Consider the following 144,179-nt stretch of genomic DNA (forward strand, 5'->3'; position numbering starts at 1 on the left):
GGATTACGAAATCCAACCGATGGAAATATTTTTTTTGGTGAAACCACAGAATGGTCAACAGAGTTCTAAATTAATTAACACGATTATTTTGGTCAGTCGCATATTAATTTTAAGATCTTGGAAGGCTAAGTCCGCACCTAGCCTGAAAGAATTAAAAAGAGCATTAGTCTCTCAATATACTTTTGAACAATATAATTTACAAAACCCAACGGATGAACGACTCGCAATATTTTTTAGACACTGGAGGTTGTTTATCCTATCGTGTCATCATGCAGCGCAAGTTAACTTAGTAAAACCATTTAGGAAATCAGCATATGTACAGGCACAAGTATTGGCGGGACATTTTCCAAGGGCCTGGTTGGGGGGGGATGGAGAGGAGGAGGATATGAGGGAGTGAGATCAGAGGTCATGCCGAAATTTTCTGGGGTGGCTGAGGTTGCCTCACATCTCCCCCTTTTTTTTTTTCCCTTCCCCCCAAAAAGACGAGATGTGCTTCTAAGTAACCCCAACTGTGGTAAAAAAATCTTTTTTGGTGTAGATACAGTGTGTATGTAATGAGAATCTTGCTATTAGTATATGTAATCTTTGGGTATTTGAATTGGATGTCTAATGTGCATATTAAACTGTATCTTTTTTGTGTGTGCATGAAAATAATAATAAAAATATAAAAAAACAAAAAAAACAAAGTTGTTCTGTATAATTTAGACTACATATCCTCTTCATAAACATTTTATGATTTTAACATCTATGAATCACACAATAAAAGCATAGATAGATGTATTTAACTCCAACTTAGTTTTTGTAAGATACTTGACTTTAACATTATCTGAATAAGCTGTGTTGATATTTTTCATTCAATACATTAAACAAAATTAGTATATTTGATATCAGACATGTGCTTGTAAAATAGATGACTTTAACAGTCATGAGACTAATATTTGGTTTACATGTCAGAATATTAGATGGATATATTTATTCTTATCTTACTGTGATAGAAATATGTCTCAAAGAATATGTATTTTAAAAAATTATATAGGAAAATATATAGTATGAAAATAAATTTATTGACGAAATTAAAAAATAAAGGAAATTCATCACAGATGAAACTCTGAAAAAGAAAGAAAATAAATATTAAAAAACATTAGTCATTTAGCTTATTTAATGAACACATGTCTTAACATATTCATGAAATCTAATAATTGTTAAATCATCTTGTGTCTATGCTCTAACATGTATTTTTGCCTTGATATTAAAAACAGGTTCATACTTGAAATCTATATCTATCCATAATTTTAAATTAATCCCATTATATTGTCTAATCAATACTTGAATTACACATTAGCATTTAAAATTAGACAAAATAATGCATATCAACTTTTTAAAATATTTTTATATTGGATTGTATAAGGAACATAATTGAATGTAATATTTCATGTCCCTTCAAATAATATACCTCTTTATCAACTATAAAATGTATCCCTTTGTCTGATTGGTCAGAATCTGAGTCCTCTCTAGCACAAAGTGGGGTAATGTATCTAAAATAAACATATTCTAATATAGGACATGTATATATTCCTAATTCTTTGAACATTCTTCCTCCTATGATTCTTAAATAGCATGCATTGTGCAAACTAACCTGGATGTATGGTCTTCGAAAGGCAATTATCTTCAAAATAACAGTTTATCTTTATTAGGTGTCTTATTCATCATTTTCAAAATAGAGGATTGTGAAATACCATCTAAAAAAAATAAAATAAATCTAAGTGTCTCCAATAGGATGCATCCACAGTCTTGTTCCATAGAATTGTTGCCACTTACCATGTGACCACTTTCAGTCTGGAATTCTTCACTTTCAGTCTGGGATTCTTCACTTTCAGTCTTGAATTCTTCACTTTCAGTCTTTAGATGAAGTCATCTCCCTAATGGCAGAAAAAGTGTAAATCAAATCATTAATAAAAGTGTGTGACTTAGTTCTGCATCCCCCCCATTTCTGAAACTATTTATATCACTAGCTTACTAAGCGTGTGTAGCATCTTGTGTTATGTTCTATCAATCAAGTTTGAAGATGAGTCATACATTGTGCAGACCTAACCTCTGATGTATGACTTTGAATATGACTTGGAAGCATACAGTATTGCTAGAGGATCCCTTTCAGAGTATCCAAAAATCTAGTAATGTGTAAACTAAATACTACATTTTAAAATGTATGTCATATGATGGCTGATTGTGCAAAATTCCCGCCAGCCACAGTCCATAAATTGTTTATACTTACCATCTGATGTTGTCTTTGAAAACCAGGTGACAAAGTCATTACAGGACCCAATGCCAGAATCATCTGATATATAAATTACCTATAATATTAATAATAATGATAATAATAATAATATTAAATTATCTTTTTTTTAAATCATTTGATGAACAATCCTAACATGTTTGCACAATTCTCTACTTCTCATTTCCCTAAAATTCACACATATTTGCAATGCTCCTATATAACTTCTAGCATTTACCATCTGAAGTGGCGGTTGATGATATTTGCTCTGACATTGAGCCCCTCATCCCGGAATGGCCCCTCTAGAACAGGCTTCTCCTCCTCATCTTGGAGGAGGTCTCGGGGCACCTGGACGGTCTGCAACATCCCAGCAAACTAAGCAATGTTATGCAGGATGCTGCAGGCTATAACGATCTTCACCACATTACTAGGGCTTTATTGGAGGGCTCCTCCAGACATGTCCAGGCATCTTAGTCTCATTTTGAGGAGCCCAAACATCCTCTCCACTACAGCCCTAGTACGCTTGTGCGCCTGATTGTATCGCTCCTGGGCTTCGTCCGTGGGGTTATGTAATGGTGTAATGAGCCAAGGTCGGCTCATGTAACCCGAATCACCTATAAATAATGAACATAACAAAATGACAAATATTAAAAATATCGTTAAAATTATTATATTAAAATACAATTCATTTGAGTACACGAAAATCCCCTAAAAATAAACATTTTCAGAAAAAAAAATAATATGGTTAAATCACATTCTCTATCTGTCCATTTAAGCTAAGACATGCTACATATGCAAATTTCCCATAAACCAGACATTTGCAAAAAGAAAAATAAATGGTTAAATTGCATCCTAGAGCTGCCCATTTCAACTAAGACATGCTACATATCTGTTTGGAGCTAAAACTAGACATTTGCGGAAAGAGACAATTACATGGTTAAAGCGCATTCTTTATCTGCCCATTTAAGCTAAGACATGCTAAATATGTGTATTTCGCATAAACCAGACATTTGCTAAAAGAAAAAGAAATGGTTAAATTGCATCCTAGAGCTGCCCATTTAAACTAAGACATACTATATATCTGTTTGAAGCTAAAACTAGACATTTGCGGAAAGAGACAATTACATGGTTAAAGTGCATTCTCTATCTGCCCATTTAAGCTAAGACATGCTACATATGCGTATTTCGCATAAACCAGACATTTGCTAAAAGAAAAAGAAATGGTTAAATTGCACCCTAGAGCTGCCCATTTCAACTAAGACATGCTACATATCTGTTTGGAGCTAAAACTAGACATTTGCGGAAAGAGACATTTACATGGTTAAAGTGCATTCTCTATCTGCCCATTTAAGCTGACATGCTACATATGCGGATTTTGCATTAACCAGACATTTGCTAAAATAAATGGTTAAATTGCATCCTAGAGCTGCCCATTTCAACTAAGACATGCTACTACATATCTGTTTGGAGCTAAAACTAGACATTTGCGGAAAGAGACAATTACATGGTTAAAAAGAAATGGTTAAATTGTATCCTAGAGCTGCACATTACACAAAAACAACTGTTTTTGAAGACTACAGTGGCAATTGTCTAACTAAATTAACCATGTTGTGCACAAGTAGTCACCAACGAGCCACCCAGGGGGAAACTGTCTGCCCTCAAACTGCCGCCACAGAGACGACTGTCTGAGGATGTGGGCATCATGACAAGCCCCGCCGAAATTCGCACACACCTGCATAATCCACATCCGTGCATCGCAAACAAACTGCACGTTGAGGCTATGGAAGTGTTTGCGACTTTGGAAGGCCAAGTCATCTTCTGGAGCATGCAGTGCAATGTGGGTGCAATCTATTGCTCCCAAGACATTGGGCATTCAAGCTATTGCAAAGAATTCCCTCTTCAGGCACCGCCAATCGCCATCATTTTAAGGGAATCCTATGTAACGCTTACTGACTCTTACCATGGCGTCCAGAAAGTTGTCAAAAACCAGGACGTGTATGCAACTTAGCATCTTGGTCATGCCAGGGATTGCAGTTTGCATACGTCTACGTGGCTCCATATGAGGTTTAAGAACATCGTAAAGGCTAATGAGCTGTTCGCGATTGAGCCTATACTTGTCATAAACCTCAAAGTCGCTCATGTTATTCAAGGTGGGCCTCACCCTGTGAACAGGAGGACCTCTAACCAGACGAGCCCTACATCTCTCTTGGAGACGCCAAGCCTGCCTGATTCTATTGAACACCACTCATGCAACAGCACCAGCAGCTCATCCATATTTGCCAAGCTAAGCAGCACAAAGCCAAACAGCAGAGCAAACGCACAAGGAGTAACAAGGTATGCAAAAACACAAAAGCGATTTGATACAATGTTGATCACAAGGGACGCTTTGGCCATGTTGTTTGGGGGATTTATAGTGCAATTAGTCCAATGGTAGCGTGTTCGTAATGATTGCTGATTGTATACACTTGATTGTATGTGAGCGACGCGAATGCTTTCTAAGTGGGCATTTTTTCGGTGTTTGCTGAAATTTTGTTTCCCCCCAATGAATCGCAATGTGAAAGTGTAAAATCTAACATATACAGTGCATCTTCGTGATGTTTGTTCATATGTGTAATAAATACTTATTAAACGCAATGTTATAGTAAAACGCACACGTCCACGCTAACACGAAAGTGCATACTTGTGTATAATGTGCATAGACATGGCATAGAATCTGATCGATTAATGTTGCTGCAATATTGTTTCTAAACGATAAATGGGTGACATCTATAATATTGTATATATAAGTGATTTGCGAGATGTCAATATTTTACGCGTCCCATTGTAATTGCAATAACAATGAAGATCTTCCGGGTGACATCTATAATATTGTATATATAAGTGATTTGCGAGATGCCAATATTGTACACATCCCATTAAAATCGCAATAATAAGGAAGATCTTCCAAACTCTCGTTTACGTATATATGTAATATTGTAGTATTGAGTGAGAAACTTCTGAAAGGGGCGGTACAGTCCAAAAGCCGTAATCTGTATGGTTGAAGCTTATAATGACGTCATCATATTAGCAACCTGCCTGTCCAGTTTGCAAATCCTCATTCTGTTGTTGTATTTTACAACATTGTTATTGTGTGCTGATTCAAATATAAATGTGTGCTTTGTTGTTGTGTGATGCGTGTTATGTACATCTATGTATATATTGTGATTCTCTCCCACATATGCTGTCTTATATAAAGCAGTATAGCATTGTTGTTCCTTCCAAAAATGTGACAGCTGTAATATTTTCTAATGATCTGTTCTTATTGTACGTAATTCCTAATGGCATATTATGTGTGAATTGTGATGTTAAAGGGACACTAAATCCATATTTTATGTTTCATGATTCATAGAGAGAATCTAATGTTAAGCAACCTTCCAATGTAGTTGTATGATGTAAATGTATTCATTGTTTATATGTGTTTTTCCCCCAGAATATCAATGCACATGTATGAGTCAATGACAAAAGTTATGTATGTGCATCCGTTAATGATCATGTGTTGAGCCTATGTAGATATGCTGTTCATCCAAGCATATGAGTTGAATAAATGAAATGTTATAATAGAGGTAAATGAGACGTGTTTCCAATTGTCTACTGTGAATAATGAAATGTAAAAATTATTTTTCTGTCCGTTTAAATATGATGTAATTTTTCAAACCGATTTCGTATTGGTGATGGTGATTTGTAGTTGATGTAATGTAAATTTATATAACAATTTGATGTTGTAGTGAATTTCACACAAGTAAAAGCCATCAGTCCATAGGGACCTACTCAAGAAAGAATGAGTTAGTTCCACAATTGTAACGCTGGTATTACGAGTTTTCTTGTCTATGCATTTTACGTGCATTAGGTAAATCTGCCTGTCGCGTGCACAAGCACGTCTTCCCCATAGAAGTCAATGGAGGAGAAAAATTTGTTGAGAAATAAAATCCAACACTTGTTTTGAGCATAGTGAGTGACGTCATGTTCTTGTGTGAAAAAGTAGCTAAATCGTGTTTATTTAGTAATAAAAATCTGATTTGTGTAGGTAATGTGCTGTATATTGTTTGTATGTATTGATTAGTGTATGTATGTGATAATATTTGCAGTTAGATGTAGCTATATGAGTGCATGTTGCCGTCTTTCTATGTAAGTCAATGGAAAATGCATTTGTATGGCTTTTTTTCAAAAACCTGAGATCTTGTAACTTTGATCCGCTCTATTTTGACATAAAAATGTAAAATATGAAAAATAAATATTGCGTAGTGCTTGTATGAGTGCAAGTGTACTTTGTGTAATGTTTTTGAAGTGATTTGTGGATGTTTTTGTTAGCGGTATATGATTAACTACTGGATCTGGGTTTACGTTAATGATTTGAGCGGAGATGGATATTTTTGTGGCATCATGTAAACTCGTAATACCAGCGGTAGGGAAAAAGCAGCGTTATGAGGCTTTTTCATGCATAAAGCACAACTTGTAATCTAGCCGTATGTTTTTAAACTATGCAGGGTGACAAGGCAACACTCATTGATGACACATCTATCAATTATTCTATTTAGATTTTGCCAGAAATATATGCTGCAGATAAGGGCAATGAAAAGGAAATTTTAGTCTGAAAAATTCATTCAAGTGTATACGAGAACAAGAATTTAAATCTGTTCCATCTATGATATGTATCATTTAATAGAATATTTGTCGTCATACAAAAAATGTTTTCCAATTAATACAATTCCAATCATATCCTGAGACAGATCAGCTGTGACCAATGTTGGTCCATGAGTCTTTCTAACCAACCAGGATTTTAGACGATCCCTTATTTTTAGCATAAATAATCTTATTGAGCTTGATTGATACTGAATACTGACCTTTGCGTAAGACTTGAGTTGAATACCCCTAAGATAGCTCATTTTAGTGGTTATGAAGCAACAAACATTGTCTCAACATCATATCTACTCTTTTGACAGTCTCATCAAATATTTACAAATGATCTTGGCAGATGCAGTCAATAATAACGTGAAGTGTGCAGTTGATTAATTTATTTCTGTGCAGAGGTTACTACTCAAGGCATATTTGTATGGAAATATCCTTCCACTGCAATATGTATTATCATCTTGCTAATACTTCATAACAAATGTATCCCTGTTCCCTTTAAGGGATAGGAAAGTAAAAACTAAACTTGCATTATTCAGATACAGCTTGTATTTTAAAGATACTTTTATGTTCACTTCTAATTACTAGTTCTCTTTGTATCCTTTCTTTTTTAAAGAATATGCAAATATCCTTCACTTTTGGGAGCTAGCTGGTGAATGGTGGCTGTAAACATGTGTCTCTTGTCATTGGCTTACATAGGGTTAGATTACAAGTGGTGCTGTATTTTTTTTTGGCATAAGTGAAAACTCAGCTAGGATTTTCATTTTTGCGCTTTCAGGTATTTCCAAAAAAACGTAGATCACACAGACGGCATCATCTTTTCGCATTACCCATAGAAGTTAATGGGGAAAAAAAAATACCCATGGCGCAAAACATAGCATATTCGCATTAGCAAATGGGAAATATTTACAGTAAATACATAGTTAAAATCTTTATTAACTATGAATATTGCATAAATATGTTTTATCATGTTTTTATCTACTTAATGGCAAAGGGCTATAATACACTTATATATATATATACACGTCTATATGTGTGTACATATACATTAATGTTTTTATATGTGTATATACAGTAAACAAATATATATACAGTAAATAAATATATACACATATAAATGCACTAATATATATGTACACATGTATAAACATACAGTATGTATATATATATATATATATATATACACACACACAGTGGGGGAAAAAAGTATTTAGTCAGCCACCAATTATGCAAGTGCTCCCACTTAAGAAGATGAGAGGCCTGTAATTTTCATCATAGGTATACGTCAACTATGAGAGACAAAATGTGGAAACAAATCCAGACAATCACATTGTCTTATTTGGAAAGAATTTATTTGCAAATTATGGTGGAAAATAAGTATTTGGTCACCTTCAAACAAGCAATATTTCTGGCTCTCACAGACCTGTATCTTCTTCTTTAAGAGGCTCCTCTGTCCTCCACTCATTACCTGTATTGATGGCACCTGTTTGAACTTGTTATCAGTATAAAAGACACCTGTCCACAACCTCAAACAATGACACTCCAAGCTCCACTATGGTGAAGACCAAAGAGCTGTCGAAGGACACCAGAAACAAAATTGTAAACCTGCACCAGGCTGGGAAGACTGAATCTGCAATAGGCAAGCAGCTTGGTGTGAAGAAATCAACTGTGGGAGCAATAATTAGAAAATGGAAGACATACAAGACCACTGATAATCTCCCTCGATCTGGGGCTCCACGCAAGATCTTACCCGTGGGGTCAAAATGATCACAAGAACGGTGAGCAAACATCCCAAAACCACACGGGGGGACCTAGTGAATGACCTGCAGAGAGCTGGGACCAGCGTAACAAATGCTACCATCAGTAACACACTACGCCGCCAGGGACTCAGAACCTGCAGTGCCAGACTTGTCCCCCTGCTTAAGCCAGTACATGTCCGGGCCCGTCTGAAGTATGCTAGAGAGCATTTGGATGATCAAGAAGCGAATTGGGAGAATGTCATATGGTCAGATGAAACCAAAGTAGAACTGTTTGGTAGAAACACAACTTGTCGTGTTTGGAGGAGAGAGAACACCATACCTACTGTGAAGCATGGGGGTGGCAACATCATGCTTTGGGGCTGTTTCTCTGCAAAGGGAACAGGACGACTGATCCGTGTACATAAAAGAATGAATGGGGCCATGTATCGTGAGATTTTGAGTGCAAACCTCCTTCCATCAGCAAGGGCATTGAAGATGAAATGTGGCTGGGTCTTTCAGCATGACAATGATCCCAAACACACCACCCGGGCAACAAAGGAGTGGCTTCGTAAGAAGCATTTCAAGGTCCTGGAGTGGCCTAGCCAGTCTCCAGATCTCAACCCCATAGAAAACCTTTGGAGGGAGTTGAAAGTCCGTATTGCCCAGCGACAGCCCCAAAACATCAGAGGAGATCTGCATGCAGGAATGGGTCAACATACCAGCAACAGTGTGTGACAACCTTGTGAAGATTTACAGAAAATGTTTGACCTCTGTCGTTGCCAACAAAGGATATATAACAAGGTATTAAGATTAACTTTTGATATTGACCAAATACTTATTTTCCACAATAATTTGCAAATAAATTCTTTCCAAATCAGACAATGTGATTGTCTGGATTTGTTTCCACATTTTGTCTCTCATAGTTGAGGTATACGTATGATGAAAATTACAGGCCTCTCTCATCTTCTTAAGTGGGAGAACTTGCACAATTGGTGGCTGACTAAATACTTTTTTCCCCCACTGTACATACAGATTCATCTTTAGAAATATATATGTACTGTATGTGTATTAATGTTAAAGATCTTTGCCTGCCTTTTATTTTTCTAACAGCCAAGATCTATCTTTGAGCACTTATAACGTTTTTGTGCAATATTGTTTTGAAATCATTTTTAGACGGTGTTAATATGAGTGTAAGAGGCCCATTTATCAAGCTTCGTATGGAGCTTGAGGGCCCGTGTTTCTGGCAAGTCTTCAGATAGAACCCTGTCCGCCTGCTCTGATGAGGCGGACAGGAATCGCCACAATTCAACACCATCGAGTACAATCGGGTTGATTGACACATCCCTGCTGGCGGCCCATTGGCTGCGAGTCTGCAGGGGGCGGCGTTGCACCAGCAGCTCTTGTGAGCTGCTGGTGCAATGCTGAATATGGATATAATGTATTTTTTAAGTGTTTTGTGCAACATTTAGTTTCGGAAACCAGTTAACCACAGCTCTGAGATCGAGGTAAGGATTGAAGCATAAAGGGTTTCACTCCACTTATCAGCGAAATAAAAATGGCTTACAAAAACATGATTTTGCGCCTCGCTTGTAATCTAGCCCATAATGTTTTCAGCTAGCTTCCAGTAGTGCATTTGAAGGGGCGAACCACTTTTATATCCCTTTAATTTGGTGATATCAGGTGAAAAGAAATGTTTTATATTAATATACAGGAACAATTATGCTTTACAATGCTTACAATATTTATACAAAAATATGTTTTAAAACAATTTTCTAGTAAATTGTTGCATGTTTTTGCTGTTTCAGAGCACTCCGGAGATAATACCTTTTGGAATGTTTGTATGATTTTTTTTTTTTGCTTTAGCTATTTAGGGCCAGACGTTTTCAAGCTCATGCACTAGCCTAAGCAATCACAGTATGTTATAGCCGGTAATAAAGTGCAGTGTAGTATAACAATCTATTTTAAATGCAATTAGGATTTTTGCAATATGCTTGCATTTGTAAAAATACTTCCTAAACATGCATTACAGGTTTTGTAATTACATTCCTTGTGCATGCAATCTATGGAACATAAGCTGGTAGGCTATGGTCAGAAACATTCTATTTGTGTTCATCATGTAGACCTCTAAGTACTTTGTAGGTTGCATACACAAGAAGTTAAGGGTCTTATTTATGAAGCTGCAGAAACAGCTTCGCGACCAGAGTGTTTCAGACCTGAAATTCTGGTTAAATAGATGTGGTCTTAAGATCACTGCTACTTAACCTCGCCATCACCTCAAGGCTCGCGGAGTTAAATCATCCTGATCAAATCTGATAATGATTGACAAGCCCTGCTCTCATGCGATTGACTGTGCAATAGCAGAGGGCAGGGCTGCAAAAGCAATTGACTGCCCTGGCTTTTATAAAGGGGCCCATATCTTTACTAAATTTTTTAGGAATCATTTTTGTAAATATAAGCATACTGCCAAAATATTTTTAATTGTATATGAAATATCCTGCATTTGAAATTCTCTTACATCACAATAGATATGCGGCATACAATTTTATAAGGGTTCTAATTTTGAGTTTATAGTCTCTTAAATATTTCTGCTATAGCTTTGACATAGTTTATTTTGATACCACATTCTGGTGAAGTAACAATTAGTGATGTTGCGAATAGTTCACCGGCGAATAGTTCCCGGCGAACATAGCATGTTCGCGTTCGCCTCGGCGGGCGAACATATGCAATATTCGATCCGCCCCCTATTCGTCATCATTGAGTAAACTTTGACCCTGTACCTCACAGTCAGAAAACACATTACAGCCAATCAGCAGCAGACCCTCCCTCCCAGACCCTCCCACCTCCTGGACAGCATCCATTTTAGATTCATTTGGAAGCTGCATTCTTAGTGAGAGGATGGACAGTGTAGCTGCTACTGATTTAATAGGGAAATCGATAGCTAGGCTAGTGTATTCAGTGTCCACTACAATCCTGAAGGACTCATCTGATCTCTGCTGAAAGGACAGCACCCCAAAAAGCCCTTTTTAGGGCTAGAACATCAGTCTGCTTTTTTTTTTTTTCCTATGTAATCTAATTGCAGTTGCCTGCCTGCCAGCGTGTGTGTCAGACTCACAGCGTATACTGTGCCCACTTGCCCAGTGCCACCACTCATATCTGGTGTAACAGTAGTGTACATTTAAAAAACAACAACACTTTTTTGACTGTGAAATAGCAGACAGCTGCCAGTACCCAAGATGGCCGCCAATAAGGCAGATGGGGAGGGTTAGAGAGCTGTTTTGGGGGGGATCAGGGAGGTTGGGGGCTAAGGGGGGATGCTACACCACAGCATATGTAAATATGCTAAAAAAAAAATATATATTTTTTTAAAAAACCTTTTATTTTAGTACTGGCAGACTTTCTGCGGGGACAATTGTGGGGTGGGGGAGGGATCAGGGGTAGTGATGTCATGAATTGTTTACCGGTGAATAGTTTCCGGTGAACATAGCTTGTTCGCGTTCGCCCCCTATTCGTCATCATTGAGTAAACTTTGACCCTGTACCTCACAGTCAGAAGACACATTACAGCCAATCAGCAGCAGACCCTCCCTCCCAGACCCTCCCACCTCCTGGACAGCATCCATTTTAGATTCATTTGGAAGCTGCATTCTTAGTGAGAGGAGGGACAGTGTAGCTGCTGATTTAATAGGGAAATTGATAGCTAGGCTAGTGTATTCAGTGTCCACTACAGTCCTGAAGGACTCATCTGACATCTGCTGTAAGGACAGCACCCCAAAAAGCCCTTTTTAGGGCTGCTTTTTTTTTTCCTGTGTAATCTAATTGCAGTTGCCTGCCTGCCAGCGTGTGTGTCAGGCTCACAGCGTATACTGTGCCCACTTGCCCAGTGCCACCACTCATATCTGGTGTAAAAGTAGTGTAAATAATTAAAAAAAAAAAATTTGACTGTGAAACATCAGTCTGCTAGTGTAATCTAATTGCAGTTGCCTGCCTGCCTGCCAGCGTGTGTGCCAGGCCCACTTGCCCAGTGCCACCACTCATATCTGGTGTAACAGTAGTGTAAATAATTAAAAAAAAACAAACTTTTTTGACTGTGAAACATCAGTCTGCTAGTGTAATCTAATTGCAGTTGCCTGCCTGCTAGCGTGTGTGCCAGGCCCACTTGCCCAGTGCCACCACTCATATCTGGTGTAACAGTAGTGTAAATAATTAAAAAAAAAAAACTTTTTGGACTGTGAAACATCAGTCTGCTAGTGTAATCTAATTGCAGTTGCCTGCCTGCTAGCGTGTGTGCCAGGCCCACTTGCCCAGTGCCACCACTCATATCTGGTGTAACAGTAGTGTAAATAATTAAAAAAAAACAAAAAACTTTTTGGACTGTGAAACATCAGTCTGCTTGTGTAATCTAATTGCAGTTGCCTGCCTTCCAGCTTGTGTGCCAGGCTCACAGCGTATACTGTGCCCACTTGCCCAGTGGCACCACTCATATCTTGTTTAATAGTAGTGTAAATGTACATTTAAAAAAATAAAAACTTTTTGGACTGTCAAACATCAGTCTGCTTTTTTGTGTCAGGCTCACAGCGTATACTGTGCCCACTTGCCCAGTGCCACCACTCATATCTTGTTTAATAGTAGATTCTGTGTACATTTAAAAAAAAAAAAGACAGGCAGAGGCAGGCCACCCCGCAGGTGCCGTCGTGGTCGTGGTGCTGTGATTCCCTTTGGCCATAGAATAATGCCCAGTGTTCAGAGGCCACGTACCATGAACTTGAACATTTCTGAGGCGGACATAGTTGACTTTTTAAACACAGGACACCCAATCTTCTATAGCTTCCGCTCTGAACCTTGACGCACCATCCTCCTCCAGCTTATCTTCTGCACCTCTCAAGTTACCACCACTCGCCCGCCTGCCGCCACCACCAACACTAGCACCACAGCCGCTTCACTTGATCTGTCAGAGGAGTTTTTTACACATCAGTTGGAAGAAATGAGTGATGCGCAACCATCATTGACAGAGGATGTAGATAACAGTGATATGTCTCAGTCAGGCAGCATTACAGACATGGACGTACGGTGTGATGATGATGATGTTGTACCCGCTGCTGCTTCCTTTGTTGATTTGTCAGATACAAGTGAAGCGGTTGATGATGACGATGCGTCCGTGGATGTCACGTGGGTGCCCGCTAGTAGAGAAGAAGAAGAACAGGGGGAAAGTTCAGATGGGGAGACAGAACACCCAATCTTCTATAGCTTCCACTCTGAACCTTGACGCACCATCCTCCTCCAGCTTATCTTCTGCACCTCTCAAGTTACCACCACTCGCCCGCCTGCCGCCACCACCAAAACTAGCACCACAGCCGCTTCACTTGATCTGTCAGAGGAGTTTTTTACACATCAGTTGGAAGAAATGAGTGATGCGAAACCATCATTGACAGAGGATGTAGATAACAGTGATATGTCTCAGTCAGGCAGCATTACAGACATGGACGTACGGTGTGATGATGATGATGTTGTACCCACTGCTGCTTCCTTTGTTGATTTGTCAGATACAAGTGAAGCGGTTGATGATGACGATGCGTCCGTGGATGTCACGTGGGTGCCCGCTAGAAGAGAAGAAGGACAGGGGGAAAGTTCAGATGGGGAGACAGAGAGGAGGAGGAGGAGACGAGTTGGAAGCAGGGGGAGGTCATCGCAAGGAGCTAGTGGCACAGTCAGACAGCATGCATCGGCACCCGGAGTCAGCCAGACAGCACGCCAATCAACGCATGCTGTTGCCACCACCAGAATGCCGTCATCGCAGAGCTCAGCAGTGTGGCATTTTTTGTGTGTCTGCCTTTGACAACAGTGATGCCATTTGCAACCTGTGCCAAAAGAATCTGAGTCATGGGAAGTGCAACACCCACCTAAGTACAACTGCTTTGCGAAGGCACATGATCGCACATCACAAATGCCTATGGGATCAACGCATGAGTCGAAGCAGCACACAAACTCAAAGCCGCCATCCTCCTCCTGGTCCAGCATCTTCAGCCACGTCAACCACTGCTGTCCTCCTTGCCCCCTCTCAACCATCCGCCACTTCGTCTCTCTTCCGGAGTAGTTCCTGCTCATCTGCCCACAGTCAGGTGTCTGTCAAGGACATGTTTGAGCGTAAGAAGCCAATGTCACAAAGTCACCCCCTTGCCTGGCGTCTGACAGCTGGCTTGTCTGAACTCTTAGCCCACCAGCTTTTACCATACAAGCTGGTGGAGTCTGTGGAAGGTACACGGCCGAAATTTCTTTTCACAAAAGGCAATCCCCAACCTGTACTCGATTGTGCAAAAGGAAGTAACCTTACCATGGGTCCCAGACCGCACGTCTTGTAATTCTCTGTCTGGGAAATTATCTATCAAATCTATCTATTTATCTATCAAATCTATCTATCTGTCTATCGTATCTATCAAATGTATATTGCATCTATTGATCTATCTATCTAATCTATGTATCTATCTATCAAATCTATCTATCTCGTGGCCGGACTGTTTTGTGACAGCCACTTGTGTTTCGGCCAAATGTCCGTCGGCTAAAAGTCCGGCCACGATTGCACGCGCAGTGCCCCAAATTTGAAGTAGGAGGACCAACCAAGCATCTTTTTCCATCTCCCGGTTCCTAAAATCCATGCCATATACACCTCCCCCGATAGGGGGAGTAACAGGTATTAAACTGATCAGAATAGTACTGCTTAACACACCACTCATATCTGGTCGCACAGTAGATTGCACGCTCAGTGTGCCAAATTTGAAGTAGGAGGACCGACCAAGCATCTTTTTCCATCTCCCGTTTCCTAAAATCCATGCCATATACACGTTCCCTGGCGCCGCAACTGCCTCTGGGAACCTTACCATGGGTCCCAGACTGCACGTCTTGTAATTCTGTGTCTGGGAAATTATATATCTATCAAATCTATCTATTTATCTATCAAATCTATCTAACTATCTATCGTATCTATCAAATGTAGATTGCATCTATTGATCTATCTAATCTATGTATCTATGTATCTATCAAATCTATCTATCTCGTGGTTGTGGTCATACCTGATGTTTTAAAGCACGTTATTCCAAACAATTTAGAAATGTTAGGTGATTTATGCCCTTTATAGATTAAAACCAGACTCTGCATCAACTATGTAATTTTCCGTGGGGGTTTTGCCATGGATCCCCCTCCGGCATGCCAAAGTCCAGGTGTTAGTCCCCTTGAAACAACTTTTCCATCACTATTGTGGCCAGAAAGAGTCCCTGTGGGTTTTGAAATTCGCCTGCCTATTGAAGTCAATGGCGGTTCGCCCGTTCTCGAACAGTTGCGGAAGTTCGAGTTCGCCATTCGTGAACGGAAAATTTTCAGTTCGCGACATCACTAATCAGGGGACCTGATGTGTCAGGTGGGAGGCTGATCTCTACACTAAAGCTCAAATTAACCCTGCAAGCTCCCTACAAACTACCTAATTAACCCCTTCACTGCTAGCCATAATACACGTGTGATGCGCAGCAGCATTTAGCGGCCTTCTAATTACCAAAAAGCAACGCCAAAGTCATATATGTCTGCTATTTCTGAACAAAGGGGATCCCAGAGAAGCATTTACAACCATTTGTGCCATAATTGCACAAGCTGTTTGTAAAGAATTTCAGTGAGAAACCTAAAGTTTGTGAAAAAGTGAACAATTTTTTTTTATTTGATTGCATTTAGCGGTGAAATGGTGGCATGAAATATACCAAAATGGGCCTAGCTCAATACTTTGGGTTGTCTACTACACTACACTTAAGCTAAAATTAACTCTACAAGCTGCCTACATGCTCCCTAATTAACCCCTTCACTGCTGGGCATAAAACACGTGTGGTGCGCAGTGGCATTTAGCAGCCTTCTAATTACCAAAAAGCAATGCCAAAGCCATATAAGTCTGCTATAATGGCATGTCTGGCACACAGTGTTGGGGCAAGGGTCCATCTGACCACTGATACCAGGTCTGCAAAGCATGGTCAGGGCAGGTATATCACCTACACTGCGCACTGTGAAGTGGGCGTAACCCTTACACTACCTGATCGATACAACATCATACCTGATGTTTTAAAGCACATTATTCCAAACAATTTCGGAATGTTAGGTGATTTATGCCCTTTATGGATTAAAACTAGACTCTGCATCAACTATGTAATTTTCCATGGGAGTTTTGCCATGGATCCCCCTACGGCATGCCACAGTCCAGGTGTTAGTGCCCTTTAAACAACTTTTCCATCACTATTGTGGCCAGAAAGAGTCCCTGTGGGTTTTAAAATTCGCCTGCCTATTGAAGTCTATGGCGGTTCGCCCGGTTCGCCCGTTCGCGAACTTTTGTGGAAGTTTGCGTTCGCCGTTCGTGAACCCAATTTCTTAGGTTTGCGACATCACTAGTAACAATATTACGGCTAGATTTAGAGTTTTGTCGGTAACGACCCGCGTAGCTAATGCTGGCTTTTTTCTGGCCGCACCTTTAAAATAACTCTGGTATTGAGAGTCCACAGAATGGCTGCGTTAGGCTCAAAAAAAGGAGCGTACAGCATATTTAACGCCACTGCAACTCTCGATACCAGAGTTGCTTACGGAAGCGGCCAGCTTCAAAAACGTCCTCGTGCACGATTCCCCCATAGGAAACAATGGGGCTGTTTGAGCTGAAAAAAAACCTAACACCTGCAAAAAAGCCGCGTTCAGCTCCTAACGCAGCCCCATTGTTTGCTATGGGGAAACACTTCCTACGTCTGCACCTAACACTCTAACATAAACCCCAGTCTAAACACCCCTAACCTTACACTTATTAACCCCTAATCTGCCGCCCCCGCTATCGCTGACACTTGCATATTTTTTTTAACCCCTAATCTGCCGCTCCGTAAACCGCCGCTATTTACATTATCCCTATATACCCCTAATCTGCTGCCCCTAACACCGCCGACCCCTATATTATATTTATTAACCCCTAATCTGCCCCCCTCAACGTCGCCGACACCTGCCTACACTTATTAACCCCTAATCTGCCGAGCGGACCTGAGCGCTACTATAATAAAGTTATTAACCCCTAACCCGCCTCACTAACCCTATCATAAATAGTATTAACCCCTAATCTGCCCTCCCTAACGTCGCCTCCACCTGCCTACACTTATTAACACCTAATCTGCCGAGCGGACCGCACCGCTACTATAATAAAGTTATTAACCCCTAATCCGCCTCACTAACCCTATAATAAATAGTATTAACCCCTAATCTGTATGCAAGGTAGAGGTGAGCGCCAATAGAAGGCTGAGGGTAGGGTGGGGAACGCTAAAATAGGCTAAAATTAGCTGATAGAATGTAAAATTAAAAATTACAAATTTTTTTATTCCATACAATAATTATAATAATAAAAAAGAACAATATACACTGATAGTTGTTCATGGATCCATGTTACAAATGGTAGCAAATTACAGTGTTAGGTAAAATACAATACAATATAATAATAAAAACAATTGTAAATACTGATAAATTCAGTGGCTGATGATATAGCCTTTTATGCTGAGTATCTGTTAAATGATTAACACCTTGGTTGAGTCCAGTAAGTGTAAGATGCTCCTGGTAGATAGTGTAGGGTTAATTGTAATCCAATATTGTGCAGGAGAAAAAAGTAGCAAGATTTGGGTGTGATCAGTGTCCAATACAACAATTTAGAAAAAAGTGGTAGAAAAAATGTGTGTTCACTCTATGTGATGAAAAAATGATGATAAAAAATGATGAAATCCCTCCAAAAAAATGTTATAAAAAAATGAAAAAAGGTGAAAAAGGATAAAATAGGATAAAAAAATAGTGTCAATTTCGAAATCCGAAGTGATGTTGGTGATATCAGTGCAAATCAATCAATCAGTGGTTCAGTATTGATGCAATGTTTTGAAAAAATAAGATTATGCAAAAAGAAAAAATCCTGAAAAAAAGAAAACAAACAATACTCTAATATATGCAATCTGTACAATAGATATATCAGTATTATGCTTACTCAGATCTGTCGACGCGTTTCGGCCATATACCTCTGGCCTTTATCAAGACTCTTGATAAAGGCCAGAGGTATATGGCCGAAACGCGTCGACAGATCTGAGTAAGCATAATACTGATATATCTATTGTACAGATTGCATATATTAGAGTATTGTTTGTTTTCTTTTTTTCAGGATTTTTTCTTTTTGCATAATCTTATTTTTTCAAAACATTGCATCAATACTGAACCACTGATTGATTGATTAGCACTGATATCACCAACATCACTTCGGATTTCGAAATTGACACTATTTTTTTATCCTATTTTATCCTTTTTCACCTTTTTTCATTTTTTTATAACATTTTTTTGGAGGGATTTCATCATTTTTTATCATCATTTTTTCATCACATAGAGTGAACACACATTTTTTCTACCACTTTTTTCTAAATTGTTGTATTGGACACTGATCACACCCAAATCTTGCTACTTTTTTCTCCTGCACAATATTGGATTACAATTAACCCTACACTATCTACCAGGAGCATCTTACACTTACTGGACTCAACCAAGGTGTTAATCATTTAACAGATACTCAGCATAAAAGGCTATATCATCAGCCACTGAATTTATCAGTATTTACAATTGTTTTTATTATTATATTGTATTGTAGTTTACCTAACACTGTAATTTGCTACCATTTGTAACATGGATCCATGAACAACTATCAGTGTATATTGTTCTTTTTTATTATTATAATTATTGTATGGAATAAAAAAATTTGTAATTTTTAATTTTACATTCTATCAGCTAATTTTAGCCTATTTTAGCGTTCCCCACCCTACCCTCAGCCTTCTATTGGCGCTCACCTCTACCTTGCATATATCTTTTACACATTGGGCACGCTAGGGTACCCATCGAGGAGAGCTAGAGGCATCCCCCACCCCCCTTCCCCACCTGTTCTTTGCGCAGGATATACACCACCTTTATTCAAACTGTCATATTAACCCCTAATCTGCCCTCCCTAACATCGCCGACACCTAACTTCAATTATTAACACCTAATCTGCCAACTGGAGCTCACCGCTATTCTAATAAATGTATTAACCCCTAAAGCTAAGTCTAACCCTAACACTAATACCCCCCTAAGTTAAATATAATTTAAATCTAACGAAATTAATTAACTCTTCTTAAATAAATTATTCCTATTTAAAGCTAAATACTTACCTGTAAAATAAATCCTAATATAGCTACAATATAAATTATAATTATATTATAGCTATTTTAGGATTAATATTTATTTTACAGGTAACTTTGTATTTATTTTAACCAGGTACAATAGCTATTAAATAGTTAAGAACTATTTAATAGCTAAAATAGTTAAAATAATTACAAATTTACCTGTAAAATAAATCCTAACCTAAGTTACAATTAAACCTAACACTACACTATCAATAAATAAATTAAATAAAATACCTATAAATATCTACAATTAAACCTAACACTTCACTATCAATAAATAAATTAAATACAATTCCTACAAATAAATACAATGAAATAAACTAACTAAAGTACAAAAAATAAAAAAGAACTAAGTTACAAAAAATAAAAAAATATTTACAAACATTAGAAAAATATTACAACAATTTTAAACTAATTACACCTACTCTAAGCCCCCTAATAAAATAACAAAGCCCCCCCAAATAAAAAAATGCCCTACCCTATTCTAAATTACTAAAGTTCAAAGCTCTTTTACATTACCAGCCCTGAACAGGGCCCTTTGCGGGGCATGCCCCAAGAAGTTCAGCTCTTTTGCCTGTAAAAAAAAACATACAATACCCCCCCCAACATTACAACCCACCACCCACATACCCCTAATCTAACCCAAACCCCCCTTAAATAAACCTAACACTAAGCCCCTGAAGATCTTCCTACCTTATCTTCACCATACCAGGTTCACCGATCGATCCAGAAGAGCTCCTCTGATGTCCTGATCCAAGCCCAAGCGGGGGGCTGAAGAGGTCCATGATCCGGCTGATCGGATCAGCCAATCGGATTGAACTTGATTCTGATTGGCTGATTCCATCAGCCAATCAGAATATTCGTACCTTAATTCCGATTGGCTGATAGAATCCTATCAGCCAATCGGAATTCGAGGGACACCATCTTGGATGACGTCATTTAAAGGAACCGTCATTCAGCGAGTAGGCGTCGGGAGAAGAGGATGTTCCGCGTCGGATGGAAGATGATGGCTACCGAAGAAAGAAGATTGAAGATGCCGTTGATAGAAGACTTCATCCGGATCATGGACCTCTTCAGCTCCCGCTTGGATGATGACTTCAGCCAGATCATGGACCTCTTCAGCCCCCCGCTTGGGCTTGGATCAGGACATCGGAGGAGCTCTTCTGGATCGATCGGTGAACCTGGTATGGTGAAGATAAGGTAGGAAGATCTTCAGGGGCTTAGTGTTAGGTTTATTTAAGGGGGGTTTGGGTTAGATTAGGGGTATGTGGGTGGTGGGTTGTAATGTTGGGGGGGGTATTGTATGTTTTTTTTTTACAGGCAAAAGAGCTGAACTTCTTGGGGCATGCCCCGCAAAGGGCCCTGTTCAGGGCTGGTAAGGTAAAAGAGCTTTGAACTTTAGTAATTTAGAATAGGGCATTTTTTTATTTTGGGGGGCTTTGTTATTTTATCAGGGGTTTAGAGTAGGTGTAATTAGTTTAAAATTGTTGTAATATTTTTCTAATGTTTGTAAATATTTTTTTATTTTTTGTAACTTAGTTCTTTTTTATTTTTTGTACTTTAGTTTATTTCATTGTATTTATTTGTAGGAATTGTATTTAATTTATTTATTGATAGTGTAGTGTTAGGTTTAATTGTAGATAATTATAGGTATTTTATTTAATTTATTTATTGATAGTGTAGTGTTAGGTTTAATTGTAACTTAGGTTAGGATTTATTTTACAGGTAAATTTGTAATTATTTTAACTATTTTAGCTATTAAATAGTTCTTAACTATTTAATAGCTATTGTACCTGGTTAAAATAACTACAAAGTTACCTGCAAAATAAATATTAATCCTAAAATAGCTATAATATAATTATAATTTATATTGTAGCTATATTAGGATTTATTTTACAGGTAAGTATTTAGCTTTAAATAGGAATAATTTATTTAAGAAGAGTTAATTAATTTCGTTAGATTAAAATTATATTTAATTTAGGGGGGTGTTAGTGTTAGGGTTAGACTTTGCTTTAGGGGTTAATACATTTATTAGAATAGCGGTGAGCTCCAGTCGGCAGATTAGGGGTTAATAATTGAAGTTATGTGTCGGCGATGTTAGGGAGGGCAGATTAGGGGTTAATACTATTTATTCTAGGATTATTGAGGCGGGAGTGAGGCGGATTAGGGGTTAATAAGTGTAGGCAGGTGGAGGCGACGTTGAGGGGGGCAGATTAGGGGTTAATAAATATAATATAGGGGTCGGCGGTGTTAGGGGCAGCAGATTAGGGGTACATAAGTATAACGTAGGTGGCGGTCAGCAGATTACGGGTTAATTATTGTAGTTAGCTGGCGGCGACGTTGTGGGGGGCAGGTTAGGGGTTAATAAATATAATATAGGGGTCGGCGGTGTTAGGGGCAGCAGATTAGGGGTACATAAGTATAACATAGGTGGCGGTCGGCAGATTAGGGGTTAAAAAAATTGAATCGAGTGGCGGCGATGTGGGGGGGGCTCGGTTTAGGGGTACATAGGTAGTTTATGGGTGTTAGTGTACTTTAGAGTACAGTAGTTAAGAGCTTTATGAACCAGCGTTAGCCCAGAAAGCTCTTAACTACTGACTTTTTTCTGCGGCTGGAGTTTTGTCGTTAGAATTCTAACGCTCACTTCAGCCACGACTCTAAATACCGGAGTTAGAAAGATCCCATTGAAAAGATAGGATATGCAATTGACGTAAGGGGATCTGCGGTATGAAAAAGTCGCGGCTGAAAAGTGAGCGTTAGACCCTTTTTTGAATGACTCCAAATACCGGCGGTAGCCTAAAACCAGCGTTAGGAGCCTCTAACGCTGGTTTTCACGGCTACCGCCAAACTCCAAATCTAGGCCTTAGAAAACAAAAGAGTACTACTCACTTTAAAAGGACATTTAACACTATTTCAGTGGAAGTATCAGAAGGAGTTGCCTCATATGTACAAACACGTTAGCACAAGAATCGAGTGAAAGCTAAATTTCATCATGGCCCACCTATGACTAGAGTAAGGTGGAGGATAACCTCAATACTATGCTTATAAATGTATTTAGGGATAGATTACAAGTGGAGTGGAATTTTGGATTTTGCTATAGCAAAATCTCCGCTAGGCGGGTTGCATTGGTATCACAAGTTAAAAGTAAACAGTTTTTTCTCCAGCGGTAACCCAAATTGCGCTTAAAGGCACATGATACCCAAATGTTGAAACACTTGAAAGTGATGCAGCATAGCTGTAAAAAGCGGACTAGAAAATATCACCTGAGCATCTCTATGTAAAAAAGAAAGATATTTTACCTCAAAATGTCCTAAGTATTCACACTCCATTGTAAAGGACTTTAAGCAGCCAATCAGTATGCCTGTCCTGTGAAATGCAAGGGAGTGTGCCTCATGCACACTCATGTTATTTCCCTATTCAGTTTAAGGAAGTTTACTATGAAATCTCATAAGATCACAATAAAACAGTTCATAACCTCAGCACTGCTGATGCTGATTGGCTGCTGTTCATTTCTTCCTTAAAACAAAACAAAACAAAAAAAAAACTGTGGCTGGGCAGTAACTGAAAGATAATTTTTTACAGAACACTTACTCTGGTGAGCTGAGGAAATTTTAAGGTAAAATATCTTCCATTTTAACATAGAGATGTTCAGGTGATATTTTCCTGTCAGCATTTTACAGTTATGCTGCGTCACTTTCAAGTGATTTAGCATATGAGTATTATGTTTTTGCATTCCCCAATAGAAGTCAATGGAGAAAAAAAAAAAGGGGGGGAAAAATGTAACACCCACTCTCTTGCGTAAACACTATAGCATTTTCGCAATTGAGCTAACCCGACATGAAAATATATAGATATTTCATATTCCAATTCTCTTAACATAACAGAATATATTCTATTTATTCATAATTAAATATTTCTACATATATATGATGTTTTTTTAAACAAATATATATTTATACCTACATATAGATGATTATAAATAGGTATAGATATAAGATATATATATAGGAATATCTCTTTATAGATACTTAGAGCATATTCTGCTATGCACAGAACATTGGAATGTGAAATATTTACAGTAAATACATAGTTAAACATATCTATATACATACAAATACATATCTAGCAATGTAAAAAGAGAGAAGCGCTCAACCTGAGAACAATAGCATAATAGCTTGTTCTATGGCTAGTTACCACCTAAGAAGCAGCCTCTGTACTGTACTGTAAGTCAGGATCAGACTGATGTTTCAGGAAAGTTCTTCTCTGTTAAAGGCACATGTTGAGCAAAAAGGGGCTGCTTCTTGGGTGGTAACTAGCTATAGAACAAGCTATTATGCTATGTTTGTTCCCAGGTTGAGCGCTTCTCTCTTTTAATTTATGCAAATTATGACAGTTATTGAAGTCTCCCTAAGTGTAATGCGGGAATCCAGACATGGACCCGTTGCTTAGTGTACCTAGAGGGATATGGCTGCACCTCACTGATGAGGCCAACAATAGGCGAAACATACGTCTGGGGTTTGCTGTTTCTCTCGTTCCGAGAGGGATTGCCTGGTATTTTGGGGCTGGACTGTACTGTTAAGTCAGGATCAGACTGATATGTTTCAGGAAAGTTCTTCTCTGTGAAAGGCACTTGTTGAGCAAAAAGAGGCTGCTTCTTGGGTGGTAACTAGCCACAGAACAAGCTATTATGCTATTGTTCGTTCCCAGGTTGAGTGCTTCTCTCTTTTAATTTTTATCTAGCAATGTATCTGTATGTATCTCTATGTTAAAGTACTTTAACAGCTTTTTTTTTTTCTTACACCCAAGATCTCATATATTTTTGAACCCTCTTTACTTTTTTGTGCAATGTTTTTTTTTTTTTTTTTAAATAATTGCTATTAGATGTGTTATTATGAGTGTAAATGTCCTTTGTAATGTAATTTTTAAAGAGTTTTGTGCAACTTTTTAGTTTAGGAAAACAGTTAACCCCCAGCTCTGAGGTAAGGATTGAAGCATAAACCATAATTGCACTAACACTATCTCGATATCGCTCAACTTGTAATATCAGCGCAATTAAAACTGATCGCGAAAACACAATATCGCTTGCTCAAAAATGTTTGCGTCTCACTTGTAATTTAGCCTTTAGTGTACAATGTCCCTTTAAGGCAATCTATTCAGTGTGTTATATTCACTTTATGTCATGTTAGGGTTTATATACATTGGACCCCTGCATTAAAGGGACACTGTACCCAAAAAATTTCTTTCGTGATTCAGATTGAGCATGAAATTTTAAGCAACTCCTCTAATTTACTCCTATTATCAGATTTTCTTCATTCTCTTGGTATCTTTATTTGAAATGCAAGAATGTAAGTTTAGATGCCGGCCCATTTTTGGTGAACAACCTGGGTTGTCCTTGCTGATTGGTGGATAAATTCATCCACCAATAAAAAAGTGCTGTCCAGAGTACTGAAACCAAAAAAAAGCTTAGATGCCTTCTTTTTCAAATAATGATAGCAAGAGAACAAAGAAAAAATTATAATAGGAGTAAATTAGAAAGTTGCTTAAAATTGCATGCTCTTTCTGAATTACAAAAGAAAAAAATTGGGTTCAGTGTCCCTTTAAGTGTTCCTACTCTTTCTCTAATGATGATAGAAAGCTAAAACTGGGAGGAATTATTTTAAGATAATTGAATTTTCAGCACTTTGGATTTAGTGACGTTGCTATAAAGCTCTACTTAGATTCTTCTAAATGTGTCACAAAATTGAAATATAGGACACAAATGCTACTTTGCAGTTGACATTATTTGGAACATGAACAAATTTAGTCAGTGTGAAATGTCAGCTTTTGAGAATGTGTGGGGACAGAACATCAGTGCCAGGTTTTTATTTCATTACTTTCCAAGGTTTTCTATGTGTTTGTCTGTGCATGGAACTGCCAATGAAAGAACTGTCTTAAAAAAATCTCTAATCTGACTTATTACTGAAACATGAGAAACTGAGCAGAAATACAAACATGTTGTCAAACAAAATTAGTGTTGGCTCAATAACTGCCGTGGATATTATATCGTTAAAGTCTTATTTCCAACTGACAACATTGTATTGTGCATTTAATTTAGTTATTGTTATGTGTATCTCAACTTAAAGGGATAGCAAACACCAAAAATGTTATTGTTTAGAAAGTTAGATAATCCCTTTATTTATCATTCCCCAGTTTTTCATAACCAATACTGTTATAGAAATATACTTTTTACCTCAGTAATTACCTTCTACCTAAGCCTCTGCATACTGCCTCCTTATCTCAGATCTTTTGACTGACTTGCAGTTCAGGCAATAAGTGATGACTCTTAAATAACTTCACGTGAGTGAGCACAATGTTATTTATATGAAACATGAACTAACACCCAATAGCTGTGAAAAACTGTCAAATGCTCTCAGATAAAAGGCGGCCTTCAAGAGCTTAGAAATAAGCGTCTACCTAGGTTTAGCTTTCAACTAAGAACAACATGAAAACAAAGCACATTTGATGATAAAAGTAAATTAGAAAGTTGTTTAAAATTGCATACCTTATCTGAATCATTAAAGTTTAATTTGGACTTTAATATCACTTTTAACCATGGAATGCAGTAACTGCAGAGTAGGGGCTGGAACATTAAAGTTTTTTTGGGGTGGATTAATTCTGGATGAACTGTGCCTAAACAGCTTCCTTTGATAGTAGAGTAGAGATAGTAGAGATTGTAAAGTTAAAGGAACATTTTGAATCAGACATGACATTCTACTGCATGAGAGCATGCAGTTTTTGCACTAATGGTTTTAACTAAGTGTTAAAAAAATACATATAGGGATTAATCACAATCCTGCTCTTGTTTTTGGTAGATAGCAATTTCTTACCTTCAACTGTCATTGTATTGACATTATCTCCCAAAAAACAACAAAAATTTATTATCTTCCTCTATTTCTATAGATCACTGGTTGTGGGGCTGTAGGTTGACTAATCCCTTTTAATAGTACGTAGCAATGCTAATAGGCGATACGTGTGCACTTAAACCAGAGATGTGTGTGTATATCTTTTTAAGTGATTTGAACAGTGGTTATTATCACTATAGTGGGCATATGACTGTTTATAAGTGCTTAATTTTACTGTGGTTTTTTTTTTAATTTAATCTATAAAGCAGGTAGCGTTTGTAGCTTTTTGGTGACAAGGATCCATAATGTTATCCAATATGTCAGGGGTAATTTTGGTGTGTTTTGCCCATGCACAAAAACTTTTTGGGGTACTTGATAATAAGTTGAAAAGTGTTGTCTGGTGTATTTCAAGTGTTTTTAGCTGTGGAATTAGATAGGTAAAAAATAGCCTCATAAATCGATGTTGTGCAGTTCTTTTTTTCACACTTTATAATACGGATCAGTGAAGTGTGTTCTATATGTAAATATTTGGTCTGAGCACCAGAACTCTCTATTCCTTGCAGATATAGAGGCCTATTTATCAAGCCGTCAATCGCAAATTCCACAGCGTAATTGTGGAGTGCCTGATTCGCCCTATTTATCAAAGCCTACAGACTGGCAAAAGTTGAAATCTGTGACGTAACATATGATCCGCCGGTCTCAGTCCGACACAGATCAATGCTTACGTCATTACAGATGTTCCGAATACAAATTCAGCACTATCTGACTACTTTTACAAGTTATCAACTTTCTAACAGGTACGCTCGCTACTATTCCGGCCCAGCGTACCTGCTTTTCAATCCGCCGCGCTGGAGGCCGCGGATGCCATAGGAATCAATGGGAGTCTGAAAGCAGCGAAAGCTTATGTTCGCTGCTGCCCGATATCCCATCGATTTCTATGGTAGAATAAAAGTTATGTTTACACCTAACACCCTAACATGTTCCTCGAGTCTAAACACCCCTAATCTGCCGCCCCGACATTGCCGCCACCTACATAATGTTATTAATCCCTATTCTGCCGCTCCCGGACCCCACCGCCACCTAATAAAGTTATTAACCCCTATTCTGCCGCTCCCGGACCCCGCTGCCACCAAAATAAATATACTAACCCCTATCCCGCTGATTGGAATAGCCAATAGAATGCGAGCTCAATCCTATTGGCTGATTGGAAGAGCGGATGGTCTGAGTGCTATATGCACTAAATAGTGGATGGTCTAAATGTTCTAACTCTGCAAAGATCTTTTCCTACTCATCCTGCATGCTATATGCACTAAAGAGCAGATCGTCTGAATGTTCTAACTCTGCAAAGATCTTCTCCTACTCATCTTGCGTGCTATATGCACTATAGAGCGGATCGTCTGAATGTTCTAAAATCTGCAAGTCTTGGGTATACACTGACTTTTTTAAATCGCATCTACCCTCTGATGCCTTGAGTGTTATGACGTGTTAGCAAGACATGTGATTGAACGAAACACAGAGGGGAGACAAACACAGAGATGTGTTCCTGACTTGATCTCCATGAATAAAGGTACTGTGCAATCACTTCTATATTGGAGCATATTGGTCGCCACATGAGTGAATCATTGTGAGGATATAACCACTCTCATTCCTTTGCGGTTTACATTGTAACATAGTTCATTATTAGATAAGTTCGCATCAATGCATTCTCTTACACTGACTTTGCTTTAAGGTAAGCACCACGTAGGTGCTGGTCTGGATAATATACTGAACTTTGGCGGTTGTTACATCCCCTATTTACCTAACAAGCATTGCATGAAATTTGTTATGTATGCATATTAAATGCACTGATTTTAAGATACTTTATTCTTATTTTCTGTATAGGAGATGTCCGATTTTACCAAGTCATTTTCTCTATGTTTTAAATAATCATTAATAAATTGTATATTATACTTTTATGATGTATTCCCATAATTGATATCTTTAGCTTACTTTAGCGCTCCCACTTCTATCTGTGTCTTTAAAGATGTGGTGAGTACATACAAAAAAGGAAGCAGTCTGCCAGGAACAAACAACAGCTCAGTGCCTTGTTCAATGGCTGAGTGTAGCTTCTTTAAGCCCAATTGTGCTTTATAAAGAGGAAAACTTTTCTGAAGTATATCAGCCTGGTACAGCTGACAGATGGGAACATTTGTACACTATATTTGAAGTGGTGCTCTTGGTTGAGGAAAAACAAACAAACATATGTCAACCTTTTAATAGTACTTTTCTTCATCTATCAGAAAATAAATGTGATGATTCTAAAAGAACCAATAAATAAAAGTTCATATAAGGATATGTGTATTCTTGTTGAGACTTCTGTAGCTCTTGTGCCTCTTTGTATCCTTGAAGATTCTCAAAGAAAAGGAGAAAGAAATAGCAACATAGTGTGATTCTGTGATGATTATCAACAATCAAGCTTGTGGCCAAATGCCTACTCACATGTACTTGAGCTTACGACCAAGCTCAGGGTAATGCGCACACCCACTTTATACTGGTGGGTAACTAATATCTGGTGTCCTATCGCCGTTATATAGATGACCTGTTTCTAATATGGTCAGAGAGTGAGGGTCAGCTATTGGAATTTATGGAACATTTGAAAAATAATGAGTTCCAAGTATCTCTAACTTGGAAGTGCAGTAAAGAAAAAATAGAATTTCTAGATTTGGAAATATATATTAAGGAGAATTCACTTAAGTCAAGGAATCACTTTAAAAGTATAGATGTGAACAACTACATAAATCTTAATAGCTGTCACCAACGCCATTGGTTAAGTAACGTCCCCAAAGGCCAATTTGTTAGGTTAAGACATAACTGCAAGGAAGAAACTGAATACCAAATTCAATCTCAAGTTTTAAAAAAAACGATTCTTGGAAAAAAACTACTCAAATAGTTTTTTGGAAGAAAAAATAGAAGAAGTCAGGAACATGGATAGAATTGAATTATTAAAATACAAGAACAACAATACACAGGGCTACAAGAGAGAAAATACTAACGTAGCGAACAGATTAATTTTTCAGCACAGCACACAAAGTTATGAGTTAAGAAATATTATTCATAGACATTGGGGCATCCTCACTAGAGATTCGGGATTAACTGAATTTCTTGGGGAAGGTCCAAATATTATGTTTAAAAAGGTACCAAATTTAAAATTACAGTTGTCACATACAAACAATATGAAGAACAAACAGAGTGTAATATCCACCAAGAATTGGCTGCCCACTCCACAGGTGGGGTTTAGAAAATGTTTATTTTGTAATGCATGTCAGAGAATGAAAAAAACATCAAAGTTATGCAACAAATTCCATTCAGTGGACAATAAAAAAGTTTGAGATAAACCAATTCATTACTTGCAATAGCAAGAATGTAGTGTATCTATTACGCTGTTCGTGCAATCTAATTTATATAGGTCGCACCTCTAGGCTTTTAAGAACAAGATTAAATGAACACATCTACAATATTGAGAAGGGCTACCAAAATCACACACTGTCAGCACATTTTGATAGGGCACATAATAGGAAGGTCAGTGATCTAGAATTTCTAGGGATAAGAAAAATTGAACAAGATTGGAGGGGGGGGGGGGTGACATACAAAATCAACTAGGATGTTTAGAAATGAAATGGATCCGCACTATGGATACTTTTATACCGAATGGTTTAAACAAAGATTTTGAATTGCACCATTTTTTGCAACAGTAATCCCTAACTAAATCATAATGACAATGTTACCTGACATCCCTGACCAGGGTGGGATATATTCTTGTTTCTTATTATAGTATTTCAGTATTAATACAACAATAAATAACAAAAAACTGTTTCTGTAACTTGGGGCAAAAATATAGAAGTAAATAAAAATAAAAACAAGGAGCGAGATGTACGGTTGAGGATAGATAGTCTGAATAGCAAAGAATAGATGTAAGAAATTAATTGTAGAATCAGCTGAGTACAAGTGCAAATACGTAATATGGTTATATCGTATTTGGTTTATTCTTCAGAAGATAATTTAATCTATTAGAATATTCTTGTGTTTTTCGTAAAATGTAATGTAATTTATCTTTCAAAATGTAATGTAAATCAATAAGTATATACTTGTGTTTTCTTTAATGATTGTAAGTATAAATTAAATCCTTACAAGTCATTGAACATAGTGGAGGACACTTATACCCTTTTCCAAAATGGTAACAGAAGAATCCGGATTTCCGTTTTAAACATAAAAGACTGGTATATAAGGCTACATGGACATGCACACTTTATGTCCTTGAAAAAGCTTGTAAAGCAAAACGATCGTTGGAACTTCTTACTCTCCTGCGCGTCTGTACATTTGCTGATACACTTGTAGGAGGAGCCACTCCCATCTGGGGTCAGGTTGATCAGTGCAGCGGTTAAGTTTATGCTCAGCAGTGAACTAGTGCTACCTAAGCACGAAACATGTATGCTCTCTGTGCACCTGCAAAATACTACTTGGATTAGTCCTATACAGGACACCTTTTTTGCTTTTAAAATGTTCTAATAAAGACCCTATTTTACTTTATACATATGGACTTTGAGCGCTTTTGTGGTTTTAAACTTTGGATTCTGGATTTCTTTTGCGTGCAGGACAGACACGCCGAACCACTAGCTGCCATTGCCTAATATTAGGGATTTGAATATCCTGCTCTCCCCTATCAGTGAGCCGGTTCCAGCATTATACACAAGACGAAGGATTCGTTTAAGCGCTCCGTTGTGCAGGTACCCTGTGGATTTCTATGCAGATTTATTCTCTGTTGTATCTGTGATTTACATTCTTGGAACTAATAATGTGAAATTCCTTTTATAATTTAATTGTAATTAACTTTTTTATTTGAGATATTTTTTGTTTTTCTTCACAAAAGACATAAAAATGAATAGCCATACTATAGTACGGAATCAGTAACATTTTACAATATAAATCAAGAAAGAAACAGACAAGTGTGCAACTGGATATTAGTAATCAAATACTAGTAATATAAAGAACCCTATATATCAATCACCTTGTCTAAACTTTAAAAAGACAAACTACAATTGGAGCGCAAAATTTTGCTTACGGAAGTACAATATTTGCACTCCACTCAGTAATTCCAGTGCACACAAATGTGCGCTGGAATTACAAGTAAGGCCCAATGTGAACATGTTTTCACGTTCATATTGCAGTGAAGCTTTGTGTTCACAAAAGCGCGTTTCCATTGGCTCCAATGGGAGGTTCGTTCTCATGCTGTCAGACACGGCGAAGGGAGTAAGTTGTGCAGCAAAGTTTAAAAATATATGAATATATATTTATGTGTTAATATGTGTATATACACATATTAACACATATACATATACACATAAATATATACTGTATGTATATAAGAGTATACATATATATTTACAGGGAACACACAGCAATCATATGGCTAGATTAAGTTATGGCTGCTTGCTAATTTCGAGTACGTTATTTTCATCGCTCACCTTTCATAGCGCTGCTATTACAGGTTTAGGAGTAATTTGTTTTTTATTTTTGATAATTTTGTTTTTTATTTTGTGTAATTTAGTGTTTATTTTTTTGTAATTTAGATAATTGTATTTGATTAATTTAATTTATTTAATTTAATTGTAATGTTAGTTTTTAGTGTAAGGCAGGTTAGGTTTTATTTTACAGGTAACTTTGTATTTATTTTAGCTAGGTAGTTAGTAAATAGTTAGCTGTGAAATAAAAATAAAACCTAAGATAGCTACAATTTAACTATTAGTTATATTGTAGCTAGCTTAGGTTTTATTTCACAGGTAAGTTTGCATTTAGTTTTAAATAGGAATTATTTAGTTTAAAATTGTAAGGTTTATTTAAAATTATATTTAAGTTAGGGGGTGTTAGGGTTAAGTTAGGGTTAGGTTTAGGGGTTAATATATTTATGTAGTGATGTGGGAGGCCAGAGGTTTAGGGGTTAATAGTTTAATTTAGTATATTTCGTTGTGGGGGGTTTGCGGTTTAGTGGTTAATAGGTTTATTATAGCGGTGGTGTGGGCGGACAGCAGATTAGGGGTTAATAATATTTCAATAGTGATTGCGATGCGGGAGGGCCTCGGTTTAGGGGTTAAAAGGTAGTTTATGGGTGTTTAGTGTACTTTGTGACAGTTTAGTTATGAGTTTTATGCTACAGCTTTGTAACGTAAAACTCATAACTACTGACTTTAGATGGCGGTAAAAATCTTGTCGTTTTAGGCTGTACCGCTCACTTTTTGGCCTCACTGCAAAACTCGTAATACCGGCGCTATGGAAGTCCCATTGAAAAAGGACTTTTTTAAAAGTGCGGTACTGACGTTGCGTATCGGCCAAAAAGGTGTGCGGTACACCTATTCTGACAATACATGTAATAGCGGCGTTAGGGAAAAAGCATCGTTATGAAGCATAACGATGCTTTTTGAGTCATAACGCAAAACTCGTAATCTAGCTGATAGACTGCAATGAAAAAGGCACTTTTCAGTGCCGTCTTTTTTCTAACACCACACATCTCCTAACTTTAAACCTGAACAACTGCTTTGTGCAGTTATTTTTTATTTAAAAAATGCAACATTTTTTAAAATAAAAAACAACCTTACACTTAAATTTGGGGGCAATTGGGGCACATTTAGAAAATTAACGAGAGATCTAATCTCTGGATTATTTTTGGAGCGAGCTTGTGGTAGCAATAACCAGTCACATGTAATGGCTGATTAATCTTGCTCCTGTAAACGGGTGAATTTGTAATCTGGCACTTTTTCTTTCTACACTCTCCATAGAATCCTCAATCTTCATCCCTCGTTGTTCCACTGCTTATTTACAAAGTTTTCTTGTCGGTTTGTTTACTATGGCCTAGATTTGGAGTTTGGCGGTAGCCGTGAAAACCAGCGTTAGAGGCTCCTAACGCTGGTTTTAGGCTACCGCCGGTATTTGGAGTCAGTCAGGAAAGGGTCTAACGCTCACTTTCCAGCCGCGACTTTTCCATACCGCAGATCCCCTTACGTCAATTGCGTATCCTATCTTTTCAATGGGATCTTCCTAACTCCGGTATTTAGAGTCGTGGCTGAAGTGAGCGTTAGAATTCTAACGACAAAACTCCAGCCGCAGAAAAAAGTCAGTAGTTAAGAGCTTTCTGGGCTAACGCCGGTTCATAAAGCTCTTAACTACTGTGCTCTAAAGTACACTAACACTCATAAACTACCTATGTACCCCTAAACCGAGCCCCCCCCCACATCGCCGACACTCAATTAAATTTTTTTAACCCCTAATCTGGAGACCGCCACCTACGTTATCCTTATGTACCCCTAATCTGCTGCCCCTAACACCGCCGACCCCTATATTATATTTATTAACCCCTAATCTGCCCCCACAACGTTGCCGCCAGCTACCTACACTTATTAACCCCTAATCTGCCGTCCGCACGCCGCCGCCAGCTACATTATAGCTATGTACCCCTAATCTGCTGCCCCTAACACCGCCGACCCCTATATTATATTTATTAACCCCTAACCTGCCCCCCTCAACGTCGCCTCCACCTGCCTACACTTATTAACCCCTAATCTGCCGAGCGGATCTCACCGCTACTATAATAAAGTTATTAACCCCTAATCCACCTCACTCCCGCCTCAATAACCCTATAATAAATAGTATTAACCCCTAATCTTCCCTCCCTAACATCGCCGACACCTAACTTCAAGTATTAACCCCTAATCTGCCGATCGGAGCTCACTGCTACTCTAATAATTTTTTTAACCCCTAAAGCTAATTTTAACCCTAACCCTAACACCCCCCTAAGTTAAATATAATTTTATTCTAACGAAATAAATTAACTCTTATTAAATAAATTATTCCTATTTAAAGCTAAATACTTACCTGTAAAATAAACCCTAATATAGCTACAACATAAATTATAATTATATTATAGCTATTTTAGGATTTATATTTATTTTACAGGCAACTTTGTATTTATTTTAACCAGGTACAATAGCTATTAAATAGTTAAGAACTATTTAATAGCTAAAATAGTTAAAATAATTACAAAATTACCTGTAAAATAAATCCTAACCTAAGTTACAATTAAACCTAACACTACACTATCAATAAATTAATTAAATAAAATACCTACAATTACCTACAATTAAACCTAACACTACACTATCAATACATTAATTAAATACAATATCTACAAATAAATACAATTAAATAAACTAACTAAAGTACAAAAAATAAAAAAGAACTAAGTTACAAAAAATAAAAAAATAACAGAACAGCCAATAGAATGCGAGCTCAATCTGATTGGCTGATCGGATCAGCCAATCGGATTGAACTTGATTCTGATTGGCTGATTCCATCAGCCAATCATAATTTTCCTACCTTAATTCCGATTGGCTGATAGAATCCTATCAGCCAATTGGAATTCGAGGGACTCCATCTTGGATGACGTCCCTTAAAGGAGCCTTCATTCGTCGGTAGTCCGTCGGGCCAGCAGGATGTTCCGCGTCGGAGGTCTTCAAGAAGGATCCGGAAGAAAGAAGATTGAAGATGCCGTTGATAGAAGACTTCAGCCGGTTCATGGACCTCTTCAGCTCCCGCTTGGATGATGACTTCAGCCGGATCATGGACATCTTCAGCCCCCTGCTTGGGCTTGGATCAGGACATCGGAGGAGCTCTTCTGGATCGATCAGTGAACCTGGTATGGTGAAGATAAGGTAGGAAGATCTTCAGGGGCTTAGTGTTAGGTTTATTTAAGGGGGGTTTGGGTTAGATTAGGGGTATGTGGGTGGTGGGTTGTAATGTTGGGGGGGGGTATTGTATGTGTTTTTTTTACAGGCAAAAGAGCTGAATTCTTTGGGGCATGCCCCGCAAAGGGCCCTGTTCAGGGCTGGTAAGGTAAAAGAGCTTTGAACTTTAGTAATTTAGAATAGGGTAGGGCATTTTTTTATTTTGGGGGGCTTTGTTATTTTATTAGGGGGCTTAGAGTAGGTGTAATTAGTTTAAAATTGTAATATTTTTCTGATGTTTGTAAATATTTTTTTATTTTTTGTAACTTAGTTCTTTTTTTATTTTTTGTACTTTAGTTAGTTTATTTAATTGTATTTATTTGTAGATATTGTATTTAATTAATGTATTGATAGTGTAGTGTTAGGTTTAATTGTAACTTAGGTTAGGATTTATTTTACAGGTCATTTTGTAATTATTTTAACTATTTTAGCTATTGTACCTGGTTAAAATAAATACAAAGTTACCTGTAAAATAAATATAAATCCTAAAATAGCTATAATATAATTATAATTTATATTGTAGCTATATTAGAGTTTATTTTACAGGTAAGTATTTAGCTTTAAATAGGAATAATTTATTTAATAAGAGTTAATTAATTTCGTTAGATTTAAATTATATTTAACTTAGGGGGGTGTTAGTGTTAGGGTTAGACTTAGCTTTAGGGGTTAATAAATTTATTAGAATAGCGGTGAGCTCCTTTCGGCAGATTAGGGGTTAATAATTGAAGTTAGGTGTCGGCGATGTTAGGGAGGGCAGATTAGGGGTTAATACTATTTATTATAGGGTTAGTGAGGCGGATTAGGGGTTAATAACTTTATTATAATAGCGGTGCGGTCCGCTCGGCAGATTAGGGGCTAATAAGTGTAGTTAGGTGGAGGTGACGTTGTGGGGGGCAGATTAGGGGTTAATAAATATAATATAGGGGTCGGCGGTGTTAGGGGCAGCAGATTAGGGGTACATAGGGATAATGTAAGTAGTGGCGGTTTACGGAGCGGCAGATTAGGGGTTAAAAATAATATGCAGGGGTCAGCGATAGCGGGGGCGGAAGATTAGGGGTTAATAAGTGTAAGGTTAGGAGTGTTTAGACTCGGGGTACATGTTAGAGTGTTAGGTGCCGACGTAGGGAGTGTTTCCCCATAGACAACAATGGGGCTGCGTTAGGAGCTGAACGCTGCTTTTTTGCAGGTGTTAGGTTTTTTTTCAGCTCAAACAGCCCCATTGTTTCCTATGGGGGAATCGTGCACGAGCACGTTTTTGAGGCTGGCCGCGTCCGTAAGCAACTCTGGTATCGAGAGTTGCAGTGGCGTTAAATATGCCTGTACGCTCCCTTTTTGGAGCCTAACGCAGCCATTCTGTGGACTCTCAATACCAGAGTTATTTTAAAGGTGCGGCCAGAAAAAAGCCAGCGTTAGCTGCGCGGGTCATTACCGACAAAACTCTAAATCTAGCCATTAGGAAGTATACTGTATTGAGTAATATTTTAATCAAAGACATATTCGAAAATTCACTAGTATATGAGAGACTATGCAGAGGAATTCAAGTTAATGGGGCCTATTTATGTAAGTGCGAGCGGACATGATACGATGTAGCATATCATGTCCGCTGTACATCAATAAATGCCAACAGCATATGCTGTCGGCATTTATCATTGCACCAGCAGTTCTTGTGAACTGCTGGTGCAATGCCCCCCCTGCAGATTCGCTGCCTATCGGCCGCTAGCAAGAGGTGTCAATCAACCAGATCATATTAGATCCGGTTGATTTCTGTCTGGGGCCTCAGAGCAGGCAGACAAGTTATGAAGCAGCAGTGTTTAGACCGCTGCTTCATAACTTCTGTTTCCGGTGAGCCTGAAGGCTCACGGGGAAACTGGGGAATCAAGATCCATACGGAGCTTGATAAATTGTCCCCAATATCTGAACCCATAGTGCAATATCTGTATGAAATTGAACATTTACTACTTATGTAATAACAGGACGATGCCTTTGTTTTCATATGACTTTATTGTGTTGAAACTATGTTTATGCAATCTTTGAAAAACTTAAAAAATATATAATATATAAAAAAGAATTTCATTGTGATAAAAAAGCACTAAGCAGTGGGTTATATTTAATAGAAATAATTGAAATATGTATTACTCATCATTTGAATGGATTTTACATGTTTAACTTCATTTGTGAAAACAATATTTGAAAACACACCTATTCACAGAGGTTTACCATCTCTCCCCTGATTTTCATCCTAACCAGAATAACTCTTAAAGTGCCTTGACTTACTGCTGCTACAACAATCTATGTCACAAGCTACTCCAAACCCTATAGGGTCTATTTATCAAGTCGTCAACCGCAAATATGCTGGAATTCCGCAGCGTAATTGTGGAGAGCTTGATTCTCCTTATTTATCAAAGGTTACAGACCGGCAAAAGTAGAATTTTGTGACGTAACATACGATCCGCCGGTCTCAGTCCGACACAGATCGATGCTTATGTCACTACAGATGTTCCGAATGCAAATTCGGCACTGACTACTTTTGCTACTTAACAAATAACTACCAGGTACGCTTGCCACTATTCCGACCCAGCGTACCTGGTTTTCAATCCGCCGCCCTGGAGGCGTCGGATGCCATAGGAACCAATGGGAGTCGGAAAGCAGCGAAAGCTCATGTTCGCTGCTGCCCGATACCCCATTGATTCCTATGGGAGAATAAAAGTTACGTTTACACCTAACACCCTAACATAACCCCCGAGTCTAAACACCCCTAATCTGCCTCCCCTACACCGCCGCCACCTACATTATACTTATTAACCCCTAATCTGCTGCCCGACACCTACATTATACTTATTAAACCCTAATCAGCCACCCCCTACACCGCCGCCACCTACATAAAAGTATTAACCCCTATCCCGCCGCTCCCAGAGCCCACCGCAACTAAATAAATATATTAACCCCTAAACCGCCAACCCCCCACATCGCCATAAACTAAATTAACCTATTAACCCCTAAACCTAACAACCCGCTAACTTTATATTAAATATTAACTCATTCCTATCTTATAATAAATTTAAACTTACCTTTAGATTTAAATTAAACTATATTAAACTAATAATTAACCTATTCTAACTATTATAATAAAATTACATTAAACTATATTAAACTAATAATTAACCTATTCTAACTATTATACTACAATTATATTAAACTATATTAAATTAATAATTAACCTACCCTATTATAATAAAATTACATTAAACTATATTAAACTAATAATTAATCTAAACTAACTTTTATACTAAAATTACATTAAACTAAAAATTAAATTAACTATATTATATATTTAAACATCTAACCCTACTCAAATAATTTAAATCTACACTAAACAATTACTAAGTTACAAAAAACTAACAACTAAGTTACAAAAAAATAACAAACACTAAGTTACACAAAAAAATAAACACTAAGTTACAAAAAATAAAAAATAAATTATCAAAGCTTTAAACTAATTACACCTAATCTAAGGGGCCTATGAAAATAAAAAAGCCCTCCCAAATAAAAAAAACCCTAGCCTACAATAAAATGCAAATAGCCCTTAAAATGGCCTTTTACGGGGCATTGCCCCAAAGTAATAAGCTCTTTTACCTGTAAAAAAAAAATACAAATACCCCCCCCAACAGTAAAAACCACCACCCACACAAACAACCCCCCAAATAAAATATTACCTAAAAAAAAACCTAAGCTCCCCATTGCCCTGAAAAGGGCATTTGGATGGGCATTGCTCTTAAAAGGGCATTTAGCTCTATTGCAGGTCCAAGCCCTAAGCTAAAACTAAAACCCACCCAACACACCCTTAAAAAAATCCTAACACTAACCCCCACAGATTTACTTACAGTTTTGAAGATCCAACATCCATCCTCCAAGAAGCCGGGAGAAGTCCTAAATGAAACGGCCGAAGTCTTCATCCAAGCCCGCAGAAGTCTTCACCCAGACGGCATCTTCTATCTTCATCCATCCGGCGCGGAGCGGCTCCATCTTCAAGACATCCGAGGTGGAGCATCCTCTTCCTTCCGACGACTACAGACGAATGAAGTTTCCTTTAAATGACGTCATCCAAGATGGCGTCCCTTAGATTCCAATTGGCTGATAGAATTCTATCAGCCAATCGGAATTAAGGTTGAAAAAAATCCTATTGGCTGTTGCAATCAGCCAATAGGATTGAGATTTCATCCTATTGGCTGATCCAATCAGCCAATAGAATGCAAGCTCAATCCTATTGGCTGATTGGATCAGCCAATAGGATGAAAGCTCAATCCTATTGGCTGATTGCAACAGCCAATAGGATTTTTTCAACCTTAATTCCGATTGGCTGATAGAATTCTATCAGCCAATCAGAATCTAAGGGATGCCATTTAAAGGAACCTACATTCGTTGATAGTCGTCGGAAGGAAAAGGATGCTCCGCGACGGATGTCTTGAAGATGGAGCAGCTACGGATGGATGAAGATAGAAGATGCTGTCTGGGTGAAGTCTTCTGCGGGCTTGGATGAAGACTTCAGCCGCTTTGTTGAGGACTTCTCCCGGCTTCTTGGAGGATGGATGTCGGATCTTCAAAACTGTAAGTAAATCTTCGGGGGTTAGTGTTAGGATTTTTTTAAGGGTGTATTGGGTGGGTTTTATTTTTAGCTTGGGGTTTGGGCCGGCAATAGAGCTAAATGCCCTTTTAAGGGCAATGCCCATCCAAATGCCCCTTTCAGGGTAATGGGGAGCTTAGGTTTTTTTAGATAGTATTTTATTTGGGGGGTTGTTTTTGTGGGTGGTGGGTTTTACTGTTTGAGGGGTATTTGATTTTTTTTTTTACAGGTAAAAGAGCTGATTACTTTGTGGCAATGCCCCACAAAAGGCCCCTTTAAAGGCTATTTGTAGTTCATTGTAGGCTAGGGTTTTTTTTATTGGGGGGGGGCTTTATTTTCATAGGGCCCTTAGATTAGGTGTAATTAGTTTAAAGCTTTGATAGTTTCTATTTTATTTTTTGTAACTTAGTGGGGGGGGTTTTGTGTAACTTAGTGTTTGTTATTTTTTGTAACTTAGTAATTGTTTAGTGTAGATTTAAATTATTTGAGTAGGGTTAGGTGTTTAAATATTTAATATAGTTAATTTAATTTTTAGTTTAATTTAATTTTAGTATAAAAGTTAGGTTAGATTAATTATTATTTTTATATAGTTTAATGTAATTTTATTATAATAGTTAGGGTAGGTTAATTATTAATTTAATATTGTTTAATGTAATTTTATTATAATAGTTAGAATAGGTTAATTATTAGTTTAATTTAAATCTAAAGGTAAGTTTAAATTTATTATAAGATGGGGATGAGTTAATATTTAATGTACAGTTAGCTGGTTGTTAGGAATTAATAGGTTAATTTAGTTTATGGCGATGTGGGGGGCTGGCGGTTTAGGGGTTAATACATTTATTTAGTTGCGGTGGGCTCCAGGAGCGGCAGGATAGTGGTTAATAACTATGTAGGTGGCGGCGGTATAGGGGGTGGCAGATTAGGGGGTTAATAAGTATAATGTAAGTGGCGGCGGAGTAGGGCATGGCAGATTAGGGGTTAATAAGTATAATGTAGGTGGTGGCGGAGTAGAGGGAGGCAGATTAGGGGTTAATAAGTATAATTTAGGTGGCAGTGGGCTCCGGGAGCAGCGGTTTCGGAGTTAATAACTTTATATAGTTGCGGCGGGGTCCGGGAGGGGCGGGATAGGAGTAAAACAGTGTAGTATAGTGGCGGTGTTTAGTGACAGTATACAAATAAAGCTGGAAAAAAGCCGAAGAGCAGCCAGATCGATGACTGTTAGTTAACAACCGTCCGCTGCTCATCACCCCGTACTTGGTGCGTGGCTTTTTGACAGCTTTTTTGTTAAATATGGAGAACGTATTCAGATCCGCAGCCGCGATGTTAGGCGATGTCAGGCAAGCATATTGGTGCCAGCGAATGCAGCACAGTTGACGGCTTGATAAATAGGCCCCTATGTCTCTGCACACTCAACCTGTAGACTGTAAGCTCTTCTGAGCAGGGCCTGCTTCCTCCTGTAATAGATCTTTATAGTCTGTTATGTTTTTTAATCTTATCATAAACCCCTGTCATTACATACCCCTATCTCTGTACCCAGTGCTACGGGATTTTGCGGCACTATACAAACAAATAATAATAATAATAATAATATTAATATTTTGTGCAGGATCTATTACTTCCTTTCACAACCCCACAATGGGGCTTTAGTTTTTCCAGGAAGCAGTAGCTTAGATTATTAAGTGGCTGCTAGGAGACACCTTCACTAGCCCCAGTCAGTTTTTTGACAATGCTCAGTAAAGGACTTTGCTGCAAAATTCATTTTTTTTTCATAATAGCTTCCTTATCTCACAAATCCAGTGGAAGCTGTGCTATGATTTAGATAAGTTTACACTTTAAGGACATTTTGGGTAGACTTGTTGAGCCTATGGGGTAGATTTAACAAGCAGCGGATGCTGCTTTCTACCCCTGTAAAGGGACATGAAAGGAAAAAAAAAAGGCTTTCATGATTCAGATAGAACATACAATTTTAAACAACTTCCTAATTTATTTCTATTATCTAATTTGTTTCATTCTCTTGGTATCATTTGTTGAAGAGCAGCAATGCACTACTGGTTTCTAACTGAACACATGGGTGAGCCAATGACAATAGGCATATATATGCAGCCACCAATCAGCAGCTAGAACCTAGGTTATTTGCTGCTCCTGAGCTTAACTAGATAAACCTTTCAGCAAAGGATAACAAAAGAAGGAAGCAAATTAAATAATAGAACCCAAAAATGTTGTTTTATGTTTCAGACAGAAAATACAAATTTGCTTTGTTCCCATGATATTCTGTGTTGAAGAGATACCCAGGTAGACATCTGGAGCACTACATGATAGTAAATAGTGCTGCCATCTAGTGCTCTTGCCAATAGATAACATTCTTGCAAAACTGCTGCCATATAGTGCTCCAGGAATGGGCCAGCTCCTAAGCATACACAGCTGCTTTTCAACAAAAGATACCAAGAGAATGAAGAAAAAACTTGATAATAGAAGTTAATTAAAAAGTTGTTTACAATTGCATTCTCTATTTGAATCATGAAAGAAAAATGGTGGGTTTCATATCCCTTTAATATCTTTCCCATATAACTCTTTACACACTCAGCCTACAAAAATGCATCATAAAGGGTGAGAAAAGGGAAAGCAAAAGGAAGAAAAAGGAAAATGAGAGATGAAACTCCAATCAGTCAGGCTCTATCAGATGTTACTCTATCTTACAATGATTGCACAAGGGCCAAGCGTATGTAGAATAATGAGCTATTTAGCCTCTCCAATTAATTAAGAACCTTTCTTGGAGGTGAAAAGAGGAGATGCAGGGGGTAGTTAAAATAATATTTGTCTCTGCTTTAACAAATCTCCTGGGTGTCTAGTATTATGAGTGATTGCCTTTTGCAACAAAGGGGGCTTGTTATATATTTAATTTTAATATATACTCTGTATACTGTATATAAAACGCTACCCGACCTCTAGATGTTAGCATGCCCTAGGTTTTTGCTCAAATGCTAACATTTTACTTGTAATATGGAAGTAAACAAAGTCCAAACTCGTTCACAACAGTACATGTATTATAATTTATTTAACTAAAGTCATAAAGGCTCATTCCAGATTACAAGTTCAATAATATACAGTGTACATAGAGGCTCGTCCGCTATAAAGACCTGTTCAATATTGCTGGGTCTCCCTTAAAGGGACATGAAAACCAATTTTTTTCTTTCATGATTTAGAAAGAGCATGTAATTTTAAACAACTTTCTATTTTACTTCTATTATCTAATTTGCTTCTTTCTCTTGATATCCTTTGCTGAAAAGCATATCTAGATAGGCTCAGTAGCTGCTGATTGGTGGCTGCACATAGATGTCTTGTGTGATTGGCTCACCTATATGAATTTCTTCAACAAAGGATATCTAAAGAATGAAGCAAATTACATAACAGAAGTAAATTGGAATGTTGTTTAAAATTGTATTCTCTTCCTGAATCATGAAATAAATATTTGGGGTTTAGTGTCCCATTAAGGGTTTCTTAGAAAGACACTAAGCAGCAAGGAAGCGGGTTCGAGCTTAAAGGGACAGTCTACACCAGAATGTTTATTGTTTTAAAAGATAGATAATCCCTTTATTACCCATTTCCCAGTTTTGCATAACCAACACAGTTATAATATACTTTTAACCTCTGTGATTATCTTGTATCTAAGCCTCTGCAAACTGCCCCTTTTTTCAGTTCTTTTGACAGACTTGCAGTCTAGCCAATCAGTGCCTGCTCCCAGATAACCACGTGCATGAGCACAGTGTTATCTATTTGAAATACGTGAACTAACACCCTCCAGTGGTGAAAAACTGTTAAAATGCAATCTGAAAGAGGTGGGCTTCAAGGTCTAAGAAATTAGCATATGAACCTCCTAGGTTAAGCTTTCAACTAAGAATACCAAGAGAACAAAGCAAAATTGGTGATACAAGTAAATTGGAAAATTGTTTAAAATTACATGCTCTATCTGAATCATGAAAGTTTATTTTGGCCTAGACTGTCCCTTTAACAGTTTTAAAGTGAAAATCCTATTAAAAATATATATTTTAAGTGTTTTACATAGAAACTCACAGTCACTATTTTGTTTACAGGTCACACCAAAATGAAACTGGGCCTATAACAAACACTAGAAAAATCTTGTTAAGAAACAATCCTTGTGAAAGTCCTCAAATGGGCATAGATGGATAGAAAAATGGCGCACAGTCTGGTCATCCACATAACCTAATAGATACATTTAAATGGGTTAGCAGTGGTGCGGATTGAAAGGGATTGCAAACTCTGAAACTCGAGATTATGCAATCTTATTAAAACCCAATTTTAATAATGCTTGTACTGTTAGTGACAAACACAACAGTGGGAGTAAACAATACAATCAAATATGAAAAATAAATATAACATGACATCATTTGTAGATGTTGTTGTCTTGAAGTACTTATAGAAGTATGCTATCCTGTGTCACACATGCAAATAGAAAAAAGGGGCACCATGAAAAGAGCTTTGCTGTAACCTTAAGAGGTGTGAATAGGATATTGTATGTGTCTATTTTAAAAACAGGAAGTTTTCGGTTTAAAAACACATTCACGGCAGTAGGTTTTAAAAAAAACTATACAATATAGCAGTGTAATCACATAAGAAAATCAGCTCCAAATTAAGCTGATACAAAAAAAAAAAGCCAATTGTGATCTACCCCTTTATTTTTTTAAAAAATGCATCATTAAGGGGTTAACAAAGGAGAAATAATAATTTTATCACCTTCTTTTTCTCACACAATTTTTGTTCTTGTAAATGTAATTCTTATTATTTTATAGCAATGTGCTGCTATAAAAAGCGCAATTTGCATGCTTGTTTGTCCTGTAATGCAGTTTTAATAGAATTCAATAACTGCTTTTCAGTTCCTTTGATGTTTTCTGGATTAGTGAAGTATTACTTGGTTTAGTGAAATTTAGATTTCCAACTGACTGTAATTATGCAAATTCAATAAAAATAAGTACCGTGTGTACTTTTTTTACAATCTTACAATACTGTGGAGTACATCTTGAACTTTTATATTCATAAATGTCAGAGAATGTACCACAAATTGAATTGTCTAATCATGTCATAACTGTAAGGCTAAGATACATACTGTGCTATTTATATATTTATTTATTTTAAGGTGCAAGAAAATATAATTGTGAAACTTCTTTAAAACACATTTTTTATACATTGATTAAAAGAACGATACACATATGATAAATCATTTGAAAGCGATGCAGCATATCTGTAAAAAGCTGACTAGAAAATATAACATGAACAAGTCTTTGTAAAAAATGAAGAGATACTATGTAAAATGTTCTAGTCATCTTTTTACAGATATGCTACATCAGTGATTTTCAATCTTTTTTTGCCGTGGCACACTTTTATACATTAAAAAAATCCTGCGGCACACCACCATCCCAAAATGTTACAAAATCACACATTGTAGCCTAATACAGTATATATATATATATATATATATATATATATATATATATATATTCATACACACACACACACTGTACTGTGCAGTCATGCCATGCCTCCTACAAACTATACATGACATATTGACATTCATTCACAATTAATCTTAAGGATTGTCTGTGAATGAATGTCAATATGTCATGGTTGTAAATGATGCCTGATGAGCCCGTCACATACCTCCCAATATTTCAAAATTTGAAAGAGGGACACCCCCGCTGGCTGGAACTGTTCTGGAGGAGGAGCAAAGCTGCGCCAGCATGCATGGGGGATTGAAGTGTTGCGGCGTGTAGAGCCGGCACTAGACACGTGTTGTGGTGGGTGGGGGTTCCTTCTAAGTGTGAACACGGGTCGGGGAAAGTGAACTGCCGCTGCTCTGTTACCCTCAGTCATCATCTCACTCAAAATAAAAAAATGGCCCAGAATAAAAAACAAGCAAAATTTAATAAATATGTCACACTGTTGTCAGTCTGCCGCGGCACACTTGAGGATCTCTCATGGCACACTAGTGTGCCACGGCACACTGGTTGAAAAACACTGTGCTACATCACTTTCAAGTGATGTATCTTATGTAGGCTGACCATATTACCGCTTTAAGAAGGGACACATATGAAAAATACATATGTCAGGGTTCTTATACAAAGCATTTCTTTAAACAGCCCTGACATATGTATTTTTCATGTGTCCATTTTTAAAGTGGCAATATGGTTACTCTAATCTTATGAGTAATATGCACCTTTTAAAATGGATATACTTGTATAAACAATACAATATTAGGAGTATTTTATTTTTTAATCATTACTATGTGTTTAATTCCTTTAAAATGTTCAAACACACAGTTAAAACTGCAGTCCTGGAACTAATACTGTGGAAAGGGTTAATAGGGTAATGTTAGTGAGCCACTTCTGTTCTCATAATATTTTATGTTGCTGCTGTATGCATGTGTGCAGAGTCAAACTGATATTAAGCACATAACATATTCCATTGTATCACAGTTGAACTTGCCTATGGGGTTGCCTTGATGTGGGCAGGCGAGATTGCATGCTTTTGTCCAAACATAATATTAAAACTTTCCTATTTAATATACATTTGAAAATAACCCGTGTGTTATGCATGATGTACTAGTTTGGGGGGGGGGGGGGAGGTAAAGTTGGTAATATTTAACCTTAAATTTACAATAATGTACATGGATAATTGAAGGGAAATTAAAATATCTTACAGCAGTTTATTTTCGGACTTCCTCTTCCCTTTGAGACTACTGATGTATTTATGTTTTTACATTTTATTTTATGCAGAGTACCTATATTTAGCTTCATGAGGCATTAAGTACTAATATAAACCTTCAGCCTTTAATGACTATTCATCCATACCTTGTCCAACAATTCAAGAGTTGGGATGAACTATTTTATATAACAGCAGCACTTAGTCATGAACCTAGAGAACCAATTTCGGAAGAAAGCACTAAGTAGCTGAGAATCTTTGCTATGTAATTAGAAGGTACCTGACTGTTCTAGCTTTACAAATCACAGAGGGCTAGATTACAAGTGGTGTGCTATATAGCACTCCTGCTCGAGCATAAACTTCTCTAGAAGTAATCTTTTAATGGGGTGGTTAATGCGCACACTACAAGTTGAAAGTAAAACTTCAGAACTTCAGATATCGTGACCTCGCTATTGCATTTGTCCCATAGACTTCAAAGAAGAGCATAGAAGAAAAACCTAACATTTATCGCTTTCTTGTTAACCTGACAGGAGGCGGAGCTATTAATATTTCACCTTCCAGGAATAGATATACACAAATATATATATATATATATATATATATATATATATATATATATATATATATATATATATATATATAATAGCCTTTTGCAGTCAAATACATGGCCATATACATTTTAACCCTTATAAATACTTTTTATGAATATTTTTATGACTCTTTTTTATCAGATTCTGTTTATATGAGTTTAACAGTATATTTAAATGTATCTATGTTGTATTTGGTGCAACTTTTTTTTTTATCCCTAACTCTTTAAGCGCTAGTCACACTAACGACGCACGTTAAATTTGATTGCACTCAAGCAAACATGTTTAGTTTAATAGGCGCACAAATGAAAGTGCCCATCAATATTCTTATATCACTGCTGCACTAACGTTATCATTCCACTTGTAATCTATCTTACTATAAGGCTTTACTTTAGAACAAATGTGCTAAAATGTTTGCTCTGCCTTAGCCAAGTTGACCTAATTACCACAGAAAATTAAAATTAAGGAAACTGAGAAACAATTAGAATAAAGAACAAGGTCACTCAAGTATTTCTATACACATATAGTCACAGATTAAAAATAAATTACTTCACACTTTATTTTTTATTTATCTAAAATATCTTAAAGGGACACTGAACCCAAATTTTTTCTTTTGTAATTCAGAAAAAGCATGCAATTTTAAGCAACTTTCTAATTTACTCCTATTATCAATTGTTCTTCGTTCTCTTGCTATCATTATTTGAAAAAGAAGGCATCTAAGCTTTTTTTTGGTTTCAGTACTCTGGACAGCACTTTTTTATTGGTGGATGAATTTATCCACCAATCAGCAAGGACAACACAGGTTGTTCACCAAAAATGGGCCGGCATCTAAACTTACATTCTTGCATTTCAAATAAAGATACCAAGAGAATGAAGAAAATTTGATAATAGGAGTAAATTAGAAAGTTGCTTAAAATTTCATGCTCAATCTGAATCATGAAAGAAAAATTTTGGGTACAGTGTCCCTTTAAACAATACACAATCTTAAGTCAGTATAATAGAGCCTCTATGTAAAAATCAAATGACTGCAAATTTCTCACAGCAGCTCAATTTCATCATTTTGAATAGAATCAGATCTCTACTATTTAGTGACACCTTGCCATTTGTGGTTTTCAAATGCTTTAAATATATAGTGGATGACCATTATGATTGGAGTTTTCGACCTTGGTCACTATACAACTGGTATTACATAAGCATCAAAATTGTAGCTCATTAACAGATGATGACCGTATCCCCCATTACAATTAATACTCATGTTCTACAAATAAACCTAATTATATTGTACCAATGCTCCACTTTACAGTTAACACGAAGCACAAGCTTCACCATTACAAATAAACCTGGACATGATATCCTGACCCCTTACTACAATTTACGTTAATCATGACCTTCCTCACAATCTTTTCACACCTAAACGTGATGTCTCAATTCCCCATCTCAATTAACCCTAACATGTCTTCCTACCCCATAAATATCATAAACGTCTGCTGCTCTAACGCCCCACCTCATTTACACTAACTTTTACATCTCTTAACTTCAGTAACAGCCTCCTCCATCTGCATGTAACTATAATCACTACTTTCCTCCACCAAAATCTGTGATGGGAGAAAGGATTGAGTAGAGGCGTTACCAATGAAGAAGCCATGCAGGAGTTCTATTTAGCGGAGGGTTTATAGTTTAAAGACTGACCAGTGAACTACAACTAATCAAGTATTTCAGTTATCAGAAAGCTGTATAATTTTATTATAATATTTTTATCACTAAAACCCTTGACTTGCTAACGATTTTCATTTCTATGAAAGGATAAGATTCTGCAGCATAAATTATTATTTATTTATATAAGTGAAAATAATTTGGTATGAACTACAAGTCTGTTGAAATTCAATCCGATTCAATTTTTCAGGTTCTATAGCTTTACTATTGGCTACAAGACGGATAGATATAGTTATGTGCACATATTTTCTGTTCAGACCTTTTACAAGGCATATATTTACTAAGATAAAATGATGCATTTAGCAATATGCGCAAAACTGCTGCTTTTTAGTCTCTTCGCCACCTCAGAAGTATGGGTACCCCAGATATAGTTACATGGATGATGTTCTGAACAATCCATTAACAGTCCTAATAGCCATAAAGTAACCCTTTAATTCAGTCCACAAATATAAGTGCCTGTGCAGAAATATGTATATCTATTGCTGACAGAATGATTACTGAAAGATATTTGCCATAAATCTTCTATCCTGACATAACAATACCAAACGGAGACTAAATACACACAGAGAGAAATGCACTCACAGGAACGAACAACCAGCTCAATAACATTGTTAGCCTGTTCTATGGCGATTTACCACCTGGGTGCAACTTCTTTTAGTCCAGCAATGCTTTTCACAGAGTAGAACTTTCCTGTAGTATATCAGTCTGATCCCGCCTATTACGGTCAGTCCAGCACCGAAATACCAGGCAATTCCTCTATGAACAAGGAACACAGCAACCCCAGATGATCGTTTCGGCCTACATTGGAAAGTTCTACTCTGTGAAAAGCATTGCTGGGCTAAAAGAAGTTGTACCCAGGTGGTAAATCGCCATAGAACAGGCTAACAATGGTATTGAGCTGGTTGTTCGTTCCTGTGAGTGCATTTCTCTCTGTGTGTATTTAGTCTCCCTATGGGAAAAAGGGGCAACCAGACGTGGACTCCTTGCTCAGTGTGCTTAGAGGAATACTGCTACACCTCACTGATGAGGCCCAATGAGGCCCAATGAAGGCCGAAACGATCGTCTGGGGTTGCTGTGTTCCTTGTTCAGAGAGGAATTGCCTTGTATTTCGGCGCTGGACTGACCGTAATAGGCGGGACCAGACTGATATACTACAGGAAAGTTCTACTCTGTGAAAAGCATTGCTGGGCTAAAAGAAGTTGCACCCAGGTGGTAAATCGCCATAGAACAGGCTAATAATGGTATTGAGCTGGTTGTTCGTTCCTGTGAGTGCATTTCTCTCTGTGTGTATATAGCAATACCAAACATCAGCTTTTTTGTTTTCTCATGGATATTATCCATGGCATCACCGATCATGCATACTGCAATTGGCATTGTTATTAAACTTTTTCTAAAACATTATTTGCTGTTGTGGGTGATGTCATAAGTGAAATACTTCCTAGTTTCATTTCAGTGGCTAAATATACTCTTTTAAAGGCACATGAAACCCACTTTTTTTTCTTCTTCACAAGAGCATGCAATAACTTACCAATTTATCTTTATTATCTTTTGCTTAGTTCTCTTGGCATCCTTTGTTGAAAATCATACCTAGTTAGGCTCAGGAGCTGGTGTTAGGCCCTTCAGATAGTTAGTTCTCTATCAAACCAATCCTGGCCAGTAGTTGTTATTCCAGCATCAAATGGAGTGATAAATATCTTTGGGGCAATAGCACTAGGACCCAGGAGATAGATGACTGAGCACAAAGACTAATACAGAAATCTGAATATCAGAAAATGACTAGATTGGTCAAGGTGAAGTCGACAAGCCAGGAGTCAGACCAGAAAAACTGGTTAGCAGGATCAATGTCCAAAAACCTACTCAGGCAGATCCAAGGTCAAAACCAAAGGGGCATAAACAGAGTTAAATCAGCAGGCAGAAGAATGGTCAAGGAAGATTCGAGTCACAAGCCTGAAATCCAATAAAGTCATATAGCACACCCACTAGAGAAACTAAATTCTGGGGCAATGAGACAGACAGCATGGAAGATATTTAAAGGGGAATCTGTAATACAATAAAAACCTCAGCGCTGATATGGTTACACAAAACAGCTATATATAGAAAGGATTCCACAAATCCTTAAGAAACACAATAGTATAGGGTAAATTACAATGTCTGCTGAAAGCTGCAGACTAGTAATTATATACAGCTGCACTGCCCAAAAACAGCTAAAAGTGTATAGTATCTGGCTAATACAGAGACCTGAGTAGGTGTAACACTATATATTTAATATAAAAAAATATATATTTTCGAGTATTTGCAATGATAACAAGCAGAGCACAGCATAAAAAACATATAACAATCACATCAGTATCACATATAAAAACATTTCATATGGTCAAACACACACAAAATATATTATTATGAATCTCAGATGCAGCAATGAATTGCAAGTGAAGTCCGTTTTTTTAAGAAAAGTCTTTTTGAGACAAAAGTCATTTGTTGGTTAAATGGTTAATTGCTAGTAATGCTTAGCGGACATTGCAAGACCCATCATTAGCAACAGCTGGAAAGCTGAAGTGAAAGGCTGCAAATCTGCAAAGCTGCAAAGTGTGGGCGAATATTATTTTTCCACTTAGCTGCCACCATACCCAGTCGAAAAATAATAAGAACTGTAGCACCCTATCAGACTATGATATTCAGTCAAATATCCTGAAGGAAACATTCGTAAATAGGGGTTATGCCATTGATAAATTAGAAGTAGCAAGAGATAATTTAAGAAAGATGGATCGAGATGAAATCTTGAAAGCTAATAGTAAGATTAATAAGAAACAGGATAATGATACTACATTCTTACCATTTATCACGTTTTACAGTGGGAATAAACATCTAATAGAAATTTTTTTAAGAAAACATTGGAATATCTTGAAGTCAAATGACAAGCTAGGTCCTCTTCTACCTAGCCAACCCCAAATTGTATATAGGAAAGCTAGAAATCTTAAGATGAGACTTGCCCCATCTGATCTAAAAAGAAAACAAGAAAAAAAATATAAGGATCTATGGGGAAAAGAACTAAAAGGTTTTTACCCGTGTCATAGATGTAAGTCATGCCAATATGGAATGACAAATAAATAAATAAAATCTAATTCAACAGGGGAATTCTTTAAAATCCAACAGATGATTAGATGTACAGACAGGAATATTATCTATGTCATTGAGTGTAAGTGTGGTGCCCAATACGTGGGGGAGTCGGAAAGACCCCTACATGACAGGATAAGAGAACATATCCTGTCTGTTGAGCATCATGACAAAGAAAGGAACAAAGACCTCCAGGTTCCAAAACATTTTGCAACATGCAATAATGCAAATCTCAAAAATTTCTAATTTATGGGAATAGACAAGATTTCAAATCACTGGAGGGGAGGTGACCTACATAATGAAATATTAAAAAGAGAAGGAAAATGGATTTTCCAACTAGGTTCCCTTACCCCCCCCCCCCCCCGTGGTCTAAATCTGGAATTAGATTTGAATTGCCAATTAAAACAATAAAAATAAAATATCTGATAGGAAGTCTACATTCAAATTAACTTCCATTATAGACATAATATCATATTATGTCTTTCTGATTCAATAGGAAGTTTTTTTCCCCCTTTAATAATAGGTCCTCTATCTAATTAGTAAAGCCCCTTATACTATATGTTCCTAATATAATAATATGAAATGATACATTCCATTAAATTATGCCATTATTAATGTTATCTCTATAGTTCTTTTCTGGTTCATCTATTTGCCCGATATTGTATCTCTCTCAAATTATTGAATATAACGGTAGATATACTAATTGTCTCAGTCCTATGAAACAAAAATCCCCATTCTTATAAAATGTATTAGGAAGGAGTTTTTTTTTTATATCCAACTATATTATAGTAAAGTGTGCCATTCATTGTTTTTTTAATACATTTTGTAATATCCATTCCATATAATATCCATTCCTAATCTTCTCTAATCTTTTATTTTCTATTCCATTTAACCATTCTCCATTATATTAATAAAATTTAAACCTTCTAACAAAATATATATTAATAGTTTTAGTTAATTTTTCTCGCCATATTACTATTAGATAGCCCGCATTGTCAAGATACATATAAATGATCTTTTAAATAAGATGTATATAGGTCTATACATTGGTTTGAAACATTACATACTTTTGCAATATAGATGTGAAATAAATGGTTTTATTATTGTACTTTGTCATATGGATGTATTTGAATTACATAAGGATAACACAGCATAGGGACTGTCCTAAATCATATATATCACTTTAAATCTAGTGTATAAATTAACATACCATATGCAGTGTTACTATTGAGCTTGACAAAGGCTGTATGCAGCCGAAACGCGTTGTTCTCTGTTTTTGAGTTATTTGGGCTTCCGTAGACATACTGAATGGACATTGTGAGAGTTCACTGAACTCGTTCCTGTCAGAAAGGAGTATCCCTGGAGTGAATATCCCTGGAGTGGCTCTCTAAAAAGTTTTTTCGGCGAAAAGGGAGGATTACAGACCCGGACACACTTCCTAGGGAACAACTATATACGGCAACCTGTGTAAGTATAAATGTACACCTTGCCATTGGAATAATATATATGCCTTAAAGGATCTCTCTGTCCCTCTTCTCGCCACACTTTGCAGCTTTGCAGCCTTTCAGCTTTCCAACTGTTGCTAATGATGGGTATTGCAATCTCCGCTAAGCATTACTAGCAATTTAACCATTTAACCAACAAACAACTTTGTCTTTAAAAAACGAACTTCACTTGCAATTTATTGCTGCATCTGAGATTCATAATATATTTTGTGTATGATTGACCATATGAAATGTTTTTTTATGTGATACTGATGTGATTGTTATATGTTTTTTATGCTGTGCACTGCTTTTTATCTTTGCAAATATTCGAAAATATATTTTTTTTATATATTAAATATATAGTGTTACACCTACTCAGGTCTCTGTATTAGCCAGATACTATACACTTTTAGGTATTTAAAGGGACAGTTCACCCCAAAAAATGACTCCCCTTTAAATTGTTCCTAATGATCCATTTTACCTGCTGGAGTGTATTAAATTGTTTACAAGTAGCTCCTTTACCCCTATTTTGGCATTTAAAATAGCTGATTTAGCCTAAGGTATCTAGCTACTTTGTATACACAAATAAACCTGAAAATGCAATTTTTCATACATTTTATACTCTGCAGCTGATCTATTAAGTCAATGAAAATACATTAATATAAAAACAATTTTACAGTGTAGTGTCCCTTTAAAGGCAAAAAAAAGCGCCAAAGGTGACACTAGAAATATGCACCGAAAATTAAATGATATGCGAAAACTTAGAGCGAGGAGTCAGAGGTGACTTGTTGCAGAAAATGATGCAAGATAGATGGCATTATTGAAGCAATTGTGTCGTAGCAACCGTGTTGTAGCAACCTGGCAACATAATAGCTGGTAGAAAGCTGTTGATTAGTGGCTGCACATATGTCTTTTTTCATTTGCTTACCGATGTGTTCAGCTACTTAACAATAGTATGTTGCTCCATTTTCAACAAAGGATTCTAAAAGAATGAAGCAAAATTGATAATAGAGTAAATCGGAAAACTGTTAAAAAATGTATGCTCTTTCTGAATCATGTTTGGTTTCATGTCCCTTTAATTTCTTATCTATGTACCACTGAAAGAAAACCAAAATGTTAGGTTTAGTAATTTGTTTCAACTCAATGTATGTATTTATGTATATTGAATTTCATATTTTGTACTTTAGAGATGTTGAGTATAAAAATGAACATCTTAGCATGAAATAGGTTCTTTCAGCGAGGGTAGCAATAGTTTATTATATAAATAAAAATAACTTTGATTACTAGATGTTGTATATGAAATTATAGGCAGGCGGAATCTTATACACAGAAATTAGGGAGTGATTGTTAAGCAGGTAAATAGTAAGACAATGACGTATGCATGCTGACAGTTATCTTAAGATTGGGATACAACATTTTGTTACAGAAAGATTTATTAACAATTGTTGTAGATTATAATAGCAAATAAGGATACGTCTATTCAGTTTGTTGTCCTATAATAAAAAAGGTAGGCTTAGTAAAAAGCAATATTTATGTATATCTATACTTTATAGAAATTATTATCTTTGGTAGAAAAAAAGCAAACAAAAACTACTTAATGGTTTTGGTTGACAATTCTCTATAGTCTCAATGTGTTGAAATATGTAGATTTTTATTATTACCATTTGGTTATACCATATACATTGATTTTTAGCAAAATCCATAAAATACCACAGAATGAACTCCATTCATTAGTATGTATAAGCAAATGTCAATATTTTTCATGTCCAATCTGCTGTTGACTTACATCTGTTGCAATGTAGCAGTGTTATCGAGTACCATGAATGTGACGTGGAAGGAAGATCAACCTGGCAGAGGCTTTCATTATGGATTTTAAAGGAGATGGACAGCAGCTAGGGGGAGATCAGAGAGGATGGAGTTGCCAAGGTAGGAAATGTTGAGAGTGGATTAAAATCTTAGAGCAAAATTACAAGTCGCGTGGTAAATTAGTTTCGGAAACCATGGGCTCCTTATGGCTTTTTGCATTTGGGGTTGCGCAGGTATTACAAGTTGCAAAATAACTTATTTTGCATGCACGTTAAGCCGTATAATACAAACTGCAAAATTGCGTGCGCATTCACATATTCCCCATAAAAGTCAATGGAGAAGACAAAAACCCTAATATGTTGCGCAAAGCCCATGACATTTTCTCCTTGAAAAGTGTTCATGAAATTGTAAAAATGATTTTGCAACGGAATATGTTCTTTTTATTTCTAAATAAATATTTCTCTATATATATATATATTTGATAATATTTGGACTGATATATCTATTTATTGCGAGATATGTATATGAATATATATATATATATATATATATATATATATATATATATATATATATATGTCTAGATATCTTGAGATCTATATGTGAATATCATTGAAAATACATCTGAGATCTTGTTTAATGTGCATAAGATTGCAATGTAAAATATTTTCATTATCTCTATAGTTAAACATATCTCATACATACATATAAGTCCATGATTCTCTATGTATGTGTATGTATGTCAATGTAAAATCCCTACGTCAACCCTTATAACTTTTGTGTGCAACATTTTTTTAAATAATTTTTATTAGATAGTGTTAATATGAGTTTGTGTATTTTGTTATGTATTTTTGAAGTGTTTTGCGAAACTTTTTTGTTGCGGAAAAGCATTAACTACAGCTCTTCAAGTGCGGAAAGGATTTTATAAAAGGAAATCAGTAAAACACATAAAACATATTGCAACAGAATTTGTATTGTATCTTGTCCTTTGTTCACTCATTTAACAATTCTTGCATAATTCTTTTTACTAATTCTTATTGCCTCTTATAAATTAAAACACTTAAGAAACACGGGCATATGATATTAAACTAATTGCAATACTATGCTAACCCCTTGCTATGCTCCCCCATACAATGGCAGAGCAGTCAGCTGTGTCCACTAAATTTGTTACTAACAGGATCACAGCCAATCAAAAAGGCCAACTAGGAAGTTTGATTCAAACCATGGTGAGATAAGTTAAAATTAACAGACAATATAATTTGGAGAAGGCTGAAGTTATGCCATTAGTCAACTTGTACATTTAAGAATCATAGCAACTATTGACAAGGCTTGAACATCACACAGCAAATGACAAGACATTAAAATATAATCATAATACATACAGAACTTTTTTAATAATATGGTATTAATTATTTGTGTGTGGAATCATACCTTTTCCATCCAATATTTAAATAAGCTTGGCATGTTTATATTTTCCAAACAGGAAAACATAAGCCATAAGGAATATGTAAAGGAAGTATTTTTTCTCATTAATACATGGCTTTTTTTCAGAGGTTTGGGAATTAGGACAATTATAAGATGTAAATGGAAGTGCACTTTAAGATGATTAGAATAGTGCAGAACACAGAGTATAGGGAGCATCTACCTTGAAGTGCCTACAATCTAATTATGAATAGACAACACTTACAAACTCATGAAGGTGATTGGCTAAATGTATTTGCATGCCTTTAACTTACTGTTTTCCACGTAATTACTTTAAGATGAGAGATGCATTCAAATGAGAGCTATTTTAATGTATCTTTGAAGAGGTGATTTTTACAGTTGAAATGAAAAAAAGGTACTATGGGCTAGTTTCCATTGAGGTCATAAAGTGTAGAAACTGCTGGTAACTTAAAAAATCTCCATAGACGTTAATGGAGATAAATTATTTTATCACTGGTTTCCACAATTTACCACTTCAATGGAAACGAGCCCTATATAGGGTGCTAAAAACGTTTGGTGGAAAAGAATAGAATAATGGTGTGGTAGTGGCGATGTAATACTATGGGTCACTGGTATCACTCAAAAAATGTACGAGAGAGGAATGAATGTGTACACAACTTACTTATGACCTTTTGCTCAGCGGGTCGTGTGCACAGGCAACTTTTACAAGAAACATTTCTTCAAAAATTATTTAAATTTGCATAAAACATCTGTATATTTGATTAACTAATTAAGAGAGTGGGGTGTGTGTGTGGGGGGTATTTTCTAACACGTGTTACCTCTTTAACCTTATTGGTTTAATTACTTAAAGTGAAAGCCAAACCTTGCGTTTCTGAAACACTAGGATTGACTATTGAAAGAAATAAAGGGGACTTTAAGTTATTTAGTATAAAATACTTCATGCAGAAAGCTCCTTTATTTGTTTCACTTGATCGCTGTTCTTAGCTGTTCAGGCAGCCCACAGCAGAAATTTATTTTGCTAAGAGGTGACGTTTTCACCTCTTAGCAAATAGTGTGCGGGAAATCTGGCTCCCATTAACGCCAAGCTGGATTTACCGCACGGCTATTGGCTAAGAGGTGAAAACGTCACCTCTCTAGCAAAACAGTGATCTGCCATGGGCTTCTTTAGCAGCTCAGAATGACGATTGCTTGAAACAAATAAAGGGGCTTTCTGCATGAAGTATGTTATACTTCATGAATGAAAGTCCCCTTTATTTGTTTTAATAGTCAATCCTAGCGTTTCAAAAACGCTAGGATTGATTTCACTTTAACAAATCAGGATGACATAAAATACAATAAGATGGTGGCTGGGCCCTAAATGCTGTGGGTGGTACAGACTAAAGATGGTGATTGCTGAAACCAGGATTAAGAGTGGTAGGGATGGTTGAACCATTATTACTATAAGGGGTGCCATGTTTAATTAAGGTACATTGCACTCAGTGTTTCATGGAGTGAGGGATAATTCCAATGAGGGATCTGGCATAGTCTGAGGTAAATACAAGGATATGGCACAGAGATGGGTAGGTCATCATTAGAGTTAATGATAGTAGGTTGTCTATAAAGTGGGAGATTAATTATAATAGGGGTCCAGTTATGTAAGGATGTATTACTGCAAGGTATCCTAACCTGATCAAAATGTGTCATATCATATTTTTGACCCATCTGCTTTATGGCTAGTCTAGTGACTTTTTAATCTGGTCAAGGCAGACATAAAAAAAGCAGATAGGTTGCAAGAATGCAAGAAATTAAAACAGGATTGTGATACTTGTAAAAATTTTTGTATATAGCATTAGGTCTATCTATCTATCTATCTATCTATCTAATCATCCGTGAGGGTCGACGATTCAGTCGAAGAGCCAGGTCTTGAGGTCCTTCCTGAAGTTTGTAAGGGAGGTGGATTGTCTGAGCTGCAACGGGAGGGAGTTCCATGACCTTGCTGCCATATAGGAGAAGGATTTTCCTCCAGCTGTTTTTTTCTTGATGCGGGGGATGACTGCGAGTGCTTGGTCGGCAGAGCGGAGTTGTCTGGAGGGGGTATAGAAATTGACATGGTGGTTGATGTATTCAGGATCTATATTGTGGAGGGCCTTGAATGCATGGGTTTGGAGCTTGAAGGGGATTCTCTTGTTGACGGGGAGCCAGCGTAGGTTCCTTAGGTGTTCGGTGACGTGGTTTTGGCGAGGGATGTCGAGGATGAGTCTGGCCGAGGTGTTCTGGATGCGTTGGAGTAATTTCTGGAGTTTGATGGTGGAACCGGTGTAGAGTGCATTGCCGTAGTCCAGTCGACTACTGACGAGGGCGTGGGTAATAGATTTTCTAGTTTCGGTGGGGAGCCACTTGAAGATTTTTCGCAGTAGGTGGAGTATGTGAAAACCAGTCGAACAGACAGCGTTGACTTGGCGGTCCATGGAAAGTGATGAGTCGAGGATGACGCCTAGATTTTGTGCGTGGAGTGTTGGAGTTGGAGGGTGTCTGAGGGCTGTGGGCCACCAGGAGTCATCCCATGCAGATTTGGTGGGTCCGAGGGAAGGATTTTGGTCTTGTCAGTGTTGAGTTTGAGACGGTTGTTGTTCATTCAGGTGGCGATTGCTATAAGTCCTTCGTGGACATTTTTCTTGGCGGTGGCGGGGTCTTGGGTGAGTGAGATTATTAACTGGGTGTCGTCAGCGTAGGAGATGTTGTGTTGTCGGATGATGGCAGTGAGGGGGGCCATATAGATGTTGAAGAGGGTGGGGCCTTGGGGTACGCCGCAACTGATTGCTGTGGGATTGGAGGAGAAGGGTGGGAGTCTGACTTTCTGGGTTCTGCCGCTGAGGAAGGAGGTGATCCATTCCAGGGCCTTATTACGGATGCCAGCATTGTGTAGGCGTGTGAGGAGGGTGCTGTGGTCTACAGTGTCGAATGCGGCTGAGAGGTCTAGAAAGATGAGTGCGGCAGTCTCTCCTTGGTCGAGCAGGGCACGGATGTCGTCTGTGGTGGTGAGGAGGGCGGTCTCGATGCTGTGATTGGTCCTGAAACCGGATTGGGAGGGGTCCAAGATGTGATTGGTCTCAATGTGGTCAACAAATTGTGCGTTGATGGCCTTCTCGATTACTTTGGCTGGAAAGGGGAGTAGAGAGATGGCACAGTAGTTTTTAGGATCTATGGGGTAAGCTGTGGGTTTCTTCAGCAGGGGTTTCAGCTCTACATGCTTCCAGTCATCTGGGAAGGTACCAGTTTTGATGGAGCAGTTTATGGTGAGGCAGAGTTCCTGGGCGAGGGTAAAACCCGCTTTGTTGAATATGTGGTGCGGGCATGGGTCGGTGGGTGCTCCGGAGTGGATAGATTTCATGATTCTGAGTGTGTCCTCCGTGGTGAGGGGGATACAGGTAGTCCGTAGACGGTGGCGGGTGGTGGGTTTGGGTGAGGTGGGGGTGGGTGGGTCGGCAGTGAGTGGTGAGTTCTGGAGCTTGAGTCTGTCGTAGATGTTGATGATCTTGCGGTGGAAGTAAGTAGCGATGTTGTCGCAGAGGTCCTGGGAGGGTGGGATGTCGTTAGTGTCACTGTTGGGTTTGGAGAATTCCTTGATGACTGAACAGCTCCTTGCTGTTGTGGGTTTTGGTGTGGATTCTGTCTAGGATAGCGGTTTTCTTTGTGGTTTTTATTAGGTGGTGGTGGGTGGTGACGGCTTCTTTGTAGGTGGATTTGTCCGAGGGGGACTTGCTGGATCTCCATGTTCTCTCTAATCGTCTGCAGTGGCGTTTGGAGTCCTGGAGGGTGGGGGTGAACCAGCTGGCCTTGTTGGTGGGCTGGCGGCTGGACGGTTTCTTGAGGGGCGCAGTCTGGGATCCAGCGATGTAGGTGGCGGGCGGAGGAGTTGGCGTCAGTGGAGGTCACTGGGGGGGACTTGATCAGGGTGGAGTGCAGTTGTTCTTGGGTGATGTTGTTCCAGTTTCTGCGGGGCGGGTGATGTTGCTGGAGGTGTGTGGTGGGTTTGTTGAAGGAGAAGTGTATACAGTGATGGTCAGTCCAGTGGAGTTTGTTTATGTGGTTGACTGAGATGTGGTTGCCTGCGCAGAAGATCGGGTCGAGGGTGTGTCCGGCTATGTGGGTTGAGGCGTTTACAAGTTGCTTCAGTCCAATGGTTCCAAGGTTTTCCAGGAGGTTGGTGGTGTTGTGGTCATTGGGGTTGTCTAGATGGAAGTTGAGGTCACCGAGTAGGATGTAGTCCATTGAGGCGAGGGCGTGGGGTGCAAGGTGGTCGGTGATGGAGTCACAGAAGACGAAACATGGTCCTGGAGGTCTGTAGATGAGGGTTAGGTTACACTTTTTGTAACACAAATTTAATCGCTAGCGAGTCAGTTTTCTTTTTTAAATTGGTTATGTTACGAATGCTTATCAAGATTTAACCCTCAGCTCACACCTGTTGCTAGTACTAGAAAAGCCATCTCATACTTTTAATCTTCTGTGGGTGGTAAATTGAATATTATTAATCACAATCCAAAATGTTTTTAATATTTTTTTTACAGAAAATCACCATTAAAAACTAAAGGCTAGATTACGAGTGGCGCACTAACAGATGTGCATGAATGATAATGGATGTATCGGGGGTGTTTGCACGCATCGGAAGTAGTGTGCATAATATAAGTTTAAAGTTAATACCTTCACTCATGTGCAAATTGAATTTAACACGTCAGGTTAGCGTAACTTCAGAGCTCTACTTAACTGTTACGCTCAAAAAAACTTTCACAAAACACATCAAAAACACAATAAAAATTACAGTTACACTAATAACACCATCTAATAAAAATAATTTTTTTTAAAACTACAATAAAAAGTTATAAGGGCTCAAAGTTATGATGTCTCATCTGTTAGGAAAAAAGGCATTCAAAGGGCTTTATGTAAAGATACATACATACGCATGTCTAAAAATGTATATGAATGTATAAGTGAAATTGGATCCCTTTGCAGTCTAGTAGCTGAAACCATGTAGAATCATATTTATGCAATATTCATATATAATAAAGTTTTTAACTGTGTATGTACTGTAAATATTCACATCCAAATGTTCTTCACAATGGGGAATATGTTTAGTATTTTTAAATAGATATTCCTATATATATATATATATATATATATATATATATATATATATATATATATATATATATTACCAAAAACATTATATATACAAATATGTATTTATGAATAAATATTAGATATTCTGCTCTGTGAAGAACATTGGAATGTGAAATATTAGTATTTCTTGTCATTTAAGCCCTCTTGGGAAAATGCGAACGGGTTTGACCGACTTGTTGGGTGTTAGCTTTTTTTCCCCCACTTTTTGCGCTCCATTGAAGTCTATGAGGGAATTCGTTAATGCGGTCGTGATGTTCTGACTTAAGCTTTTTGTGTATGTTGGTTAGCGTGCAAGTGCAAACTTTTACTTTCAACTTGCAATACACGCGGTACCCAACATGAGCAATAAGCTTACTACTAGCGGAGTTAGCGTGCCAACGGAGGCGATAAATATTTATATTTTTTCAGTATTGACTCCTTTAACAAATAAATTACAGAGATGCTGATTGGTGTGTATAACTGTTCATACAACTGACAGTCAATAATTTTAGAGCTTTGCTAACATCATACATATTATCATGGTATAACTGATCACATGCAATTTTACATAAACATTGGAGTCACATACCTCATTTTAATATTAATATTAATATAATATAATAAATGTGAATCACGCAAACTTTGCCTCGATATGATGCATTTAAATCAAGATTTCCAAAAATGTGTGGTTTTAGGAGACAAGATAATTTGTAGAATCATTAAATACAGTAGAACTGCATAATCAACAAGTGCATAATAAAAAGACAATGGAATAGCACTTTACTTCAATTTGCAGGCCCCATCATTCAATCACAGGCTCATATTTGTGTATACTGTGCACATGCTCAGTAGTAGCTGGTGCTCAGAAACAGAAGCAAATTAGAAAGTCTCTTAAATCTGCATGCTCTTTCTGAATCATTTAAGTTTACTGCCCCTTTAATGAAGTAACTACGTACCTAGATTGCATGTTATAAAATTGTTTATATAGACTGTTTCCTAATTTAAAAGGGATATAAAAACAAAAAAAAAATTCTTTCATGATTCAGATAGAGAACACTATTTTTAAAAAGTTTCCAATTTACTTAAATTATTAATTTTGCTTAGTTCTCATGTTATTCATTGTTTAAGAGAGATCTAGATAGGCAGCGTGCACATGTCTGGGGCACTACTTGACAGGGATTTGTGCTGCCAACTAGTGCTCTTGCGAATGTGTAAAATTGTTGCAACACTGCTGTCATATAGTGCTGCAGACATGGGCACAATCCTGAGGTTTCATTCCTGCTAATAAAGGATTAGAAGAGAATGAAGAACATTTGATCATACAAGTAAATTGGAATGTTGTTTAAAATGGTATGTTCTATCTGACACATGATAGAAAAAAAAATGGGCTTTATGTCCCTTTGAAGGGGTCAATGTATTAATGTGCGAGCGGACATGATACGATGTAGCGTATCGTGTCCGCTGTACATCGATAAATGCCGACAGCATACGCTTTCGGCATTTATCATTGCACCAGCAATTCTTGTGAACTGCTGGTGCAATACCGCCCCCTGCAGATTCGAGATGTCAATCAACCTGATCGTATTCGATCAAGTTGATTTCTGTCCTCCGCTTCAAAGCAGGCGGACAGGTTATGGAGCAGCGGTCTTTAGACCGCTGCTTCATAACTTCAGGCTCGCCGGAAACACGGGGCATCAAGCTCCATACAGAGCTTGATAAATTGACCCCTAAGAGTTTTAAGAGTTAATACTATAAAATGTTGGGCTTGACATTGAAAATATCGAACTGTTTACTGTAGCTTGATCCGTATGCATTATTGATATAAGATATTTATCTGCAATGCAGAAAGACCATTTTAGTAGTGTATAATCAGTAGCACTGTGGCAAGAACTTACAAAAATAAATTCTTAATTACAGTGTAAATAATGATGTAAGGTGGATATATATAGATGTTTTAGAGAAATAACATTTCTATAAAGGAAAATGAAACATTTTTTTCTTTCATGATACAGAAAAAGCATGCAATTTTAAACAGCTTTCCAGTTTACTTATAGGGGCCGATTTACCATGTCTGGCAGACATGATAAGCTGTAGCGTATCATATCCGACAGACATTGCTGAATGCCGACAGCATACACTGTCGGCATTTAACATTGCATAAGCAGTTCTAGTGAACTGCTTGTGCAATGCCACTCCCTACAGATTTGCAGCCAATCGGCCGCTAGCAGGGTGTGTCAATCAACCCGATCATATAGGATCGGGCGAATTACAGACCGCAGCCTCAGAGGCGGCGGACCAGTTAAGGAGCAGTGGTCTTAAGACCGCTGCTTCATAACTGCTGTTTCCGGTGAGCCTGAAGGCTCAAACGGAAACAGGGGTATAAGGGGCCATTCAGCCCTTGATAAATCGGCCCCATATCCAATTTGTTTCACTCTCTTGGTATCCGTTGTTGAAAAGCAAACCTAGGCTGGCTAAAGTGCTGCTGATTGGTGTCTGCACATATATGTTTTTTGTTATTTACTCACCCATGGGCATTGCTGTTTCTTCAACAAAGAATACCAAAAGAATAAAGCATTAGATCACAGAAGTAAATTCAGAAGTTGTTTAAAATTGTATTCTATATCTGATTTGTGAAAGAACAAAATTGGGTTCATGTCCTTTTAATGAAGATATGCAGATTTATAGCAGGTGATGCACTGTGCCAATAAGGCAATATTTTTAGTTTATTTTAACTAATTGGTCACATATGCAATGCATTTAGATGTTAATAATGGCATATATGATCTCAGCCACAGCTGTCTAGTCTGGAATGTTCTAAATGCATCATACTGAAATGTCGTCTGTCTTCTTGACATTGTGTTTAAAGATTTTGTGGTCTTCTATTTGTTTTAATTTATTTTAGATTCAATTTTCTCAGTAATGATTTCAAGTCTCTATATAGATGAACTCAGTTTTGTTTTGTTTTGGACACATTGATTAACTTCTTAGATAGAAGTGGAAGCTCTCAGTATAATAGCAAACAATCTGAAAGATTTAATTACCTCTTGCCTTTTTAATATATAGGAAAAGCTATACATTGCAAATGGTTTGAGAATCTATTAAAGGGACACTGTACCCAAAAATTCTCTTTCGTTATTCAGATTGAGCATGAAATTTTAAGCAACTTTCTAATTTACTCCTATTATCAAATTGTCTTCATTCTCTTGGCATCTTTATTTGAAATGCAAGAATGTAAGTTTAGATGCCGGCCCATTTTTGGTGAACAACCTGGGTTGTCCTTGCTGATTGGTGGATAAATTCATCCACCAATAAAAAAAGTGCTGTCCAGAGTACTGAAAGCAAAAAAAACTTAGATGCCTTCTTTTTCAAATAATGATAGCAAGAGAACGAAGAAAAATTGATTGATAATAGGAGTAAATTAGAAAGTTGCTTAAAATTGCATTCTCAATCTGAATCACGAAAGAAAATTTTTGGGGACAGTGACCCTTTATTTGTTTTGGAGATTAACTCCTTGGCTACAGGAAATTTCAGAGAAAAACTTGCCCAAAGTACCAAATAATTTTAACATTTTTGCTATCACTCTGATTAAATAGTAATAGAGCTTTTGATTTTTTGATTTACCTATGAAAACAATATGCACAAGATTACAAGTGGAGCTCAAATCAAATTAACACTTCCACTTGAGCATCAATTGTGCTAGAAGTAAGCTTATTGCAATCTCCGGGTTGCGCTCATATTACTTAAAACAAAACTGTTTTTGCTCTTGCGCTAACCCGACAACGGCAAAAAGCAGAACTTAGAATATTGGGTGCAAGTTTATACATTCTCTCAGAGAAGTCAATAGAGACAAAAAAGGGGCAAAAAAACCCCTAACTTACCCGACATGGAAATATGAATATTTCACATTCCAATGTTCTGCACATTGCAGAATATGTTATATATATATATATATATATATATATATATATATATATATATATATACTCCAAACAAGAGTATTTCACTGTGTTGTCTGCGCTCCTCTCGCAGTGCAGTGAAGTGAACAGAGCCCGGCACAATGGAGAGTGGGCGAGGGAAACACCCCTGTATACAGCAGTCCAATCAAGTAGGCAGCCTCTTCAGGCGTGAAAGCCACACACGCCAAAACAGAACAGAATGCGAAGTGTAGAGAAGGCGCTCTTAGAGAAAGGAAGGTAATGCTGAAAGTACTGTGAAGAGCACTATACTTGGTAGAGAAAATAATGTTGAGTTCCAGGCAGCAGGTAAAAAGTAAAGTACAACTTTATTCCAAAAAGTATAAAAAGGACACAACCAGGATGTCCTGTTCAGAGCCAGCAAATAACTCTAACAACCAGGCAAGTGAGCAGATCCCCACGCAGACATGTTTCATGCACCAGGTGCACTTGATCACTGCTTACCTGGGGATCAGCTCAAACGCCTCTTTAAAGGCTGAGCTAGATCATGACATCACAATAATAGAATACCTGATTGGTTACCTATTTCCACAAGATGAGCAAACAGATTTCTCAACATTTTAAACATTTTACAAAACATATATGTTAGCTGTGAATATATCCTATATACATTAACATATGAATACTTTCCTATCTTGCTAAAGGGAACATATATATCCTGAAAAAAGTTTTAGGATTTCCACCTTTGAAATGCTTTTCACAAACTAGACATATAGAGAGCGCAAAAGAATATTGTTATAACATAGCTTCCATGTAATAAAGATTCAAACAATATATTAATGCAGCTTTTAAATGACAGACCAATTTATGGTATATAAATTAACATTCTGGGGGAGACGCTGTTATCAAAAGGCCTATAATAATGTTTTATATTCAGGTAAAAACATCCAGATCACGTCTGATGTTTAGCCCATCTGGTTCACTAGTTTGTAATCTAAACATCCAAAAGATCTCCTTTTTATTCACCAATGTTTCCCTATTTCCTCCTCTCTTCCATCTTGTAATATGATCAATTGCCTGTATCTTAAGAGAAGAAACATCTGAGTTGTGTTTTGTTTTGAAATGTCTTGATACTGGTGTATCACTATCTTCATCCTCAATAGACCTAAGATGTTGCAGAAACCTATCTTTTAAGGATCTTTTAGTTTTCCCTGTGTATTGAATTTTACAGAGATCACAAGTAAGAAGATAGACAACGTGTGTTGTTGCACAATTGATAAAAAATCTAATATCATATACCACTTAGGTTGTACTGGATACAAATTTGTCCCCCTCATGTATGAAACTACATGTTTGCAAACGGGACGTCGACATTTGAAGCATCCCTTCTTTTGCTTTAACCAGCATTTTTTTTTTTTGGGTTTCATATCTGAGGGTGACAAATAGTTGGCCAAAGTTTTTGCTCTCTTAGGGATAAATTCACATCCCGAGTCCAGGATTTCTTTGATAATTGAATCAGAGTACAAAATCGGAAGAGATTCCTTGATTATATTACATATTTTAGTGTATTCTACACTGTATGTAGTGATAAACTTGATCTTACTCATATCATCATTATTGTCTCTGTGTCTCTTTGATTTATATTGAAGTAATTGTTCTCTGGGAATCTGATCCACATCTTCTTTTGCTGTTGTAAGGATACTATCACGATACCCTCGCTGTTTAAACCTAATTGTAGCCTCACTAGCCTGGCGCTGATATTCACTTTCTTTAGAACAGTTCCTTTTGATGCGGATATATTCTCCTTTCGGTATCCCTCTCAGAACATGTCTTGGGTGACAAGATTCAAATTGTAGCAGGGTATTTCCCGCAGTTTGCTTCCTATACATCTTAGTCTGTATATGGGATCCAATTTCCCCACCCTGGACTGTGAGGTCGAGAAAATTCACACTACTTTGACTGTGTGTACCCGTAAACTCAATACCTTGCTGGTTACAATTGAGATATTGACAGAAAAGATCTGCCCTTGTAGCATCACAATCCAGAATGAAAAACAGATCATCAATATAGCGATGATATTGGATTATCTCTTCTTTGAATGGATTACTATCTCCAAAGACGTGGGACAGTTCCCACCAGCCCATAAATAGGTTGGCATAGGATGGGGCAAATTTTGCCCCATCGCTGTCCCACGTCTCTGGAGATAGTACTCTGTCTGAAACATAAAATAATTATGTGACAACAGATACTCAATTGCTCTCATCAGAAATATCTTGGTGGCCTCTTCAAAGTCACACATGGTGTTAATAAAAAATTCTATAGCTTGAAGGCCTTTAACATGCTCTATAGATGTATACAACGAGGTAACATCCACAACCATAAGTCTATAGTTTGTTTCCCATTTGACTTTAGAGATTTTGTTTATAAAAGATGTAGTATCTTGAATGTAGCTAGGCAATTGGCATACCAATGGCTGCAAAAATGCGTCAACGAGTTCAGAGAGAGCTTCATTTAGAGACCCTATACCCGCTATAATAGGTCTTCCTGTCGGGGACAGGGGATCCTTATGAAGCTTGGGCAATTGATGAAAAATTGGTGTCACCGGATCTGACACTATCAATTTTTCCTCAGCAGATTGTGTGATAATGTTGTTTTTACGTGCATAACTGATAATATCCACAATCTCTTTTTGAAACTTATTGGTAGGGTTTTCCTTGAGTTTTGTATATACATCCCTTTGGTTGAGCTGTCTCTTAGCCTCTGTAATGTAGTCAATTCTATTCAAAACGACTACATTACCGCCCTTGTCAGACTGTCTGATTATGATATTCTCGTTTTCAGACAATTCTTTCAAAGCCATTTTTTCTCTATATGTCAAGTTAGTGTGCTTTTTATTTTTATTTGTTTCTGTCACTGATTTCTCTAAGTTACGTAATTTAAATTTCACTGTTTTTTGAAAAATGTCAATTACTTTTGAACGTGTTTTGAACGGATAGAAGGTACTTTTGTTCTTAATATGTTTTATAGAGACATTACTTTCTTGAAGGCACTCACTCTTATCTGCCTCTCCCTCATTTAATAATTGGTCTAGATCCCTCAGCGTGTTTAATTCTGAAAAGTTAAGATCAGACATTAATGCATCATCATCAGTTACTACTGCTCTTTCCATTCTGATGTCAGGTTCATTTTGTGCCTCTTCATCCTTTCTGAAAAAAATTTTTTTCAAATTTAATTTTCTTGCAAATCTATTTATATCCAAGATTGTCTCAAAGATATTGAAGTGATGGGAAGGCACAAAATTGAGACCTTTTGAGAGTAGATCAACCTGTGCTGAAGTCAAGGATACAGAAGATAGATTGACCACATTCTTATCCCTTATGCATATTTCTTCGTTCCCTTTTGTGATCTGGTTTTGATTGTTTTTTGGTTCTTCTGTAAATCCCTTGTTTCTTCTACAACCACCCCGACAACCTCTGTGTGTTTTTTTCTCACTTCTCGCGTGGCCAGAGCCTGCCCGTTTTTTGACTGTGAGGTAGGGTTTTCACTATAATATACTGCATAATTCTCTTGAAAGACTGCTGCAGTTTCACCTGCCTCAGGGTTATCACCATCTGATGAGTCACACTCATATTCGGTGTCTGAAAATGTTACACTTTTGCCCTTCTTATTCCCCTTCCAGTTACTTTGTTTGATTTTGTTTTTTATATTTCTCTTATATCCTTTTCTAGAATTGTCCTCCTGAGTCCATCTATAGACCTGGTTAGAATCATAGTCTCTTTTATCCCTGGTCATCTTTCTTGACTTAAATTGCCATAATTCCCTTTTAAATGTGTTCATTTTAATTTAAAATTGTTTGTCATATTTCTTGAAGTCAGGATCATACTGATGTTTTTTCAATAAGATCTGGGTATCTCTAATCTCTGTCATAAGTGTGGTTCTTTGTTTCCTTTTATGCAGTAATAGTAAATCTATCAGTGCAAAGGAACAAGTGTCCAGAATTGAATTCCACTTTTCTATGAAATCCAAGTCTGTTATTGTAAATGAGGGAAATTTCCTAATGCGCAAACCTCTAGGTATGCGGTTATCTTGTTTATATAGTAAAAATGATTTGATGTCAAGATCTAATTTGATGTCCTTCCTTCTAAGGGCATCCATATCAAAGAATAAACTGTCTAATGTGTGTATGATTTCATTAAAGTTCTCAGTAATATCATATTTAAATTCACTTAATACATATGCTTCCTCCATTTTACTTTATGCATATGGTTTATTCTAATCTAAACCTCAATCAATGATAGTATAATGTTATATAAACACTACTAAAGATATTTTTCTGATGTCCACAGTACCTATATACATATAGCAGAAAACATTAATGGTTCTTGAAAAAGTGTATAAAAGATTGTTGCAAATTGCCTCCTTAATATAATATTAAGATGTATAGAAGCAAGTACCCAGAAATGTAATCTCTGCTAAATTGTATATGGTGTAGTTATATCCCTTTAAGTTAGAACACTAACACAAATATCAGCACTAATTGAAAAAGTTAAAACATTAGATATACCGCTATAGAGAATTGCAATATCTATAGGCAAAATATAAATTCTTTTTAAGGAACTATAAACATTAATTAAGTATATTTCAACCTATGCAAAATTGAATATTTCTAATGTACTATGCTGTTTTGAAAAAAGCTAAATTAGTTCAAACACATATATTGCACAATATGCTTATAGTTTTGAAAGACTTATATAAGTAGTTATAAAATGTCAATAAGGACAATTATATTCAAACCTAGCATTCACAGTGTTGATAAACCAATTTAGTAGAAACCGTCTTCAAACAGCTACCTTAAACACAAAGATGTAAATATAAATTTTTCTTTGAAAGGGTTATATCAGTCCGTCTCAATTTAGAAATAAACTGTGCAGGTCAATAATAATGCCTATTATAACAATTGCTAATTTCTACAATATACACTGTAATGATTACTCCTTAGATAGTTTAGTGCAGTTTGAAGAAAATGTCCGTTAGTGCAATATTTTAGTTAAGCAGCACGCACAGTGTTAAGTAGTCCTGAGAGGATTTCATAGATTAGTAAGAAGCGTCCATTAAACAGATATGTTGAACACAGACTGCAACTGTAATTATCCCAAGAGAGCTGCGCAGGTCAGAAAGAGATTTTGTCCATTCAAAATCCAGAAGAAAGTCTGTTAGTTTGCTCAAGATCGTGTGGATAGCGGTAAAAGTAAAAGTAAGAGTATGCTGGCTGAAGATAAACAATGCCGGTATGTATACACTGCCTGGAAATTCAACATTGTAACATTGCAGTTTATATGCATATCATATCATAAACACCCACCTCGTCTTCAGTCGGTCTGAGCTCTTATAGTTTACAGGTATTTCCAATGTCCTCTGTTTCCAACAAATATAGAGAGGCACATTCCTTGTAAAACTGTCACTCACCTCAGTTGTTGAGCGGGCACGGCAGCAAGTATCACAGTGAGGCAGAAAGAAACTCCAAACAAGAGTATTTCACTGTGTTGTCTGCGCTCCTCTCGCAGTGCAGTGAAGTGAACAGAGCCCGGCACAATGGAGAGTGGGCGGGGGAAACACCCCTGTATACAGCAGTCCAATCAAGTAGGCAGCCTCTTCAGGCACAAGATGAGCAAACAGATTTCTCATCCTGGTGTCCTTTTTATACTTTTTGGAATAAAGTTGTACTTTACTTTTTACCTGCTGCCTGGAACTCGACATTATTTGCTCTACCAAGTATAGTGCTCTTCACAGTACTTTCAGCATTACCTTCCTTTCTCTAAGAGCGCCTTCTCTACACTTCGCATTCTGTTCTGTTTTGGCGTGTGTGGCTTTCACGCCTGAAGAGGCTGCCTACTTGATTGGACTGCTGTATACAGGGGTGTTTCCCCCGCCCACTCTCCATTGTGCCGGGCTCTGTTCACTTCACTGCACTGCGAGAGGAGCGCAGACAACACAGTGAAATACTCTTGTTTGGAGTTTCTTTCTGCCTCACTGTGATACTTGCTGCCGTGCCCGCTCAACAACTGAGGTGAGTGACAGTTTTACAAGGAATGTGCCTCTCTATATTTGTTGGAAACAGAGGACATTGGAAATACCTGTAAACTATAAGAGCTCAGACCGACTGAAGACGAGGTGGGTGTTTATGATATGATATGCATATAAACTGCAATGTTACAATGTTGAATTTCCAGGCAGTGTATACATACCGGCATTGTTTATCTTCAGCCAGCATACTCTTACTTTTACTTTTACCGCTATCCACACGATCTTGAGCAAACTAACAGACTTTCTTCTGGATTTTGAATGGACAAAATCTCTTTCTGACCTGCGCAGCTCTCTTGGGATAATTACAGTTGCAGTCTGTGTTCAACATATCTGTTTAATGGACGCTTCTTACTAATCTATGAAATCCTCTCAGGACTACTTAACACTGTGCGTGCTGCTTAACTAAAATATTGCACTAACGGACATTTTCTTCAAACTGCACTAAACTATCTAAGGAGTAATCATTACAGTGTATATTGTAGAAATTAGCAATTGTTATAATAGGCATTATTATTGACCTGCACAGTTTATTTCTAAATTGAGACGGACTGATATAACCCTTTCAAAGAAAAATTTATATTTACATCTTTGTGTTTAAGGTAGCTGTTTGAAGACGGTTTCTACTAAATTGGTTTATCAACACTGTGAATGCTAGGTTTGAATATAATTGTCCTTATTGACATTTTATAACTACTTATATAAGTCTTTCAAAACTATAAGCATATTGTGCAATATATGTGTTTGAACTAATTTAGCTTTTTTCAAAACAGCATAGTACATTAGAAATATTCAATTTTGCATAGGTTGAAATATACTTAATTAATGTTTATAGTTCCTTAAAAAGAATTTATATTTTGCCTATAGATATTGCAATTCTCTATAGCGGTATATCTAATGTTTTAACTTTTTCAATTAGTGCTGATATTTGTGTTAGTGTTCTAACTTAAAGGGATATAACTACACCATATACAATTTAGCAGAGATTACATTTCTGGGTACTTGCTTCTATACATCTTAATATTATATTAAGGAGGCAATTTGCAACAATCTTTTATACACTTTTTCAAGAACCATTAATGTTTTCTGCTAAAATTTGATAATAGGAGTAAATGAGAAAGTTGCTTAAAATTTCATGCTCTATCTGAATCACAAAAGAAAAAAAAAATGGGTTCAGTGTCCCTTTAACCAGTTAGTAACTAGTTAGTATCTTAGGAAAAAGTCATATGGTGAAATATCTCTAATGAACTGCAGAAATTTGTAATTTATAGCTGCTAGTTGTGACAACTTATGAGCTTTGCATAAGCAGTCCAGGTACAACTTGGCAGCATATAGTATAGCTAAACAGAGTTAAACCGAATAGGGTAAATGTCCAACCAAAAATTAAGCAAGACCTAATTTCTATGTATATACATGCTGGAATCAAGTACAGTTATAGCTAGGGTGACCATATTGCCGCTTTAAAAAGGGACACATATGAAAAATACATATGTCAGGGTTCTTATAGAAAACATTTCTTTAAACAGCCATGAAAACAGCCCTGACATATGTATTTTTCATATGTGGCCCATTTTAAAGCGGCAATATGGTCACCCTAGTTATAGCAGATGGAAGTAGCAAAATGTATAGAGATAAACACTGGGAAGTAAATTTGTACCGTATTTTCAATGGATAAAAGCTGTCAGAGATCTGGGACAGATGGAAATATCCTGATGCTTACTTGAGGTTTTTAAACAGTAACAGTGCAGTCATCTGAGGAGAGGCAAATAAACTTACGAGTTGACTTGGGTTTGCAAAAGACAGCATAGTGTGAGAACCAGCGAATGTTGCCTGCAGCGGTCTCAGAGAGTGTGGTATTGTGAGCTTTGTAAATCAGGAAACAAGTATTTATGGCAATAGTTATGAAGGTTAGCCCTAAAATTAGAGCTTGTTGCTCTTTTTTGTATTAATCAGAAAACAACTTCTATGTAGCCTGATTAAACAATATGAGACATTTAATATATGATGAATTTTAGTATTAACTACAAACTTATGTGTTAATAAAGATAAGGATATAATAATGAGATATATATCATATGTTCAATATATATCGAAAGGAAGCCACAGAAGGAGTAGATATACTGACATGGTCTGAATCAGTAATGATAGTAACAAAAATAGAACTCCTTTACTTCACGCAATCACACACATCCTAAAATATTTACAAGTTCAGACACTCCGCAGACACACATTGTTTGTTTGTAATGGATATTGCAGAATATAGGATTTGCCCAATAATTCAGAATGGTGACAACAACATGCAGGTAAGAAGCTTAAAGGCTTTAGTTTGGTTCGTGTACGTTACCACCTTAAGGACCGTGAGTGTTCCGTTACCGCATTGGGAGATCCGTGTCTGGGACAGGCAGCGTGTGTGAATGCGGCTTACTTCCGGGTAGCGGTAAAAAAGTAGATCCGGCCGTTCAGTGATCCAGACTCGGTAATAACAAAGTTGCAACAAAAACATATGAGATTCAAAAAGGTAACAAAAGTAATTATTGGAACGATACTTAGCACAGAATACAAGTGATAGGAGACCTGAAATAGGAATAGCTACATCAGAGTAGGTATGACTTCAATAATCAGGCAGTAAATGAATGCAACAGGCAGTCCTTAAATAGGAAGGAGATCACATAGGAGGAGTTAGAGTTAAAGGTATACCACATATCCCCCCCTTCAAGGAAGCACCCCAGGGGATTCCAAACTTGGTTTCTCAGGATAGCGGCGATGAAAATTCCGCAGAAGACGGGGAGTGCGAAGATCAGAATGAAGTTGCCAAGAGTTATCCTCCGAACCATAACCCTTCCATTTCACAAGGTACTCCAACCTCCGTCTATGGATCCTAGAATCCAACACAGCTTCAACCTCATACTCCTCACGATCATCAATGACTATTGGAGGTGGTCTAGACAAGGAGAGGGACTGAGGTGAAGGAAGGTATGGCTTCAGCAAAGAGACGTGGAAAGAGGGGTGAATTTTAAAATCCTGAGGAAGCTCCAATCTCAAAGCATTTGGGTTGATTATTTTAGACACCTTAAAAGGACCCAAATATTGATTAGCTAGCTTTTTGCTAGGAACGGAAAGTTTAAGATTCTTTGTTGATAGCAGAACTAAATCTCCAATTTGATAGGTAGGACCTGCTGTATGATGGGTATCATACAACCTTTTCTGATATTCTTTGGCTTCTGAAAGATGTTTTTTCAGGATGTCCAGCCTTTCATGTAAGTTAGTCGCAAAATCCAATGCAGAGGGTGAGTTCACTTGTTGAGAACTCAAAGAGATGGTGGTAGGATGATATCCGTAAGTAACAAAGAATGGGGATAATTTAGTTGATGAAGAAGTGGTATTATTATAACAGAACTCTGCCAAAGGTAGATAAGATGACCAATCATCCTGAAGATGAGATATGTAGCAGCGAAGATATTGCTCAAGGGTTTGGTTAAGTCGTTCTGTGAGACCATTTGTCTGGGGGTGAAATGCTGTCGAGTATCGTGAATCAATCTGGATTAGCTTGCATAAAGATTTCCAAAAATTAGAGGTAAACTGAGTACCACGGTCAGTTATAATAACTTTAGGCAATCCATGCAAGCAAACTATATTGTCTAAGAAAACATGAGCTGTTGTGAAAGCTGTAGGAAGACCTTTTAATGGAATGTAATGAGCCAGTCTTGTTAAATGGCCAATGACAACTAAGATAGTATTGTATTGATGGGATTCAGGTAATTCAACAATAAAGTCCATTGATATGGTACTCCAGGGTTTGTCAGGAATAGGCAGAGGAGACAAAAGACCTGATGGTCTTTTGTGAACTAACTTATTTCTGGCGCAGGTATCACAATGTTTTACATAATTTGTTATATAAGTATCCATGAGTGGCCACCAATAATTTCTCCTAGTTAGGTCAATAGTTTTAGAAATACCTGGATGACCCGCAAGTGTCCCATCATGGGTTTGTTTAAGGATGGAAGATCTCATTTGTTGGGGGATGTAAAGTTTAGATTTATGGTAAAAAAGACCAGTATTGGAATCTTTCTGACAGTCTATTCCATGTGGTGGTTCATGTTTTAATTCTTTTAATATATCTTCTTCCAAAGGTGTAAGTAAACCTATAATCTTTTCTTTTGGAATGATTTGGTTGATTTGATCTTGAGTGTCTTGATCATGTTGTCTAGAGAGAGCATCAGCTTTGGTATTCAAGTGTCCCGGTCTGTATGTTAGAAGAAAATTAAAACGATCAAAAAATATCGACCATCTTGCTTGGCGTGCAGACAAAGTCTTACTTGTCTTTAGGAATTCAAGATTTTTATGGTCGGTAAAAATCTTAAAAGGAAGTTTGGAACCTTCTAATAAATGTCTCCAGTGTTCTAGGGCACGTTTTATAGCTAGAAGTTCTTTATCTCCTATGCTATAGTTTTTCTCAGCGCTAGTCAACATCTTCGAATAAAAAGCAATAGGATGAATCTCAGTCATGTTTTTATCCTGTTGTGATAATACTGCACCGATACCTGAGTCAGATGCATCTACTTCAAGAATAAATTCCAAATCAAAGTCTGGCATAGCTAAGATGGGTGCTGTGGTAAAATATTCTTTTAAATTGTTGAAAGCTTGACTTGCGGATTCTGTCCATTTAAATCTTTGTTTTTCACTAGTAAGTGCTGTTAATGGTTTAACGATTGAAGAAATTTTTTTTAATAAACTTTCTATAAAAGTTCGCAAAACCAATGAATCGTTGTACAGATTTTGTTGAAGTGGGAGTAGGCCAATTCAAAATTGCTGATACCTTCTCCGGATCCATTTGTATTTTGTTGGGACTGATGATGTAAATTACACAGATTGCTTAGAAACACCAGCGAGTCAGACTATGCGCTTAATTTAAAAAGTCAAAGCTTTATTTCATAGATTTAAAACATGCTTAAAATCCAAAAATTTCAATCACAGCTCATCCCTGTAGCTGTCTTACGCGTTTCGGCCCCCCTGGCCTTATTCATAGACATAGACTGATGATGTAACCCAAGAATTTTATTTCTGTAACATGAAAAGAACATTTTTCCAATTTAGCATATAATTTGTGTTCTTTTAAACGAGTTAATACCCAGCGTACATGTTTTTCATGTTCCTGTGGTGTTCTAGAATAAATTAGGATGTCATCAAGGTATATTATGACACAAACGTCAATCAGGTCTCGAAATATCTCGTTTATAAAAAACTGAAAAGTTGCTGGGGCATTACTCAGACCGAATGGCATTACATTATACTGAAAAAGGCCATATCTAGTCCGGAATGCCGTCTTCCATTCGTGACCCTCTTTGATTCTAATCAAATTATAAGCCCCCTTTAAATCTAGTTTGGTGTAAATAGTGGCACCAGTTAGACGCTCCAAAAGTTCTGGTATTAAAGGTAAAGGGTATCTGTTTTTTATTGTGATGTTATTCAATGCCCTATAATCAATAATAGGTCTTATGGTACCATCCTTGTTTCTTACTAGAAACATTCCTGCAGCTGCAGGGGATGTGGAGTGTGAAATAAATCCCTTACGTAAATTTTCGTCTAGGTAATTTCTAATATATTGAAGTTCCTCTTGAGAGAGAGGATAGATCTTACCATGAGGGATTTTAGAACCAGGTATTATATCGATAGGGCAGTCAAAATCCCTATGGGGTGGAAGGTTTTCTGCCTCTTTAAAATTGAATACTTCTGCCAAATCCTGATAACACGAGGGTAAACCATTATCAAGTGACGCTATGGTTTGATGTGGGTAACAAGTCTTTGAACAAAAGGCAGAATCTAATGTTACCTTATGTGAAACCCAATTTATGTTTGGGTTGTGTTTCTTCAACCAAGGATACCCTAAGATGAGAGTATGCTGATGTATGGATATGAGATCAAATGATAAATATTCAGTGTGTCCTTGGAATGATGTTACAAGCAGGGGAACAGTATGATGTGTGATAGGTCCTTGTTCTATGAATGAACCATCTATTAACTTAATGGAGACAGGGTTTTGTTTGCATATAACTGGTATTTTATTTTTATATACATAGGTGGAATCAATGTAATTGCCAGATGCTCCTGAATCAATTAATGCCTTTGTTTGGGTATTTTTCTGGTCCCACTGTAAAGAAATGGACAAAGTCATATGGGTATCATTTGTAATGCTGTAAATAAAGTCACTGGATATTGTCTTACCATTATTTTGTTTTTTTTAACATAGGACAAGTGGATACCGAATGTTCCTTGTGAGCACAGTATAAACAGAGGTTTTCCAACCTCCTTCTAATTTTTTCCTCTGGTGGCAGAGGTCCTCTAAGAACTCCAATCTCCATGGGGGTAGTACTGCCATGAGCTCTGTCATGGCTTGTGGTGACCTGGTAAGGTTTCCTGGATGGGGTATCATAAGAGGCCCTCTCTGCTCTCCTTTCTCTCAAACGTCGATCCAAAGAGGTGCTTAGTTTGATAAGCCCCTCAAGAGTATCAGGGAACTTAAGACGTGAAAGTTCATCTTTGAGTGATTCAGACAACCCCAGACGATATTGATTCTTTAAACTGATTTCATTCCACTGAGAGTCCTCTGCCCACATCTGAAACTCAGTGGTATAATCTTCCACATTTCTCTTACCCTGTTTTAAAGACCTTAATCTCATTTCAGCATTTATTTGAGTATTTGAGTCTTGATATAGACTAGTCAAAGCAGAAAAAAAATCCTGTAATGAATCTAGGATAGGATTATTGTTTTCAAAAAACCTATTAGCCCAAGTCCTAGGTTCACCTTGTAAAAAAGATATTGTGGTACATACTTTAATCCGTTCAGTGTGATAAGTCTTAGGTCTAAGGGAAAATAATAAGTTACAGGCATTCTTAAATTCCCTGAACTCAGAACGTTTCCCTGAGAAAGGGTGTGGATAATTAATATGAGGTTCAGGTGGATCATGAGGTTTTTGTGAAACATAATCTTTAACTATAGTTTTAAGTGCAGCATTTGCAGTTTGCACTTCAGTTACTGCTCTTGCCAAATAATCAAGTTTGAGATAGACATTATTAAACTCCTTCTTTATTTCATTAGGATCCATAATAGTAAATATTCCAATCAAAAAAGATTTTGATTGTCTTTTGGGCCTGATTATTATGTGGTATTGTGAGCTTTGTAAATCAGGAAACAAGTATTTATGGCAATAGTTATGAAGGTTAGCCCTAAAATTAGAGCTTGTTGCTCTTTTTTGTATTAATCAGAAAACAACTTCTATGTAGCCTGATTAAACAATATGAGACATTTAATATATGATGAATTTTAGTATTAACTACAAACTTATGTGTTAATAAAGATAAGGATATAATAATGAGATATATATCATATGTTCAATATATATCGAAAGGAAGCCACAGAAGGAGTAGATATACTGACATGGTCTGAATCAGTAATGATAGTAACAAAAATAGAACTCCTTTACTTCACGCAATCACACACATCCTAAAATATTTACAAGTTCAGACACTCCGCAGACACACATTGTTTGTTTGTAATGGATATTGCAGAATATAGGATTTGCCCAATAATTCAGAATGGTGACAACAACATGCAGGTAAGAAGCTTAAATGCTTTAGTTTGGTTTGTGTACGTTACCACCTTAAGGACCGTGAGTGTTCCGTTACCGCATTGGGAGATCCGTGTCTGGGACAGGCAGCGTGTGTGAATGCGGCTTACTTCCGGGTAGCGGTAAAAAAGTAGATCCGGCCGTTCAGTGATCCAGACTCGGTAATAACAAAGTTGCAACAAAAACATATGAGATTCAAAAAGGTAACAAAAGTAATTATTGGAACGATACTTAGCACAGAATACAAGTGATAGGAGACCTGAAATAGGAATAGCTACATCAGAGTAGGTATGACTTCAATAATCAGGCAGTAAATGAATGCAACAGGCAGTCCTTAAATAGGAAGGAGATCACATAGGAGGAGTTAGAGTTAAAGGTATACCACAGAGAGGATGGAGTCTTAGAACGGTATCCGGAACTGCAAGAGAGACAGATCCAAAGTGTGTTTGTTTGATTAGCATTTCAGTCAAACACCACAGAGAGCCAATAGGTGCGATCCGAAGGAGAGACAAAAGAAAACCAGCTGATTGCCTAAATGGAATACGGAGGCAAGATAGAGCAGAAACCGCTCTGGGTTGAAACCCAAACAGGAAAGACACTCCTTAGGTAATGCTACTGAAGTAGGCAGGAGTGCAAGCAAACTGACTTGCAATAATCAAGCAAAGAATGCTTGTCAGAACACACCTGATATAGGTTGTGTTGTAGTTAGGGAGGTGCTTGCCTTAAAGAGACAGAAATATTCGTTACAACTGCAAAGGGCTCTAATGCACTTCTATATACTGTATGTCTATATATATGTACATATGTATTTATGTATTTACATGTTTATATATGTCTGTAAATATACACATATAAATACATATATAAACACACATACATATATTATTATTATTATTATTATTATTTGACTCAGATCTTTCTTTCACTCCTCACATTCAGTCTTTGGCTAAAGCCTGCCGCTTCCACCTTAAGAACATCTCTAAAATTAGACACTTCCTTACACAAGACACAACTAAGATTTTAATCCACTCTCTCATCCTCTCCCGCCTCGATTACTGCAACTCTGTCCTCTCTGGTCTCCCCACCTACCGCCTAGCTCCTTTACAATCCTTAATGAATGCATCTGCCAGACTCATCTTCCTTACATGTCGCTCTTCATCTGCTGCATCTCTCTGCCAATCCCTTCACTGGCTTCCTCTTGCCTCTAGGATCAAACACAAAATTCTCACTCTGACATACAAAGCCCTCAACTGCACTGCTCCCCCCTATATCTCAGATCTTGTCTCCAGATACTCTCCTTCCCGTCCCCTTCGCTCTGCTCAAGACCTCCTACTCTCCTCCTCTCTTGTCACCTCATCACACTCCCGTTAACAGGACTTCTCCAGACTGGCTCCCATCTTGTGGAACTCTCTGCCTCGCTCCACAAGACTCTCTTCTAGTTTTAAAAGCTTCAAGTGCTCCCTAAAGACTCTACTGTTCAGGGATGCATACAACCTACGCTAACCTTACCTTATACCAGTTCCTCTCCTCCATTGTTATCCCCTGAACCCCCCTAGCATGTAAGCCTAAGAGTCCAGCTGTTTGTTGATCACCTTCTCAAGAGCTGACTACAACAGTGCAACGCTTAACAGGGCCCTCTACCCATTTGATCCCTATAACTGGGTTTTTTTTGTACTCCGCCTTTGTTAATAGCGCTGCGGAATCTGTTGGCGCTCTACAAATACCCGATAATAATAATAATAATAATGTATGTATCTTCTTGAGACCTTTTGGCTGCCTTTTTTTCCCTAACACCTGAGATCTCATATCTTTGAGCAGTATAACTTTTTTGTGCAATATATTTTTGTAATACATTTTATTAGATGGTGTTATTTTTTATTATGAGTATAAGTGTACTTTGTAATGTATTTTTAAGTGTTTTTTGCAACTTTTTTGTTTCGAAAAACAATTAAACACAGTAATCATTCCAGCTTAAATCGCAATTGCACTCAAGTGATCACGTTAAATTTCAACTTGTAATACCAGCGCAATTTAACCTGCGTGCAAACGATTGCAAATACCCGATATTGCTTGCGTGCACACGTTTGTTTTATTAGAGTAAAATGTGTGCAAATCACTACAGTATTATATATGCATATCATATTATTACTAAAATGCATACAAAAGAGCTCTTTCTTTTTTAGCCCAACCTCAACTCTATGCATTCTGGGCTACAACTTATGCTTAAGGGTTAAATCTGATTTAGGTCTTGTTGTGTGGTAACAGTGTTCACTAATTATTTATTTTCACAGAAAAGTTTTTAAACTAAAAGCAAGAGCCAATAGGTTTATTTTTGAATAGATAGATAGATAGATAGATAGATAGATAGATAGATCTAAGTGTACAAGTGAATATCTAAAAAATATTAGAGGTGTGCTAAGAGATTATCTACATAGTTTTTCACTCCTCCTTCCTCTGCTTTTTCAATACCTGTAATAGACTTCTTTAAAGCCAGAAGTGAAGTTTTTAGTACAGGTTTGACTATTTGTGCTGCCATATGTAGCCTTTTCACTAGTTACACAGTTGGAGTTGCCATATTAGCCCTGCAGAATGATCTTCAGGCAGGTAGACTAACTTACGGCTAGATTACGAGTTTTGCGGTAAACTGAAAAAACAGCGTTAACAGGTCCTAACACTGTTTATTCACTACCGCTGGTACTACGAGTCTTGCAGGTTTAGGGGCACCACACACTTCTTTGGCCTTACCACAAACCGACTTACGTAAAGTTTGTAAACCCTTTTATCTATGGGACTTCCATAGCACTGGTATTATGAGTTTGTCCTGGGAGGCCAAAAAGTGAGCGGTACACCCTCAAACTCCAAGATTCCTAACGCATTCTAAAGTCAGTAGTTATGAGTTTTACACTACAACACCGTAGCATAAAACTCATAACTAAAGTGCTAAAAAGTACACTAACCCCCATAAACTACCTATTAACCCCTAAACCGAGGACCTCCCGCATCCCAAACACTATAATACAATTTTTAACCCCTAATCTGCCGCTCCGGACATCGCCGCCACTATAATAAACATATTAACCCCTAAACCGCCACACTCCCGCCTCACAAACACTAGTTAAATATTATTAATCCCTAATCTGCCGCCCCTAACATCGCAGCCCCCTACATTATACTTATTAACCCCTATTCTGCCATCCCAAATGTCGCCACCACTATATTAAATGTATTAACCCCTAAATCTAAGTCTAACCCTAACACCCCCTAACTTAAATATAATTAAAATAAATCTAAAGAAAATTACTATAATTAACTAAATTATTCCTATTTAAAACGAAATACTTACCTATAAAATAAACCCTAAGATAGCTACAATATAAGTAATAGTTACAATGTAGCTAGCTTAGGGTTTATTTTTATTTTACAGGCAAGTTTGTATTTATTTTAACTAGGTAGAATAGTTATTAAATAGTTATTAACTATTTAATAACCACCTAGCTAAAATAAATACAAATTGGCCTGTAAAATAAAACCTAACCTAAGTTACACTAACACCTAACACTACACTACAATTAAATAAATTAACTAAATTAAATTAAATTAGCTAAATTACAAAAAAACAAACACTGAATCACAGAAAATAAAAAACAAATTACAGATCTTTAAACTAAATACACCTAATCTAATAGCCCTATCAAAATAAAAAAGCCCCCCAAAATAAAATAAACCTAGCCTACACTAAACTATCCATAGCCCTCAAAAGGGCCTTTTGTGGGGCATTGCCCCAAAGTAATCAGCTCTTTTACCTGTTTAAAAAAAATACAAACAACCCCCCCAACAGTAAAACCCACCCCCCACACAACCAACCCCCCAAATAAAATACTAACTAAAAAAACCTAAGCTCCCCATTGCCCTGAAAAGGGCATTTGGATGGGCATTGCCCTTAAAAGGGCATTTAGCTCTATTGCAGCCCAAAGCCCTAACCAAAAAAATAAACCCACCCAATACACCCTTAAAAAACCTGACACTAACCCCCTGAAGATCGACTTACTATTCTGAAGACCGGACATCCATCCTCAAGGAAGCGGCAGAAGTCTTCATCCAACCGGGCCGAAGTCCTCAACGAAGCCTAGATAAGTCTTCATCCAAGCCAGGTGAAGTGATCCTCCAGACGGGCAGAAGTCTTCATCCAGACGGCATCTTCTATCTTCATCCATCCGACGTGGAGCAGGTCCATCTTTAAGACATCCGACACGGAGCATCCTCTTCATCCGGAGTCTTCTTACTGAATGAAGGTTCCTTTAAATGATGTCATCCAAGATGGCATCCCTTAGATTCCAATTGGCTGATAGAATTCTATCAGCCAGTCGGAATTAAGGTAAAAAAAATCCTATTGGCTGATGTAATCAGCCAATAGGATTGAAGTTCAATCCTATTGGCTAATCCAATCAGCCAATAGGATTGATTTCACATTCTATTGGCTGATTGGAACAACCAATAGAATGCAAGCTCAATCCTATTGGCTGATTGGATCAGCCAATAGGATTGAACCTCAATCCTATTGGATGATTGCATCAGCCAATATGATTTTTTCTACCTTAATTCCGATTGGCTGATAGAATTCTATCAGCCAATCGGAATCTAAGGGACGCCATCTTGGATGACGTCATTTAAAGGAACCTTCATTCAGTAAGAAGACTCCGGATGAAGAGGATGCTCCGTGTCGGATGTCTTGAAGATGGACCTGGTTTTCAGAACAGTAAGTCGATCTTCAGGGGGTTAGTGTTAGGTTTTTTTAAGGGTGTATTGGGTGGGTTTATTTTTTAGGTTAGGGCTTTGGGCTGCAATAGATCTAAATGCCCTTTTAAGGGCAATGCCCATCCAAATGCCCTTTTCAGGGCAAGGGGAGCTTAGTTTTTTTCTAGTTAGGCTTTTATTTGGGGGGTTGGTTGTGTGGGTCGTGGGTTTTACTGTTGGGGGGTTGTTTGTATTTTTATTTACAGGTAAAAGAGCTGATTACTTTGGGGCAATGCCCCGCAAAAGGCCCTTTTAAGGGCAATTGATAGTTTAGTTTAGGCTAGGGTTTTTTTTATTTTGGGGGGATTTATTATTTTGATATGGCTATTCAATTAGGTGTAATTAGTTTAAAGATCTGTCATTTGTTTTTTTTTTCTGTGATTCAGTATTTGTTTTTTTTTTGTAATTTAGCTAATTTAATTTAATTTATTTAATTTAGTTAATTTATTTAATTGTAGTGTAGTGTTAGGTGTTGTAACTTAGGTTAGATTTTATTTAACAGGTCAAATTGTATTTATTTTAGCTAGGTAGTTATTAAATAACTATTTAATAACTATTCTACCTTGTTAAAATAAATACAAACTTGCCTGTAAAATAAAAATAAACCCTAAACTAGTTACAATGTAACTATTAATTGTATTGTAGCTAGCTTAGGGTTTATTTTATAGGTAAGTATTTAGTTTTAAATAGGAATAATTTAGTTAATGATAGTAATTTTATTTAGATTTATTTAAATTATATTTAAGTTAGGGGGTGTTAGGGTTAGACTTAAGTTTAGGGGTTAATAAATTTAATATAGTGGCTGAGACGTTGGGGGAGGCAGATTAGGGGTTAATAAATGTAGGTAGGTTGCGGCGACATTGGGGGCAGCAGATTAGGGGTTAATAAATATAATGTAGTTTGCGGCGATGTTGGGGGCAGCAGATTAGGGGTTAATAAGTTTAATGTAGGTGGCGGCGGTGTCCGGAGAGGCAGATTAGGGGTTAATAAGTATAAGATTAGGGGTGTTTAGACTCGGGTTCATGTTAGGGTGTTAGGTGTAAACATAACTTTAGTTTCCTCATAGGAATCAATGGGGCTGCGTTTCTGAGATTTACGCTGCTTTTTGGCAGGTGTTAGACTTTTTCTCAGCTGGCTCTCCCCATTGATGTCTATGGGGAAATCGTGCACAAGCACCTATAACCAGCTCACCGCTCACTTAAGCAGCGCTGGTATTGAAGTGCGGTTTGGAGCACAATTTTGCTCTACACTTACTTCTTGCCTTTTAACGCTGGGTTTGTAAAAACCCGTAATACCAGCGCTGCAGGTAAGTGGGCGGTGAGAAAAAACTGCTCATTAGCACCACATAGCTCCTAACGCAAAACTCGTAATCTGGCCATATATTAACTATATTATATATTTAAAAACCTGACCCTACTCCAATAATTTAAATCTACTATTAAAAATGACATACTTACAAAAAACTAAGTTACAAAAAAATAAACACTAAGTTACACAAAATAAATAATAAATTATCAAATATATAAACTAATTACACCTAACCTAAGAGCCCTATGAAAATAAAAAGCCCCCCCAAAATAAAAAAAAACCCTAGCCTACAATAAACTACCAATGGCCCTTAAAAGACCCTTTTGCGGGGCATTGCCCCAAAGAAATCAGCTATTTTACCTGTAAATAAAAATGCTAATACCCCCCAACATTAAAACCCACCACCCACACAACCAACCCCCCAAATAAAATTCTATCTAAGGAACCTAAGCTCCCCATTGCCCTGAAAAGGGCATTTGGATGGACATTGCTCTTAAAAGGGCATTTGTTTGTGTGGGTGGTGGGTTTTACTGTTGGGGGGGTATTTGTATTTTTATTTACAGGTAAAGGGAAACCTCATTGTAAAGAAGACGTCAGAAGAAGAGGATGCTCCGCGCCGGATGTCTTGAAGATGGAGCCGCTCCGCGCCGGATGGATGAAGATAGAAGATGCCGTCTGGATGAAGACTTCTGCCTGGTTGGATGAAGACTTCGACCGCTTGGATGAAAACTTCTGCCATCTTTGCTGAGGACTTTTACAGCTTCGTTGAGGATGGATGTCAGGTCTTCAAAAACTGTACGTGGATCTTCGGGGGTTAGTGTTAGGTTTTTTTAAGGGTTTATTGGGTGGGTTTTAATTTCAGATTAGGGACTTTGGGCATAAAAAGAGCTAAATGCCCTTTTAAGGGCAATGCCCATCCAAATGCCCTTTTCAGGGCAATGGGGAGCTTAGTTTTTATTTGGGGTGGTTGGTTGTGTGGGTGGTGGGTTTTACTGTTGGGGCGGTATTTGTATTTTTATTTACAGGTAAAAGAGCTGATTTCTTTGTGGCAATGGTAGTTTATTGTAGGCTAGGTTTTTTTTCATTTTGGGGGGCTTTTTATTTTCATAGGGCTCTTAGATTAGGTGTAATTAGTTTAAATATTTGAAAATTAATTTTTGTTTTGTGTAACTTAGTGTTTATTTTTTTTGTAACGTAGTGTTTGTTATTTTGTGTATCTTAGTTGTTAGTTTTTTGTAAGTTTGTAATTTTTAATAGTAGATTTAAATTATTGGAGTAGGGTTAGGTTTTTAAATATATAATATATTTAATTTAATTTGTAGTTTAATGTAATTTTAGTATAACAGTTAGGGTAGGTTAATTATTAGTTTAATGTAGTTTATTGTAATTTTAGTATAATAGTTAGGGTAGTTAATTAATAGTTTAATATAGTTTAATTTAAATCTAAAGGTAAGTTTAAATTTATTATAAGATAGGGATGATGTCATTTTAATGTACAGTTAGCGGGTTTGCTAGGTTTACAGGTTAATAGGTTAATTTAGTTTATGGTGATGTGGGGGGCTGGCGGTTTAGGGGTTAATATGTTTAGTAAGTGATAGTGATGTGGGAGGCCAGGGGTTTAGGGGTTAATATATTTATTTAGTTGCGGAGGGCTCCGGGAGCAGCGGGATAGGGTTAATAACTTTATTAGAGTTGCGCTGGACTCCGGGAGTGGCGGGATAGGGGTTAATATATTTATTTAGTTGCAGCGATGTTGGGGAATGGCGGGATAGGGGTTAATATATTTATTTAGGTGCGGTGGGTTTCGGGGAGCAGCGGGATAGGGGTTAATATATTTATTTAGTTGCGGTGGGGTCCGTGGGGGCGGGATAGGGGTTAATAACATTATGTAGGTGGCCGCGATGTCGGGGCGGCAGATTATTGTAATTTATTGTTAATTTAGTATAATAGTTAGGGTAGGTAATTAATAGTTTAATATAGTTTAATTTAAATCTAAAGGTAAGTTTAAATTTATTATAAGATAGGGATAATGTAATTTTAATGTACAGTTAGCGGGTTGCTAGGTTTAGGGGTTAATAGGTTAATTTAGTTTATGGTGATGTGGGGGGCTGGCGGTTTAGGGGTTAATAGGTTTAGTAAGTGGTAGTGATGTGGGAGGCCAGGGGTTTAGGGGTTAATATATTTATTTAGTTGTGGATTGCTCTGGGAGCAGTGGGATAGGGGTTAATAAATGTATTTAGTTGCGGCAATTTTGGGGAATGGCGGGATAGGGGTTAATATATTTATTTAGTTGCAGCAATGTTGGGGAACGGCGGGATAGGGGTTAATATATTTATTTAGTTGCGGTGGGTTTCGGGGAGCGGCGGGATAGGGGTTAATATATTTATTTAGTTGCGGTGGGGTCCGGGAGTGGCGTGATAGGGGTTAATAACATTATTTAGATGGCGGCGATGTCGGGCGGCAGATTAGGGGTGTTTAGATTTGGGGCTTATGTTAGGGTGTTAGGCATAAACGTAACTTTTTTTTCTACCATAGAAATCAATGGGATATCTGGCAGCATCGAACATGAGCTTTAGCTGCTTTCAGACTCCCATTGATTCCTATGGCATCCACGGCCTCCAGGGCGGCGGATTGAAAACCAGGTATGCTGGGCCGGAATATTGGCGAGCGTACCTATTAGCAGTTTGATAACTTGCAAAAGTAGTCAGTGCCAAATTTGTATTCGGAACATCTGTAATAACATAAGCATCGATCTGTGTCGGATTGAGACCGGCAGATCGTATGTTACATAACAAATTTAAGCTTTTGCCGGTCTGTAGTCTTTGATAAATGAGGCGAATCAGGCTCGCCACAATTACGCTGCGGAATTCCAGCGTATTTGCGGTTAACGGCTTGATAAATAGGCCTCTATATATGTGTGTCATTTATAGCAAGAAAAAATACTTTTTTTTTAAAGGAATGTTGCTATGTTTAAAAATGTATTGTTTACTGTATTACTTTATTTGTTTAATTTTGTTAAACTATTTTGCATATTTTTTTTTTATATCAAAGAAAAAAAAAAAGGTCAAAATTAAAAGTACATTGAACATTAATACTTTTTTGTAAGGATATTTAATATTGACCTAATTTTAGATGACCAAGGCCTGTACTGTATTCCATAAATCCACGCCACTATATGAATATCTGTGTCCTTAAACTGTGAACCACCAGGGATACACTGAACAGAAGTACATTTATTATTTAGAATGATTCCAGTGTCTTGAACACAGGGACTTGTGTTGGGAGGTGTGCACCTCTCCTCTGCAGAAAGAAAATGAATTGCACAAACATTCAAACCTGATGTTGTTTAAAACTACTGTTTATCTAGTAAATCTCCCTTTCTCCACAAGTGCCTGGTTTTCACTGCAAAAGAAAATTGGCATAGTATGTATTTCACTTGCAATAAGGAGATGAAAATATACACAGTATAGCTAAAGCATATTAACAAAGGACCCTTCATATATATATATATATATATATATATATATATATATACATATACACACACAAACATATACACACACTTTTTTGTTGTTACAGACCATAGGTGTAATATTTATCAACTTGTATAAGGTGTTGAAGGATTTATTTCTTAAATCAGTACCTTACCTTACTATTTTTTTATTAATAATTTATGTTGCTTTTCATCCAATGGTTTGCATATAGTATCTTCTAATAAGACCTTTCCACCCCTCCCCCTTAGAGCACTTTGACTTTGCCTCTTCCCATTGGGGACACTGCTTTTCTGTGAGGTTGTGTTCTCATAATATACCTAATGTTCTGTACTTTCATGATGAAATATTTAATTGTACTTCGGCTCCAATATTATTTCTGCTCAGAAAACAAATCTAAACTCTCCTCATATCTTTTTACGCTATGGAGTATTTTACAATAATTATTTTTAACTGAACACATGTTGCAATTCTTATTGCTAGACAATAAGCATTGTCCCTTTCATTTTTATAGTAACATTCTTAATTTAAGGGCAGAGAGTATAACTAACCTATAACAATTGTGATTTTTTTTTTATGATGTAGAAGTATGTTTTGTTTCTTTAGTATTATATTTTTCAGGGATATATGTTATGATGGGCAATTTTAACAAAGAATCACTGAAAAATCCACCAGAATACATTGTTCCTCCTCAATATCTAACATTTCTCCTGTACTGTACAAATTGCAGCTGGCTCTCATATACAGGAATACACTATTTTTATATTCCTTGCTCTTGCTCAATGACCAAGCTCTGGATTTTATTATTTCCCCAGTCCAATTTTGTGTAGAGGTCTTTGATGTTATTGCCCTGAGAGACCACTCAGTTGAATTGACAACATAGGAAATGACAACTGTATCTATGAAGATTTGTTAAACAATATTTTTTTCTTTCACATAGATGGCAAGAGTCCACAAGTTAGTTACTGATGGTATATACATTCCTACCAGTAAGGGGGCTAAGTTTCCCAAACCTCAAATGCCTATAAATACACCTCCCACCTCACTTATACTTCCGTTTTAAAAACTTTGCCTCCTTAGGAGGTGGTGAAGTATGATGTGCTTGATTTCTTCAGTGAAAAGCGCTTCTAAGCATAGTTCCTCTCTAAGTACAGTGTTTGTCTGAGGGATGTGAAGGGAGTATTGCCTGATTATACCATGTTTTTGCCTATGGGAAAGCTTTTCATAAGGCTCTCTGTAAATCGGTCGCAGGGATTCATCTGCTGCCTCCCTTTATAGATCGACAATATACTCTTGTACCATTACCTCTGCTTATATGTTTCAGTACTGGTTTGACTGTCTGTTATACATGGATGGGTGTCTTACACGGTAAGTATATACTTTTATTATATAAGACACTCTCAGCTATGGATTGGGCACATTTTAAGTAAAGTTGTTATATATTGTTTGTATACTTGCCTTGAGTCAGTAATTCAGTGCTATTTTTTAGTGACTTTATTTGTAGCTAAATATTTGTCAAGGTTGGTAGAGTCCGTGAAACATACAGGGTTTCTTTGGAGCTAGTAATTTATTTATAAATTAGTATGCTAAGTAACATGGAATGTTGATAATCATATTTTATGCAGTTATAATAGATGTATCCATTAGGCTTTATTTAGGTACATTTTGTTTTTTTGTATATACAATCAAAATTCTTACCTGTTTTTTAGAGTGATGGTGTATTAGAAATCCACTACACCTTTGCATGTGCGCATGTGATGATGCTATTTATGTCACAGCATGACAGGTCATCATTTTGCTCCATTTTTGGTCCCAAATATTTCCCGCCAAAATTGCAGTTATAACCTCCACCCCAGCTCATTCAGTGCTCTAAGAAAACAGCTTTCATGCAGCATTATTTTATGAATCAGTTTTCTTTTTTTATACATTTTTGCTCTGTTTCCCATTCTCTCAAGCCTGTTATATATATTATATATAGGAACAAGGATATAAATTTACAGAATTAATTTTTTTTTTTTTTTCAAATTTTAGGTTTTTTTTGCAATTATGTCTCAAACTGAACCTGCCTCTGATGTTATCATAGGATTTGAGCTGCTGAACACGTATCTACCAAAGTTAAGTGTGTTTGTTGTAAAAAAGCTGATCTAAATTCTTCAGCTCAATTATGTGGCTCTTGTTTTAAAAATGTGTTAAATGCTAATAATATATCTATGAGTACAAATGCACCCACTGTTTTTCCATCTCAGTCTAATGTACATAATATTCCTACAGAAATGAAATATTTTATTGCTGCAGATAGAGAAGGCAATGACTGCTATTCTGCCTTCAAATAAACGTAAAAGGGTTATGAAACTTTTTCCTAAACCTAGTGAATTAAGCTCTGACTTTCAGCATATTGATGTATCCTCTACTGATGGGGTTTCCTCTGATTCAGAGGATGCCACGTCAGAGACAGATATAGACAAATCTTTTTTATTTAAGATAGAATATATTCGTTCTCTCTTAAAGGAAGTTTTGTTTACTTTGGGTATTGAGGAGTCTAAACCTCCTGATGATAAAGCTAGAAATCGTCTAAATTCTGTATTTAAGAGTACTCTTATTACTCCTGAAGTATTTCCTATTCCTGGCGCTATCTCTAATGTGATTGCTAAAGAATGGTCTAAGCCTGGTACCTCTTTTAACCCTTCTTCTAGGTTTAAGAAATTGTATTCTTTACCTGCAGCCAATTTAGAACTTTGCGGAAAAGTTCCTAAAGTTGATGTAGCAATTTCCACTCTTGCCAAATGCACGACTATTCCTATGGAAGACAGTACTTCTTTTAAGGATCCTTTAGATAGGAAGCTTAAATCTTATCTAAGAAAAACATATTTACATACTGGCTGTATTCTTAGACCTGTTATATCTATGACTGATGTTGCTGCTGCTTCTACTTTTTGGTTGGACAGTTTAGCACAGCAGTTGTCTTCAGATTCTGAATTATCTAACATTATTGTTTTACTTCAACATGCAAATCATTTTATTTGTGATGCTATAATTGATGTTATGAAGCTTAATGTCAAATCCATGTCTTTAGCTATTCTAACTAGAATAGCTTTATGGCTTAAATCTTGGAATGCTGCATGGTGTCTAAAACTAGATTATTATGTCTCTCTTTTCAAGGTAAAAATCTTTTTGGTTCACTATTGGATTCTATTATCTCCACTGTTACTGGGGGTAAGGGAGTCTTTCTGCCCCAAGACAAGAAATCTAAGGGTATATTTAAAGCTCCCAATCATTTTTGTTCCTTTCATCAGAATAGAGAACAGAAAACCACTCCTTCCCCTAAGGCCTCTGGCTCTAATTGGAGGCCATTTCCGAATTCAAATAAATCCAAGCCTTATAAGAAATCAAATCCTGTCACTAAACCTACATAAAGGCGCAACCCTCAAGCCAGTTATTCTGCTAGGGGGCAGACTAAAGCTATTTTAAATAGTTTGGACAGACTTTGTCCAAAATCAGTGGATTCAGAATATAATGTCTCAGGGGTATCGAATAGGATTCAGAATAAGACCTCCCTTGGGAAGTTTCTTTCTTACCCATGTACCAAAAAACCCAGTAAAAGCTCAAGCCTTTCTGAAATGTATTTTAGATCTAGAAATTTTTTTAATTGTCCCAGTTCCGCAGCAGGAACAAGGATTGGGTTTTTATTCGAATCTATTCATTGTACCACAGAAGAAAAATTCTTTCAGACTAATTTTGAATCTAAATCCTAGCTTTCAAAATGGTGACTATAAGGACTATTCTGCCTTTTGTTTAGCAAGGTCACTTCATGTCTACAATAGACTTACAGGATGCTTACTTTCACATTCCAATTAATCCAGATTACTATCGATTTCTGAGATTCTCTTTTCTAAACAATTATTACCAATTTGTTGCTCTTCCATTTGGCCTTGCAACAGCACAAAGAATATTCTCAACAGTTCTAGGTGCCCTTCTATCTGTAATCAGAGAGCAGGGTGTTTCTGTTATGTGTAAGTATATTATATCCTTAACTGCAGGACCACTCAGTCTCACACCAAACCTTTAGGTTCATTAGATGTAATCAAGAACCTAGTTTTTGCTCATAGATCTGAGGGTCACTGCTGCATGGATGCAGAGTGAAAGAAATAAGATTTAAAGGTATATTATCCCGATTGCAATACCAGGTTGCAAGAGATAGCAGATAAATAGAAAGAATTAGATAAGGACAAGATTAAGAATGAGTAGGTAACTGTCAGCCTCAAGAAACACAGGTTGCAACCAGGAGGTGTTTCTTTAACATAGTAAGCAGGAGAGCTCTATAACAGTTAATGATGTTTTTTAGGCAAGAGGCAATCCTTAGTTAGTCTATAACGTTGTTAGTATTCATATAAACAGCAGACAGTCTTTTCACAGACAATAGTATGATTATTTGATAATGCACATAGAATAGTTAAGCACAGTTCATCAAGCTGAATCGTTAGATGTTACAGGCAATCAGATAGTAAACGGTAGCGGCATTTGCATAAGCGTCACACTTTAAAACAAGCAGGATAGTCCTTCAAAGTAGTAAGTGAATTAAGGTACAATACGTTACCAACTTCAGAGAGTAAGGAATAGTAACGGTTACCGCAGCTTCAAGGTGAGTTGCTGTTAAGCACAGGAGTTGTTTGTTAGCACCCAGAGTGAGAGAGGATCCGGAGACTTGCGATGACGTCAGACGCCGATTCACGGCTTCAATGTAGAAGCCGGATGAAACTGAATTAACAAGTAAGAGATACTTTAGAGATTCCGGACAAAACAGAGAGACCTGGTATATGACGATCCAAAGTTGGAAAGCACACAGCAGCTGTAGTTGTTAGGAGTAAATTCCTTGGTTAGGAATATCAGCAAGGTGTCTTCGTTGTTGCTCAGCATATAGCTAAGTGAGTACAAATTACCAAGCATAGGTAGACAGGAGGAGGGGCCTTAAATAGGGATGTCAATACCTGAACATCCTGATTTAAAGGGACAGGAACATAACAGGACGCTCCCCTAAAAAGAGCCGCTCCACGGATCAAGGCTTGGGTCTGTCCGGATGTCTCCGATGAAAAATTGAAAGAAGACGAGGTGCCGACAAATTAGAATACGGTTCCCAGGAGTCCTCATCAGCCCCAAAACCTTTCCATCGTACCAGGTACTGGAGTTGATTGCGATATAAGCGAGAGTCCAAAATAGAATCCACCTCATACTCAACATCATCCACAACTGGAGGGTTAGTCAACGAAGGATGAGGGGGATCTCTTATCGGAGAGAAAGGTTTCAGGAGGGACACATGGAATGTAGGATGTATCCTGAGAGAAGGAGGCAGCTGAAGAGTCACAGCATTTGGATTGACAACCTTAACTATGTCATAAGGACCTATGAAAAGACTTCCAAGCTTTTTACTTGGAATACAAAGTTTCAGGTGTCTAGTACTGAGCCAAACCTTATCCCCAGGTTTATAAAGAGGGGGTTTTGAGCGCCTTAAATCATAATGGTGTTTCTGTGAAGCTTGAGCTTCTTGCAAGGTTGTTTTGAGAACAGAGAAGCCCTCAGCAATAGTGTTAACAGTCTGATCAACAGTAGGTAGCAAGGAATCAGTTCTGTGGAAAAGATGATATGAAGGGTGAAAACCATAATTACTATAGAATGGCGAAGTCTTTGTGGATGCGTTGGTCATGTTATTATGTGCGAATTCTGCAGTAGGCAGCAGAGCAAACCAGTTATCCTGTTGGTTGGTACAATAGCATCTCAAATACTGTTCAAGGGACTGGTTAGTCCTTTCGCATTGACCATTAGTCTGGGGATGATAAGCAGTACTTAATCTCCTAGTAATCTTGAGGATAGAACATAACTGAGTCCAGAACTTAGAGGTGAATTGAGATCCTCTATCAGACGTGATAAAGTCGGGTAGTCCATGTAACTTTACAACATGATTTAGAAACAGTAAGGCTGTTTCGGAGGTAGTTGGCAAACCGATATGTGGAATAAAATGAGCCATTTTAGAAAACAGATCAACAATGACTAGGATTGTATTATGGTTAGAGGATGGGGGTAGTTCCACTATATAGTCCATTGCTATGTCCTTCCAGGGTCTATCGGGAACTGGTAACGAGAGAAGGAGACCATAAGGGCGAGTTCTAGTATGTTTGCAAGTAGCACAGACAGAGCAGGACCGGATATAAGACAAGACAGAACTTTTCATATTGGGCCACCAATAGTCTCTTTGAAGTATGCGTAGTGTTTTATGAAGTCCGGGATGTCCTGATAAAAGAGAATCATGTGCACAATGCATTAATTCATTACGTAGAGGTTCTGGTATGTATATCTGGTTTCCATGGTAATACAGATTGCTACGGTGTTTTTGTAGATCTGCTAATGGGAGTGTTGGATCTGCTCCCTGATATTCTTTTATAGAGGTTTCAGTGATTGAAGTTAATCCAATGAATTTATTTTGTGGAATGATAGAATCTGGAGGTATATAATGTTGAGGTTTTGGATCTTTCCTTGAAAGAGCATCTGCTTTTGTATTTTTGGAACCCGGGCGGTAAGTGATGGTAAAATCAAATCTTGAAAAGAAGAGGCTCCATCTAACTTGCCTAGAAGTTAACGTTTTGCTGGTTTTTAAATATTCAAGGTTTCTATGATCCGTAAGTATAAGAATAGTATGTTTAGTACCCTCAAGGAGGTGCCTCCAAAACTCTAGTGCTGATTTTATTGCGAGAAGCTCTTTTTCACCAATAGCATAATTTAGCTCAGCTGAGCTCATTACCCTAGAGTAATATGATATTGGATGCAGTGCTTCCTTGGTGAAACTCTTTGTGAGAGTACAGCTCCAAGAGCGTATTCAGAAGCATCGACCTCAAGCGTGTACTGCAAACTGGGATCTGGGAATTTGAGTATCGGTGCTGTTACAATCCTCTCCTTTAAAACATTAAAGGCGTTCTCAGCATGAATATTCCAAGAGAAACCAGGTTTTTTCTGAGTTAATTTAGTCAAGGGTCTAGCAATCTCAGAAAAGCCCTTGATAAACTTCCTGTAAAAGTTTGCAAACCCAAGGAATCTCTGGACATCTTTTTTTGTACTGGGGGTGCTCCAGTTAGTAATAGCTTCCACTTTGTTTGCTTCCATGGCGATACCAGAAGGGGAAACATGGTATCCTAAGAAGGAAATAGTAGTGGTATTAAAAATGCATTTCTCTAACTTAGCATAGAGATGGTGTGTACGGAGTCTGGACAAAACAAGCTTGACATGGGTGTGATGGTTTGTTATATTGTCAGAATAGATCAAAATGTCATCTAAATAAATGACCATACAGACATCAAGTAAGTCATGAAATACGTCATTTATAAAACACTGGAACGTTGCAGGAGCGTTGCACAGACCGAAAGGCATTACTGTATATTCATACAGTCCATAACGTGTGCGAAAAGCTGTTAGCCACTCATCCCCCTTCCTCATTCTTATCAAATTATAAGCTCCTCTAAGATCTAATTTTGTGTAAATTTTAGCTCCTTGCAACCGTTCTATAAGTTCATGGATGAGTGGGAGTGGGTACCTGTTTTTCTTGGTACATTTGTTAAGTTGTCTGTAGTCGATAATAGGACGAAGTGATCCGTCCTTGTTTTTAACAAAAAACATTGCAGCACCCGCTGGAGAGGTGGAAGGTCTTATAAATCCCTTCTTAAGGTTATCCTCTAAATACTGTTTCAAGTGAACCAATTCAGGTTGTGACATAATCAGTCATACAACACACAGAAGCTTTGGGAAAACAGACTTCCATACAGTAAGTGGAATTAAAACTCACAACACCTTGCTTCCAAGATATATCAGGATCATGCTTTATCAACCAATTGATACCAAAAATTAACGGGTATAAACTAGAAGGCAAAACATCAAATGTACATGTCTCAGTATGGCCTGTCTGTGTGGTAACTTGCAAGGGGGTAGTGTGATGCGTGATAGGCCCTGTATTCATAAAAAATCCATCAACCAATCTTATGGCTTGTGCACTATCTTTTTTATTGTGGGTATTTTATGTTTTGTAACAAATGCTTGGTCAATGAAATTCCCAGATGCGCCAGAGTCAATAACGGCCTGGGTCTTTGTCTTCTGTAGACGCCACTGCAAGAAAACAGAAATTGGTAAATGAGTGGTAAGAGCAGACAATTTGTTAAGGCAATTTTGGTGCTGAAGATTCTTACCCCTCTTCTGTCTGATAAGAGCAGGACAGTCTCTAACGCCATGGTCCTTTGCTGCGCAATATAAACACAAGTTATGTAGCTTCCTTCTGGCTTTTTCCTCTGGTTTTAGAGGACCCCTCATAACAGCAACTTCCATAGGTTCGTCATTTGATTTAGATGGCGCAGGGACCACAGGATGGTATACCGGGATTTTCTTGACAATAGGATCAGATACTGCCCTTTCAGATCTACGTTCTCTTATCCTTCTATCAATAGTGATACATAAGGTCATGAGATTCTCCAAATCCACAGGAACTGCACCACGGGCTAATTCATCTTTTAATGTTTCAGAAAGACCTGTTCTGAACTGATTTCTGAGAGCAGGTTCATTCCATTGGGTGTCTGGTGCCCATCTTTTAAAGTCCGTGATATATTCTTCTACTGCTCTTTTACCTTGTCGTAGGCTCCTAAGGGCAGTCTCAGCAGTATTCTGCTTATGATGGTCTTCATATAATAGAGACATGGCAGAGAAAAAGGCATCTAAGGAGTCTAATATGGGGTCATTGTTCTCATAGAAGGCGTTTGCCCAGGATTTAGCCTCTCCTCTTAGGTATGAAATGACCGTTAGAACTTTGACCCAATCAGATGTATAGGTTCGGGGTTTTAAAGAAAAGTACAGAGTGCCGGAGTTTTTAAATTCTCTAAACTGAGTCCTGTCACCAAAGAATTTTTCAGGTGGGGATACAATTGGTTCAGGTGTTAATTCAATAGGAGCAGGTTTATTAGATAAGTGCTCATTAATGAACTTCCTAATGTGATCATTTTCAATTTTAATTTCTCTGAGGCCTTGTAGCATATGGTCCATGCTTTGTGCAAGGGAACCCACACGGTTTGTAAGTTCAGTGATATCCATGCTGTAGGATATATATTGGCTTGGTAATATGTTATGTGTAAGTATATTATATCCTTAACTGCAGGACCACTCAGTCTCACACCAAACCTTTAGGTTCATTAGATGTAATCAAGAACCTTGTTTTTGCTCATAGATCTGAGGGTCACTGCTGCATGGATGCAGAGTGAAAGAAATAAGATTTAAAGGTATATTATCCCGATTGCAATACCAGGTTGCAATATGCAGATAATTACAGAGATAGCAGATAAATAGAAAGAATTAGATAAGGACAAGATTAAGAATGAGTAGGTAAATGTCAGCCTCAAGAAACACAGGTTGCAACCAGGAGGTGTTTCTTTAACATAGTAAGCAGGAGAGCTCTATAACAGTTAATGATGTTTTTTAGGCAAGAGGCAGTCCTTAGTTAGTCTATAACGTTGTTAGTATTCATATAAACAGCAGACAGTCTTTTCACAGACAATAGTATGATTATTTGATAATGCACATAGAATAGTTAAGCACAGTTCATCAAGCTGAATCGTTAGATGTTACAGGCAATCAGATAGTAAACGGTAGCGGCATTTGCATAAGCGTCACACTTTAAAACAAGCAGGATAGTCCTTCAAAGTAGTAAGTGAATTAAGGTATAATACGTTACCAACTTCAGAGAGTAAGGAATAGTAACGGTTACCGCAGCTTCAAGGTGAGTTGCTGTTAAGCACAGGAGTTGTTTGTTAGCACCCTAAGGCCTAGATTTAGAGTTCGGCGGTAAAAGGGCTGTTAACGCTCCGCGGGTTTTTTTCTGGCCGCACCATAAATTTAACTCTGGTATCGAGAGTTCAAACAAATGCTGCGTTAGGCTCCAAAAAAGGAGCGTAGAGCATTTTTACCGCAAATGCAACTCTCGATACCAGAGTTGCTTACGGACGCGGCCGGCATCAAAAACGTGCTCGTGCACGATTCTCCCATAGGAAACAATGGGGCTGTTTGAGCTGAAAAAAAACCTAACACCTGCAAAAAAGCAGCGTTCAGCTCCTAACGCAGCCCCATTGTTTCCTATGGGGAAACACCTCCTAAGTCTGCACCTAACACCCTAACATGTACCCCGAGTCTAAACACCCCTAACCTTACACTTATTAACCCCTAATCTGCCGCCCCCGCTATCGCTGACCCCTGCATTACACTTTTAACCCCTAATCTGCCGCTCCGTAAACCGCCGCCACCTACGTTATCCCTATGTACCCCTAATCTGCTGCCCTAACATCGCCGACCCCTATGTTATATTTATTAACCCCTAATCTGCCCCCCACAACGTCGCCGACACCTACCTACACTTATTAACCCCTAATCTGCCGAGCGGACCTGAGCGCTACTATAATAAAGTTATTAACCCCTAATCCGCCTCACTAACCCTATCATAAATAGTATTAACCCCTAATCTGCCCTCCCTAACATCGCCGACACCTACCTTCAATTATTAACCCCTAATCTGCCGACCGGAGCTCACCGCTATTCTAATAAATGTATTAACCCCTAAAGCTAAGTCTAACCCTAACACTAACACCCCCCTAAGTTAAATATAATTTTTATCTAACGAAATAAATTAACTCTTATTAAATAAATAATTCCTATTTAAAGCTAAATACTTACCTGTAAAATAAATCCTAATATAGCTACAATATAAATTATAATTATATTATACCTATTTTAGGATTAATATTTATTTTACAGGCAACTTTGTAATTATTTTAACCAGGTACAATAGCTATTAAATAGTTAAGAACTATTTAATAGTTACCTAGTTAAAATAATTACAAATTTACCTGTAAAATAAATCCTAACCTAAGATATAATTAAACCTAACACTACCCTATCAATAAAATAATTAAATAAACTACCTACAATTACCTACAATTAACCTAACACTACACTATCAATAAATTAATTAAACACAATTGCTACAAATAAATAACATTAAATAAACTATCTAAAGTACAAAAAATAAAAAAGAACTAAGTTACAGAAAATAATAAAATATTTACAAACATAAGAAAAATATTACAACAATTTTAAACTAATTACACCTACTCTAAGCCCCCTAATAAAATAACAAAGCCCCCCAAAATAAAAAATTCCCTACCCTATTCTAAAATACAAATATTACAAGCTCTTTTACCTTACCAGCCCTGAACAGGGCCCTTTGCGGGGCATGCCCCAAGAATTTCAGCTCTTTTGCCTGTAAAAAAAAACATACAATACCCCCCCCCAACATTACAACCCACCACCCACATACCCCTAATCTAACCCAAACCCCCCTTAAATAAACCTAACACTACCCCCCTGATGATCTTCCTACCTTGTCTTCACCATGCCAGGTTCACCGATCCGTCCTGGCTCCAAGATCTTCATCCAACCCAAGCGGGGGCTAGACATCCACTGAAGAAGTCCAGAAGAGGGTCCAAAGTCTTCCTCCTATCCGGCAAGAAGAGGACATCCGGACCGGCAAACATCTTCTCCAAGCGGCATCTTCTATCTTCTTCCATCCGATGACGACCGGCTCCATCTTGAAGACCTCCAGCGCGGATCCATCCTCTTCTTCCGACGACTAGACGACGAATGACGGTTCCTTTAAGGGACGTCATCCAAGATGGCGTCCCTCGAATTCCGATTGGCTGATAGGATTCTATCAGCCAATCGGAATTAAGGTAGGAATTTTCTGATTGGCTGATGGAATCAGCCAATCAGAATATAGTTCAATCCGATTGGCTGATCCAATCAGCCAATCAGATTGAGCTCGCATTCTATTGGCTGTTCCGATCAGCCAATAGAATGCGAGCTCAATCTGATTGGCTGATTGGATCAGCCAATCGGATTGAACTATATTCTGATTGGCTGATTCCATCAGCCAATCAGAAAATTCCTACCTTAATTCCGATTGGCTGATAGAATCCTATCAGCCAATCGGAATTCGAGGGACGCCATCTTGGATGACGTCCCTTAAAGGAACCGTCATTCGTCGTCTAGTCGTCGGAAGAAGAGGATGGATCCGCGCTGGAGGTCTTCAAGATGGAGCCGGTCGTCATCGGATGGAAGAAGATAGAAGATGCCGCTTGGAGAAGATGTTTGCCGGTCCGGATGTCCTCTTCTTGCCGGATAGGAGGAAGACTTTGGACCCTCTTCTGGACTTCTTCAGTGGATGTCTAGCCCCCGCTTGGGTTGGATGAAGATCTTGGAGCCAGGACGGATCGGTGAACCTGGCATGGTGAAGACAAGGTAGGAAGATCATCAGGGGGGTAGTGTTAGGTTTATTTAAGGGGGGTTTGGGTTAGATTAGGGGTATGTGGGTGGTGGGTTGTAATGTTGGGGGGGGGTATTGTATGTTTTTTTTTACAGGCAAAAGAGCTGAAATTCTTGGGGCATGCCCCGCAAAGGGCCCTGTTCAGGGCTGGTAAGGTAAAAGAGCTTGTAATATTTGTATTTTAGAATAGGGTAGGGAATTTTTTATTTTGGGGGGCTTTGTTATTTTATTAGGGGGCTTAGAGTAGGTGTAATTAGTTTAAAATTGTTGTAATATTTTTCTTATGTTTGTAAATATTTTATTATTTTCTGTAACTTAGTTCTTTTTTATTTTTTGTACTTTAGATAGTTTATTTAATTTTATTTATTTGTAGCAATTGTGTTTAATTAATTTATTGATAGTGTAGTGTTAGGTTAATTGTAGGTAATTGTAGGTAGTTTATTTAATTATTTTATTGATAGGGTAGTGTTAGGTTTAATTATATCTTAGGTTAGGATTTATTTTACAGGTAAATTTGTAATTATTTTAACTAGGTAACTATTAAATAGTTCTTAACTATTTAATAGCTATTGTACCTGGTTAAAATAATTACAAAGTTGCCTGTAAAATAAATATTAATCCTAAAATAGGTATAATATAATTATAATTTATATTGTAGCTATATTAGGATTTATTTTACAGGTAAGTATTTAGCTTTAAATAGGAATTATTTATTTAATAAGAGTTAATTTATTTCGTTAGATAAAAATTATATTTAACTTAGGGGGGTGTTAGTGTTAGGGTTAGACTTAGCTTTAGGGGTTAATACATTTATTAGAATAGCGGTGAGCTCCGGTCGGCAGATTAGGGGTTAATAATTGAAGGTAGGTGTCGGCGATGTTAGGGAGGGCAGATTAGGGGTTAATACTATTTATGATAGGGTTAGTGAGGCGGATTAGGGGTTAATAACTTTATTATAGTAGCGCTCAGGTCCGCTCGGCAGATTAGGGGTTAATAAGTGTAGGTAGGTGTCGGCGACGTTGTGGGGGGCAGATTAGGGGTTAATAAATATAACATAGGGGTCGGCGATGTTAGGGGTAGCAGATTAGGGGTACATAGGGATAACGTAGGTGGCGGCGATTTGCGGTCGGAAGATTAGGGGTTAATTATTTTAAGTAGCTTGCGGCGACGTTGTGGGGGGCAAGTTAGGGGTTAATAGATATAATACAGGGGTCGGCGGTGTTAGGGGCAGCAGATTAGGGGTACATAAGTATAACGTAGGTGGCGGTCGGCAGATTAGGGGTTAAAAATTTTAATCGAGTGGCGGCGATGTGGGGGGACCTCGGTTTAGGGGTACATAGGTAGTTTATGGGTGTTAGTGTACTTTAGGGTACAGTAGTTAAGAGCTTTATAAACCGGCGTTAGCCAGAAAGCTCTTAACTCCTGCTATTTTCAGGCGGCTGGAATCTTGTCGTTAGAGCTCTAACGCTCACTGCAGAAACGACTCTAAATACCAGCGTTAGGAAGATCCCATTGAAAAGATAGGCTACGCAAATGGCGTAGGGGGATCTGCGGTATGGAAAAGTCGCGGCTGAAAAGTGAGCGTTAGACCCTTTAATCACTGACTCCAAATACCAGCGGGCGCCCAAAACCAGCGTTAGGAGCCTCTAACGCTGGTTTTGACGGCTACCGCCGAACTCTAAATCTAGGCCAGAGTGAGAGAGGATCCGGAGACTTGCGATGACGTCAGACGCCGATTCACGGCTTCAATGTAGAAGCCGGATGAAACTGAATTAACAAGTAAGAGATACTTTAGAGATTCCGGACAAAACAGAGAGACCTAGTATATGACGATCCAAAGTTGGAAAGCACACAGCAGCTGTAGTAGTTAGGAGTAAATTCCTTGGTTAGGAATATCAGCAAGGTGTCTTCGTTGTTGCTCAGCATATAGCTAAGTGAGTACAAATTACCAAGCATAGGTAGACAGGAGGAGGGGCCTTAAATAGGGATGTCAATACCTGAACATCCTGATTTAAAGGGACAGGAACATAACAGTTTCATTATTTGGACAATATCTTGGTACTAGCTCAATTTTTTCATTTAGCAGAATCTTACACAAAACAACCTCTGTTGTTTCTTCAAAAACATGGTTGGAGGATCAATTTATCATATGAGACCTCTACAGCTTTGCATGTTGCACCAATGGTGCAGGGACTATATTCTGATATCACAACTGATATACTTAAATCCTAACACTCAACTCTCTCTGACTTGGTGGTTAAACCATAACCTTATTGTTCAAGGGGCACCCTTTGTTCGTCCTACCTGGACTTTGATCAAACAGATGCAAGTCCCACAGGTTCAGGAGCTGTTTGGGGGTCTCTGACAGCACAAGAAATTTGGAATCCTCGAGAGACAAGGATACCACTCAATATCTTAGAACTCTGTGCTATTTTCAGAGCTCTTCAGGCTTGGCTTCTATTAAAGAGAGAATCGTATATTCGGTTTCAAACAGACAATGTCACAAGAGTGGCATGTGTCAATCATCAAGGGGGAATTCGCAGTCCCCTAGCAATGAAAGAAGTATCTTTAATACTTTCTTGGGTGGAATCCAACTCTTGTCTAATCACTGCGATTCAAATACCAGGTGTAGACAATTGGGAAGCGGATTATCTCAGCCATCAGACTCTACATCCAGGAGAGTGGTCTCTCCATCCAGATGTGTTTTATCAGATCGTGCAGATGTGGGGTCTTCCAGACATAGATCTGATGTCTGATCTCTCATCTAAACAAGAAGCTTCCCAGATACCTCTTCAGGTCCAGGGATCCTCAGGCGGAATTGATGGATTTTCTAGCAGTTCCATGGTTTAACCAACCTGCTTACATTTTTCCACCTCTGGTTCTTTTTCCAAGAGTGATCTCAAAAGATCATCATGGAACAATCTTATGTGTTTCTGATAGCACCAGCATGGCCTCACAGGTTCTGGTATGCGAACCTTGTCCTAATGTCCAGTTGCCAAACTTGGTCACTTCCTCTAACACCAGACCTTCTGTCTCAAGGCCCATTTTTCCATCCAGATCTCAAATCTCTAAATTTGAAGGCATGGAAATTGAATGCTTAGTCTTTAGTCATAGAGGTTTCTATGACTCTGTGATTAACACTATGATACAGGCTTATAAGCCTGTTTCAAGGAAAATAAATCACAAGGTTTGGAAAACCTATATTTCATGGTGTTCCACTCATGATTATTCTTGGCATTCTTTCAGAATTCCTAGGATTCTACAGTTTCTTCAGGATGGTTTGGATAAAGGTTTGTCTGCCAATACTTTGAAAGGACAAATCTATGCTCTTTCTGTTTTATTTCACAGAAAGATTTCTAATCTTCCTGATGTTCACTGTTTTGTACAGGCTTTGACTCGTATCAAACCTGTTATTAAATATATCTCTTCTTCTTGGAGTCTAAATTTTGTATTAAAGACTCTGCAGGCTCCTCCTTTTGAGCCTATGCATTATTTGAACATTAAATTACCTTCTTGGAAAGGGTTATTTCTCTTGGCTATCTCTCCTGCTAGAAGAGTTTCTGAATTGTCTACTCTCTCTTGCGAGTCTCCTTATCTAATTTTCCATCAAGATAAAGCTGTTTTGGGGACTTAGTTTAAATGTTTGCCTAAAGTTGTGAATTCTAACAACATCAATAGGGAAATTATTGTTCCTTCCTTGTGTCCTAATCCTAAGAATACTCTTGAAAGGTCTTTACATTCTTTGGATGTGGTAAGAGCTTTGAAATATTATGTTGAGGCTACTAAAGTTATCAAATAGTCAAAGAGAAACTCTTAATACTGTGCCAGCAGCCCAAAAGTACTAAAACAAAAGTATGTGAGCCGTATGTATTACCAATGCAAACAGTTAAATGTTGAAAGTTCAATTGGCCGCGAGCAGCCACAAATAGTTGCACACAAGCAGGCAAACTAGAAATGTATGAATATGTAGACGGCTGTTCAAGCACACCTTGACCAAACAAGTGTTTCACTCACCCGTGTTCGACGGAGTGGGGGTGCTTCAGGCAATATCTATGCCTCTGTCCTCTTGCCAGGCTCCGTGCAGGAAAAAGCTCCACTCTGGGAAAAACAAGCAAACCGGAAGCACGCCAGGACGAAGCAGTGAACCTCAACCGCCTCAACTTATCCCAGCTGCTATCCTCCTGAGTCCTCGTGTGGCTATGACTACGGATCATTTCCGAAACATGTAAGCCAGACAGTGCTGCGCCCTCAGCACCTTCCACATCGTTTGCTGTGTTTCTCTATGTTTTAACTTGATATAAGAATAAAGGAATATATTATTATGCAGCTGGGATCGTCTCTCTTTGAACTTTCTACTAAAGTTATCAGAAAGACTTTTAGTCTATTTGGTATTTTTTTCTGGTTCCAGAAAAGGTCAGAAAGCCTTTGCCATTTCTTTGGCATCTTGGTTGAAACTTCTGATTCACAAAGCTTATTTGGAGGCGGGGCAGTCTTCGCCTCAGAGAATAACAGCTAATTCTACAAGATCAGTTGCTACATCTTGGGCTTTCAAGAATGAAGCTTCAGTTGATCAAATTTGCAAAACAGCCACTTGGTCTTCTTTGCATACATTTACTAAACTTTACCATTTTGATTATTTTGCTTATTCGGAAGCAGCTATTGGTAGAAAGGTTCTTCAAGCAGCTGTCTCAGTTTGATTCTAGTGCCTATGATTTAAGCTTTTTTAAACTAACTTGGCTATATGTTAAACTGAGGTATGAGTGAGGTGGGAGGTATATTTATAGGTATTTGAGGTTTGGGAAACTATCCCCTTCCTGGTAGGAATGTATATCCCATCAGTAACAAACTCGTGGATTCTCGCCACCATGAAAGAAATTAATTTATCAGGTAAGTTCTTACATAAATTATGTTTGTCCCCTGCTGCTGCAACCTTAAAGCTTATTAAAATATAAGCTATATGAGCATTTATCACAAACAGGCCAATCCACGAGGGAACGCTGGAGTATAAACACTCCAAATAAACAACAAAAAAATGCAAATGCTTACAGCACTTATGTAACATCACCACAGTATATATTAAATATCTCAATGTTAAGTTGTAACTCTAGTAAGAGGAATATATAATCAGCTAAAACATTAATTTTATTAATAAAATTAAACACTTACAGTTCAGCAAAAATCGTTGACAGCTACCAGCTGACCTATCAGTTGGTTTAATTTTCTCGACTGCTGCCTGGACATCCCCAACAGAGAAACCTCAAAAATTCCTAGGGTGGGCTGAACAAATCATTGTGTGCTACTGGCCCCACTTTCTTCCCTCAATAACATTGCGTTTTGGTGAGTGCAGAGATGTTGGTTGACCCAACACTCTCCCATGGCCATTAGCAAAGCAACGGCCATCTGCGATACTAACAAAGTTGGCTCACACCTTTGAGTGACATGAAGCAGTTGCTGCCTCTGCCTGCCCCTCTACTGCTCTTTAAGTCTCCTTGCCTGTGGTTTGAGATGTGGCACCACTAATTCTCTCTACCCTCACTGTAACACATTTTCCTCTTCTAGTGGTGGTGGCGGTGGAACTCCCAGTGATTCTAGTACTGACAGAGATTGCACTACTAGTGGAACTGGCAACATTGGTATTGGGTAAGGCTGCTGTAGGAAATGACTGCTTTACAAAAGGGGATGATGGTGGCGATGGATAGTGAAAGAACCCCTAAATGCAGGAAGGAAGTTGTGCTGCTTCCCAGAATCTTTCCTCCACCCCCTCCTCAAACTTGTAATCAAGTTCCTCCTGGTCTAGCAGGCTATAGCATTCATGCTGGGAGTCACAGTAATATCCTCATCTCCCCTGATGCTGCTGCAGTTGCTCATAGACAGCCTTTTCAGATTGTGATAAACCCACCCAACTACTGCTATAAAACATGGAACTGACAGTGGTAGAACTAATGGTGGCACTGGAATGAAAAGTGGTGAAGGTGGTTTGGTAGTAGACTGTCTAAAGAGCTGATGTGTACACAGAGGCTGCTTGGTAGCTTTGGACCCCCTCCCAATACTATTGCTTGGCTTGGAGCAAAACAATGTCAATTCATCACCTTCAGTTCCCCTTACTTTCCACTTTTGTTTTATGGGTGAGCTTAGATGACCCTTACTGTTACTGAAGCTGCTGCCGCTACTAGTCATCATAGTGGTGGGCCCTAGATATCACTTACTCCTGGTGGACATGGGATTGCATGCTACAACAGATGCTGGAGATGGCCCTGCTGCTGCAACTGCCGCTGCTCCTCTAGATGCTTAAGTCAGAGATGCAGACATTTGTCTTGAAAATGATATTTGAAACAGGTAACTATAATTTTACCACTCATTAGACAAGTAGAAGCAGACTGGTAGTGATGGTGCTGGTGGCAGTTTGACTTCTGGTGGTGATGCTGGAGATATAGTACACTCTGTCAAACAATTTTATAACAAAATAATATATTTATATATAACAACAAATATAGTTTTAATTAGATGAGAGGTACACCAAACTATTATATCCTAATATATAAAAGGCCAAGTGTGTTTGTCCGAAGCTGTCATGCGCAGTAGAGACAGCACAAGGACAAACACACCTGGCCTTACCTGACATGCTGTTGCAGCGAAAGTGGGCATGGCCGGACGGGAGCGTGAGCGTGGTCGGCATGAGAGAGGGGAGAGAAATAGAAAGAGAGGGGAGAGACAAAAAGAGATAGGAAAGAGCTAAAGAGAGGGGGAAGAGCAGAAGAGAGGGGAAAGTGCAGAAGAAAGGGAATAGAGAGAAAAAGAGAGGGGGGAGAGAGAGAAAAAGAGAGGGGGAGAGAGAGCAAAAAAGAGGGGGAGAGAGAGCAAAAGAGAGGGGGAGAGAGAGGAATAGAGAGGGGGAGAGAGAGAAAAAGAGAGGGGGAAGAGGGAGAAAAAGATAGGGGGAGGAGAGAGAAAAACAGTGGGAGAGAGAGAGAAAGAGAGGGGAAGAGAGAGAGAGAAAGAGAGGGTGAGAGAGAGAAAAAGAGAGGGGGGAGAGAGAGCAAAAGAGAGGGGGGAGAGAGAGCAATATAGAGGGGGAGAGAGAGAGCAAAAGAGAGGGATGGAGAGAGAGAGCAAAAGAGAGGAGAGAGAGACAGAGCAAAAGAGAGGGGAGAGACACAGAGCAAAAGAGAGGGGGAGAGAGAGAGAGCAAAAGAGAGGGGTGAGAGAGAGAGTAAAAGAGAGGGATGGAGAGAAAGAGCAAAAGAGAGGGATGGAGAGAGCGAGCAAAAAAAAAGGATAGAGAGACAGAGAGGGGGGAGATTGAGCGCAACAGAGAGGGGGGAGAGAGAGAGCACAAAAGAGAGAGAGAACACAAAAGAGGGGGAGAGAGAGCGCAAAAGAGAGGGGGGGAGAGAGCGCAAAAAAGAGGGGGGAGAGAGAGCATAAAAGAAAGGGGGGAGAGAGAGCGCAAAAGAGAAGGGTAGAGAGAGCACAAAAGAGAGGGGGAGAGAGAGCAAAAGAGAGGGGGGAGAGAAAGCAAGAGAGGGAGAGAGAGGGAGCAAAAGAGAGGGAGAGAGAGAGCGCAAAAGAGAGGGGGAGAGAGCAAAAGAGAGGGGGAGAGAGAGATCAAAAGAGAGTTGGAGCGAGAGAGCGCAAAAGAGAGGGGGAGAAAGCGCAAAAGAGAGGGGGAGAGAGCGCAAAAGAGAGGGGGAGAGAGCAAAAGAGAGGGGGAGAGAGAGAGCAAAAGAGAGGTGGAGCGAGAGAGCGCAAAAGAGAGGGGGAGAAAGCGCAAAAGAGAGGGGGAGAGAGCACAAAAGAGAGGGGGAGAGAGCGCAAAAGAGGGGTAGAGAGAGCAAAAGAGAGGGGGGGAGAGAGAGGAAAAGAGAGGGGGAGAGAGAGAGAGCAAACAAATAGAGGGGGGAGAGAGAGAGAGAGCAAAAAATGGAGGGGGGAGAGAGAGAGAGCAAAAGAGAGGTGGAGCGAGAGAGAGCGCAAAACAGGGGGAGAGAGCGCAATAGAGAGGGGGAGAGAGCACAAAAGAGAGGGGGAGAGAGCACAAAAGAGAGGGGAGAGAGCACAAAAGAGAGGGGGAGATAGAGCACAAAAGAGAGGGGGAGAGAGAGAGCAAGGGGTGGGACCGCTGTACTGCAAAAAAAGGCCTGTGTGAACGGGCTTTAGGGCTAGTATGTAATAATGATAATATACAAGTAAAAGTATAGGCAACAGACAGGCACTCTGTGCAATATAACCAGCCACTGAGAAATTATTATTATTGCTATATATATTATTTTACTATATTTTGTGTATATATCTTACACACAAATGAAAATATATTTTAGGTAACTACTATTGCTGTACAGCTGTAGAGAGCCTGTAGCAAACTCTCAAGTACCCATTGTGCCCCACTTCAATAACAAATATGGTTTAAATTAGATAAGGGCTTCTCCGTACTATGATATATGTAATAGTGATAGTATACTAGTAACAGTATAGGTAACAGACATGCAGTGTGTACAATATAGCCAGCCACTGAGAAAATATTATTATCGATTATTGTTATATATTTTACACCAAAATGAAAAGGTATGCTACATAACTTACTGTAGATGCTGCTGTAGAGATCCTTTAGCATAGTGCCAGGAACCCACAGTGTCCCCACTGCAATAACAAAAACTAAAAAGTAAATTAGAAAATATATATACGTATATATATATATATATATATATATATATATATATATATACTTTATAAAGGGCCAACATATTGCTCAGTGCTGTTGATGGGTAAAATTTATATAAGTTACACAATGATACAATACATGTTAGAAACAAGACAAAACTGACAAATAAATACAGGAGGAATTGAGGGCCCTATTCCTGTGGAAACTTACAATCTAGAAGGGTAGGAGGGTGAGAAACAGGAGGTGAGGACTGCAAGGGTGAGAATGATGTTTATACAGAGTGAAATAAGGGTAATAATTAGGTAAGTAGAATTCATTAGTTTCTGAGTTGGGTGGTAGGCTTCCCTAGAAAAAAATGTATTATGGTGCGTTTAAAAGAAGAAAGATTAGGGGAAAATCTGAAAGCACAAGGAAGAGGGTTCCAGAGGGTAGGTTCTGCACAAGAGAAATCCTGCAGTCTAGTATTAGAAGAAGTGATAATAGAAGATGCAAGGAGCAGGTATTGTTGGATCTTAGGTAGCAGGCCGGGGTATATTTTTTACAGGTAGTGGGAAGGGCTTTGTAGGTCAGGGTGAGAATTTTGAATTTTATTCTGCTGTGAATGGGGATCCAGTGATGGGACTCGCAGAGAGAGAGGTGCAGCAGATACAGGGGCCTAGTTATCAAGCCGTCAACCTCAAATACGCTGGAATTCCGCAGCGTATTTGTGGCGAGGCTGATTCGCCTTAGTTATCAAAGGCTCGAGACCGGCAAAAGTAGAATTTTGTGACGTAAGCTTCGATCCGCCGGACTCAGTCCGACACAGATCGATTCTTACGTCACTCCAGATGTTCTGCACACAAGTGCGGCACAATCTCACTACTTTTGCTAGTTATCAAAAAACTAGCAGGTACGCTCTGCACTTTTACGGCCCAGCGTACCTGGTTTTCAAAGCGCCAGCCTGGAGGCGGCGGATCCCATAGGAATCAATGGGAGTCTGACCATAGCGAAAGTACAAGTTCGCTGCTGACAGACATCCCATTGATTCCTATGGGAGATGTCTGCACCTAACACCCTAACATGTACCCCGAGTCTAAACACCCCTAATCTGTCCCCCCTACACCGCCGCAAGTAAATAAAGTTATTACCCCCTAAACCGCCACTCCCGGAGCCCACCGCAAGCTACTCTATACATATTAACCCCTAAACCGCCGCTCCCAGAGCCCACCGCCACCTACATTATACCTATTAACCCCTATCCTGCCCCCCCTATACCGCCGCCCTCTATAATAAAGTTATTACCCCCTAAACCGCCGCCTCCCGGAGCCCACCGCAACTATAATAAATGTATTAACCCCTAAACCGCCGCTCCCGGAGCCCACCGCCACCTACATTATACCTATTAACCCCTATCCTGCCCCCCTATACCGCCGCCCTCTATAATAACGTTATTAACCCCTAAACCTAAGTCTAACACTAACCCTAACGCCCTCCTAACTTAAATATTAATTAAATAAATCTAAATAATATTTATATTATTAACTAAATTAATCCTATTTAAAACTAAATGCTTACCTGTAAAATAAACCCTAATATAGCTACAATATAAATAATAATTATATTGTAGCTATCTTAGGATTTATTTTTATTTTACAGGCAACTTTCAATTTATTTTAACTAGGTACAATAGCTATTAAATAGTTATTAACTATTTAATAGCTTACCTAGCTAAAATAAAGAGAAATTTACCTGTAAAATAAAAACTAACCTAAGTTACAATTACACCTAACACTACACTATACTTTAATAAATTATTTCTATTTAAAACTAAATACTTACCTGTAAAATAAACCCTAAGATAGCTACAATATAAATAATAATTACATTGTAGCTATCTTAGGATTTATATTTATTTTACAGGTAACTTTGTATTTATTTTAGCTAGTTAGAATAGTTATTAAATAGTTATTAACTATTTAATAACTACCTAGCTAAAAGAAATACAAAATTACCTGTAAAATAAATCCTAACCTAAGTTACAATTAAACCTAATACTACACTATCATTAAATTAATTAAATAAACTACCTACAAATAACTACAATTAAATACAATTACATAAACTAACTAAAGTACAAAAAATAAAAAAAGCTAAGTTACAGAAAATAAAAAAATAAGTTACAAACATTTTACAAATATTACAACAATTTTAAGCTACTTACACCTAATCTAAGCCCCCTAATAAAATAACAAACCCCCCCAAAATAAAAAAATGCCCTACCCTATTCTAAATTAAATAAAGTTCAACACTCTTTTACCTTACCAGCCCTTAAAAGGGCCATTTGTGGGGGCATGCCCCCAAAAGTTCAGCTCTTTTGCCTGTAAATGAAAAATACAACCCCCCCCCCCAACATTAAAACCCACCACCCACATACCCCTAATCTAACCCAAACCCCCCTTACAAAAACCTAACACTAATCCCCTGAAGATCTTCCTACCTTGAGTCGTCTTCACTCAGCCGAGCAGCGATGGAACCCAAGTGGACATCCGGACCGGCAGAAGTGATCATCCAAGGGGCGCTGAAGAAATCTTCCATCCGATGAAGTCATCATCCAGGCGGCGCTGAAGAAGTCTTCGATCCGGGCAATGTCATCTTCCAAGCCGGGTCTTGAATCTTCCTTCCGCCGCCGCGGAACATCCTTCTTCACCGACGGATTACGACGAATGAAGGCTCCTTTAAGGGACGCCATCTTGGATGACAGGATGATAGGATTCTATCAGCCAATCGGAATTAAGGTAGGAAAAATCTGATTGGCTGATGGAATCAGCCAATCAGATTCAAGTTCAATCCGATTGGCTGATCCAATCAGCCAATCAGATTGAGCTTGCATTCTATTGGCTGATCGGAACAGGGGCAGGATAGGGGTTAATACATTTATTATAGGTGGCGACGGTGTAGGGGGGGCAGGATAGGGGTTAATAAATTTATTATAGGTTGCGGCGGGTTCAGGGAGCGGCGGTTTAGGGGTTAAACTATTTATTTAGTTGCGGCGAGGTGCGGGATCAGCAGGATAGGGGTTAATAATTTTATTATAGAGGGCGACGGTATAGGGGGGGCATAATACTAGGTATAATGTAGGTGGCGGTGGGCTCCGGGAGCGGTGGTTTAGGGGTTAATACATTTATAAGAGTTGCGGCAGGGTCTAGGAGCGGTGGTTTAGGGGTTAATACATTTATAAGAGTTGCGGCAGGGTCTAGGAGCGGTGGTTTAGGGGTTAATACATTTATAAGAGTTGCGGCAGGGTCTAGGAGCGGCGGTTTAGGGGTTAGTAACTTTATTGAGTTGCGGGAGGCTCCGGGGGCGCCGGTATAGGGGGTAGAACAGTGCAGTTTAGTGTGGGTGCTTAGTGACAGGCTAGCAATAAAGCTGGGAAAAAGCCGAAGAGCAGCGAGATCGGATGAGTGATAACTGTCACAGTCCGCTGCTCATCGCCCCGCGGCTTTTTGACAGCTTTATTTGATAACTTAGGCGTATTTTTTCAGGTCCGCGGCGGCGAAGGTAGGCGAGCTTAGGCGGGCGTATTGGGCCGGCGAAGCCAGAAAAGTAGACGGCTTGATAACTACCCCCTACACAGTGATGGGGAAGGTGGATTAGCCTGGCAGAGGAATTTAAGATGGGTTGAAGGGGGAAGAGGCGGGAGAAAGAGAGGGTTATTGTAGTAGTCAAGTCTTAAAATTAAGAGGGAGTGGATTAGTGGCTTAGTGGTGTCAGCGTTCAGTAATGGGTACATTTTTTATTTATGGCGTAGATGGTTGCGACAGGATGAAGAGAGCGATTGGATGTGGGGGATGAAGATCAGAATGGAGTCAAGTGTAACTCAGAGCCAGCAAACTTGGAGTGATGGGGAGATAATGATGCCATTGTTGGGGATAGCAAAGTCAAGAATTTGAATAGAACTAGAGGGTTGATTAGGAGGCACTCAGTCTTTGATGTGTTCATTTTTAGGTCATCCATAAGGAAATGCCAGATAAGCAGTCACTGATGTGAGAAAGGACAGAGGGAGAGTGAGCAGGGGTAGAAAGGTCATCAGCATTGATGTGATATTTAAAGCCATAGCTGTTGATAAGTTTACCCAGTGAAGAAGTATACATGGAAAACAGTAATGGACCCAGGACAGAGCATTGAGGTACTCCAACTGACAAACTGAAGAGGATGAGTCACCAGTTAATGACACAGAAAATGACTTGTTTGAAAGATACAAGTGGATCCAAGAGAGAGCAGTGTCACAAAGACCAAGAGAGCTGAGAGTCTGTAGGAGGAGCGGTGGTCTGTGCTGAAGGCCGCTGAGAGGTTTAGTAAGATAATTACAGAGTAGTGGTCATTACTTTTAGCAGAAAGAGGATTGGTGGTGAGGGCAGAATCAGTTGACTGTTGACTGTTGGGGAAAGAAGCCAAATTGCAGCTGGTCAAGCAAGGAGTTGCTAACTATAGGAAACAAATGCAGTACTGTCTACTCAAAGCAAGAAAAAACTGATTATGCAGTTTAAGGATTAAATTAAAACGTTTTCTCCCAACAAAGGCAGGAGACTTACCAGTTTCAGGAATGCACCATTGCAATATTAATGTGCAGCCAGTGTGATGCACTCACTGCAAGAAAAAAAAATCATTCTGCACACAAAGAGTTAATTAAACATTTTTTCCCCCAACAAAGGCAGGAGACCTTCCTATCAATCCAAGCCATTCCCCCAATGCAATATATATTAAGAAAATGTCAATGCAGCAGCACCATTTGAAATAAAAAAAAAATGTATTCTAGAAGCATATAGCAGTAAAACATTTCGGGCCACATTGCCCATTAGCCATGTGTACAAATATTTCAGCCAAATATTGGTTTTGGATTAGTAACTCTTATTTCTAAAGAGAACAGAAAATCTACAATTTATTCTTATAAAAATCTTACATTACAGAATTCAAACAAAAGAACCTATCTTCATTTCTAAATAATCATTTAGAAATTGATTATAATCCTTTAGAAAAGCTTATCTAATTACTTTTATACAAAATTCACCATTAAAGTCTATATATATGCATATATAAACTCAATATGGCATTTTCAAACACATTTGGCAGTTATCATCTCATCATCATTACTGAATCAATTTTCTATCATGTTTTATTTTATAATTGTTGAGTATATTGTTCTGTGAAGTTCAGGAAACATCCCTTGCTATAAGCCCCTTAGAAAGTCTTTGGAACATATGTTTCTCATTGTTCCTTTGAGTATTTAACGTTTTTTTCCTGCTATATCATCTATGTATATTTTTTTCAAATAAAAAAAACTGAGTATTCAGTTGCATTAGAATTGTTTAGAAGAATAAAAATATTCAGCCAAGCATACATTGTTCTAAAATACTGAAATGTGGGTTAGTAAATGGGTAAAATACAGATCAGTTACTAACACCTGTAACACTCTGAGAAATTACTTCTTCATACACATTTAATTAGGCAGCAAATCAGATTGCATACAATACCCATTCACCTCATTTAGGGCTAGATTACAAGTGGCGCAGTATTTTTTTTTTCAAATTTGTAAAAACTCTGCTAGGATTTTCATTTTTGTGCTTGTCAGGTTGCGTTCATATTACAAAATCCAAAAATACTTATCTTGCGGTAGCGGTAACCTGAATAACGCCAAAAAACTAACTTAATTTTCACGTGCATGTGCATGTATTCCTCCATAGAAATCAATAGGGAAAACAAGTGGAAAAAAACACCTGAGATCACGCAAATGCCATTGCATTTTCTCATTCCTCATAGAAGTCAAAAGAGAAAAAAAATTGTTGAAAACGCAAACACCCACCGTGCAAACATCATAGCATATTCGCATTAGGACATGTGAAATATGTACAGGAAATACATATTTAAACTCTTTCTTAAATATGAATATTGCATAGATATAGTTTATCAAATTTTTGTCTACTTAAAGGGACATTAAACCCAGAATTTTTCTTTCATGATTCAGATAGAGAATACAATTTTAAAAACGTTTCCAATTTACTTCTATTATCAAATTTGCTTTGTTCTCATGATATTCTTTGTTGAAGAGATACCTAGGTAGGTAGCGTGCACGTGCCTGAAGCAATACATGACAGGAAATAGTGCTGCCATCTAGTGCTCTTGCTAATGAATAGCATTGTTGCAAAACTGCTGCCATATAGTTCTGCAGACACGTGCACACTCATGAGCTTACCTTCCTGCTTTTTATGAAAGGATAACAAAAAACGAAGAAAATTTGATAACAGAAGTAAATTTGAAAGTTGTTTAAAATTGTGTGCTCTAAATCATGAAAGAAAAAAGGGTTTTATGTCCCTTTAATGGCAAAGGGCTATAATGCACTTATATATATATGTCTATATACTGTATGTGTACATATATATTAATGTTTTATATGTGTGTGTATATGACTGTAAATATATACATACACATAAAAACATTAATGTATATGTACACATGTACACACACCTATATATATATACAGTATATATATATATATATATATATACATACACACACATACAAATAACTCTTTAGCAATGTATATGTATGTGTCTCAATGTTAAGGCCATTTGCCTGCCTTTTTTTTTCTTTTAATACCCGAGATCTCAAATCTTTGAGCCCTTATAACTTTTTTGTGCAATATTTTTTTTAAAATAATTTTTTATTAGACAGTGTAAATATGAGTGTAACTGTACTTTGTAATGTATTTTTGAAGTGTTTGTGCAACTTTTTTGTTTCGGAAAACAGTTAACCACGGCTCTGAGATTGCGATAAGGCAGTGTTTCCCAAACCCAGTTCTCAGAACCCTTACTTAGGCCAGATATTAATTATATCTTAACTAGAGCACAGGTGAAATAATCAGCTGATGGGTGAGCTGATTGTTTCCCCTGTGCTCTATTTAAGATATAATGAATATTTGCCCTGAGTAAGGGTCCTGAGGACTGGGTTTGGGAAACACTGCGATAAGGATTGAAGCGTGAAGGGCTGTAATATAAGTGAAAAGAAAATGTCTCACAAAAACATGATTGCGCTAGCATAAAACCGTTTGTGCCTCACTTGTAATCTAGCCTTAATTTTTTTTTTTTTACCATTTATAATGGTCAGTAGTTCAGCAGATTAAAGGGACACTAAACGCAATTTGTTTCTTTAATGATTCAGATAGAGCATGCAATTTTAAGCAACTTTCTAATTTTTTCCTATTATCAGTTTTTCTTCGTTCTCTTACTATCTTTATTTAAAAAGCAGGAATGTGACGCAAAGGAGCCGGACCATTTTTGGTTGAGGACCTGGGTTATGCTTGCTTATTGGTGGCTAAATGTCAGCCTCCAATAAGCAAGCACTATCCATGGTGCTGAACCTAAAATGGGCTGGCTGCTAAGATTTACACTCCTGCTTTTAAAATAAAGATAGCAAGAGAACAAGAAAAACTGATATTAGGAGTAAATTAGAAAGTTGCTTAAAATTGCATGTTCTATCTGAATCATAAAAGAAAAAAAATTTGGTTCAGTGTCCCTTTAAGCATCAAACCAGATCCATGCCACCCCACTAAACTTCACTTTGGCAGACATAATGACCTCAGGGCAGAAAAAACAATCTCCAGGCAAGATGCATAATGCTAAATTGTTTTTCTTACCAAATAAAATGGTCTCTTTTGGCCAAATATGACAGAGCAGGTACTAAAAAAAAAAACAGTGCACCCATTTTTTTAAGCAAATATAAGTGCAATACGGCCTCAGATGAGATGTATAGGTCTCTTTTTGTCTGTTTTTGCACAGCATATATGAGACCTAACCATGGCAGTGAGTTGCATCAGACAGGAGACAGTGTTAACCTGTACACATTATCTACATGGCACATTACACTGCAGTACCATGTTTAGGGACTAGTGGCATCATAGTGATGTCCAAATACCAAGTTTGGTTTAGCAAACCTTACTAAAGGTTTATAATGAGATTATATTGTGTGACTAAGATCATAATTTCAATATATAAATATATATATATTTATATTTAAAAATGTGTTGTTTATTTCAAGTGGATTTGCGCCAATACCCTCTGTTTGGTTTAATCATAGTGAAGTCCCCAAGGGAACTAGTAACTGATGAGGGCACTACCCATGTGGCTGGTGCAATCTCAGATAATGGTCATCCCTAGGGACAATAGCAAGTGGCACACCCTTGGTTAATAACTCTGATAATAGAAAATATACATTTATGGGGTTACTGCTGGAGCCCTTGGAATTATATAATGGTATCTACTAAAAAAATCATTTAAAATGTGCTTGACAGTTAAATGAGCAATAGAAGGGTTCTCCTGCTTTTCTATGAAATACAATAGGTAACACAGTTCTCATTTTCTTTGTTATAACTTCTAACACACCTCCTATTAAATTATTATACATTTTGCTCAATGGAATGCTAGATGCTAAATAAAGCCAGGACTCCCACATTATTTCTAAGCCTATATTTACTCATGCAGTGATCAGTATAGTGATTGTAATATTTCTCTTTTTTTGTCTTAGGCTATGACTTGCCAGTTCAACCTGCTGATTTATGTGTTTATAATGAAATCCCTTTTTAGATATTTCCCACACCTGCATTTGTGCCCTACACATGATATAGTGAAGAGAATCAAACCATCTTTCTAAGGCATATACATGTTTACCAGCAAGCAACCCACACTGTATGCCAAACAGGTAAACTGCATAAACACTGGTGCATTAGATAAAATATTATACTTTTACTATGCTGTAAAAAAATAACCTAAAATAAATTACTATAATTTGTAAATGGACCAAACATTCTTCCAAATGAAAAGAATAAAGCTACTGATGATTCAGAATAAAGAAATGTAGATTAACAACTTGTTGCAGGGTTGGCATACATATTCTGTTGAGTAGGTTTGCAACTTGCTCCAGTGCATTTTACTTAGCCCACCACATTCCCAAATTGTATTCTACTTCCACCCAACCTTACAAATGACTCATTCCTGTTCTTCCTGAGAATGTCTAATGTTATGTTTATAGGGTTGCATACACACACATACACACACACATATATACACACATACACACATATACACACACATACACACATATACACACACATACACACATATATACACACATACACACATATATACACACATACACACACATACACACATGCAGGGAGTGCAGAATTATTAGGCAAATGAGTATTTTGACCACATCATCCTCTTTATGCATGTTGTCTTATTCCAAGCTGTATAGGCTCGAAAGCCTACTACCAATTAAGCATATTAGGTGATGTGCATCTCTGTAATGAGAAGGGGTGTGGTCTAATGACATCAACACCCTATATCAGGTGTGCATAATTATTAGGCAACTTCCTTTCCTTTGGCAAAATGGGTCAAAAGAAGGACTTGACAGGCTCAGAAAAGTAAAAAATAGTGAGATATCTTGCAGAGGGATGCAGCACTCTTAAAATTGCAAAGCTTCTGAAGCGTGATCATCGAACAATCAAGCGTTTCATTCAAAATAGTCAACAGGGTCGCAAGAAGCGTGTGGAAAAACCAAGGCGCAAAATAACTGCCCATAAACTGAGAAAAGTCAAGCGTGCAGCTGCCAAGATGCCACTTGCCACCAGTTTGGCCATATTTCAGAGCTGCAACATCACTGGAGTGCCCAAAAGCACAAGGTGTGCAATACTCAGAGACATGGCCAAGGTAAGAAAGGCTGAAAGACGACCACCACTGAACAAGACACACAAGCTGAAACGTCAAGACTGGGCCAAGAAATATCTCAAGACTGATTTTTCTAAGGTTTTATGGACTGATGAAATGAGAGTGAGTCTTGATGGGCTAGATGGATGGGCCCGTGGCTGGATTGGTAAAGGGCAGAGAGCTCCAGTCTGACTCAGACGCCAGCAAGGTGGAGGTGGAGTACTGGTTTGGGCTGGTATCATCAAAGATGAGCTTGTGGGGCCTTTTCGGGTTGAGGAGGGAGTCAAGCTCAACTCCCAGTCCTACTGCCAGTTTCTGGAAGACACCTTCTTCAAGCAGTGGTACAGGAAGAAGTCTGCATCCTTCAAGAAAAACATGATTTTCATGCAGGACAATGCTCCATCACACGCGTCCAAGTACTCCACAGCGTGGCTGGCAAGAAAGGGTATAAAAGAAGAAAATCTAATGACATGGCCTCCTTGTTCACCTGATCTGAACCCCATTGAGAACCTGTGGTCCATCATCAAATGTGAGATTTACAAGGAGGGAAAACAGTACACCTCTCTGAACAGTGTCTGGGAGGCTGTGGTTGCTGCTGCACGCAATGTTGATGGTGAACAGATCAAAACACTGACAGAATCCATGGATGGCAGGCTTTTGAGTGTCCTTGCAAAGAAAGGTGGCTATATTGGTCACTGATTTGTTTTTGTTTTGTTTTTGAATGTCAGAAATGTATATTTGTGAATGTTGAGATATTATATTGGTTTCACTGGTAAAAATAAATAATTGAAATGGGTATATATTTGTTTTTTGTTAAGTTGCCTAATAATTATGCACAGTAATAGTCACCTGCACACACACAGATATCCCCCTAAAATAGCTAAAACTAAAAACAACTAAAAACTACTTCCAAAAATATTCAGCTTTGATATTAATGAGTTTTTTGGGTTCATTGAGAACATGGTTGTTGTTCAATAATAAAATTAATCCTCAAAAATACAACTTGCCTAATAATTCTGCACTCCCTGTATATACACACACACACACACACACATATACACATATATATACACACATACACACATATTTGCAAAATGTAAAAGCAAAAGCAATGCATGTAACTATTTGAAACTACTTATTTGAATTATGCAAATATTTTATTTTGACAACAATTTCATATGTGCCATGTCAGGTGAAAAGATTGGACATCCCTAGTTTATTGGAATAGTTTTGTCATTATATAAGGTATAAATAATGTACTTGAAGTGTTTTTAATTAAAATCAAAGAATTCCACATAGCTTAATTTGACTGAAGAAATTATTCTGTAAACTACATGCTCTAGTTAATTGATGTTTTGTGAAGGTAAATAAAAGGTTTAGATGTTTTAGTATAGAATTTGAATGCATTTAATTTAATACGACAGTTCAAACAAGGCTTAAGGCTATATTCGAGTGTACGGAAATATACAGTGCACATGTGTAAACCATTAGTATTTACCATATGGTAGGAGGGTACAGACATGGTGAGCAAGCTTTATTTCCGCTTTGTGCATAAAAACAGATTGTTGCAGCTAAACATTAAAACTTAAAAAAGGAAGAAAAAAAGAAAACAAAAGAAAATATTTTTTCTACAAAAACCAAACAAGTTTAAGAATGTTTTATCTCTGTCGAATTGTCAATTGCATGTTATTTCCCAGGAGTTTAGTGAATATGAGGATATATAATGAAATCAAATAAATACTGTAATAAAACAAAAATGTATGAGCAGAAAAAAATTCATTACAAATTCAGTGAAACTAAAGCCAGCATGATATTTTAGTGATACTAAAATCTAATGCTAAAGGAATAAATCCCTATGGGGATTAGGGGGTGTAACATCCAGTATTACTTAATACTAGATACAAAATGCAGTATGACTAATTATACAATATAACGTCAAAGAATCACACATGCAATTCATATGACTTATACCACTATATTTTACCATACAGTCCAATTTCAAATGTGTCCCTTTAAATGAGGTGCAAAGATCAAACAATAAACTAAGTTCTTATCTTATCAGATAATGACAAAAGCTGCTCTTCCAATAACCTTCCCCTCCACTCCACTTTTTGCTCTGCAAAAAAAAAAAAACAGACAGAAGGCGTCTCCTAGTGTAACTCTGTTATTCTTCCCAAACAATCAACAAATGTATATAGTATTTGACCATACTCACAAAATAGCAGCACTACTATGTGCTAAATTGAGCAGGTCAGAATCTCACAGTGTCACGGCTCACTAACCAATAATGTGGGGAAATAAACACCCTGCTTCTTTCAATTTGGGATGTGGATAAACTAAACACTTGTGTTTTGCTACGCGTTTCTCAGCTTATAAAGCTATTTCCTCAAGCTGAGAAATGCTTGATACTCTGAGAAATGTGTAGAGGACTTTTTTTAACCCCTAAAGGCAATTGTTGTGTCTAAATGTTTTTTATATTTTAATAAAATAATTTTATATTTTATACAGTGCGGAGCACAAGTGTTTATCCACATCCCGCATTGGAAGAAGCAGAAGTTTATTACCTCACACCATTGATTAGTGAGCCGGGATACTGTGAGATCCTGGCATGTTCAATTTAGCACATAGTAGTGCTACAATTTTTATGGTCAAAACCCATGTACAATTGTTGATTGTTTGGGAAGAATAGCAGAGTTGCACTAGGAGACCCCTTCTGTCTGTTTTATTTTTGCAGACCGATAAGTGATATTTTAGTGAAAAGATGTCACATACCATTCTAAGCATTCCCCATGTATTTCTTCGTAGAAAGAAAATTATTATTGATGGTGCTAATAAATGTGGAAAAAACTAAAATATGAAATAATTGCAACAATACTTATTTTACTTGACAACAATTATATATTAACCCCTTTACTGCCGGGATTTTCAGAGAAAAATTTGCCCAAAATACAAAATTATTTTTAGCATTTTTGCTATCACTCCATTTAAACAGAAATAGAGCCTTGTTTTTTATTTTTTATTTACATGTCAAAACTATATATATTTTTCAAATAGACAATCCAATGTATTGATCTAGGCCCATTTTGGTATAATTCATGCCACCATTTCACCGCCAAATGCAATTAAAAAAGGAAATCGTTAATTTTTTCACAAACTTTGGGTTTCTCACTGAAATTATTTACATACTGCTTGTGCAATCATGGCACAGATGGTTGTAAAAGCTTCTCTGATATCCCCTTTGTTCAGAAATAGGAGACATATATGGCTTTGCCTTTGCTTTTTGGTAACTAGGAGGCCGCTAATTGCAGCTGTGCACCACACTTCTATTATTACCGGCAATGAAGGGATTAATTAGGTAGCTTGTAAGGTTAATTTTAATTTTAGTGTAGAGATTACCCTCCAACCTGACACTTCCCAACCACTGATCCATCCGTGATCCCTCCCAAACAGCTCTCTTTCCTCCCTTACGCCCCACTGATCCCCCCATCTTAGGTACTTACAGACAGTCTGCCAATGTGAAAATATAGGGCATTTTTTTAATTAAATATTTTTGTATATATTTTAATATTTTCTGAAGTGTAGGATCCCCCTAACCCTCCAATCTCCCTGATCCCTCCCAAACAGCTCTCTAACCCTCTGCCCTGTAACTAGAGTCACTATCTTAGGTATTGACAGCTGTCTGCCAGTACCTATAAAACCCTTTTTTATGTTTAATTTTTTTTTTTTCTGTAGTCTAGTGGTCCCCCACCTCCCCCACCTGCGATCGCCAGTTCGGGACCGACCACAACCTCACCCCACCTTCTTTCCTTAGCTTAGCAACACTTCCATCCCTTTACCCTTTTTTTAATTTTCTGCAGTGTAGGGCCCTCCCACTCCCTCCCTCCTCCCTTATCCCTCTGCTGCTGAGCTGTTCACCTGACTCCCCGATTTCCTCTCACACCTTTTGCCGGCATACGTTGTGTGGTATGATAGCCAAAGTACCACACGGCGCATGTATATATACGTCCATATAGGTGAAGGGGTTAAAGGCAAGTTTACAAGACATTTCTCACTTCATCATGTGCAAAACTGCTGCTAAATTCTCTGGTGTCTGAGAATAATATGTAGATAATAAATAACTATATACAGTATCTTTCTTTCTATCTATCTATCTATCTATCCATCTATCTATCTATCTATCTATCTACCTATCTATGGAAAATATCCCTATGCTCTACTAGTAAGCAAAAAAGTTACTATGAAAAAGCCTTGTTTTATTCTACCACTTTCAGCCACAGCTAACATACTTTTAGGTTGTCCAGGAATTCTATGTTCTAAATGTAATTATAATATCTAAACTTTTTTTGCATCAACAGGTTTCTGGAAAATGCGTTTTAAAATATGCTTTCCTACTGACAACTTACAAAATAGCCTCATGTGACATAGGGCTAGATTACGAGTGGAGCATTAGTTTGCGCTCCCGTTAACGAGTTAACTCTGCTTGACTTCGGCTTTTTGCGCACATCGGGTGAGGTACGTATTAAAAGTAAAAGCTTTGTTCGCATGCTTACCCGACGCCCGCAAAAAGCTAAAGTTAGAATATCGCGACCATGTTCTTCACGTAGAAGAATATATTCTTTTTATTAATAAATACAAATTATATATATATATATATATATATATATATATATATATATATATATATATACTGTATATGGTATTTTGGTACAATATATTTCTATACCTATATATTTATATGATTATATATAGCTATAGATACATATATACAGAAATATGTGGGAATAGCTATTAATAAATACATAGAACATATCCCCTTATGTGAAGAACATTGGAATGTGAATTATTTACATTAAAAACATAGTTAAACGCTTTATTAAAAATTAATATTGCATAAATATGCTTTTACCTGTTTTCAGCTACTTTAGTGCAAAGGGCTCCAATGCACTAATATACAGTGCCCTCCACTGATATTGGCACTGTTGGTAAATATGAGCAAAGAAGGCCGTGAAAAATTGTCTTTATTGTCTTTGTTGTTTAACCTTTTATCTTTTGTTAAAAAAATACACAAAAAACTGACTAGGAACAGGAAATTGTTCACTTATGACTTCCTGTTTCACAGGGGTATAAATATGAGGTAACACATAGGCCAAACTCCCTTAATCATTTATCACAATGGGTAAGACCATTAAATATAACTGTGATGTGTGGCAAAAGGTTGTTGAGCTTCACAAAATGGTAAGTGGCTATAAGAAAATAGCAATAGCATTGAAAATGCTCAATTCCACCATCAGGTCAATAATCAAGAAGTTCCGGTCAACTAGAAATGTAATGAATCAACCTGGAAGAGGGTGTATGTCTATATTGTATCAACGCAGTGTAAATAGGATCACAGCTGGAGAATTGCAGAAGTTAGTTGCATCTTGGGGTCAGAAAGCTTCCAAAACTGCAATCCAACATCACCTACATCACTACAAGTTGTTTGGAAGGGTTTCAAGAAAAAAGCCTCTACTCACATCAAAAAACAAACTCAAGCGCCCTCAGTTTGCCAGACAATACTGGAACTTCAAATGGGATTGGGTTCTATGGTCAGGCAAGACCAAACAAGAACTTTGGCAATAAACACCAGAGGTGGGTTTGACGCGCACAGAGAGGCAACCATATGTAAAAGTACACACACACAAAGAAATAGTGGCGCTTACCAGTCTTGGGGATCCGTGTAGGGTGAGCAGCGTGTCTTCGGTGTTGGCACACTCAGCTGTTCAGTGCCTCCAGCACTTCCGGTATGGGAGCCCAGCAGGAGCACCTCCGTCCAAGGTGCAAAAACTCACAGGAACAAACAAACACCTTTGGGCTTCCCACCACACCAGAAATGATGCGCAGCAGGGGTAACGTAAAACCACTTTTTATTTGGGATACATCTAAAAACAGAATGAGCCATAGCTCAAAAATGACAATCCGGGGTCACAGAATGGCAAATGCAGACATGTTTCGTGTGGCTCCACCACACTTGATCACTGCTAGTTTTTGCCATTACTGGGACCCTATTTAAAGGATACAATACCTGTAATTAATCAATTTCTTAACTTAACCCCTTCATGTCTTATCATTTTAGGAATGCAATTGAATACCATTAAAAACAGAAAAGCATACTTAGTAGTTTACTAAAACTCAAGATAATTATCTAAGGTGCTATGACTAGCATACTAAGGCGAAGTTTTAGAGGGGTAGAATATCCATATTAAGCCCTACTTACTTGTACTTTATGTAAAATACATTATCTAGCCTAAATAAATAGGTTTACATCACTTTCTTTGTTTAACCCTAAAGGGGTTCAGGTGTTCAATAAAAAGATCCACTGGGCCTCCTTATAATCCAATTTGTATATCCTGTCCCCTCCTCTCTTATGAGGTTGGACTTGGTCAATTGCCTGAATGGACAATAATGATATATCTCCTGAATGTGTAAACTTAAAATGTTTCGATACCGGTGTAAGGGTATCAGGATCTTCAATATCCCTTATGTGCTCTAAGGCCCTATCTCTCAAAAGGCTCTTAGTTTTACCAACATATTGTATTTGGCACCCCCTGCAGGTGAGGAGATAAATGACATGATTAGATTTACAATTTAGTCTGAATCTAATGTCATAAGTACGTTTGGTTGTCGTAGAAGTAAAGTTAACACCCTCTACTACATGACTACAAGTTTTACATCTCTGGGCCTTACATTTGTAGAAACCTACTCGGTTTGGAAGCCAGGTTCTGGGGTTCACGGTTGGTAGATCAGAAGGCGCTACCATATTACCAATTGTTTTACTGTTTCTTGCTACAAATTTGCAACCTTCTGTTGCTACATTTTCTAGACTAGAGTCTGTGACTAAGATGGGAAGACATTGTTTTATAATATCACAAATCATTTTATATTTGAGGCTATAGGGGGTACTAAACACTAGTTTGCCCTCCAGTTTAGGATTTTGAGTCATACTGAATTTTTTATATTTTAAAATGTCTTCCTGTGGGATTTGATCTACCTTACTCTTAGTATCCTTGAGGAGATGCGTAGGGTAACCCCTATTTAGTAGTCTCTCCTCTAGCACTTTATGTAAAAGTACTTCATGCCCATGGTTAAATATGGCAATGGCTCTTTAACCATGTTAACATTTTGTTAGGATACATGGCATCATGGACTCTATCAAATATCAACTGATCTTAAATTAACACACTGACTGCCTCTGCCAGAAGGCTTAAAATGGGCTGTGGTTGGATCTTCCAGCAGAATAATGATCCAAAACAAACATCAAAATCAACACAAAAATAGTTTACTGACCACAAAATCAAGGTCCTGTCATGGCCATCCAAGCCCCCTGACTTAAACCCCATAGAAAACCTGTAGAGCAAACTGAAGAGGAGAGTCCACCAGCTTCGACCTCTGTATAGAGGAATAGTCTCAGATCCCTTGCCATGTATTCTCCAACCTCATTAGACATTATAGGAGAAGGCTCAGAGCTGTTATCTTGGCAAAGGGAGGTAGCACAAAGTATTGGCTAAAATGGAACCAATAATTGTGCATACATATATTTAGGCACATATATTTATCAAAGATTTTCTTTGGATAAACCTGTGTTGTGTTTGCAATTGTTTGACATCTATGTGAGCAGAGTATTTTTGTGTATTTTTTTAACAAAAGATAAAAAGGTTAAACAATAAAGACACAGAGTGCCAATATTAGTGGCGGGCACTGTATATGTCTCTATATGTATACATATGTTTTATGTGTTTAAATGAGTATAAATGTTGCACATATAAATATATATATATATATATATATATATATTTAGACATATATACAGTATGTATCTCTATGTTTGCAGCCTTTTTTTTTCTAACACCTGAGACCTCATATCTTTGAGCCCTTATAACTTTTTATTGCAATTTTGTTTTAAGATTTTTTATTAAATAGTGTTATTATGAGTGTAACTGTACTTTTAAATGTAATTTTGATATTTTTTGTGCAATTTTGTTGTCGAGTGTAACAGTTAACCAGAGCTCTGAGGTTGTTCTATCCAGTTGCGAGTTAAATTCAATTTTCGCTCGAGTGAACCGGTTTACTTTCAACTTGTAATTCGTGCACTACTTCTGATGCGTGCAAAGAGCTGTGATAAACCTCTTATTGCTTGCAAAACAGTTAGCACGAAAATCTAGCCCTTAATTTAAAAAAAAACACACACACTTGTCATTGTATTTGAAAGCAGAGGATTATCTTCTGATCTGAACTGATAAACTGTAAATGCAAGTTTTTTGTGTTTGGGATTTGCCTGCAGTGGATAAGAAGGAAATTGCATGTCCCCGGGCAGAGTGAGGCCGTTCCAATCCAAGATTGGAGAATAAAAAAATATGAACAGATGCTCAAATTTTTTTTAAATGTATTTAATTTAACAGCCCTATCCTCTTTAAAACACATTTTGGCCTCTTTCCTGAAGGATAACGTGGCCGTTCATACAAGTTTTTTTTTAAATTGTATTTATTTTAATGTATTTATGAAATTTAAGTCTGCTTGCTCAAATCACTGCTTTAAACTATGACACTTATACACAGATATGATAATCCGAATGTTATTTTATGATTGCAACTAAAGGAACATACATAGGAGTCAACATAAGACTTTTATCTTTGATATTAGACAACATTTGTTTCAGACAAATCTTTTGTTATAATTTTGTTTTTTTGGAGGTGAGATTTTTTTATTGATTATTTGAGTTGTTTGATCCCTGTTAACAGTATTCACCCATTAAAGGGACACTAAAGTCAAAATTAAACTTCATGATTCAGGTCGAGCATGACGTGTTAACACAGTTTTCAATACCATTATCATATTCTGCACAGTCTTTTTATACACATTTTCTGAGGCATCAGATACTACTAAACATGTGCATTACTTCACAGTATATACGTATATGAGTCTGTGATGGGCTAATGGCTGTCACATGATACAGTGAGCCGACTGAATTCAGAGCTAGTACTACTGCATAGTCTTTTTATGATCTGTTTGTTAAATATGCAATTAATTTTGTTGCGTTTAATGGTCCTTTAATGATATTCATTCCCAATATTACTTAGGGGAATGTCTTCAGAGCATCATAGGACAGCAGCACAAAGGAAAGACAGGTATCTAGAGCAGTAGAGGGGCAGCAGAACATGCAGGGCAGCCAAGGAGTCTCTGGACTGGGGGTAATATGATAATATGTATACAGCATAAGAGTGCTATGTAAATCTGTCACAAGTTGAAGTAGTAGTAGTAGCAGTGCAAATGGGTAGGTTGGCACCCAAGGCAGCAAGACATGGACTGATATAAAAACATAAGGAAAGTCTCAGCAAGGTGTTAGCCTCACACTGTGGTAAGTACTTCAGAGTGTTCTCTGAATTTGTCAGAAGTTGGAGGAGTAGTAAATATGGGCATACGGACACTTAGGGTAGAGGGATATGGACTTGAATACATAGGTTAAGATAGTTACTAAACAGTGTGGGCCTCATCCTGTGAATACCCTATCAGAGTGCTGGAGTAGCAGCAGTGCAAATGCTCAGATGGACACCCAGAACAGCATAGGAGTAGAAAAACAAGGTGATATATGTTAGCAATACAAGTGTGTTTCAAAACCCTGTAATTTGATAACAAGTACACTTTGATGAGTATATAATGGGTCCTTGACTGTTTATGTTTTAAGGGCGGCGTCCCTGGTTTTTATTTATAGAAGAATATTATTTTTACATATTTGTGATTTTATGTCACTAGCGCAATAGTTCAACGCTCCTATATTAAATATTAGAATTTTACATATTTACTGTTTTTGTTTTATTGCTACTCATTTGTATTACACAGAGTGTCATATCTGAGGACAATTTTTACTTCTTATTATCGCTTGTATAGTTATTTGTATCATTTATTATAGTAGATGCGTAGATCAGTTTCCACTATAAGTGATTTTAGATACTACCTAAGCTTCTTATATAAGATAACCTCCTCTCTATATCATATTATTGAATAGAAATCTATGTGTATATAGTATACAGAAATTATCTTCCCGATTTTGAGGAATTGTTCATTTCTAGAACACACTTCAACAATTTTCTTACATATATCAATGTTACATTAGATATTCAGATAGCTTCCTATACTGGGTTCATTTATATATTTTGGACTCATCAACAACACATGAGTTTTTAAAGGCCCTTTGATATGATAACAACTACAGCACACCTGGAATGCTTTAACAATTACATTATGAGGCAATTATGACACTGCATTACCCAGATGGAGTCTACAAATGCTGTTGAAGTATCCAAGATTTGCAGTCATACTTTTCTAGAACACGCAGTAAGATAGGTCAGTTACTTTTTTTTGCTAACTAATTGCTTTGAGATGTAATAAAATATTATATTGTTTTATTAGTTTGATTTGCGCACCCAGTGTTGGCACATGGACAGTGACAGTCACATTGCTCTACAGCACACACTCAACTCCTGTTGGCAGCCATTACGCTTATCGACAGTTTATGATGGCGTGTTTTTCATCATTACCAGCAGCCGGAAAATAATTTTGCGGCACAAAGTCATTAAAGATAACCTTGCACTTATACAGTCTTAATGCCCGCCAGTACTCATGCTAAAGTTGTTAAACAACTCTCACTAAAATGTAGAAATAGGTTTATCAGCATCTACAAATGTGCATTTTTTTTATTTATTTTTAAAGTAGCATTCGAATGTTATTTATACCCTCCCAAACTTTTTTAATGCTACTTAGCCCGTTCAAATATTTCCTTAAGGTACTTTGGAAATAAGGACAAATATTATATGCAAAATGCCCTTTTTTCTGAATGTCAGAAACTCTCTCTTCTAGTCTGAGCTGTGCTAAAACACTCTTCACCTAACATACTCTCTTAGAAGAACTTCACTATATTTCAATAAATGTATTTGTACCAACATTTTCTCTTTATGTGCATTGTGTGGCATTTTACCTAGGGTGTTGGGCATAAGACCTTCAGTAGAAACCACTTAGTGTTGTAAAACTGTGTTATGTAACTGATGTGCAAAGTAAAGTTATACTTTTGCTTTGATTCTTACTTATTTTATTTATATATATACGGCTTGAAATTTCCAGTGGTCCACTAATCCCTGACAATTTAGAAATTGCAGCAGACAATTATTTCCTAAATTTAACTTAGAGTGCACTAGTAACTTTATCCCTTTGGGCTAGTAGCTTTTAACCCCTGACTAGTAAACCATAGTGATATCCCCCCCCCCCGTATATATATATATATATATATATATATATATATATTGCTTCCCATAGTAAAGTTCAAATTAAACTTTCTTGATTCAGATAGGGCAAGTTACTTTAAACAACTTTCTAATTTTCTTTTATCATCAAATTTGCTTTATTCTCTTGGTATTCTTAGTTGATTGGTAGGTTCATATGCTAATTTCTAAGCTCTTGAAGGCCGCCTCTTATCTGAATGCATTTGACAATTTTTCACAGCTAGAGGACGTTAGTTCATATGTTTCATATAAATAACATTGTGCTCATGCACGTGGAGCTATTTAAGAGTCAGCACTAATTGTCTGAAATGCAAGTCTATTAAAAGATCTTAGATAAGGAGGTAGTCAACAGAAGCTTAGATACAAGGTAATAACAGTGGTAAAAAGTATATTTTTATAACATTGTTGGTTATGCAAAACTGGGGAATGGTAAATAAAGGGATTATTTACCTTTTTAAACAATACAATTTTTGGTATTTACTATCCAATTAATGCAGGTGTGTCAAATGTTTCCATAGAAATAAAACCTAGCTTCCCTGGGCCCCCACCAAAATTTCTACCCTCCTGTATACTCCATCTGTTATTAAACTGCCATTAGTTATTGTATTGCCAGATCCATGTTTCAATTTAATTGAGCAATACTTCCAGAAGTCCGTAATATACTTAATGACTTTACCCAAATAAATTAAACTTATCCACACCAGATCTATCACCAGACTACTCTGGATGTATCTCTGTCCCAAACTACTTTTGTCTGGGGCCCTTCAACCTTATTTATCCCAAGCAAACATCTCCACTCCAACATAATCTGAGACCCTCCTAGCACCCAGGGGACCTCCTCTAAGTGAACAACCCAAAAACATCTATTAACCCCGATGCTACAGGGATATTAAAAAGTACTCCTTTAGTAAAAACTAAATATGTTAAATTAAGTTAAACAGTAAACAACTTATTTGTTTTCTTGCAAAATTAGTACTTAGAAATTATCAGTGTAGCCACTGCCTGTAGCTAGATAAGGGAACTGACGTCTGTGCAGCTTAAGTTGCATTCTGCCTGTTATGAGCATGAGCAAATCTGACTTCCTGCTTATTTATTATTCACTTAATACTAGAAGTTTTATAATATCAAGCAATAATTTCCTTTCTCCCTTGTAGATCTGTGATAGGAAGCAATGGACACTGCACAAATGAAGTTTAAAAAATAAATAAAATATAAAATTCATTTAAAATTATGAATAATACACATATTAACACATACATATATATGTATATAACATATATATTTACAGGGAACACAAAGTTCCCATAGACTGCAATGTAAAGGCACTTTTCAGTGTTTTTTTATTTTTTCACACCCCACACCGGCCAACTTTAGTCCCTTAATACTGCCTTATGCAGTTACTTTATTAAAAAATAAAAATACTAATATTTTTATTTTTTAACCCCTTAAGGACAAGGCCATTTTTCAATTTCTTTCCCTTAAGGACCAGAGCTATTTTTACATTTACGCAGTGTTTGTGTTTAGCTGTTATTTTCCTCTTACTCATTTACTGTACCCATACATATTATATACCGTTTTTCTTGCCATTAAATGGACTTTCTAAAGATACCATTATTTTCATCATATCTCATAATTTACTATAAAAAATGTATAAAATATGAGGAAAAAATAGAAAAAAACACACTTTTTCTAACTTTGACCCCCAAAATCTGTTACACATCTACAACCACCAAAAAACACCCATGCTGAATAGTTTCTAAATTTTGTCCTGAGTTTAGAAATACCCAATGTTTACAATCTCTTTGCTTTTTTTGCAAGTTATAGGGCCATAAATACAAGTAGCACTTTGCTATTTCCAAACCACCTTTTTTTCAAAATTAGCGCTAGTTACATTGGGACACTGATATCTTTCAGGAATCCCTGAATATCCTGTGACATGTATATATTTTTTTTTAGTAGACATCCCAAAGTATTGATCTAGGCCTATTTTGGTATATTTCATGCCACCATTTCACCGCCAAATGAGATTAAAAAAAAAAAAAAAATTGTTCACTTTTTCACAATTTTTTTCACAAATTTTAGGTTTCTCACTGAAATTATTTGCAAACAACTTGTGCAATTATGGCATAAATGGTTGTAAACACTTTGTTCAGATAGCAGACATATATGGCTTTGGCGTTGCTTTTTGGTAATTAGAAGGCCTCTAAATGCCACTGCGCACCACACGTGTATTATGCCCAGCAGTGAAGGGGTTAATTAGGGAGCATGTAGGGAGCTTCTAGGGTTAATTTTAGCCTAAGTGTAGTGTAGTAGACAACCCCAAGTACTGATCTAGGCCCATCTTGGTATATTTCATGCCACCATTTCACCGCCAAATGCGATCAAATGAAAAAAAACATAATTTATGCTTACCTGATAAATTTATTTCTCTTGTAGTGTAGTCAGTCCACGGGTCATCCATTACTTATGGAATATATCTCTTCCTAACAGGAAGTTGCAAGAGGATCACCCAAGCACAGCTGCTATATAGCTCCTCCCCTCACATGTCATATTCAGTCATTCGACCAAAACCAGATGAGAAAGGAGAAACCATAGGGTGCAGTGGTGACTGGAGTTTAATTAAAATTTACATCTGCCTTAAAGACAGGGCGGGCCGTGGACTGACTATACTACAAGAGAAATAAATGTATCAGGTAAGCATAAATTATGTTTTCTCTTGTTAAGTGTAGTCAGTCCACGGGTCATCCATTACTTATGGAATACCAATACCAAAGCTAAAGTACACGGATGAAGGGAGGGACAAGGCAGGAACCTTAAACAGAAGGAACCACTGCCTGAAGCACCTTTCTCCCAAAAATAGCCTCCGAAGAAGCAAAAGTGTCAAATTTGTAAAATTTTGAAAAAGTGTGAAGTGAAGACCAAGTTGCAGCCTTGCAAATCTGTTCAACAGAGGCCTCATTTTTAAAGGCCCAGGTGGAAGCCACAGCTCTAGTAGAATGAGCTGTAATCCTTTCAGGAGGCTGCTGTCCAGCAGTCTCATAGGCTAAACATATTATGCTACGAAGCCAAAAAGAGAGAGAGGTAGCCAAAGCCTTTTGACCTCTTCTCTGTCCAGAGTAAACGACAAACAGGGAAGAAGTTTGACGAAAATCTTTAGTTGCCTGCAAATAGAACTTCAGGGCACGGACTACGTCCAGATTATGCAAAAGTCGTTCCTTCTTTGAAGAAGGGTTAGGACACAGTGATGGAACAACAATCTCTTGATTGATATTCCTGTTAGTAACTACCTTAGGTAAGAACCCAGGTTTAGTACGCAGAACTACCTTGTCTGAATGAAAAATCAGATAAGGAGAATCACAATGTAAGGCAGATAACTCAGAGACTCTTCGAGCCGAGGAAATAGCCATCAAAAACAGAACCTTCCAGGATAACAGCTTGATATCAATGGAATGAAGGGGTTCAAATGGAACGCCTTGAAGAACGTTAAGAACTAAGTTTAAGCTCCACGGCGGAGCAACAGTCTTAAACACAGGCTTAATCCTAGCTAAAGCCTGACAAAAAGCCTGAACGTCTGGAACTTCTGCCAGACGTTTGTGTAGAAGAATAGACAGAGCAGAAATCTGTCCCTTTAATGAACTAGCTGATAAGCCCTTTTCTAAACCGTCTTGTAGAAAAGACAATATCCTAGGAATCCTAACCTTACTCCATGAGTAACTCTTGGATTCGCACCAATATAAATATTTACGCCATAACTTATGGTAAATTCTTCTGGTAACAGGCTTCCTAGCCTGTATTAAGGTATCAATAACCGACTCCGAGAAGCCACGCTTTGATAGAATCAAGCGTTCAATCTCCATGCAGTCAGCCTCAGAGAAATTAGATTTGGATGGTTGAAAGGACCCTGAATTAGAAGGTCCTGTCTCAGAGGCAGAGACCACGGTGGACAGGACGACATGTCCACTAGGTCTGCATACCAGGTCCTGCATGGCCACGCAGGCGCTATCAGAATCAACGAAGCTCTCTCCTGTTTGATCTTGGCAATCAAACAAGGAAGCATCGGAAATGGTGGAAACACATAAGCCATGTTGAAGACCCAAGGGGCTGTCAGAGCATCTATCAGCACCGCTCCCGGGTCCCTGGACCTGGATCCGTAACAAGGAAGCTTGGCGTTCTGGCGAGACACCATGAGATCCAGATCTGGTTTGCCCCAACGATGAATCAGTTGAGCGAAGACCTCCGGATGAAGTTCCCACTCCCCCGGATGAAAAGTCTGGCGACTTAGAAAATCCACCTCCCAGTTCTCCACGCCTGGGATGTAGATCGCTGACAGGTGGCAAGAGTGAGACTCTGCCCAGCGAATTATCTTTGAGACTTCCAACATCGCTAGGGAACTTCTGGTTCCCCCTTGATGTCTGACTGAAATCTGATGAACCTCAGAGTTGCTAACTGAGGCCAAGCTAGGAGAGCATTGAATATTGCTCTTAATTCCAGAATATTTATTGGGAGTAGTTTCTCCTCCTGAGTCCATAGTCCCTGAGCCTTCAGGGAGTTCCAGACTGCGCCCCAGCCTAGAAGGCTGGCGTCTGTTGTTACAATCGTCCAATCTGGCCTGCGAAAGGTCATCCCCTTGGACAGATGTGGCCGAGAAAGCCACCATAGAAGAGAATCTCTGGTCTCTTGATCCAGATTTAGCAGGGGGGACAAATCTGAGTAGTCCCCATTCCACTGACTTAGCATGAACAATTGCAGCGGTCTGAGATGCAGGCGCGCAAATGGTACTATGTCCATTGCCGCTACCATTAAGCGGATTACTTCCATGCACTGAGCTACTGACGGGTGTGGAATGGAATGAAGGACACGGCAAGCATTTAGAAGTTTTGATAACCTGGCCTCCGTCAGGTAAATTTTCATCTCTACGGAATCTATAAGAGTCCCTAGAAAAGGAACCCTTGTAAGTGGTAATAGAGAACTCTTTTCCACGTTCACCTTCCACCCATGCGACCTCAGAAATGCCAGAACTATCTCTGTATGAGACTTGGCAGTTTGAAAACTTGACGCTTGTATCAGAATGTCGTCTAGGTACGGAGTCACCGCTATGCCTCGCGGTCTTAGTACTGCCAGAAGTGAGCCCAGAACTTTTGTAAAGATTCTTGGAGCCGTAGCTAATCCGAAGGGAAGAGCTACAAACTGGTAATGCCTGTCTAGGAAAGCAAATCTTAGGTACCGATAATGATCCTTGTGAATCGGTATGTGAAGGTAGGCATCCTTTAAGTCCACTGTGGTCATGTACTGACCCTCTTGGATCATGGGAAGGATGGTTCGAATAGTTTCCATTTTGAATGATGGAACTATTAGGAATTTGTTTAGGATTTTTAAGTCCAAGATTGGTCTGAAGGTTCCCTCTTTCTTGGGAACCACAAATAGATTTGAATAGAATTCTTGCCCGTGTTCCGTCCGCGGAACTGGGTGGATCACCCCCATTAGTAAGAGGTCTTGTACACAGCGTAGAAACGCCTCTTTCTTTATTTGGTTTGCTGATAACCTTGAAAGATGAAATCTCCCTCGTGGAGGAGAAGTTTTGAAGTCCAGGAGATATCCCTGAGATATGATCTCCAACGCCAGGGATCCTGGACATCTCTTGCCCAATGAAACACATAAGAAAACACAGGAGCACCTGGGGATGGCCGTTGCACAGTAGTTTAATAAAGAAACAAGGACAGGGTACAAAAATTAGCAGAAAATAGATTCAGGGAAACATCCCTCTTAAAATAATAAACCCAATACAGAGATGGGAGTGCATGAAAAAGAATGAGCTAAATGACAAAACAGCGGCTAACGCGTTTCGGCGTGAGCCTTACTCATAGAACTGGCTATGAGTAAGGCTCACGCCGAAACGCGTTAGCCGCTGTTTTGTCATTTAGCTCATTCTTTTTCATGCACTCCCATCTCTGTATTGGGTTTATTATTTTAAGAGGGATGTTTCCCTGAATCTATTTTCTGCTAATTTTTGTACCCTGTCCTTGTTTCTTTATTAAACTACTGTGCAACGGCCATCCCCAGGTGCTCCTGTGTTTTCTTATGTGTTTCACTTTGCATCAAAGGCCGGAGTGAGCACTGGTGTTTGGCCGCTAACTGCTGATTCATTTGACCACCGAGGGACAGCTCGTGGGACTAGGGGTCGATAACAGCCTCCCCCCATTACAAACTAGGTAATCAATTCTGCAGGACGGTGAGATATGGAGAGAGCCGCCGGAGCAGTTTCTGATAAGGTACCTACCTAGTGTTTTTCGGAGGGATATCTGTTTGTCACCAATCCAACAAAAGTGTGACTTTAGACCCAATTCCCGGTTTGTATTACCTGTACCCAGGGAGGGAGGAACCCTGCTGTGCAGGTTAGAGTTTGAACTGTCCATAGCAAGAGTATCAAGGGGTGGATATATAGTGCTCGTTTTTGCCTACAAATACCATCACATTTGACGGATTATTACTTGTGTCATAAGTTTGTGTAAACACTCATCGTTCTTTTTCCTCCTATTTTTGTTGATTATCATCTCTTGCCCAAGCCTGGGCGAAGAGAGAAAGTCTGCCCCCCACTAGATCCGTTTCCGGATAGGGGGCCCTCTCTTCATGCTGTCTTAGGGGCAGCAGCAGGTTTCTTGGCCTGCTTGCCCTTGTTCCAGGACTGGCTAACTTTCCAGCCCTGTCTGTAACGAGCAACAGCTCCTTCCTGTTTTGGAGCGGAGGAAGTTGATGCTGCTCTGCCTTGAAGTTACGAAAGGCACGAAAATTAGACTGTTTGGCCTTTGATTTGGCCCTGTCCTGAGGTACAGCATGGCCCTTACCTCCCGTAATGTCAGCTATAATTTCTTTCAAGCCGGGCCAGAATAAGGTCTGCCCTTTGAAAGGAATATTAAGCAATTTAGATTTAGAAGTCACGTCAGCTGACCAGGATTTAAGCCATAGCGCTCTGCGCGCTTGGATGGCGAATCCGGAGTTCTTAGCCGTAAGTTTGGTTAAATATACGACGGCATCAGAAACAAATGCGTTAGCTAGCTTAAGTGCTTTAAGCTTGTTCATAATTTCATCCAATGGAGCTGTGCGAATGGCCTCTTCCAGAGACTTAAACCAGAATGCCGCCGCAGCAGTGACAGGCGCAATGCATGCAAGGGGCTGTAAGATAAAACCTTGTTGAACAAACATTTTCTTAAGGTAACCCTCTAATTTCTTATCCATTGGATCTGAAAAGGCACAACTATCCTCCACCGGGATAGTGGTACGCTTAGATAAAGTAGAAACTGCTCCCTCCACCTTAGGGACCGTCTGCCATAAGTCTCGTGTGGTGGCGTCTATAGGAAACATTTTCCTAAATATGGGAGGAGGGGAAAAAGGCACACCAGGTCTATCCCACTCCTTGCTAATAATCTCTGTAAGCCTTTTAGGTATAGGAAACACTTCAGTACACACCGGTACCGCATAGTATCTATCCAACCTACATAATTTTTCTGTAATTGCAACCGTGTTACAATCATTCAGAGCCGCTAATACCTCCCCTAGCAATATGCGGAGGTCCTCAAGCTTAAATTTAAAATGAGAAATCTCTGAATCCAGTCTCCCTGGATCAGATCCGTCACCCACAGAATGAAGCTCTCCGTCTTCATGTTCTGCAAACTGTGACGCAGTATCTGACATGGCTCTCACCTCATCCGCGCGCTCTGTCCTTAACCCAGAGCTATCGCGCTTGCCTCTTAATTCTGGCAATTTAGATAATACTTCTGTCATAACAGTAGCCATGTCTTGCAAAGTGATTTGTAAGGGCCTCCCTGATGTACTTGGCGCCACAAAATCACGCACCTCCTGAGCGGGAGGTGAAGGTACTGACACGTGAGGAGAGTTAGTCGGCATAACTTCCCCCTCGTTGTCTGGTGATAATTTCTTTACATGTAAAGATTGACTTTTATTTAAAGTAACATCAATGCAATTAGTACACAAATTTCTATTGGGCTCCACATTGGCCTTTAAACATAGTGAACAAAGAGATTCATCTGAGTCAGACATGTTTAAACAGACTAGCAATGAGACTAGCAAGCTTGGAAATACTTTTCTAAATAAATTTACAAGCAATATAAAAAACGCTACTGTGCCTTTAAGTAGCACAAAAAGCTGTCACAGTTGAAATAACAATGAACCAAAATAGTTATAGCAACCAATTTTTCACAGTAAATGTATTAAGTTAGCAAAGGATTGCACCCACCAGCAAATGGATGATTAACCCCTTAATGCCCAAAAACGGATAACAATTTAATAATTAACGTTTTTAACACAGTCAAAACACACTGTCACAGGTCTGCTGTGACTGATTACCTCCCTCAAAATGAATTTTGAAGACCCCTGAGCTCTCTAGAGACGATCTGGATCATGGAGGATGAAGTAGACAGATTGTGACTGAATTTTTACTGCGCAAAAAAGCACTAAAATAGGCCCCTCCCACTCATATTACAACAGTGGGGAAGCTCAGATAACTGTTTCTATGCAGAAAACAAAGATGGCCATGTGGTAAAAATCATGCCCCAATAAGTTTTATCACCAAGTACCTCACAAAAAACGATTAACATGCCATTAAACGTTTTGAACATACATTTTAAAAGTTATGAAGTGTTATTAATAAGCCTGCTACCAGTCGCTTTCACTGCAGTTAAGGCTCATACATTATTTCAGTATTAACAGTATTTTCAGAGTCAATTCCATTCCTTAGAAAAATACATTCAGTGTACACACACTCATCAGCCTAATACCAGTCGCTATCACTGCATTTAAGGCTGAACTTACGTTACATTGGTATCAGCAGTATTTTCTCAGTCAATTCCATTCCTCAGAAAAATAATTTACTGCACATACCTCGTTTGCAGGGGGGCCCTGCATGCTATTCCCCTTTTCTGAAGTTACCTCACTCCTCAGATGAGAACAGGCAGTGGATCTTAGTTACGTCTGCTAAGATCATAGAAAACGCAGGCAGATTCTTCTTCTAATGCTGCCTGAGAACAAACAGCACACTCCTGTGCCATTTAAAATAACAAACTTTTGATTGAAGAAATTAACTAAGTTAAAAAACACCACAGACCTCTCACAACGACCTATCTTTAGTTAGGCTGCAAGAGAATGACTGAATATGACATGTGAGGGGAGGAGCTATATAGCAGCTCTGCTTGGGTGATCCTCTTGCAACTTCCTGTTAGGAAGAGATATATTCCATAAGTAATGGATGACCCGTGGACTGACTACACTTAACAAGAGAAAGTTACATTTTTAACAATTTTAGGTTTCTCACTGAAATTATTTACAAACAGCTTGTGCAATTATGGCACAAATGGTTGTAAAAGTTTCTCTGTGATCCCCTTTGTTCAGAAATAGCAGACATATATGGCTTTGGCGTTGCTTCTTGGTAATTAGAAGGCCGCTAAATGCAGCTGTGCACCAGACGTGTATTATGCCCAGCAGTGAAGGGGTTAATTAGGTTGCTTGTAGGAAGCTTGCAGGGTTAATTTTAGCTTTAATGTAGAGATCAGCCTCCCACCTGACACATCACACCCCCTGATCCCTCCAAAACATCTCTCTTCGCTCCTCCACCCCACAATTGTCCCGCCATCTTAAGTACTGGCAGAAAGTCTGCCAGTACTAAAATAAAAGGTATTTTTAAAATACTGATGCTGATGTGTAGGATCCCCCCTTAGCCCCCAACCTCCCTGATCCCCCCCCAAACAGCTCTCTATCCCTCCCCCTCTACCTTATTGGTAGCCATCGTGGGTACTGGCTGTCTGCCAGTACCCAGTTTACTAAAAAAAAAGCTTTGTTTTAATTTTTTTTTTCTGTAGTGCAGCTTCCCCCCCCCAAGACCAACCTCCCAGATCCCTTAGATGCTTTTTTTTATATAAAATATTACCCCACTCTCTTACTTTTTTGTTTACATTTTCTGTAGTGTAGCCGTTCCCACCCGTTTCCACCCGTGCACGCGCCCGCCCCCTCCCCGCCCCGATGATCCCGCCCCCCTCAACGTCATAGGGCCCATCGATGGCCGCCCACCCACCTCCCGCCTAAGCTCCCACCCACCAACGATACCGGCCATCGATGTCCGGTGCAGAGAGGGCCACAGAGTGGCCCTGTATGCTTCGGATGGCCAAGGGGTGTTATTGCAGGATGTCTCGATGTCGAGGCATCACTGCAATAACCGGAAAGCGGCTGGAAGCGATCAGGATCGCTTCCAGCCACTTTAAACCCCAATGTCGTACAGGATACGTCGCTGGTCTTTAAAGACCAGCTTGTGTGCGACGTACCCTGTACGACATGAGTCGTTAAAGGGTTAATAAAGATGAATACATTGAAATTTAGAGGCAATTGGGGGTCATATAGAAAATTAACCAGAGGTTTGATCTCTGGTTAATTTTCACAGCACTTGTAATAGCTGGGTATTTATCACGCGGCCACAAACAGGCGATTTTGCGATAAATTAGCGCTCCACTTGAAATTTAGCCCTTGGTGTTTAATATCCCCTTACAAAGTCCTAATATGTTTTGTTGTCTTAAATATGTTTAATTTCATTTTTATTTAAATTATTTTTATATATTCCATTTTGAATTCTAGGTGGATTCTTACTAGAGATCTATAAATTGGCATCAGTGACTATTTTTCTTTTGCCAAACCATTTTTTATATGGCATACTTCTGTATTATACTGCATATTTATGTCGTACATATCATTGTTTTATTTCCTCTAAGCTTTATATTTTTACTTCCCTATTTTACTCTTTGTTATACATGAAGAGACATACGTATATGCATCAAACAAATAAAAAAAAAAAGTTTTATAGCGCAGCGAAATCTGTTGGCGCTCTACAAATAACCGATAGTAATAATAATAATAATTCATTGTATTTTTTTAGAACTGTTTATTTTGTTCTATGAACCATTTGTTGTTTTGGATTGCTTGCCAAATGAACACATGGCACTTGGATGTACTTCCAGTGAGGTCATAAAATCCAACATCTTTAAAATGTTCATGTTTTTCTCTCATGCGTCTCCACTATGTTATGTATTAGAAAGCCAAGAACTTTGTTATTGAAAAAAAAAAACAAAACAAAAAAAACCACTTTTTATTTTTATATCTTTTTTGTAGGGAGATCAGAGCAAGATTTAAACTTTATATGTTTAATATTCAGGTGCAGTATCACAAGCTTCTACAGATTCTTAGCCATGATTAGGAACAGAAACATATTTAATAAATTCAATACAAAATATGAAATGCACACACTGGCCCCAAGTTATCAAAGTCTGGTGGACCTGATCCGACAGTGCGGATCAGGTCCCCCAGACTTTGCTGAATACTGCGAGCAATACACTCGCCGTATTCAGCATTGCACCAGCAGCTCACAAGAGCTGCTGGTGCAACGCCGCCCCCTGCAGACTCACAGATTTCCGGCGATGTGTGTCCGTCTGCTCAGAGCAGGCGGTCAGGTTATGGAGCAGCGGTCTTTGTGACCGCTGCTTCATAACTGCTGTTTCTGGCGATTCTGATGACTCGCCAGAAACAAGGGGCATTAAGCTCCATACGGAGCTTGATGCATATGCCCCACTGTATGCATCTGAATACTGAAGGCATAGGGGCCGATTTATCAAGGCGTCAATCGGCCCCAATGCCTCTGTTTCCGCACGAGCCTTTAGGCTCGCCGGAAACAGGAATTAAGAAGCAGCGGTCTTAGGACCAATGCTCCTTAACTTTTCCACCACCTCTGAAGCGGCGGACAGCAATCAGCCCGATCAGATACGATTGGGTTGATCGACACCTCCTGCTAGCAGCCGCAAATCTGCAGGGAGCGACATTGCATAAGCATTTCTTGTGAAATGCTTGTGCAATGATAAATGCCAAAAGCGTATGCTGTCGACATTTATTGATGTTTGCTCGCACTTTGGTAATTTGGCCCCATAGTCTCTTGGATGATAATGTTAACAATTAAGGCTCGATTTATCAAACCAAAAATTAGGCAAGTTATTCTACTTTATGCCTTTAAATGCACACGTAATTATAACCTCTTATTTATCAATCTAAAGGCAGAGCCGGATTGGGCCGCCGGGATACCGGGAAAAATCCTGGTGGGCTGGCAGAGGCTGGGCTGGGGCAGCTCCAGAAGTGTGTGGAGTGATGAGAGATATTGAAGTAATGGGCTTTGAAATGAAATACACTAGTGAGTAAAGCAGTTTACCAGGTCACACGAAGGTACTAAATGCCATTCCTTATTAAATAAATATTTTCCTATTAGGTTTTGTTTATATGTGTTGTTGTACGTGGCGGCCCATGCAAGGCAGATGCCAGTAGAATATGGTATTTCGTAATGACTGGCATTCTGACCAATGATAAGGGAGCATACAAATGAGCCCGCCCCTAAACCAGCAGCCTGCAGCCCGCCCCACATCAATCCTCTCAGATATATATGCTTCCCTACTGCACACAGACTTGCTAGTCTACCACAACACAGTTTGCCTAGAGTCATCAGCCCTCAGGCCCTCTCCTCTGTGAGACCCTCAGCCTGCGCTTCTCATCACCTGAGTGATATTATGTTGAAAAAGCTACAGACCAGTGTTGGCTTTATATTAACATTGCT

The sequence above is a fragment of the Bombina bombina genome, chromosome 2 (assembly GCF_027579735.1).
Source record: "Bombina bombina isolate aBomBom1 chromosome 2, aBomBom1.pri, whole genome shotgun sequence".
Lineage (NCBI taxonomy): Eukaryota > Metazoa > Chordata > Amphibia > Anura > Bombinatoridae > Bombina > Bombina bombina.